At 45.8% G+C, this 144179-nt stretch overlaps 2 protein-coding genes across 3 annotated transcripts; one reads left to right on the forward strand and one right to left on the reverse strand.

Annotated features, from left to right (window-relative positions):
- The first annotated feature begins 41487 nt into the window (after window positions 1–41487).
- Window positions 41488–90559, forward strand: MRPS5 (mitochondrial ribosomal protein S5). Its single transcript, XM_082217804.1, has 11 exons — window positions 41488–41622; window positions 49474–49611; window positions 56657–56782; window positions 57814–58047; window positions 60876–60910; window positions 79413–79503; window positions 80649–80695; window positions 82016–82073; window positions 83048–83110; window positions 88844–88980; window positions 89996–90559. Exons 1-11 carry the CDS (start codon window positions 41553–41555, stop codon window positions 90218–90220), a joined length of 1224 nt encoding a protein of 407 aa, XP_082073930.1. The 5' UTR covers window positions 41488–41552; the 3' UTR covers window positions 90221–90559.
- A 28293-nt stretch (window positions 90560–118852) lies between these two features.
- Window positions 118853–142213, reverse strand: MAL (mal, T cell differentiation protein (MAL blood group)). 2 transcript variants are annotated; one of them, XM_082218035.1, is made up of 4 exons: window positions 141910–142213; window positions 121811–121978; window positions 120979–121107; window positions 118853–119258 (listed from the first exon to the last, which is right to left on the reverse strand). In XM_082218035.1, the coding sequence occupies exons 1-4, from the start codon at window positions 141994–141996 to the stop codon at window positions 119184–119186; spliced, it is 459 nt and encodes a 152-aa protein (XP_082074161.1). In that variant the 5' UTR covers window positions 141997–142213; the 3' UTR covers window positions 118853–119183. The 2 variants fall into 2 exon arrangements, with proteins under 2 accessions (XP_082074161.1, XP_082074162.1); XM_082218036.1 differs by lacking the exon at window positions 141910–142213 and adding an exon at window positions 128767–128916.
- Window positions 142214–144179: the final 1966 nt, after the last annotated feature.

The raw sequence follows: 144179 nt of genomic DNA on the forward strand, positions 1-144179 counted from the left end.
CAGTTGCATAATCAGGTCTGCAGCCTCCCTTGACGTTTGACAACCATGACTTGCTGCATAATTTGCAAGGGGGAAAGGCTAAAGCAAAGGCTTTCGTTTGCTGAGCAGCTTCCAAACCCAGGCATTTTTCAGTAGTTTTCTGGAGCAGCATTCTTTGCCCAGTTTGTGATGCTTTAAGTTGCTTAAGTTGCCAGTCTTGTCATCAGGATCTTTCCCCATAATTTTCCTGGCAGTTGATGGACAACTACAACGTGTGTGTGTGTGTGTGTGTGTGTGTGTGTGTGTGTATCTATAGCAAGAAAGAAAACAAAACCCAATAGCCTGGAGAAGCTGGGATGGAGAAGCCCTTCTTATCTCAGCATTCGCTGCCTTTGAAATAGATCTGTGCATACGGAAAAATCCAAGCCTGCAATGAAACGGCTAATTGTCAGACACACACACACACACACACACAGAGCTTGTGGGAACTTATGAGAAGAAATGGAAACAGAAGCTGCTAACGTCCGTTCCTGGCTGAGGCCGGCGCTAGGTGCTTTTGATTCATAAGGCATCCAACAGATAAAGCCAGGGATGAGAAACGGGAGTGGGGGAGGGGTTGAGTGGTACAATTCAATCTGCTACCTACACCTGCAGCTTCCGCTCTGCTGAGAATTGAGTTTCCCTCTTGTCTGATTCAATCTCACCAGCATAAATCTGTATACGGGGCTCTCTTTGTGTACATTCAGTTTCAACAAAAAGGCAGCACTTGCTTTTCAAACGTCTCTTATGCAAGCCGAGACGTGCTGGTGTTTGGTCATAGTAGTATGCTTCCCTCTAAGAAACGTCTGGGAAACACGGCCACACAGGGTTGCTTTCTCTCGTACAAGAGAGTTCTGTAGATGTAAGAACGTAAGAGCTTGGCTGCTTGATCAGGTCAAAGGCCCACCTAGTTCAGTGTCCTGTTTTCACAGTGGCCAACAAGTTGCCTATGGGAAGCCCCACAATTAGGACCCGAGTGCAACAATATTCTCCCCACTTGCGATTCTCAACAACTGGTTTCCAGAGGCATGCTTCCTCCATTGTAGAGCAGAACCATTGTGGCAAGTAGCCACTGATACCTTTGTCCTCCATGAATTTTCCTAATCCACTTTTAAAGCTGTTGAAACTGTTAGGATATAGTTCCATTCCACCTTTAGAACAGGCATGTGGAGTTGCTGTATGTCACATGTCTGTTTACTTCCAGCGCAGTCTGCTGGGAACTTCCGTTGTATATAGCTTTTGCCTATGCTGTTTGCTTAGACACGAAGGGAAGCAGACATGTTTTTCTTTTGTCCTGATGCTGATTAAACGCTTGTAAACATGCCTACATATGACTCTGCCTGCTACGTCCGTTGCAATGAGTTCTTATCTCTGCTGGCTTGTATGCTCAGTCTCTAAAGATTTCTGAGGCCTGAGTCACAGTTTTTGATGCTGTTCCGAGAACCGGACTTCGCCCAGCTGCCGGCTGGTGGTCTGGAGCCAGCTGAGGGCCTGCTAATTACCCCTGTCTCCCAGGATGCATCCCAACAGAAACTGATAGCCATCCCTACATGTTGTGGCAACAAATTCTATAGGTTAACTGTGCACTGTGTAAACAGCTGGAGCCTGATTTTGTAATATTTGTTCTGCTCACCTTCTCTGCGTCTCATTGGATTTTTCATTCACAACCAGACAAAGTGATTTCCCCATGTATTAGGAAAGCATTTCCGAACATTTAGCTCCCATCAGCTGACGACCCCAGGCAATTAGCCTAATGAAGGGTTCCAGGCGCAAACTCACACAAGCATGTGCTCAAGTAGCCTGGATAGGCCATGTTAGTGAGCCCAGCGAGAAGCGGTGGTGGCAGTTATGCAAAGGTATAGACCACTTCACAGCATAATCAAAGTGGTGTGCACACACAAAAACAGAAAAAAGCATGCAGACACAATAAAACCAATTCAACAAATTCTAAACTCATTAAAGCCACCCATACAAACTCCATACAACAATTTCATCAGGTATAAAATCCATCTTCCATTTATGACTTGGGGCTCATCCACACGTCTGTGATTGCTAGACATGGGTCCGAGAATCATAGAATCATAGAACTGGAGAGTTGGAAGGGATCTAAGGGTCATCTAGTCCAACCCCCTGAAATGTAGGAAAATCAGCTAAAGCATCCATGACAGGTGGACACCCAACCTCTGCTTAAAAACCTCCAAGGAAGGAGAGGTTTTTCCTTTGTCCTGCTGCTTTCCCTGGGAAAGCCAGCTGTTTACTGCTGAATCGGAACAAACAGCCGGGTTTTCTGTGGATTGATGTTTGTTCCAATTCATCGGTAAGCAGCAGGTTTTCCTGGGATAAGACGGTGGCACAAAAGAAAAGCCTCTCAAAAACATGCCTTAAAATGCCAGGACAAAGTGTGGATGGAGCCCTTGGCTACACCTCAGGGAAAGCCTTCTCAAACAAAACTGTATTATTAAACCTAATCACGCTGGGTACCTGTCTGGCGATTGATTCCTGAGAGCTGGAGCTGCCACACTAAAAGCCTGCTTTCTAGCGCAGGCGTAAGTGCACCTCTGGGGCATATGGAGATTTCCATTCCCCAGCAAAAGGATGGTGCCTCAGAGACGCTCAAGAACTATGTAAGGGCTTGACCCAATAGGTCTTTGACTAAGTTGTCTCTTTCCTTGGATCTGTCCAAGGTGCTGAAGGACCTGTCTCTAACCTTCTGCGGCTCGTTCTTGACTTTTCAGTCTTCTCCCTGCTACGTGCTCCGAGTCCAGACCACCGTTTTCTCCTGACTCATCTTGGCCATGCATGAGACTCTTTGTTGCTGGATAGTATAGGAGAAGTGAGTGGACTCAGGACCAAGGGAAGAGCCTACTTTCAGTTAAGGGGATAAAACCCTCGCAGCTTCCTTAATGTTGGCTTAGTGTTGTGGTCGTAAAATGAAGAGGAAGTGAAGAGGAATGTTCAGGTAGTGCCACCAGCAAGAGCGTCAGTTTACAGAGTAACATAAGCAAGAGAGAGAGAGAGAGAGAGAGAGAGAGAGAGAGAGAGAGAGAGAGGCAGGTCTTTGGATTCCCAGCACCCAGTATTGTATTCAGAAGCAAACTGCCTTCAATAGTGGAGGTACAGTACAGCCATCATGTCTTGCAGGCCTCATGTCATCCTCCAGGAACTTATCTAATCCTCTTTCAAACATATTCAAGTTGGTGGCCATCACTAGATCTTGTGAGAGCAAATTCCACAGCACGGGGGCAAATTCCACTTGTGCTGTGAGATGAAATGCTTTCATTTGTCCGTCCTGAAGCTTCTGTGCTGGGCCTGGGAGTTAACCTGAGCAACACGGTCCAGGTCTGGTCCCGAATCCAAGGATTCCACGAGGAGTCAGTCCAACAGGGCCAAGGCAGGAGACAAGGCTAGGCCAGGCACAGGATAACAGGCAGGTTCCAGCAAGGAGCAATGTTGCTCCGGCAGCCTTTTATCGCTGATGGGGTAACGGTCGGTCCTGATCCCCCAGCGACTCACCTCCCTGTTTCACCCAAAGGTGAGCACTCCTCCTGCGAGTACTCAGGTCTCTCCTTCTCTCAGACCTGAGTCTCTGCAGCTCAGGAGACGTTGGTGGGTTACTAGACGCAGAGGCTGCCTCAGCCTCCCCTGACCAAACTGGTAGTGGAGCAGCTGTAAGTGATGGCCCAGCTGAAGGCAACGAGGTAATCCCTGCATCTGGAGCCAGGGCAGGCTCAGGCCCCTGACCTGGCCCAGCTGGTGCTTGTTGCAGGGGAACCTGTGCAGATTGGGGCTCTTCAGAATCAGGCTCCAGACTTGGTTCAGATACCGCCTGAGGCAGAGGATCCGGTGCGGACCGAGACTCCTCCGGTTCTGAGTCTGAGCCCGAGTCCCAGGCCATCACAGCTTCCATTGTTCACTTTCATTGAATTTCACTCCCACGCTCCAGTATTCTGCGAGAGGGAGGGCAACTTTTCTCATCCATTTTCTCTACCTCATTGCATGGTTATATACGCCTCTACCATGTCTCCCCTCGCTTGCTTTCCCTACGAACTTCTTTTTTTGATTAAGATTACAGAACTATATAACATATATGCAAATGGATGAACTCATTGTTTCCCTCAAATATCCATTGATTCATGGGTCACTGTGGTTTGGATGAATACATTCCAAATAACTTTAAATTTGCCCGTGCATAATCTTCGTCTGAGAGTGATCCGTTTGTAGGTTGCAAGAGTCGTCGTGCCATCTATCCATTGACCTTCCTTGTGAACGTTAAAATGCTCCAAATGTTTTAACCTTTCCCCATAGGAGAAAGGACACAGCTCAGCGGTAGAGCAGCTGTTTGGCATGTAAAAGGTATCGGGTTCAAGCCAGGATAGACTCCTATCTGAAAGCCTGGAGAGCTGCCAGTCAGTGTAGACAAACTGAGCTAGTTGAACTGGTGGTCTGATTCAGTATAAGGTAGCTTCGTGGGAGTTGGGTTGGCAAAGGTTGTATTATGATGATATTTTTCAGGGTCTGAGAGACAGCTCACTGACAAATGTGCCCCACCATCATCACTGCAGGGGGGTGCATTTCATTCCCACCCTGTGGAACGCCCTCCCTTCAGATGTGAGGGAAATAAGCAGATATCTTCTCTTTAAAAGACATCTGAAGGCAGCCCTGTTTAGGGAAGTTTTTAATATGTAACGCTGTAGTGTTTTTAACACTTGATTGGGAGCCGCCCAGAGTGGCTGGGGAAACTCAGCCAGATGGGTGGGGTATAAATATATTATTATTATTATTATTATTATTATTATTATTATTATTATTATTATTCCCAGCGGTGGAAGCAGCGGCTTCCTTTGGCTGCTGCTAATACTGAAGGGAGCCATCATTCAGCCACAACACATGGAATCAGCTCTTTTCTGTGTTAATCTAACCGTCCATTTTTAAAAAAATAAAAAATGCAGGTTCCCTATAGGAGCCAATAATGTTGCAGCAGCTACTTATGCCTTTTTAGTAGATATATTATTGTGACATTGATGGCTCCAAGGCCAGGGTGGGTGGGCGGTAAGTCAGAAGGGAGGAGATGATTGGAAATAACAAATTTCAGAAGTGAAACAAATGGGAACGGCAGAAATGAATCTTTCAGACCACTGACTTGACTAATTCAAATCAATCTGCAGTGAACTGGCCTTTTCGATTCCTTCTGTGTCTCTGCCCTTCCGTGGAAGCAAACTCCAGACAGACAGCATGAAAAAACCAAGCGGGGTTATGCAGCAAAGGCTCCGCATTGGTGATCTGATACATCCTACCCTGTCGTGCAAACAAGGATGGTTTTCTTCCCCCTGAGGGGTACCGCAAAGCCCTTTATTTGGGGGAGTCTGCAATAATTTTGCAGTAGGTGAAAGACAGGCAGGAAACGCAGAGCAAGATCCCTTCTTACCTTTTAGCCGTTGCTGCTTTCTGGCCACGTCAGAATCTGAAGTGATTGTGAAGGCATTAAGTACTTCAGGAAAGCCCTGCTTTCTTCTCCTCTTTTTCTCACCATAATCTTGGCCATGAGTCCTGGAAGACCCGCTCCCTGCCTGCCTGGCCTTTTATTATTATTATTATTTATTGAATTTCTATATCACCCTATACACCTAGGCCCCAGGGTGGTTCTTAGGATAAAATCAGAAATATAAAACCACAAAGTACATAATCAAAATAAAAACAACCCAATAACCACCACCCCTAACACATTTTAAAATGGCATGGGATTTCCCACCTGGCCTGGGAGGGTGGGGCCCAGATTGACTTCAGCTACAAAAGCTGTGGCTGCTGAACAGATTCTTGGGTTGGGGAATTGTTGCGGGTGGGGAGTTAATTTTTTGCATCTTTCTTTTAGATCAGCTCCGGGCCTTCTGGCAGTTCCCTCACTGCAAGAAGTGAGGTTACAGGGAACCAGGCAGAGGGCCTTCTCGGTAGTGGCACCCGCCTTGTGGAACGCCCTCCCATCAGATGTCAAGGAAATAAACAACTACCTGACTTTTAGAAAACATAGAAAGGCAACCCTGTTTAGGGAAGTTGTTCATGTTTGATGTTTTATCGTGTTTTTAATATTCTGTTGGGAATATTTATGTGGAATTGTTCAGTTTGGTTGTCTGCCTTTTGATGTTTTATTACCGTTTATGCTTGTAACTACGTGATTCCCCCCCCATGTTGTACACCACCTTGAGCATGGTTTGAACTATGGAAAGGCGGCATACAGTTAAAATAATGTATTTATGTATACAGTGGTACCTCAGGTTACAGATGCTTCAGGTTACAGACGCTTTAAGTTACAGACTCCACTAACCCAGAAATAGTACCTCAGGTTAAGAACTTTACCTCAGGATGAGAACAGAAGTCACACGCCAGTGGTGTGGTGGCAGTGGGAGGCCCCATTAGCTAAAGTGGCACCTCAGGTTAAGAACAGTTTCAGGTTAAAAACAGACCTCCAGAACGAATTAAGTTCTTAACCACAGGTACCACTGTACATAATCTTCATGTCTGTATCTGTACATGTGGAGATGGAGTGTGCTCTGGAGGGCAGAACCTGAACCAATGGAGTCAAGTTACAAGAAAGGAGCTTCTGACTCAACATCAGGAAGACCTTTCTGGTGGTAGGAGCCATTCGACAGTGGAGCAGACTGCCTCGGAAGGTGGTTGTGGACTCTCCTTCCTTGGAGGTTTTTAAGCAGGGGTTGGATGACTGTCATTGATTGAGATTCCTGTATTGCAGGGGTTTGGACTGGATGACCCTCAAGGTCCCTTCCAGCTCTGCAATTCCACTCCACTTCCTCATGGGGAGGAGTTGCGGTGGACCACGTGGCCACCCACTCTCCTCCAGGGGCGGGGGACGAAGTCCCGCGTTGCCCTGGAGATCCCGTCCGCGTCAACACTCAGCCAACCAATCAGCTGACTGGTGGGGGCGTGGCCGGGACCATTTAAACGGAGGCATAAGCCAGAGGGCTTCCCCTTGGCTCGCTTCCTCAATCTCCCGCCCTCCCTCCTATTCTGCAGGTTTTTATTGGCCTTGCTATGGACCTCGGTTGGTCGCCGTTTAGGGGACTGATAGGAATTTTTCCACTTGGCAAAACTGGCAAGGGCCATTTGGTTTTTGCCTACCTCATAGCAATCATCACAATTTTGTAAGGTTTTGTGGTTAGGCATTGATTGACCTTTTGATGGGGGAGGGGAGGTGTGGCCATCACCTGCCCCTCCAAGCTTAAGGGTATTCCGTTAAAGGAATCCGGGGGTGTGGATCTTGTCCGAAGCTTGGGGCAGGGCTAGGACCATTACACGACCCCGTCGGGAACACGTGGGGGAGCTCAAGTTGGTCTGCATCAACGGAGCTCCCCTTTCTGGTGGTTTACCCTTACCGGACTCCCTGAGCAACGGGCAGGAGTCAAATATAGCAGGATCCATTCAATGCCTAAGCCAGTTACTGCTCACATTCTGTAATCAATAAAGTTGTGGCCAAAATTTGCCCAATAACATTAGCCTAATATCTGTGTCCTGATGCCTTATTTCTCAATGAGGGGTTGGTTGCGGAGTCAAGACATGCAATTCTATTATTCTATGTATAAATGCAAGGAAGCTACCACCTCTGAGCAGCAGCTAAGGAAGGAGAAGATGATCACTGTGCATGCCACTGGGGGAATGGAAGAGGGTAATCTGGGGCTGTATGGAGTATAGTGTGCCAATCAATGCACAGCATGAGCCGATGACTGCCTCACTCCCCAACGCTCATGAGAAATATACAACGACTGGGCTGAAATGAAGGGCAATTTTCACACAAATTGCTTTTCTTTCCCTGATGGAGTGTCATTAGAAGGAAAGAAAGTGTTTGCCTATTCAGGGCCCAGCAGCCGGAGTATGCTTCATTTGCCCTCAGTGATGTGATCAGGTTTGCTGATCGACTAGGATTCACCCGTATGACTAAAAATTAGGTTCTTAATTTCCCCAATGGGTCAATAGGTGGTGACCAAATTTTTGATCTGACTCTGGTGCCTAGCTCACTGGAGCAAGCTCAGTGGTATGGAATTTTAAACCTATTTTCAATTCGCAGTCCAGGAATTGGGCAGTTTTTGTTTTTTTCTATGCTATGCATTTTATAAGTGAATTTTGTCAGCCAGTGTGGTGTAATGGTTAAGAGCGGTAGTCTCGTAATCTGGTGAACCAGGTTCGATTCCCTGCTCCTCCACCTGCAGCTGCTGGGTGACCTTGGGCTAGTCACACTTCTTTGAAGTCTCTCAGCCCCACTCACCTCACAGAGTGTTTGTTGTGGGGGAGGAAGGGAAAGGAGAATGTTAGCCGCTTTGAGACTCCTTCGTGTAGTGCTGAAGCGGGATATCAAATCCAAACTACTCCTCCTCCTCCTCCTCTTCCTCCTCTTCTTCTTCTTCTTTGCTAAAGGCTGTTCTCCAGTTGGAGTCATTTGGGATAGATCTATCATGGGGTATGCACAAAACTGACACAGAGGAGAAATAGTTGTATCTATCTATCTCTCATCGGACCCCAGCCTTCGGGGGAATTGCCGATTCACAAAATATTCGCAACCATTAAGAGATGTGATGAACTTTTCTTTTGTCAGCTAACCAGGACCTAAATCAGGTATCAAACAGTGATATTAATGTAAGGCAGAGCAATGTTGTTGTTGTTTGTTGGTGTTGTTGTTGTTGTTGTTTTCCTCCAACTCAGGATTTGTTCCTTGGAATTTCTCTTTCCTTCCAGGGAGTTTCCTAGCTTCCTAGAAAGGCTGGTGATTAATGTTTGCCTTCTGTTGCATCAGCCCAAGTCAACAAACATGTCACTGAGGTCTCTGATTGAGGCCAAATGGAAGGCTGAATCCAGCAGACAGGAGGGAAGAACAGCAATCGAGAATGACAAATGAAACCTTTCCGTAACTGGTTGGCCCAGCCTGCCTTAGTAGAAGAGGCTAGGCACGGGAATCAATATATGTCTGGCATAGAGGAAAAGAAAACGGGAAAGAGGGATGCATCTAATAATTGGTTCCTGTTAATTCCAACCTACTAGTTGCTGCTATATAAATATAAGCGAAGAGAAGGCGAAAATTCAGTAGCATTTTATTGAAGGTTTCTCCTAATATACAAACCCTTTAAGGTAATTTTGCCTTGTATGCACATTTTTTGCAATCCAGATTTCTCTTAGACATGCAATTTTTATTTTTTGCCCACTTTGCCCTCATTTATGCATATTTTTTGGTACACATTGCTTGGCTGGACAACTGCACTACAAAATTCAGAGACTTTCAAAAGTTCCAAAAGCTGAAGGTTGAAATTTAAAAGCTGGCCTGTCTCTCAGTTAACATATTGTTCTGGAATGTATGAACAAGATAGGCTTGCCTAGAAATATGAACCGAGTCAAGTTGCTCCCCCATCCTTAACCACGGCCAATGAAATTGAGCTCGCCAAATCCTCAGTTTGGTAGCAATCTAACATAATTCTGCCTTTCATCTTTTAAAATGGAGAGAACACACAATCTTGGGCTGTCTTCTGTGATGGATAGAGCTGCTCCCAGTTTTGACAGGCACTCTTAGCATAAACTTTAACAGAATAGCATAAAGGAAAAATAATTCTAAAACAGAAAGGAAGCATCCATCAGATGGTGTCTTCTACCTTCATTAGTCAGACGGTATCTCATTACCTTCATCCAGATGCATTCTGCTTTCTGATATATGCATTCATGTCGGGCTGCTCTGGGCACCGCACCCAGGCACTTGGGGTGAAAGGTGAGATTTATTTCATTCCAGTTGTGACAGACAAAGACAGGAAAAGAAAATATATCCTGCAGAACAATTAAGGGTTGATATAAAGATTTCCTTTTTTCAAGCCGTCCATCTTGCTGCATGTTACGTGATACATTAGAAGGACTGGACAGATTGTGAAATTTCTCACAACAAGCAAAAAAGGGAAAATGAGGTATTTGGCATATGGAGGCTTGGAAGGAACAGATTGTTATTGATAAATGTCAGTTCACTGCATACACATTGGCTGGTGGGTTTTTTTAAAAGAATTCTAGGAAAGCTTACTTAAATTTGCAGAGAGTGAAAGGGGGGGGAGAATTCTGAAACAGAGCTTTGGGTTTCAGTTGTTTATGATGTTAAACTAGCATTATTTTAAAATAACAATAAGGGTAGCACTCTCTCTGTCAGGGGCAGGAATGTTGTTGGACTAGAAATTCCATTACCCCTCATCATTGTCCATGCTGGTTAGAACAGATGGGCATTGGAGTCCAGCGAAGGCCACAGATAGCTCTATCTGCATGGCATTTTACAAGGTACAAGAGGACAGCCCCTTACTGTCATGGACTGGTTGGAGGCAGCAGATGGGTGGGAGGAACCAGCTGGGGGAAATAGTGGGACTCTGAAAGAGGGTATAGCCATGAATTATTTTTGTTTTCTAAAGGATACAATATAAACTTCCTCTGATGCAACCATCTTTAGTGCTGTGGAAAGCCAATGATGGGAGAAAAGTATTTTATTCATCGCCACTTACGTCAATGGACACCTTTTGTTTTTTTAAAAGCTTACATTATAATACAGTCATACCTCGGGTTACAGACGCTTAAGGTTGCTTTTTTGGGTTACGGATGCACCAAAACCCAGAAGTACCGGAAGGGGTTACTTCCGGGTTTCAGCGGTCGCACATGCACAGAAGCACTAAATCGTGCTTTGCGCAGAAGTGCCGAATCACAACCCGCACGTGCGCAGACGCGCTGTTGCGGGTTGCGAACATTCATCCCGCACGGATCACGTTCGCAACCCAAGCATCCACAGTAATGGAATTGCATATATCCAGACAAATAAATATGCTCTCATCTTTTCCTGTTGATTTAAAGAAAAGGTAAAACCAAAAATAAACTCAATACAGTGGTACCTCGGGTTACAGACGCTTCAGGTTACAGACTCCGCTAACCCAGAAATAGTGCTTCAGGTTAAGAACTTTGCTTCAGGATGAGAACAGAAATAGTGCTCCGGCGGCGTGGCGGCAGCGGGAGGCCTCATTAGCTAAAGTGGTACCTCAGGTTAAGAACAATTTCATGTTAAGAACAGACCTCCAGAACGAATTAAGTTCTTAACCTGAGGTACTACTGTAAAATAACCTGTGAGGCAGGTTGTGTGGAATCAAGTGTACTATCCATCACCAGAAATGGCAGAGATACTATCCCACAGGTGTCTTCACACAACTGTTCAATAGTTGTTTGGGGAATAATTTGGGCTTTTCCCGGGTATTGTTTGAAGTGTGGAATCTGAAAAAAAACAACCAGTTTTTACAGTGATAGGATGGAAAAAGTGACCAAGTGGGATCATGACTGCCTCTTCAAATGTCAGAAACATTTTTGTCTTGCAAATAGCATTCCTTTGACGGCACTCGGCTCTTTTACGTTTGTATGCAGACAGGCTATTTATATTTCCAAGGAGAGTGATAATCCCAGCATATGGTTATGAACTAACCTACATTGTTTTGGTCCTTACCTCCTGCCAGGATTTCAGACATCCTAAATTATGTTCTCAATTTGCAACAGAAGCACATGAGCCAATTAAAACTGCTCGTGCAAGAAGAAGAAGAAGAAACAACAACAACAGAAAGTGAACGGAACAGATGCATATGAGCTCTCTGGCACAAATGAATTAAGGACATCAAGCTGCCATTGCTCTCTTACTCATCATTGCTCTGCCTTGCGCTCATTTGATTTCCACCTCTGGTTCTTCGGAAGTCTACTCCAATATAACGCAGACAGCAACCAGGGATTGTTTTTAAGGCAAACTTCTGTTGCTGTTTTTTATCCCCTTTGTCTTGCAGCAGAGGCCTTTCCTTTCAGAAGATGGTTGATATTATAGCCTTCTATTTTTTAAAATTAATTTATTTATTTACACATTTCCCATTTTATGTTTTACATACATTAATCATCTTATATAGACTTTCCAGGGACACAGGTGGCACTGTGGGTTAAACCACAGAGCCTAGGACTTGCCGATCAGAAGGTCGGAAGTTCGAATCCCCGCAACGGGGTGAGCTCCTGTTGCTCGGTCCCTGCTCCTGCCAACCTAGCAGTTCGAAAGCACGTCCAAGTGCAAGTAGATAAATGGTAAGGAAGGTAAATGGCATTTCCGTGCGCTGTTCTGGTTCGCCAGAAGCGGCTTAGTCATGCTGGCCAAATGACCCGGAAGCTGTATGCCAGCTCCTTCAGCCAATAAAGCGACATGAGCGCCGCAACCCCAGAGTCAATCATGACTGGACCTAATGGTCAGGGGTCCCTTTACCTTTTTATAGACTTCCCAACGTATCTTCCCTTCACATCCTGTATTATAATAATAATAATAATAATAATAATTTATTATTTATACCCCGCCCATCTGGCTGGGCCTCCCCAGCCACTCTGGGCGGCTTCCATAAAAACCAAAAATACAATAAAATATCACACGTTAAAAACTTCCCTGAACAGGACTGCCTTAAGATGTCTCCTGAATGTCAGGTAGTTGTTTATCGCTTTGACATCTGCTGGAAGGGCGTTCCACAGGGCGGGCGCCACTACCGAGAAGGCCCTCTGCCTGGTTCCCTGTAGCTTTGCTTCTCGCAATGAGGGAACCGCCAGAAGGCCCTCAGCGCTGGACCTCAGCGTCCGGGCAGAATGATGGGGGTGGAGACGCTCCTTCAGGTATACTGGACCGAGGCCGTTTAGGGCTTTAAAGGTCAGCACCAACACTTTGAATTGTGCTCGGAAATGTACTGGGAGCCAATGCAGGTCTTTCAAGACCGGTGTTATATGGTCTCGGCGGCCGCTCCCAGTCACCAGTCTAGCTGCCGCATTCTGGATTAGTTGTAGTTTCCGAGTCACCTTCAAAGGTAGCCCCACGTAGAGTGCATTGCAGTAGTCCAAGCGGGAGATAACCAGAGCATGCACCACTCTGGCGAGACAGTCCGCAGGCAGATAGGGTCTCAGCCTACGTACCAGATGGAGCTGGTAAACAGCCGCCCTGGACACAGATTTAACCTGTGCCTCCATGGACAGCTGTGAGTCCAAAATGACTCCCAGGCTGCGCACCTGGTCCTTCAGGGGCACAGTTACCCCATTCAGGACCAGGGAATCCTCCACACCTGCCCGCCTCCTGTCCCCCAAAAACAGTACTTCTGTCTTGTCAGGATTCAACCCCAATCTGTTAGCCGCCATCCATCCTCCAACCGCCTCCAGACACTCACACAGGACCTTCACTGCCTTCACTGGTTCTGATTTAAAAGAGAGGTAGAGCTGGGTATCATCCGCATACTGATGAACACCCAGCCCAAACCTCCTGATGATCTCTCCCAGCAGCCGCATGTAGATGTTGAAAAGCATGGGGGAGAGGACAGAACCCTGAGGCACCCCACAAGTGAGAGCCCAGGGGTCTGAACACTCATCCCCCACCACCACTTTCTGAACACGGCCCAGGAGGAAGGAGCGGAACCACTGTATAACAGTGCCCCCAGCTCCCAGCCCCTCAAGACGGTCCAGAAGGATGCTATGGTCGATGGTATCGAACGCCGCTGAGAGATCCAGTAGAACTAGGAAACAGCTCTCACCTTTGTCCCTAGCCCGCCGGAGATCATCAACCAGTGCGACCAAGGCAGTTTCAGTCCCATGATGAGGCCTGAATCCCGACTGGAAGGGATCCAAATGGTCCGCTTCTTCCAGGCGTGCCTGGAGTTGTTCCAGGCGTGCCTGTATTAAAGCTGTCTGTGGACAAACGCTGGCTCCCTTAGCCAAAAATCAGAGATGAGTGCCACAACCCACAGTCAAATTTGACTGGACTTAACCATCCAGTGGTCCTTTTCCTTTTCATTACCATCATGGCCAACTGGATGTTGTTTCATTTCATTATTCCTTGAGAACCAGCTTTGCAGCTTCTGGGATGTGTTCACTATACCCATGTCAAGTTTTTTTTGTTGTGAAACGACACTAGTAAAATAGATGCATAGTGTTATGAGTTTGGGGCTAGGTAGGCTGTATGCCTGAGCCTCCCTTCTGCTTCCTGGATCCAGCCGTGAATTCAATTGCTGGAATAGCCAAGCAAATCTGGTAATGGCTGTGTCAGTATGGGGCCTTAAGGTAACAAAGGGAGTGGCTCTGCATCGAAGGATAGATGTGTGGGCCTCCCTCAACTGCCTGTTAGTTAAAATAAAAAAATTCCTTCCAGTAGCACCTTAAAGACCAACTAAGTTAGTTCTTGGTATGAGCTTTCGTGTGCATGCACACTTCTTCAGATACATTGAAACAGAAGTTGCCAGATCCTTCTATATAGTGAGAAGGTGGGGAGGGGGTATTACTCAGAAGGGTGGTGGGAATGGGAGATTGGCAGATAGCTGAGATGAGTCTGTTGACGACTCTTAACGACTGTAATAGGTCTTACAGGAAAAGGCAAGGGGTGAAAAGGTGAAAAATGGCTTAGTCGTGTATAATGAGATAAGAATCCAATGTCTCTGTTCAGACCAGGTCTCTCCATGGTTTTAAGTTTGGTAATGAGTTGCAATTCAGCAGCTTCTCTTTCCAGTCTATTTCTGAAATTCCTTTGTAGTAAAACAGCTACTTTGAGATCTTGTATAGAATATCCTGGACATTTCTCCCAGGACATTCTATACAAGATCTCAAAGTAGCTGTTTTACTACAAAGGAATTTCAGAAATAGACTGAATAAAAAAATTCCTTCCAGTAGCACCTTAAAGACCAACTAAGTTAGTTCTTGGTATGAGCTTTCGTGCGCATGCACACGAAAGCTCATACCAAGAACTAACTTAGTTGGTCTTTAAGGTGCTACTGGAAGGAATTTTTTTATTTTGACTATGGCAGACCAACACGGCTACCTACCTGTAACAGAAATAGACTGGAAAGAGAAGCTGCTGAATTGCAACTCATTACCAAACTCAAAACCATGGAGAGACCTGGTCTGAACAAAGACATTGGATTCTTATCTCATTATACACGACTAAGCCATTTTTCACCTTTTCACCCCTTGCCTTTTCCTGCAAGACCTATTGCAGTCGTTAAGAGTCGTCAACAGGCTCCTCTCAGCTATCTGCCAATCTCCCATTCCCACCACCCTTCTGAGTAATACCCCTCCCCACCTTCTCACTATATAGAAGGATCTGGCAACTTCTGTTTCAATGTATCTGAAGAAGTGTGCATGGAAAGCTCATACCAAGAACTAACTTAGTTGGTCTTTAAGGTGCTACTGGAAGGAATTTTTTTTATTTTGACTATGGCAGACCAACACGGCTACCTATCTGCCTGTTAGTTAGAAAGACAAAGGGCCATAGCAGAGAGTTGAGCTATAGGAGCTAGAACAGGGGTCAGCAAACGTTTTCAGCAGGGGGCCGGTCCACTGTCCCTCAGACCTTGTGGGGGGCTGGACTATATTTGGGGGGGGACATGAATGAATTCCTATGCCCCACAATTAACCCAGAGATGCATTTTAAATAAACGGACACATTCTATTCATGTCAAAACAGGCTGATTCCCGGACCATCCATGGGCTGGATTTAGAAGGTGATTGGGCCGGAAAGGGAGAGAGGGAGAGAGGGAAAAGGAGAGGGAGAGGGAGGGGGAGAGAGAGTGAGAGAGAGAGAGAGAGAGAGAGAGAGAGAGAGCCATGCCTGATTTCTTGATTCCAAGGCTGTGGCTATGGGGAAACCAAGACTCTTTTGGGGTGTTAAGACTGTCCACCCCGCCATTGCAGGCTCAGGTTGCCTCCAACATAAATAGGAATATATTGTTCTTGTTCTCGTTCTCGTTCTCGTTCTCGTTCTCGTTCTTATTCCCCTCCCATTTGACTGGGTTGTCTCAGCCACTCTGGGTGGCTTTCAACGTACAGTGGTACCTCGGGTTACATACACTTCAGGTTACATACACTTCAGGTTACAGACTCCGCTAACCCAGAAATAGTGCTTCAGGTTAAGAACTTTGCTTCAGGATGAGAACAGAAATCATGCTCCAGTGGCGCAGCAGCAGCAGGAAGCACCATTAGCTAAAGTGGTGCTTCAGGTTAAGAATAGTTTCAGGTTAAGAACAGACCTCCGGAACGCATTAAGTACTTAACCCGAGGTACCACTGTATATAAAAACATAATAAAACATTAAAAGCTTCCCTATACAGGGCTGCCTTCAGATGTCTTCTAAAGGCATGATTACTGATCTCCTTGGTTCAGGGGTTATATTCCCTCCCTCGCCCTCTTTTCATCTTCTGTTGATATCCCCAAGGAATCTGATAAAAACAAAACCAATTTTGTTCATCTCTCTGTAGATTTCTAGTTACAGACATGGGATTTGAGCTCTCTCCCCCCCCCCATATTAAAACTCTTCTGTTTTTGTTCTTCTCCGTCCTTTTATTCTATTTTATGCCTATTCCTTTGACTCTTGTGTTTTCCCTCTAGCCTTCAGATCTAAGTTCAGATCTCATTTGCAAGCCTGATTGATCCTTAAATATTTGAGCTGTTTAAATTTTACTTCTCTGGTTAAAGCACCTTGGGATGTATTTAATGAAAGTCACTGTCGACATCAAGCGTGTGGTGGTGACAGATTAATTGAGTGATTAATTATGTACATTTGCTGCTTTGTGCAACAATGGTGTGTGTGCATTTCTCAGGCTGTTTAATTAGATCTCTGCCATAGAAGCAGACAAGAGCCAACGCTCACAAGGAGGGAAGGATTTGACCATCTATCCTTCCACTTAACAAAAACTTTAAAAATGTTATTCATCTGCTGTCATGGTTGCTGTGGGCTTCCATCCCCCTTGTGTTATCTCTTTTGCCTAGGGTGAATGAGAAGTAATGATGACTTATATATTTATGCAAAAAATGTATACACCAGGGGTCAGCAAACTTTTTCAGCAGGGGGCCGGTCCACTATCCCTCATGTGGGAGCCATGAAGTCATGGCAAAGGCTTGTAGCGCCACCTGGTGCCTCGCTGACCTCGGTGACCTGCATGTCCGTGCCTTGCAGTGTATTAAGTGCATAACCTTATATGGAGTTATGTTCCCCCTCTGGGCAGTAATTACCTTATATGGCGATGGGTGGGTAAAAGCCATGACCGGATGAGGTAACATGAGACATTGGCAAACGGCCATGCGACAGGGGAGAAAAAAGGAGAATAAAATTGGAGGAGAGTGGACGAAGGAGCTGCTCTTACCTTCCTGAAAATATAGCTGGCTCACTGTGTCTTTATTAAATGCTGAGCACCATTTAATGATGGCTGGACTTCAGTCACCCTCAGACCTTGTGGGGGGCCGGATTACATTTGGAAGGGGGAAAATGAATGAATTCCTGTGCCCCACAAATAACCCAGAGATGCATTTCAAATAAAAACACACATTCTGTTCATGTAAAAACACCAGGCAGGCCCCACAAATAACACAGAGATGCATTTTAAATAAACGGACACATTCTACTCATGTAAAAACACACTGATTCCCGGACCATCCACGGGTTGGATTTAGAAGGCGATTGGGCTGGATCAGGCCCCCGGGCCTTAGTTTGCCTACCCATGGTATACACAACCTGTAGCTGGCTCCTGACCAGCTCTGACTGGTGCTGCTATTTCCTGAATCCCAAGAAGATAATGCAGCCTACTGTGCAAAAGTAAGTGTTATCTTCCTTGTTCCACCCAGTTTTGCCTTTGGCCCCACCCACTACTGGCATATGGCCCCCAGATGTTCACAGAGAAGGGAATGTGGACCTTGTGCTGAGAAAGGTCCTTGCAACAACAGCTGCAACAACATGGTTTTTTGTAGAATTTGCGACTCATGAATTGTGTCCCAAGCAAAATGGCCCCAGGAAGAAGCTGATAAGGTGTGCTTTGTCCTCTTGCAGCTGTCAGGATCATGCCCACAAGTCCACAAGCTCACAGGGAAGCTCACACAAAACAGCTGGACTCCAGAGACCTTGGAAGCTATGAGATGCCGTTGCTTTGTTTGTTGGTTAAATAATGCATTTGGTCGACTCTACATCACTGGAGGGTTTTGTCAGGGATTCCTACATTGCAGTGGGGTTGGCGTAGATGATCCTTGCACTCCCTTCCAACTTCGCTGGTTTTCTTGAGGTAAAATTTAACAGAATGTTGACTGATGGACATCATCCTGCTCTGGCAACCTGAAATTCCAGAAGTAATATAACCGACCCTGCTGTACACCTTCGTTGAGTGCTTTTGCCTGGCTGGAATGGGTCCTTGATCTGTGAGAATACTCTGGGTGGAAAAGAAGGAAATTAAGAAAAGAATTATATGAATTCTGCCTCTGGATCAGAACATTACTTCAACACCATCCATCACCTTCACTCTTATTGTTCAGAATGGCTGGCTCCCTATGAGGCTGCCCAGAATGAGAGGTGGAAAGGTGAAGATCAAGAAGAACTCACCCTGAAGGTAGGACTGAGGAGCAATGATTCAGAAGGAGCTTCTGGCCTCTGCCGACTTCAGAAATCAGACAGAAATACGGCTCCCATTAGTGGTTGCTAGTGAGTGTAATGGATGACAGGACGATCCTCCTCCTTGTGGCTTCTTTGAAAGAACTTAAGGGAAGATGGAAGGACAGATCCTGAAGCTGAGGCTCCAATACTTTGGCCACCTCATGAGAAGAGAAGACTTCCTGGAAAAGACCCTGATGTTGGGGAGAAGGGGACGACAGAGGACGAGATGGTTGGACAGTGTTCTCGAAGCTACCAAACTGTGGGAGGCAGTGGAAGACAGGAGTGCCTGGCGTGCTCTTTGTGACCATGGGGGTCACAAAGAGTCGGACACGACTAAATGTGTGCTGGTCCCGGGGGGGGGGTTACCGTGCGGCCTGGTCTGAGTCCGGTCCTAGGTCGAGGGTATGGAGGCTGTCCGTCAAGGGCGAAGCAGGGTCCAAGGCAAGGAGCCGGGCGTGGTCAGGAACTCTGGAAGAGCAGGACAGAGTGCTGGTAGGAACAGGTTGCCAACGATGTTGCTCCTGCAACCTGGAACTGGGCTGACTGGCCTTTATCTCCTCTGAGGCCTAGGGTGGCCCTCTCCTGGCCTTAAGGCGAGCACTCCTCCTGTGAGAACTTAGTTCCCTCCGCCTCTCTGCCCTGAGCCTCTGCAGCTCCAGAGAGGCTGGAGGGTTACTGGACCCAGAGGCAACCTCACCTTCCCCTGACAGGGCTGGGAGAGGAGCACCTGCAGGCAATGGGTCCTCAGTCACCTCCGGAGCCAGAGCGGATTCAGCTGGTGTCTGCTCCTGAGGATCCAGCACAGGTGAGGGCCCTTCAGGCTCAAGCCCCAGCCCCAGCTCAGCCGGCCCTGGAGGCGGGGACTCCTGTGCAGGCTGGGATTCCTCAGGTTCAGCCTCTGAATCCGATACCCAGGCCATCACAAAATGACTAAACAACAACAAGGGAAGATGAAGGCCACATTTTCAATACTGCAGAGGTGATTTGATGGCACCATACCTTCCCTCTAACCACCTGTCCATTTCCCCCCATGCCTTAAGCAGCAGAGATATGGTGGAAGCAATTGCTGGACAAATCCAAAATGTGATGTGACCCAGCTGTGTAGGTTGCAAACATGGTTCATTTTGTACCAACGATAAGCAGGCTGCATCAGGTGATTATTGTCTGTGCCATCCTACTAGTTCTCTCCATCTCACTAGGCTTCTGTTATGCCCAATATGTCTATGCTTTCCAATAGGACCAAGCACTGTAGCTCACCCATCTTGGCTCAGGGGCTTCCACGTGCCAGCATATAAACAGCTCTACATGGTGCAGAAATGGCTCACCCAGTGGGATGGAGCCTTCGTCGTGGTGTTGCTGGGAACAGCGGTGTTGAGGTGGGCATGCTGTGGGTTGGTTCTGCCAATGCGTTACCACTGCACCAACCTCCATCCCCTTTCTCACGTCAGTCACTCACAAGCAAATATATTCATGTACAAACACCCAATTGCTATTAGCCCATCATTCATGCACAGCTCTGTTCCAGTTCAGAACCCCCACGATTGCTTTTAAATAAAAAATATCAGGAGATCTGGCTAAACATATCCCACGTTACATATAGCTTGCCATCATTGCAAACCAAGCGTTGCGTGATGGCAAAGAAACATCCTGCTTAAGTTTATGGACTGGGCTGCTTTGCTTTTAAATAGAAATGTTAATTTAGTGATGCAATGCTAGTATTTTTAGTTACTGTTTTGTCATGGTTTTACTGTGCAAAAGGTAGGTGTAGCTATTGTGATGCCCTTTAAAATGTGTTGTGGGAGGGAGGATTCTTGGTTTGTTGTTGTTCTTATTTTTACTACGTATTTCGTGGTTTTTATATTGTAATTTTATGCTGTGAACCACGCTGAGATCTGCGTGCGAAGGATGGTACTACTACTACTACTACTACTACTACTACTACTACTAATAATAATAATAATAATAATAATGGGACCCCTGGACAGTTAACTCCAGTCAAAATTGACTGTGGAGTGTGGTGCTTATCTCCACTTGCAGGCCAAGGGAGCCAGCGTTTGTCCACAGACAGCTTTTCCAAGTCATGTGGCCAGCATGACCAAACCACTTCTGGCACAACGGGACACTGTGACAAATGCCAGAGCGCACGGAAATGCTGTTTACCTTCCTGCCCCAGCAATATCTATTTATTTACTTGTGCTGGCATGTTTTCAAATTGCTAGGTTGGCAGGAGCTGAGACAAAGCAACGAGAACTCACTCCATGGTGCGGATTCAAACTGCCGATCTTATGATCAGCAAGCCCAAGAGGCTTCGTGGCCACCCGCGTCCCATTGGCCACGATGACCAAGATAGCAGCCAACCCGAGCCTCATCACTGTCTTCCATCATCTTTGTCATGCCATGCAAGTATTTAAAGTAAAATCAAGTTGGCACTTTACATTGGTACAAATGTGGGATTAATTCGTATCTCAGGGACAACAAAGTGTGCTCGATAACATGTGCTAGCTTTTTAAAACGTCAGGCTGCGCCATCTGTTCCATCCCTGCTACATTTTTCCACCAGAAGGTCTTTCTTTCCTCCAAAGGAAGGAAAATAATATACATAAATCGCTGCATTCCTTCGAGCAGGAAGTGACATCTGCAATGGGAGGGAGAGAGCAGTAAGCCCCATGGGGAGCGGGGGCTACAGAATATTTACTTTCCTAAGGAACAAAGAAGGAGGATAGATTGACATGCTATACACACACAAGCACAGAGAGAGAGAGCAGTTTCTGCAGCTGAAAACCCTCTTATATCACATGGAGAATGCTGAAATATGTCCTATTTAGAAAACTATTTGCTCGCCTGACAAACTGAATGAAATTTGCTCATCCCAACTCCTGTTGCTGTTGTTGTTTAGTCGTTTAGTCATGTCCGACTCTTCGTGACCCCATGGACCAGAGCACGCCAGGCACTCCTGTCTTCCACTGCCTCCCGCAGTTTGGTCTAACTCATGCTGGTAGCTTCGAGAACACTGTCCAACCATCTTGCCCTCTGTCGTCCCCTTCTCCTTGTGCCCTCCATCTTTCCCAACATCAGGGTCTTTTCCAGGGAGTGTCTCTTCTCATGAGGTAGCCAAAGTATTGGAGCCTCAGCTTCAGGGCTGATTTCCTTCAGAATGGATAGGTTTGATCTTCTTGCAGTCCATGGGACTCTCCAGAGTCTCCTCCAGCACCATAATTCAAAAGCATCAATTCTTTGGCGATCAGCCTTCTTTATGGTCCAAGCTCTCACTTCCATACATCACTGCTGGGAAAACCATAGCTTTAACTATACGGACCTTTGTCGGCAAGGTGATGTCTCTGCTTTGCAGGAACTGGCAAGCCACTCCAGTATCCCTGCCAAGAAAACTCCATGGACAACTACAACTCCTGTTACCAAGTCATATTTGCATAAACTTCCTTCTTTTTTTTAAAAGAGAGGACATCAACTCCTACCACTCCTCTGACTACGGCATCAACCTTCCGCTAGGCCACACCAGTCCCTGTAGGGTGGAGAGATGCTGCCCAGGCCGGTCAACCTCATGCCAGTTGTGCCTGTCCCCAAGGCGTCTCCCAACACCGTGCAGGATGGTGTAAACTTCCACCATGTCACGCTGGGCCCCCGCAACACTTGGGGGGCTGGGCCCTCTTCAAACAAGTATTGAGGGAGCTGGAGACAAATTCAGAGCAGAACCACACTGCTCTGCCCATCTTTACTGCAGACTCTGGTCTCCTCCTTGCATAAGGCAAGGCTGGGACCTGAAACTGTGCTCCCCCGAAGCACGTTCAGTATTGGTGAATAGGTTTCACAGCAGCCAGCTGAAGCGAGTTCATTGGCATGCTGCAAACCACTGATAAGTATAAATAGTGTTCAACATTTCACATTAATGAAACTAAGTGTTGTGCAGGTCTGGACGATAATAGACATCAAGTTTTCATTTGGAATATTTTAGGAAAGAACCCCACTGGCAATTGCTGCCAATCCTTAAGTGGGGGCAGGGAGAGATTTGCCCAGAGAATATTTTAGCAGCTCATTAAGCACAGCTGCATTTTTCTTTTGCCACATTAAAGGAATTTGCTCAGCAATTAACCAAATTCACGACAAGGCATTTAAATCTAATATATGTGTTTTCTCTTAGCAGTGCTTTCTGGTGGCTTCATGACCAAAGGTGAATACATAGGCGGTAATTCAGATGTCATGCCGAACCACAATTCAATGTTATATGTGAAACTGCACCGGCTGTCAAACCACAGTTTCTGGGGTACTGCAATTCACAAAGCAGTTACGGGTTCGCCTCAAGAGGGTGCTACACCATGAAAATGAGAGTAAACTTAGGAATGCTTGAAGCTGAAGAGAAGGGAGAGAAAATGAGAGAAGCAGCTTGCCTGCTCTACATTTGGAAGCTCAGTTCATGGTGTGTGCTCTTCACCATGGTTAGTACAAACTATGGTTTGGCGTGATGTCCGCTGTGAACCATGGGTTGCAATGTGTGGGAAGTGTTGGCATGCAATTCAGATTGTACTGGAGGCTGATACATCTACATGAGAAAGGGGAGATAGAGATAGGAACTCCTAAGCTTCCTAGACTGTCTTCCTTCAGAGTTAAAACTCTTAGGGCTGCTGATCTCTCCTTCCTTCCTTCCTTCCTTCCTTCCTTCCTTCCTTCCTTCCTTCCTTGCCATGCCTCCCTCTTGAGAGCCAACATTTGGAGCTCTCTCACTTTACATGCAAGAGCAAACTTTCTTCTTCTTCTTCTTCTTCTTCTTCTTCTTCTTCTTCTTCTTCATTTCATTTCTATACCGCTTAACATTTTTAAGGGAGGGATTTCAAAGTGGTTAACAACACATTAAAACATCAAATAAAACAATCCAGAATAAAACATTGCTGAAGAAAGTAAAAAATAAGGTATACATTCAAAGCAACATAATTAGCATGATTAAAATGCTGATGAATTTTCAGGAGAACTTGGGGGGGGCAGGGAAGGAATTGCAAATTGGCACTGAAATGTGGAGAACTGAAGATGGGAGAAACTGGGAGAAACTGAAATTAGCAGGAGCCAATGTGGTGCCCTCCCAAGGACTCCAACTCCCACCAGCATGCCCAATGGTCAGGGAAGTTGGGAGTTGTAGCGCAACAACAGATGACCCTCTTGGTCACTTCCAACTCTACAATTCTTTGATCTGTGAAGAATCTGGAGGGCTGCAAGTTCCCACCTCTGCTGTATCATACGGAATCGATCTCGTATGGGGTCTGCTGTAAATGTTTGGAATTGATTTTAATTTAACCGGCTTTAGTCTGATGATTTTACTGTTTTACTACTGCTACACACCTCTGGTGAAAAGCGGCTTGTGAATTCTATTAAATAAAATGACTATCTCCCTAATGTGGCATTATTGCCACAGTGATAAATTTACTATGATGTGAGTGAAGCCTTCCCCCCCCTTTTTTCCGAAAAAGAAAATATTTTGCTCCCCCATTACCATGGTGACAAATGCACTGCCTTCTGGGAACACAATTCTTGTTAAATGTCACTTTACTCCTTGCCAACATCCAAGTTGCAAGCAAATGGGGAAGTGAGTGACAGATATAGTTAAAATGTCACTCGCAAGGTGTTTGGCCAGCACACTCATGACTGCGGTTACTTTATATATCTGGCGAATCTGTAATGCAGATACGATGATGCATTTACAAACACGCCACAATAAATTACTCACAGAATTATAGAGTTAGAAGGGACCCCAAGGGTTATCTAGTCCAACCCCCTACAATGTAGGAATCTCAACTAAGCATCCATGACAGATGGCCATCCAACCTCTGCTTAAAAACATCCAAGGAAGGAGAGGCCACCACCTCCCGAGGGAATCTTTTCCACCATCAAACAGCTCTTACCGCCAGAAAATTCTTCCTAACGTTTAGTTGAAATCTCCTTTCTTGTAACTTGAAGCCGTTGGTGCAGGTTCTATTCTCCAAAGCAGGAAAAAAAACAAGTTTGCTCCATCCTCCATGCGACAGTCCTTTAGAGCTTTAAAAATATCGTATGTCCTCTCAATCTCCTCTTTTCCAGAATAAACACGTCCTCAGAAGGCTTGGTTTCCAGACCCTTGATCATCTTGGTTGCCCTCCTCTGCACACGTTCCAGCTTGTTAACATCCTTCTTAAATTGTGGTGCCCAGAACTGGACACAGTATTTCAAGTGTGGTCTGACCAACGCCAAATGGAGAGGTACTATTCCTTCCCTTGACCTGGACCCTATACTTCTGTTGATGCAGCCTAGAAGAACATCAACCAGAGTAGAACACGTCTCCCTGATCCCAGGGGACCTACAATGGAAATAACTTCAGCACTTTTACAGCTGCTATGACCATCTACAGGTTAGAGCTATGTGCTGGTGATGTGTTCCACAGAGTTTGGAGTAAAGCAAGATTTTCACTATTTAATGACATCATTAAATACCTACCTACCTACCCTACTGCTTGATGGATTGAACAGTGTTCTGCATGATAAAGGGGGTTGTAACATGTTCTCAGAAGAATCACTCAGGAAGACTTAAGCCACCTCTTTGTGTACGTTTAATGTCCTAGTAGGCAATCTGTAAAGTAGGTATGCCATTAACTTTCCTGACTTTCTCCACATTGCCGTTGAAATCTTGTCTCTTTTGTATTAATATCCTCAGAGCACAAATCAAATATCCAAATATGAATACAGGAATTACCATTAGCGGCTGAAGCTAGCTAAACAGTCAATTATATTTCAATATATTTGATTGCAAGTAGGCAGGCTTTATTATATGAATATTAATAAACACCATTTGTTCCAGTCTTCATTCCCCCCGCCCTTGTTAAATGTAATGTCTAACTATGGAAACCTGCAAACCCAGTCAGTTCACGTTACACACATGCAGAAGCACGCACAGCACTAAGTAGAGGAAGAGAAGAAATTGTGTTTCTTGGCAAAGTTTTGACAGCCTACAAAAACTGTAGAAATCTTCTGAGCACAGGGTGATGAGCTAGGTCTGGGTTTTAAAGGAAGTGGAACCCACACTAGAATGTTGCAGCTCCTGTTCAGGGTTCCAGACGCCCACCCAGCCTTTGTTGCTTTTGAAAATATAATGTTTTATATTTTATGTATTTTCATGTTTGCATTGATTATAATATATTTTGGGTCGTAATAGGATTAAAAAGGTTATAAGCTTCCCTAAGGGACGCAGGTGGCGCTATGGTCTAAACCACAGAGCCTAGGGCTTGCTGATCGGAAAGTCGGTGGTTTGAATCCCTGCGACGGGGTGAGCTCCCGTTGCTCGGTCCCACTCCTGCCAAACTAGCAGTTCGAAAGCACACCAGTGCAAGTAGATAAATAGGTACCGCTCCGGCGGCAAGGTAAACGGCGTTTCCGTGCACTGATCTGGTTCGCCAGAAGCGACTTAGTCATGCTGCCACATGACCCGGAAGCTGTATGCCAGCTCCCTTGGCCAGTAAAGCGAGATGAGCTCCGCAACCCTAGAGTCGGCCACGACTGGACCTAACGGTCAGGGGTCCCTTTACCTTTACCTTTAAGCCTCCCTGATCGGTGTACAAGTCCTGGAAAGCAGGGGGGTGAATTTTTATATGACTAAATCAAGACTTCCTGGGGAAGTAGGTTCCTATTATCCCCATTTTGCAGCTGGAGAACTGAGGCTGAAACACTCTGACATGCTCATTTACTGATTGAAGTTCACAGGGGAGGAGTACGTGGGGCATCTGTCTCCAGGGTCCATGCCCACCACTATCTGTGATACCCTCATTGGTGCAGTAAAACTACATACATATAAAATTGCATGGTATCATATGATGATGTATTTTTCTTTGGCGATCACTCGTAGCCGAGTAAGATTGTCTTCCATAAACATGGTTTTAACAATGAGTCCATAAGTGACTGTGGAGGCCAATTCTGGATCCACACATCCTTCCACAGTGGGGACATTGGTTTCCAGGCGGGAGTTGATCACGGTGTTGATTTGCCAAGTGTGCCTTCCTCTTAGCATGTTTCTCCCTTGCGTCCTGAGTTCGAGCGTCTTCAAAGCCCATGACACCTTTGGTAAAGGCTGTTCTTGATCTGGAGCACTCGCAGGCCAGAGTTTCCCAGTTGTCAGTGATTATACTACATTTTTTAAGATTTGCCTTGAGATAGTCTTTAGACCAGCATTACACTTTCCATTTTTAAGTTTGGAATAGAGTTCTTGCTTTGGAAAACGATCATCAGGCATCTGCACAACATGACCAGTCCAACGAAGTTGTTGTTGAAGAATCATTGCTTCAACACTGGTGATCTTTGCTTCCTCCAGAACACTGATATTAGTTCACCTGTCTTCCCAAGTGATGTGTAAAATTTTTGGGAGACACCATTGATGGAATTCAGATCCCCACTTGGCCATGAATCTAAGCCAGTCACTGCCTTTCCACCTAACCTACCTCACAGGGCTGTTCTGGCAATTAAAGCAGAGGAACCATGTACGTCACCTCGAGCTCCTTGGAGGAAAAGATGAGGTAAAGGTAAAGGGACCCCTGACCATTAGGTCCAGTCGTGACCAGCTCTGGGGTTGCGGCGCTCATCTTGCTTTACTGGCCGAGGGAGCTGGCATACAGCTTCCGGGTCATGTGGCGCACGGAAACGCCATTTACCTTCCCGCTGGAGCGGTACCTATTTATCTACTTGCACTTTGACGTGCTTTCGAACTGCTAGGTTGGCAGAAGCAGGGATCAAGCAACGGGAGCTCACCCCGGGGAACCGCCGACCTTCTGATCGGCAAGCCCTAGGCTCTGTGGTTTAACCCACAGCGCCACTCGCATCCCAAAACATGAGGTATTAATGCAATAATTTTGAAGCTGCTAATGTGAACGAACCTGCCAATGAGCTAGATGAACCATTGGTCTGGCTCAAGAGAAGGCAGCTCTGTGTTCCAGTGTTCCAGCTCGAGGAACTGGGTCTGGGAGGCACCACGCCCCTTCTCTTATCATGCCCATGTTCTCCTAATTTCCATGGAAACAAGCTAACTAGCAGGCTTCCCTCCATAAAGAAATTGCCTGTGCTGGGAAGCAGCAGCAGCAGCAGCAGCAACAGGAGATAACCTTGAATGCTGTTTGTACCTCTGACCATGAATGTAAATAAAACCCAGCCAGCTGCCTAAGAGATACAGCAGGTCTCAGAGGACAGCACTACAGAGAATAATAAGTCACATAAATGCATTGAATTTTTTTTTATTAAAAAAAAAAAAACAACCCAGAAACAAATGCTAGTAAATGATGTTTGAGGTCACGGAAGACACTCAATGTTAAAAAAAAAAAGCCTCTGGGATACTACTCATTCCTGCCTCAACGAGGCTCTCTGCTACAAAATTGGTTCCATAAATTGAAATTGATTAATAAAAAAGAAATTGATGAATAATTCAGGCTCCCAGTACAAAGCACAATTACTTTGAAGTCAGCCCCATTAAATTCAGTGGGACTTACCTTTCGGCAAATATCTGTAAGATTTCACTGTAAAAATGTAACAACCCCTCCGGGGCAAATAGATAATATTAACCATAACCCGAGCAACCTCTTTTCTGATTTAACCATAACAGGGAGAGTACAAACTAATCAGCCTTCATGGTGTCAATCAAACTCTGAGTTTATTGCCCTCGTTCCTACAAACAGGTCTTCCATGGAACTGATGTGGAATTTATGAACTCCTCTTAGTGTGAATATAACCCTATGTTTTATTCTCATTTCCTTATACAGTGGTACCTCGGAGGTCAAATGGAATCTGTTCCAGAAGTCCGTTTGACTTCCAAAACTTTCAGAAACCAAAGCGTGGCTTCTGATTGGCTGCAGGAAGCCCCATCAGACGTCCAGGTTCCAAAGAACATTCACAAACTGGAACATTCACTTCCAGGTTTGCACGTCCAGGAGCCAAAAATTCTGAGTAGCAAGGTGTTCAGGATCCAAGTACGACTGTACATGCCTTTAAAGGGGGCTTAGGAAAAAAATCATGGTGGATGGAGCTATTGATGGCTGTTAATCACAATGACTATAACCCAGGGCTGTGGTTCTATTTGACAAGATGTCAGAATTCAGAGTGGGAGGCGGCTCTCAGGGTCAAACTTTGATATCTCTACTAACCTTGGAGACCTGGCTCTAGATAAATCCATTATGCCAATACTTTGTCCAGACTGAGGCTACACCCACACCAAACATTTAAAGTGCTAGGATAAAAGTTTAAACAGACATGACTTACCCCAAAGAATTCTGGGAGCTGGAGTTTGTTCAGGGCGTTGATAAGATACCCCCGTCACAGAACTACAATTCCCAGAGTGGTTTTACAATCCCTTTTCACAAGGAACTTTGGGGAATGTAGCTTTGCGAGAGAAATAGAAGTCTCCCAAAAGCTGGATTTTCCCAACTCTAAACTGTAATGCAATACTGAGAAATGGCTTTTATACAAGCAGATAGTGCAGGAACTAAACACTGCAAGCCTATGCAAACTTAGGCTAGAATTCCATAAAGCAAGGCTCAAAACTATGTTCTTAACCAAGAGGAAAAGCAGAAGAGCATATATAAATTTTACATCCAAGATGGAGTTAGCTTAGCCGATACCCTGCAATCAAGCAGGTTTCTCTGTATTTGCCAACTTTTGGCAATCAGTAGAATCAGTGAACTCAATTCTCTCATATGAATTTGCACCCGCAGAGGAGCTGAATGAGCGGGATAATTGCCGTGAATTTCTATCACTCTCTAATGAAGGATTTCAAACACAGTGTTAAAGAGAGCATAATTTTCAATTATTTGCAGAGGCTGAAGCAATTGACTGTGTAACACTATTAAAATGATTCCACCGTGTTCCCGATTTGAATAACTTCACAGTTCACATAGCGACACCTGGGCAGAGGTGGTCCAACTCACAGCGTATAGGAGACAATTAGAGAGTTTACATGAGCCATCATGTTGCTTTTTAAATAAAAGATGATTAAGTTACATACTAACTCAAAGCTTTTCTTTAAGCACGCCCGTGCACATAAGGACCATACAAAAAGAAAGATGAGCTGAAAAGTTCTTGTAATAACTTCTTTCACTCCTGGGGGTCGTCAGTAAAGCATTTCCTAAGATCACGTTGTTCTTCGCCACTTATCTTTTTTTGATGCTGCAGCAATTGTTCTCGGAACCATTGCAATTTCTTCCCTGCGGCATTTCTCCTGTTTCTGCCCAGATAGGAAGCATAGTTTTCTTTGGCACTTCTGAATTTGCCACTACATTACTGGGGGTGTGGAGGGTGGAGTCAGGCTTACCACCCTAAACTCTTTAGGGCAGAGATGGAGAACCTGTGGCTCCCTTGATGCTGCTGGACTACCAATACCCATCAGTCACCTCCACCCCCAACATGTGTGGGATGTATCTTCACTGAAGCAGTCAAATACAACATTTCCTGTTTCCTAGAGTGGACTGGTCCCATCACCTCCTTGCAAATGGAAGGGGAAGAAATGGAGGCAGTGAGAGATTTTACCTTCTTGGGCTCCATGATCACTGCAGATGGTGACAGCAGTCATGAAATTAAAAGACGCCTGCTTCTTGGGAGAAAAGCAACGACAAACCTAGACAGCATCTTAAAAAGCAGAGACATCACCTTGCCAACAAAGGTCCGTATAGTAAAAGCTATGGTTTTCCCACGAGTGATATATGGAAGTGAGAGCTGGACCATAAAGAAAGCTGGTTGCCGAAGAATTGATGCTTTTGAATTATGGTGCTGGAGGAGACTCTTGAGAGTCCCGTGGACTGCAAGAAGATCAAACCTCTCAATTCTTAAGGAAATCAGCCCTGAGTGGTCGCTGGAAGGACAGATCCTGAAGCTGAGGCTCCAATACTTTGGCCGCCTGATGAGAAGAGAAGACTCCCTGGAAAAGGCCCTGGTGATAGACTTGAGAGCCTCGGATGTGTGGGACCCAGGCTAAGAACTGACATTGTGGACATGTATTGGGAAGGGACGCAAACCGGGGATGGGAGGGAGGGAAAGATGTAATTTTAACAACACTCAGGACAATGGAAATTAATCAATAGGACCGATATTAAAGACAAAATGGGAAATCGATGGAAGGGAACTGAGGTCCAACTTAGAACAACTGTTTTTCTTTTTAAAAGGGCTATTATTGAGAAGGTTAGGATGTTGAGAAACGACAATTTGCTGATACAACTCTGGGAATAGGGATGCAAGGGAGGGGGTGGGGGGAAGTCAGGGACCAGGGTTATGAAAATAAGTGTTTTTTTGAAACTTTATATCTTTCTTGTTTTTGTGTCTTTTTTGTCTGTTTGTTTTTCTGTTTGTTTGTCTATAAAAAATGTGAAAACCCAATAAAAATTTTATAAAAAAAAAAAGAATTGATGCTTTTGAATTATGGTGCTGGAGGAGACTCTTGAGAGTCCCATGGACTGCAAGAAGATCAAACCTCTCAATTCTTAAGGAAATCAGCCCTGAGTGGTCGCTGGAAGGACAGATCCTGAAGCTGAGGCTCCAATACTTTGGCCGCCTGATGAGAAGAGAAGACTCCCTGGAAAAGGCCCTGGTGTTGGGAAAGACTGAGGGCACAAGGAGAAGGGGACGACAGAGGATGAGATGGTTGGACAGTGTTCTCGAAGCTACCAGCATGAGTTTGACCAAACTGCAGGAGGCAGTGGAAGACAGGAGTGCCTGGTGTGCTATGGTCCAAGGGGTCAAGAAGAGTCGGACACGACTAAACAACAACAACAAAGAGTGGAAACACAGGGGAATGTTGCTCCAGACAGCGAGGACTTCCTGTCATACCTGCTCTGGAGCATCCTCCCCCGTGTGTGAACAAGTAGATGGGCGTGACCCTAGCAGACCCTATAAAAGAGCTAGTCATGCAACCATCTTCCTCTTGCTCACCTTTTCCATTTTCACCTTTTGGACACCTCTGCTGGCCCTTAGCCAGCAGCACATGGCTGATCCTTACAGAGGATGGAAGCCACAAGGTAGAAAGTCTGAGGCCTGGCTCAGACTTCTTTTCTCTATAAATGTAACTGTAACTACAAGATAAAGCCTGCCTTCAGGGCAATACTGTGAAATGAATGTAAGTAAACTTTACCATTACTTTTAAAAGAAAACTGTGGTGTCATTCTTGTTTTCAAGAGGGAACTAAAGGGAAATTTACCAGGAACAACCCAATCTGGACAAGCCAGACTGGATTGCTCAACTCAAATGATTCTCACGAATCCATCAACTTGCTTCCAGCAATTTGCAAGGGAATGTGCTGTGCTACTAGCTCACTAGCGTGAGTGAGGAAGGATAATGTTTAATCAATATATCCTCTCCTACTATCCACAACATTCCCACAGCATGGTCAGGGATGATGGGAATTGTAGTCTGACAACATTTGGAGGGTCAACAAGATCCCCATCCCTGCCTTCAGCAAAAATGCGGTAAGAAGTTTGCAAATGGGGTGGTGATGTTGGGCAAGGGGTGGGCATTTTGGCTCAGCTCTAATGCAAATAATAATAATTATTATTAATAATAATAATAATGCAAAGGGAACCAACAATCATCTCATTTTGCTTGTAGCACTAATCACAGGGCAGGCTTTGCACCCAGTCCAACAAATGCTTCACTTGCTCAAGTCTCTTCTGGAACTTGGCCCAGGCTGAGATGTTCAGAGATCACAGGCTCTGTTGGCAATGTTCTGATATCCCTGTGAAGTTGTTGTCATACATGGAATTTGAAGAGCTTTTCATCTTAGGAAAGTGGGTCAGGTCCCCTGCATGTAATAAAAGTTAGAACGCATTGTGGGAATCTGTTTGGTCCTTTAAACCAAAGGCCTATATTTATAGATGCACTGATGGCTAAGCCCAGTGTCCTAATTTTGAAAGGACAGCCCATCAAAATCACACACACACACACCATACCCTAAAGTAAGGATGCCTTCCAAAGCCAAATAATATACTGAATTTATGAAGCATTCTCCAAAGTGCAGGGGAGTGGGGGAGTACCTTTTGGAAGACAGATGCTGCCCTTTTCAGATGTTTGACCAGCTAGTAGAGCCAATGAGATTAGGGGTGGATGGAGCCCATCCGTGGGTTCCTCAATGAAAATGTGTGACAGATCCTTGAATGAAATAAATCTGGCCTCCCCCAAATTCTGGAATGGATTTTGGAATGTGGTGAAAGTTCTCCAACCTACCCAAAGCTCTGAAATGGCACCAGAAGCCCCTAAGAACAACAGGTTAGTTTTTCAGTGACCTGCAAATGTGACCAGGCTGTCCAATTGGCTCTGGATCACACCTTATTTCTGAACCACACTAAGTCTCTCCTAGGGAAGTGGGGGGCTTGTCTTCTCTGAAGGTTTTTAAGCAGAGTTTGGATGGCTATCTTTCATGGATGCTTTAGTTGAGATTCCTTCATGGCAAGGGGTTGGATATGGTGACCCTCAAGGTCCCTTCCAACTTAGGGTTGCCGTATTTCAAGCAGTGAAAATCCAGACAGACAAGTTGTTGAGCTTTTTAAAAGCAAAATCACCCAAAAAAAAAAAGAGTTTTTGAGTTATTTTTATGAAAAATCGGCACTGCCGACATGGGCTGCCGTACATCCGGATTTTCCTGGACATTTTCCCCGATTTCTGCCTGGGCACTGCTGCCAACTGCAGTGTTCTGGATATGTCCAGGAAATCCCTGACAAATGGCAACCCTCTTCCAACTATACAATTCTATGATTTCATTATTCTAATCCACCAGAAATAGGCAGGTTCCAAACCAATCAAGAAATCAGTCAACTAGAATTTAGCTAGAAAAGGTAAGCCTCAGTAACTATGGCCAATGGTCAGGAATAGTTAAATTATGTGACAGATAACAGACTTGGACAACATCCCGGATTGGAACGGAGTCAGAGGAAGATGCGCTGATAAAAAGACAGTTGGAAAAAATATATATTAACAAAGTTGTATTCGACGGATGAAAGTATATGATGTTTGACATGATTGAGAATTGTGGACTCAGGGACGGGAATTATAAAGCGTCAAAATCGAGATGTGGGAAATATGGAAGCAACAAAGAGAGGCAGGACTGAGATGTGGAGATATGCTTTAGAGAACCAGACAGTATTATTATATAATTATAATTTGGACTATAATTTGGTCTATTTTAGTTTTTTTATTTTAATTGGAGTATTATGATTGGATATATTAATTGGATATTTTTTATTGGAAAATCAATGAAAATGATTTTTTTTAAAAAAGGACTAGTTAAATTACGGAGTCATTTTCCACAGGAGGCACCAAATCAATGGAGGATAAAGCTCTCAACAGCTGCTAGCCTGATGGCTATGTTCTACTTCCACTGTCAGAAGGCATTATTGCTTCTGAATACCAGTTGCCAGCAATTGCAGGTGGGGCAGAGTGCTGTTGCACTAAGATATGTCCCACTTGCGGTCTTCCTACAGGGACATCTGGTCAGCTACTGTGGGAACAGGTTGCCGGACTAGATGAGCCATTGACCTGATCCCTAAGGCTCCTCTTCTTATGTTCTCATGGATGGATCCAACTACAGCTGAAGGACAACACATTGGCTACCTCTAAGCTTGAGTAAAATTCAGCACCATCCTTCCTTGTGATTTGGAGTGTTGTCTGTGTCATGGAATTCTACTCAATATTGATCCAGAGCAGATCTCAACATAGAGTTAGCAGAGTAAAAGCTTGAACACATTGCAGCATTCCCCCCCCCAAAAAAAAAAATAGACCAGAGGCAATCATATTTCATCCAGCAGCTCTGAAGGCAAATGAGCATAATGGTCACAAATCTAATACATTCAGGATTGGCACTGTCCGTAAGAAATCCAGTTGCTGCAGACTTAACTTAAACCTACAACATACTAAGTCTAAACCAGCCTTTCTCAACCTGTGGGTCCCCAGATGTTGTTGAACTACAACTCCCATCACCCCTAGCTAGCAAGGCCAGAGCTCAGGGGTGATGGGAGTTGTAGTCCAACAACATCTGGGGACCCACAGGTTGAGAACCACTGGAAACCTTAACACTAAGCATACTATGTACAGAACACAAGTGCCAGAGGTATCTTTTGGAAAGGGCTTGTGACACTGGCAATGACGAGCAGCTACAACCCAATTCCATATTGTTACAGAAAAGCAAGCCCGCAGGCCAACCTGTGACATATCACATAGGTATCACAGATCCCAAACACATGCCACGTTCTAGAGAAAGATGTGTTGCGTTCATTTTTATTTTTATTTCTTTAGTAATTCAGGCTATCAACCCAAATCTGTCACATCAAGGCATATACATTTTCAGTTTCTTGACAGGGACTCTGAATTGCAGTGCAAGGAACTGCCAATTACACAGAACCCAAACCCCCACATTGTACAAAATATGTCTTTGTATCTTCTGGTCCTCGTCCCATTACTTATTAGCTCGATATCCAAGTGTTTACAATAGGGCCTGGATTTAAAGTACAAATCATCACATCACAGAAACGGATACTAAAAATTATGTGTGTTTTTCTTTTGTAACATCTAATTTTACAGCGTCATCTGTGCAGGATGGGGGCGGGCAATATAGGTTTCCTTGTAGGTCCCATTCCACAAAGTAGCATACTGGACCAAGTGTAAGTGCCTCAGGACCTCAAAAGGCCCAGGACTGGTCTGCCCCAGATGTAATTCTCCATCCCTATCATCAGAAAAATCAGCCGTGAGTGTACATGTGAGCACACACAACACCACAATAAATGGTAGCCACACATCACTCTTAAGGACCTACTGCTAACCTGATCATTACCAGGCAACAGAGCCATCCTGGATTCCTTTGGGGCAGTGGCGTAGCGTGGGTTGTCAGCACCCGGGGCAAGGCAAGTAATTTGCGCCCCCTAACCCGTGGATTTGTGCCCCCTAACCCTAACGCCCAGATGTTGCACCCGGTGCGGCCGGGGGCCCCTGCACCCCCCACGCTACGCCACTGCTTTGGGACCCTTCCTCATCTTTTTACTTGCTAGGATTCATTTGTGGCACCTCTGGTGAGTTCAATGAGCTGAATGTATTACTCCACATCAGGGTGAAGGCAAACGTAACATTTAAAGAGGGGTTTGATGGTGCAGTTGCTGCCCTCCAAACATTTTTCTATCCCAAGGCGAGTTCCCCCCCCCCAAAAAAAAAGTATGGCTTCCTACTTCAATTTGCCCCAGAAGGAGTCTGCTGTGATGGGCACCAATTAGCTAGGATCTTTGAGACTACCAGAACATTTCTTCCTCTCCCCACACCATCCCTGGATCAATTCTGTACTTCTGGTTAAGAACTTAATTCGTTCTGAAGAGCCAGTGTGGTGTAGTGGTTAAGAGTGGTAGTCTCGTAATCTGGTGAACTAGGTTCGCGTCCCCGCTCCTCCACATGCAGCTGCTGGGTGACCTTGGGCTAGTCACACTTCTCTCTGAAGTCTCTCAGCCCCACTCACCTCACAGAGTGTTTGTTGTGGGGGAGGAAGGGAAAGGAGAATGTTAGCCACTTTGACACTCCTTAGGGTAGTGATAAAGCGGGATATCAAATCCAAACTCTTCTTCTTCTTCTATCTAAATAAAACCCCTTTCCCCTCCCTAAAAATGTGGCCTGTGAAGGCAAAGCATCCAATAATGACATTGGAGCAGAAATGCTATAATCCAGATTGTAATTTTCCATTTCTGCAGCCAATGTCTTTTCAGCCTCTCGATAACAATGCACGTTGGTAACCGTTGCTACCATGCTTTCCGCATCATCTTTACTTTTCATTCTGTGCAATTTCTCAGCATGTTTCAAGAACAAAACAGTTCTTTGTGATCGTATTGTAGAGTCTTAATAAACAGATGCTGCACTCCGGGGGTGGGGGGGCAGCGGCGCTGTGGTTTTCCTTTAAATTATGAAGAACAGCGTAACTTTTTAGAAACCTTTGTGCCTTTTTCTGAAAATTAGAAAACTGTTGCCTCTGGTGAACTGCTCCCAAAGCTGGCTAATCCCTTTGAAAGTAGTGAATGGGCATCTGCTCTTTTCTCTTCTTGTTAAAGGCATTGTGTGTTGAAGGTACAGCAGCGCACCTGAGATACTTCTGTGATGAACTAAGAGCTATGAATGTGCAAACAAGGCTCTATGAAAAGATCCCTGGTGAGGTAACAGCCATGCGAGAGCATCTATTTTGCATGCTGAAGGCCCTAAATTCAATCCCCTACATCAGTCCAGGGAGAACTTCCTCCCTGTAAATCTTGCCAGTCGGTGTAAAGCAATACTGAACTAGATCCAGTGGTGTCCAAACTTTTTTTAAAGAGGGCCAGATTTGATGAAGTGGAGGGCCTTGAGGGCCGACCAAAGAGCCAACCAAAGTTGTTGACCTTTTTTAGGATTGAGGTTGTTGACCTTTTTATGATTTTACCCCAAAGTAGTTGAGCTTTCCTTAGGGTTGAAGTTGTTGTGGTTTTTTTAGGATTTTACCCCAGGAAATAAACTGCCACAGGGGCCAGATTAAACTGACCAGAGGGCCGTATTAGGCCCCCGAAATGGACTTTGGACACCAATGACTCAGTATATGGTCTTTTAAGAAGACAAAAGCACAGGGCAAAGGGTAGCTACAGTAACTATCATGCATATTCCCCCAAGTCAGGAAGACAAAAACTTTGTTGAGAACCGTTCGTTCTACTAATAAGCCTTAGGACATCAACTCCCATCATCCCTAGCTACCAGTGATCAGCAATGATGGGAATTGTAGTCCAAAAACAGCTGGAGACCCAAGTCTGGGAGACCCTGTCTTAATGTTATGGTCTGGGAAAGGCTCCTAGGGCTGTAGGGTGGGGCAAGGCAGGATGGAAAAGCCATTGCCTGATGGCTAGCACAAAATCTCTCTTCCCCATTGTTATGATTTAAATATAAATACAATACATCCCACCATAGGTAAAGGTAAAGGGACCCCTGACCATTAGGTCCAGTCACGGACGACTCTGGGGTTGCGGCGCTCATCTCGCTCTATAGGCCAAGGGAGCCGGTGTACAGCTTCTGGGTCATGTGGCCAGCATGACTAAGCCGCTTCTGGCAAACCAGAGCAGCGCATGGAAACACTGTTTACCTTCCCGCCAGAGCGGTACCTATTTATCTACTTGCACTGCGTCCTTTCGAACTGCTAGGCTGGCAGGAGCATGGACCGAGGAAGGGAAGCTCACCCCGTCACAGGGATTCAAACCGCCGACCTTCCAATCGGCAAGCCCTAGGCTCTGTGGATTAACCCACAGCACCACCCGTGTCCCTGTACATTCCACCATTGTGGGGACTATATGCTGCTCAGTCAGCTATCAGGTGCTGAGAGCTGATGGGCAACATCAAGGCCTCTCCAGCTCTCCCTTTGTGAGTTCTTTTTCTTTAATGCAGACTTAGACTGGACTTCCGTCTCAATAGGCAATGCTGTCAAATTGAGAACTACCGGTATCTTCTGTAGAACAGGACATATAGCTGCTCTACTTCCCCTTTCTGCATCTGTCCCTAAATTTACATTCTCCAAAGGCTTATTAAAGAAGGGGAGCTTGCTAGTATTAGAATTTTCTCCAGCTGCTGGGGGGAAAACCCCACAAAGTACTTGAGATACAAACATTACGTACTCTCATGGTTTGCTGCTCCTTAATAGGATAGGTTGGTCCACGTCCTTTCATTACTGATCTAGCTCAGGTAATAAACCTCGGGGCTCCATTAAGTTGCTCCATCGCACATTACATCTCCCTAGCCAGCATGAGTTTTCTAGCTTTCTGCAAAATCTCTCTTAAGCATGCAAGACGCCACTCTGAACTCAACCTCTCCTTTTCTCTCCTTTAATCTGAAGTTAATTTACGACACCACACACAAATCGTGGAAATTATTACTTTTGCTAGAGCCTCATTACCGCCTCTTGATACTTTTACTGGTTAAACTTCACGCCATTATGTAAAATACCGGGAGCAAAGCGAGGGCTGATTTCCTTAATCCCTTTCAGGCGAAGCCTCAGCTGCATCAAGGAGAAATGCGGTTCCACGGGAGAGAACACACGAGGCAGCTAAATTAAGATTTGCTTCCTTCGCCATTCAGATGACAAAGTGAGGATTATCTTTTTCGCTTTGTGAGCCTCGCCTTTTTATTTTATTTTTCAAACCACAGAAAGAAAAAGAAAAGGTTCTGGTTGGTTTCTTGAGGCCTCCTACAACGACCGCGATTGCAATTACTGAATTAGGAGACCATTTGCTTTCTTTCCTGGCGGCAGTAGTCCTGCAAGAAATGTAGGGGAGTAAGGGGAGAAATTCAGCTCCATTCATATTTAAACGTAAAGTTACCAAATTTTCATTTCCCAAAACAGTATGTGAAACATGACACAGGTATCCTTCAAAATTTGCACTTTTCCAAATTTTGCAACGCGTTTCTCCTGCCAAGCAATGTGATGGAAATGCATATACTGTGGCAAATTGTGTGTACAAAGGAATATTTTAGTGAAAACAGGATGAACCAAAATGCATCATTATCAGGGGAAATTGCTTTGCAAAAGGTGCATTTTGGCAAAATTATACTGTTACAGGCCACACCAACCTCTGCCTATTGGCAGCAAGATTCCAAAGGTCTTGGCTCTTAACTAGGAGGGCTTGTGTTCCTTGGGAATAAGGCATGGCAGTGACTGTCGTGTCTTTATGCAATATGGTTTATTTTACACATATTTAAAACTTGAGTTTCAGTGGAAGGAGTGCAGCAGAACATTGCATCGCAAGAGTATCTATCACCTGTGTTATGTAGTGGTTAAGAGTGGTAGACTCATAATTTGGTTCGCGTCTCCACTCCTCCACATGCAGCTGCTGGGTGACCTTGGGCCAGTCACACTTCTCTGAAGTCTCTCAGCCCCACTCACCTCACAGAGTGTTTGTTGTGGGGGAGGAAGAGAAAGGAGATTGTTAGCCGCTTTGAGACTCCTGAAGGGGAGTGAAAGGCGGGATATCAAATCCAAACTCTTCTTCTTCTTCGAGAACACTATCCAACCATCTCATTCTCTTCTCCTTGTGCCCTCCATCTTTCCCAACATCAGGGTCTTTTCCAGGGAGTCTTCTCTTCTCATGAGGTGGCCAAAGTATTGGAGCCTCAGCTTCACGATCTGTCCTTCCAGTGAGCACTTAGGGCTGATTTCCTTAAGAATGGATAGGTTTGATCTTCTTGCAGTCCATGGGACTCTCAAGAGTCTCCTCCAGCACCATAATTCTTCTGTTTCTGTCCACTTCTCAGCTGGAGGAAGGACAACACCTACCTGGTCAGTTGTTCTTAATGGCTGTCTTTGTGTTCTTAAAGGCACTGCTATCAGCAAACGGGGTAAACTACAGCGGCTTAAATTATTCTGGCTTCTTCTGGTTTTGGGATTGCTCTACCAGCCACTGGTGCTACACTGACTCTCCCAAATGCAACCATAAGCAAGTTTGCCATATGTCCTGGACATGTACAGGAGTCAAATGGCAAAACTATTGGGGGAGGGGGGAATTCAAAAAAATCAGCAAAATGTCTGGGTTTTTGCCAACAGAACCAGGAAGTGTGTGTTCCCCCAAAAAAGTTCAACAGTTTTGAGGTTGACTTCCCTACCTTAAGACAGCAAAACATTACACAGCTATTCATCTTGATTTAGAAAAGATTGCTCTGCCAGCCAGTCACCTCAAACATCTGTCATAACAAGATAAAGAAGTTAAGCTACCATCCATTCAGGCTGGGGAAGGGATTGTGTGAAACAGCCAGTCTGCAACCGGCACTTTTCATTGTCCAGTTACTCAACTTTGTTCTCCCCACAGCTTTTGCCAGTTGTGTCCATTAGAGCAAAAACTTAATCAGATAAACATAATTTTAAAACTAGTTATAAAAATTAAATAACCAGGGGGTTGGGGAGGAGTGGAAGGAAATTATCTGTTATAATTTGTGATGGACCAGCTTTTATGTATATAAAATGCAAGCATTAAACTTATTTTTAGCACAAGCACCGAGGTTATTACCACAGATTGATGCAAAAGATCCAGAGTGAGGAAGATAGCCTCACATTGCCCATCTGTTTTCCAACAAAATGGCTTGTTATGGGTTTGTGGGGGTGCCAGATCCTCATAATGCCTGGATTTGGTAAAAGTTAGAATTGATTGAGGTTTGATTAAACTTTGCCAAACACGGAAACCCACTGGATCAGCCATAAGCAAGGAACAAAGGTATGGGAGAGTGGGGCCCCTTCCTTACTGGGTGCTAGTGGGCAGAGGCAAGGGCCAGGGTTTAGGGTTTCAACTTTGAATGACAGGCGGGGGGGGGGATCCTTGGAGTCAGTTAGCATGGAGGAGAACTCCAGGTGAGCTACGGAAGACAGGATGTAACTGACACACAGGATAGTTTTTTGCAGTCCTTGATTTGTTTTTATGAGATTTTATGAGCTGTGTTACTGGTTTTATGTTCTATTTTTGTTTTCATTATGCTGTTTGCTGGGGTTTCTTTTGTTCAAAACACGAAGAGTTTTAAAAATAATTATATGGTTTATGAACGTTTTAAATAAATAAAAAGCCAGAGAAACAGTCCAGGCTCCCTTGCACCCATTTTGATCCTGCTTTCAAAACACTCCAATTGAAAACGAGCCTCTTAACGACACTGCTCCATCTACCTCTTTGGCATTTTCCACGTTAGCTTGCGCGGGCAGCTGCCCCTCGCAGCCCCGCACATGGGAGATTCCGTGAGGGCTTTCTGAACCACTCCCGGAAGTGTATTGAAAAACCACAAGCGGCTTGTTGACCCCCTTTGGGCTGCCTCTACCTAACGAGCGGAGGAGTCTTCGGGTCCTAACGGGAAGGCCCCCTCCACCGGGAAGAAGGGGCTGTCCACAGTAATGCCTGCAGCGCATACTGAAAATATGGGCAGGCGAGTCAAGGTTCGCCCGCTCCCTCATACCTCCCTGACCGCCGTGCTGAGCGCCGCGAAACGGAGCCGGTGATAGGCGCCGCGTCCTAGAGATTTTAAGGTCTCGGGCAAACGCGAGGACACCAAGTACGGTGGCCGAGGAGGATCTTCGCCAAGATGGCGGCCGCCATAGCTGTGGTGGCTCAAAAAGCCTGCAGCGCCGGAGCCCTCAGAGCCGCGTGGAGAGGTGAAGCCCCCTTTTTACTTAGTCTTGCTTCTTCGGCGGGGTCGGGAAGCTCTTGGCCTCCGGCTGCTCTCGCCCTTCGAGGCGGCGGCTCGTGTCCCTCGTACGTTCCCCTCGCCTGACTCTGCCCAGATCCTACCGCCTCCCATCGCCGCCGCCTCGGGCCTTGGGGTCCTCGGTTTGGCGCAGCTGCCAGGCAGCGAAATCCCCAGACAGGCCCCCGTCGCGAGGGTTCCTCACTCGCAAGCGACCGTGCAGATAGGACAGGATCGCACGTGCACTTGGGAGTACAACGGGGCTGACCGTTGAGAGAATATGCAATATATTTATCAGTTGTTTTTAATGGTCGGTTCCCCTCCCCCCTGTTTTTGTAGCGGTTCTTATTTTTATCTGTAAACCGCTTGGGGTGGGGGGTGGGGAATGTGTTGTTTAGTCGTGTCCGACTCTTCGTGACCCCATGGACCAGAGCACGCCAGGAATGTAGGGCATAAGTAATGGAGCCATTTGGCGCCTTAATCTGAGTTTCTAACAACCAGATAGATGACACAACCTTGATGGCAGAAAGTGAGGAGGAATTAAAGAACCTTTTAATGAGGGTGAAAGAGGAGAGTGCAAAATATGGTCTGAAGCTCAACATCAAAAAAACGAAGATCATGGCCACTGGGCCCATCACCTCCTGGCAAATAGAAGGGGAAGAAATGGAGGCAGTGAGAGATTTTACCTTCTTGGGCTCCATGATCAGTGCAGATGGTGACAGCAGTCACGAAATTAAAAGACGCCTGCTCCTTGGGAGAAAGGCGATGGCAAACCTAGACAACATCTTAAAAAGCAGAGACATCACCTTGCCAACAAAGGTCCGTATAGTAAAAGCCATGGTTTTCCCAGTAGTGATGTATGGAAGTGAGAGCTGGACCATAAAGAAGGCTGATCGCTGAAGAATTGATGCTTTTGAATTATGGTGCTGGAGGAGACTCTTGAGAGTCCCATGGACTGCAAGAAGATCAAACCTCTCCATTCTGAAGGAAATCAGCCCTGAGCGCTCACTGGAAGGACAGATCGTGAAGCTGAGGCTCCAATACTTTGGCCACCTCATGAGAAGAGAAGACTCCCTGGAAAAGACCCTGATGTTGGGAAAGATGGAGGGCACAAGGAGAAGGGGACGACAGAGAATGAGATGGTTGGATGGTGTTCTTGAAGCTACCAGCATGAGTCTGATCAAACTGCGGGAGGCAGTGGAGGACAGAAGTGCCTGGCGTGCTGTGGTCCATGGGGTCACGAAGAGTCGGACACGACTAAACGACTAAACAACAACAACACTCTGCTCTGTTGAACATAGCCCGCCCCAGTAAATGTATATAGATTTTCTCGGCAGGAGGCTGACACATTATACCAATGGTCCATCTAGTTCAGTAGATGTGGGGCCCTCCAGGTTTTAAGACTGATAACTTCCACCATTCCTGAGCAGCAACCATGCCGACTTGCTGTCAAACAACCCCTGGAGGCCATCACATTGGTAACCAGTTGGCTATGCTGGCTGGCAGTGGATTTTCATAGTTTTAAACCTAGGTCTTTTCCAGCCTTCCTTGGAGATGCCAGGGACGTTTAAACTGGAATGTTTTGCCTGCAAAGCATGTGTTCCCTTCCTTCCTGTCTCCTGTTCAGATCTTCCCCAGCTGTGAATATCTGCTGAGCTGAAACTCCCAATACCCCAAGCAATCTTATATATGCTGACTTGGGAGTAAACGTCTCTTACATGACTGCCTTCTGAGTAGACGTTTACACCATGAAATCATTTCAGTCTTTCTCCAGTTCAGTTAATGCACACTACCAACATTCACAAGCTATGTTATTTCTGCTTTAAATGTCACCGCATCCATTATAGCTATTTTTGGAGAATGATACACCCCAACCTGCCTGCTTCCAGATCTATAAAATTGTCCCTTTTCAAGAAATGAACTTTGAAACTGGCAAGGTTTTCCTAGTCCATACGCTACATGGAAAAGTTCTGTTCTATAGCCGTGTCTCTCTTTTTTAAGGTTGCAATCCTAACCCCAGTCAGAGTAACCTCTGCTGAACTCGGTAGGATTTACTTCTGAGTTTACATTATGAAGATTGAACTGTTGCGAACAAGTGACAGAAAAAGGAACCTTGTTGCATTTGAATCAGACCTAGAGTGCAATCTGATATTGCCTAGCTGCCACTGTGACATGAACTGGAATAAAAACTATGAATGCATCTGTTCACAGGAGACATAAATAATGTAGGATTCAGAACCCTTTCCACATAGTCATTGATTAATTAAAAAAAACTTCGTGCAAGTACAATTACTACTGCATTTTTGCAGCAGCTGCTGCAAAAGTGGGAGAGTTCAGAAGCACTTAAAGTAGCCAATGAAATCTGTGCTTGAAAGAAACTTGAGTAAATGGTAGAAGTGAAGGACTATTCTTAAGTCAGAAGGTGATGCTGGCATATGGGATTGCCCTAAGGCCACCTGCTTGCCTATTCCTTCAGTGGGAGAAGCTCCTTTGCTTAAATGAGCAACATTTGCTTAAAATTGTAGGCTTATATTTATATATAAAAATATTACTACACTGCACACTCCCTTAAAATATTGATTCGGTTTGCAACAGTGACCCTGCTCCTTCACATACCCTTCTTAAGAGTTAGAAGAAATTACAGTTGGAGAGGCTTGGACCTTTTCTTTACAATGGTACCTCGTGTTACATACACTTCAGGTTACAGACTGCTAACCCAGAAATAGTACCTCGAGTTAAGAACTTTGCTTCAGGATGAGAACAGAAATCGCCTGGTGGTGGCACGGCAGCAGCAAGAGGCCCCATTAGCTAAAGTGGTGCTTCAGGTTAAGAACAGTTTCAGGTTAAGAACGGACCTCCGGAACGAATTAAGTTCTTAACCCGAGGTACCACTGTACTTAGGGCAAGAGTGGGCAACCGTGGAGCCCTAAAGCGCTGCATGCAACATTAAAGGCCTCAGGTGGAGAGCAGGCCTGGCTTATTTTGTATATATTCTGTGAAATTCAAGCGGTAATACAAGGGTCTGGAAACCAAGCCTTATGAGGAATGGTTGAGGGAGTTGGGTATGTTTAGCCTGGAAAAGAGGAGACTGAGAGGAAATATGATAGCCATCTTCAAATGTCTCAGGAAGTACTTTCTGGCAGTAAAAACTGTTTGACAGTGGAACAGTCTCCCTCAGGAAGTGGTGGACTCTCCTTTCTTGGAGGTTTTAAGCAGAGGTTGAAGGGCCATCTGTCATGGATGCTTGAGCAGAAATTCCTGCCTTGCAGGGGGTTGGACTAGATGACCCTTGGGATCCATTCCAACTCTACAGTTCTATAATTCTATGACATTAGAAATGATGCAATAAAGATACAATTAAAAACCAATCTGAATGTTTAATATGATGGGTATGCCATCTCCTGACTTCCACCATAAATCCACAGATCACCAGAATGAAGCTTACAGTTTGGGAACCTCTGGACTGGTCAATAAGCACAGGAGTCAGCTGCAGAATGTACAAATCAGCTATTTCCAGTGCCAATTGGATGGGGCAGAGTCCTTTATAATAATAAATAATAATAATAAATTTTTATTTATATCCCGCCCTTCCTGGTTCACGAATAACAATAAAATTCAAAAATCAATTAGATAACCCCCAGGGCTAGCTGGCTGAATTGGTCCTACTTGGGCCAGGGGAGAAAGCTGTGGGATCTCAGAGCGGGTGATCTTCATAAAAGGGGAGGGGGAAGGAAGAGAAATAAAAGATCAGGTGAATTCAAATTAAAGGTCAGACGGAATAGTTCTGTCTTACATGCCCAATGGAAGAAGGTTAAATCCTGAAGGGCCCTAGTCTCATGGGACAGAGCATTCCACCAGTCGGAGCCATCACTGAAAAGGCCCTGGCCCTGGTGGAGGATAGTCTGACTTCCTTAGGGCCCGGGAGCTCTAAGCTATGGTTATTCATGGACCTTAAGGTCCTCTGCAGGGCATACCAGGAGAGGTGGTCCCGTAAATACGAGGGCCCTAAGCCCTTTGGACCCCCATGAGTCCCATGGGTTGTCCATATGCCACTTAGGGAGATCTGTTATTGAGAGCCTGAGGCACCCCTGAGCTAGGATTCTCTGAAATAAAGGGCACCCATTAATTTGAGGTGTTGCCATATTTTGATGTAAAAGGCATTTGAGCAAGTGTCCCTGAAAGGAGGTGAAACATGCAGTATGCAGGGTTGTGATTAACCGGGCTGTACATTCCCTTGGGGCTTCTTGTTCAGTGTAATTCTGTTTGTAATGCAATTTAGCATTTTGCCTTTTGGGATTCTGATCAGATAAAAGATACAGAAAACTTGAGGTGAAGGAGTTCGTTGCCCGCTAGAAGATTAAAATTAATAGGACTGGATGTTTCTAGAGCTGCAATCTTGCAGCTTAATCAGATTTCTTTGTACATTAACTTTCCCAGAACATTGCAGCTGTTTCAGCCCAGGTGTTTTCTGTTCACAGTCCTGGTGAAAGGGAGCAATTTATAGACAGGCAGGAGCTGCGGGAGTTCCTCCACCTTCCTGTGTGGCTATTCATCAGCCATAACTATTTCTGTTGCTCCCATATTAGTTCTGCATATTAGGCGACTTGCTATAAACCAGAGAAAATCAGTTGTGTTTCAGAGAATCTCAAACCTCATTGGGATTCCAGGATTCTTCCAGTGAGAAGATCACTTTCTTCAATGCCGCTTTGCCAATCCATTCAGTCTTCCTGCTTTAATGTGAAGCCACAAAGAGCAGTCCTCTTTGAAATTTAATCCAAAAATGGGTCTTTGAAACTTGCTGTGAATCTTGCCCTCATTTCCCCCACCCAAAACCCAGTCATGCCTTGTCCTGGTGTTCTAGCTAACTAACTTTAATGCAAGTCTATTTTTAAAGTAAGAGCGGAGCATATCAGCATTTCTGTATTGCAGGAAGTTGGACTACATGACCCTGAGGGTCCATTCCAACTCTATGATTCTGTGATTCTTGTAACTTATTGAAGGGTTTTGTTAACATGGATCTTGACATTTGAACTTGTTCTGTGAAGTGTTTTAATTAGTGTTGCTGTTTTCATTTATTAGTTGCTCTTTTCAGAAAGGTGAAACTCAAAGTGACTTACAGAAACAAACAGTAAATAAAAGCATGAAAGCCAAGAGTAAAAACAATCTAAAATGCTCACCAATGAGATATATATATAAAACAGCAGATCCAGCTCAACCCTATTCCACTAAGTCAAAAAATTATGGAGCAATGACATGAGTGAATAAGAATGTGGGGGTTTTTCTGCCTGTCACCTAAACATGGATTGTGATGGCACCAGGTGTAACGCCCTAGGGAGAGCACTCAACAAGTGGGGAGCCACCACTGAGAAGGCCCTTTCTTGTGTTGCCACCCTCAAATTGTTCTAAGAATAGAGTTCATAGGGTTATTGTATTACACACAAGCCTCATGGGTTAATTTATTTTTTGCTTGCTATTTGTTTTTTAATTAATGATTTAACAAAGAAAGTATAATGTTGGAAAAACAGGGGGGGACTAAGACGGAAGAGGAGAAGGGGGAAAACCTGAAACAATAAGCTGTTATTAAGATACAATAACCATTCATACATCCATCTTAATTTAAACATATACATTAATAAAAATCATCCAAATATCTAGGTATGTAGCCACATAAAATCGATGTTGATTAAAAAAAATGTCCTCAAGTGTAGCAAGAACTGTGAGGCCCTCAGAACATTGTGTAACAGGCAGTATGTGTTTATCCCATTATTATTATTATTATTATTATTATTATTAATTATTAATTATAAATTGTATACCGCCCTTCATCTGTAGATCTCAGGGTAGTTCACAACATAAAAATACAATATAAGAAACAAAATACATGATAAAAACAAGGAGAAACAAACAAAAGCTAATAACGCCCCCTTCCCCCACCTCACGGTGGCCATAAGGGCTTGCAAAATCTGCTTTTGCTGTTCTTCTGCTAATCACCCATGAGTGCGATCCTGATAAGGATCTGGCCCATGAAGCCAAAGAGGTTCCCCACTCCTGCTCTTAAGGTTGCCTAACTATTCATAGCATGGACTTCTTAGCAGGAACCTATACAAAACAGAGGCTATGTGGATCCGAAAACGCTGTTGGTTAAGAGGCAAGTGCTTGATTAACAAAAAGTCTTTAATTGGTTGACAACCCTAGTTAAGACTAATGGTGATGTTTACTGTGGTGCCTGGTGATGTAGCACTGAAATCAGTTACCTGCCGGTGTTTATAACTCTTGTGTTTATTATCCAGTAGCTCCTTTACCTTCTAATCGGCTTTCTGTGCATTTTCCCATCCTCATCCAGCTAAAATCAATTTCTTTATTGGGCATCTGATGTAAACTGTTGTCTTTGCCTCATTTCTCCGATTCTGCTATCAGACTTCTCATTGGAATTGGCTCCCTCTACCTCCATCATGATAATTCTGTTGAAATTGTTTTCACCGAACGCTGTTCGCCTTCTGTCATGTCTTAATAAGGGTTAAGCACCAGGCAGTTGGGTTTCAGTGCCAATTGAGAGCTGGCTGTTAGGCCAGGTGAGCCAGAAACTCAAGCGTAAACCACAAACAAGGATCACGGGAAGATGCACCACCAAGGGCAAGCAGTGGGCATTCATTCATTTACCACATTTCCCCCATTTTATCATTACAACAACCCTGTGAAGTAGCATAGGCTGAGAGACAGTGACTGGTGCAAGCTCACCCATTGAGCACTGTGGTTGAGTGCGGATTCAAGCCCTCATCTTCCAGGTCCTAAGCCAGCACTCTAACCCATTGTTTCTCAAACTTGGGTCCCCAGCTGGACTGCAACTCCCATCATCCCTGACCACTGGTCCTGCTAGCTAGGGATGATGGGAGTTGTAGTCCAATAACAGCTGGGGACCCAAGGAACGTGTTTGGATTGACATGGGCTCCAGAAACATTGGTTTAATACACCAGGCTGTGCTAAATGCCTTATGGCAGAGGTTTTCAACCTTTTTGAGTCCATGGCTCCCTTGACCAACTACATTTTTTCTGTGGGACCCCTGTGGGGCTCAGAAGCCCAGCTATGTCACCCCTTGCCTGCAGAGCTGGCAGCCTCTCACCCTTTTTTGAACACCCTCTCTTGTGGAGTGTTCTCTCAGCCTGTTCTCCCTACTCTTTGGGATTCCTCCAGGCAGCCACTGCTGCCACCCCTAGTCTCTGAGCTGCCTCCCCGCAATCCCCGGCCAGCCCCAAGAGTCCCAGAGGCACAATTTACCTGTGGAGCTTATAGCCAGGGCTGCTGCAATAAACAGTTGTGCAACCCTTTAGGAGGCAGAGATGCAAGAGGGCATCGGAGGAGGGATGGAAGGAAAGAGGGACAGAGGCCAGTGTTGCTCAAGGCACCCCTGACCATCATTCAAGGCACCCTGGTTGAAAACCACTATCTTATGGGGATGATTTGACACTGGGGATGCAGCATAAATCAATCAATTAGATTAACAGATCTAAAGCCTATTAAGATTTCTGTTAATAAATCTAAAAATAGTGTCCCCAATTAATTTGGCAGCTGGTGTTTCAAAAACCATTCATCATTTTTAATGCAAAAACGGCAAGCGGCAGGATTGTCTTAGAAGAGACATTCCCTCTTTCCTAAGAAGGCATGTGCATGCACTTGTCCAAAAAAAACAAGCAAAATGTGCTTCCTTTTCTTCTTCAGAAGTATTATCTTATTTACGTTAATTTAATTTGTCAGCTAACATTTCTTTAACTGGGTGACAGCCCTGTTGGTTAGGCTAACCTCTCTTTGCTTCTCTCCCCAGGCTGCACCTTGATTCCAGGGTCTGGAGTCAATTGTCATTATGCTACCTTGGCATGTGCTTTCCAGACGCATTGCTACATTTCTGGCCCCCGCGACGTGACAGTGCAGCCATGCAGGCGCAGCAGCTTCTTCAATAAATGTAAGTCTTGTAAACAACAGGTGCTGCGGCTTATAACCAGAAACAACATTTGCGTAGCTTTTCTCCCCTCTCAGGCCACCATCCTGTATCCATTTAACCTGCCCATTGAAGCCCTTGAAACTGAGCCTACCTAACTGGGCATCAACTTGATTTCAGTAGGAGGGAGTTGAACACATACTTAGGCTGCACATGTCCTGATGTGCTCACTCGGGACATCATGTCCTCCATGGAAACCATGAGACTGTCTTAGTGTGGGATTCTCAGCCTTGGTCAGAGGTAACTGGCCTTTTCTCCAGGCATTCGGCTGAGATCCTGGCTGACCTCCCCGTCTGCGTCTCCCGGCAGGATACAGGCAAGGTCTCTATCGGCGATCCCACTCAACGTGAGAGGGACACACCCCTCCTCCCTCCTCCCTGCTTCCCTCAGGGAGGGGGAAAGAGTCAGACAGAAATCTATTTACATGTCTTTATTTCTGTCATTCCAGCAGTACAGAGAAACGTGTCTGCACTCTTCAGTCTCCAACAGTAGAGTAAGAAACTCCACCCCTGTACTTCCAGTACAGGTCAGATGACACTCTGAGATAACATCCGGTGCTCAGTACAGTGAATAGACTGCCCCTTTGTCCCAATAGTACAGTTCCAAATAGCAACATCCTGTTTGACATTCCAGCAACTTGCAGCTGGCTTTCGCATTGCTGCTTTTTCCTGACATCAGGGGCCTAACGTATGGCCAGAGATGAAATTGCTCAGATTCACACAGAATTGGATGCCAGAGTGAGTCTTGAGGAAGCATCCAAAGCACCATCTGGTCAGGTTATTGTGGATCAGTTTGATTTGTGGCAGTCTGAGAATGTGGAGGTGCTAGCAGCAAGAATATTATTGGCACAAAAATGGGAGCAAGAAGAATTACCGACGAAAGAAGAATGGCAGATGAAATTGATGGACTATGCAGAATTAGATAAATTAACAGGAAGGATTCGAAACCTGTGGGACCAGAGATTCTTAGAAGACTGGAGTAAATCTATGAACGATTTGAAAAGTAACTGTAATGAACAGCTTATGCTAATAGGACTGCAAGAAGTTCTGTAAGGAGGACTATTTGAAATATTGCAAGAAAGACTATGAGGAGAATTATTAGTTAATGATAATCAAGAGTAATAGAGAAATTAAGAAATGCAGAATAAGTGATAAAGAACAAAAAATCATCAGAGGTGTTGACGGAAGTCTAAAATATTGTATAAGATACAAAGTTATGTTATATGATTGTTGGAAATGATATGTTAAAAAAACCAATAAAAATGTATAAAAAATTTAAAGAAGAGAATGTGGTGGTGCTATAAGCCCTTAAGAAGACTTGTGTGGGCCCACAAGGGCTGAGCAACTATCACCCAGTCACCAATATCCCACTTTTAGGCAAGGTGTTGAAGTGGGTAGTGATGATCCAACTGCAGGCACGTTTACATAATTTACCTGGGCCCTTTTCAGTCTGGTCTGGCTTCATGCCAGGATAGGGCACCAAAGCTGCCTCAGTTGCGCTTGTTAAAGCCCTTAGGAAACGGATGGAGAAGTGGTTTTCTTTGACCTTTCCTCAGCTTTTGATACCATCAGGAAAAGTACTCTTGGATCAGGCCAAAAGCCCAGCCAGTCCAGCATCCTGTTCTAACAGTGGCCAACCCAGAGGCTTATGGGAAGTCCAAAAGCAGGACCTGTGCCACAACACCTATTTTTTTATTCCCAGCAACTGGTATTCAGAGAATGCTTCCTCCAACAGTGGTGAGAGAACATAGTCATTAATATATATAAATGCAGTAAGTTGATCCCAACTCTTTATTTATTTGCTTATTATTTGTATTCAGCGTGGTTCATACTTTAAGACAAGGGTTGGGAACCACTGACCCTCCAGATGTTGTTGAACTGCACAGAGGCCTAGCGTTGGGGGGGCAGAGCAGCAGTGTCCCCAGGAGCAAAATTCTGGAGGGGTGCAATGCTCATGCCCCCTGTCCCCTGGGCTGCCCAAGTCAGAAGGATGAGAAAGGCACGCAGCCACTGTCACCAGCAGCGCCAGCAGCCATGTGCCTTGCCGGATCCGCACACCCCATCCTCTGGCCCACGCCTCCACTCCAGCTGCCCAGTCCACTAAGGGGGCACAACACTTTCCCCGCTTTGGACACCGGCAGCCCACGCTACACCACTGGAACTACAGCTCCCACCCCCAGCAAGCATAGCCAATAGCCAGGGGTGATAGGGAGTTGTACTTCAGCAACCTGTAGTGGGGCAAAGTTTCCCCACACCTGGTTTAAGGTAACATTTATTACACCCAATACACAAGTGTGAAGGGAAGAGGAAGAGAAGTGCATGGAGGCATCTTTGCATGTGATTGAACTTGGAGAGGAGGAGCAAAATAACAGAGGGTCCCAGCTGAGCTGACAGAGAATAATAATAATAGTAATTCAGAGTCAAATTAATGGCAACCATTGGGCTAGAATTCTGTGAGAATTACCTCTCTCAGGAGCTGAAATGCCGCAGACGACAAAGGAGAGCCAGAGGCCTGCTAAGATGGACACTAAGAAAAACAAGACCTGGATGATGAGAATTTGGTTTGAATCGGAAAATGAAGAATGGAGGGATCTCCCTATGGGGAGATCTTAAGACCTATGGATTACAAATCTGATCAAGGTGAAAGTTGGAGCTTTTGGGACATTTGGACTTAAAAGGAACAAGAAACAAGATTCGGGCTCCACTTTTGAATATGGAGGTCTGGTTGGAAGAAACATAGACCCTATTGGGACAGAGCTTCTCCGAGACTTGATGTCTAATATAAAGGACTACCAAAAAAAACGGCAGAGAGGGACTGAGAGAGATTTGAGGGCCTCGGACGTGAGATCTCCAGGCTGATAGTTGACAGACTGAGGGACATTTTTGGGGGATCGAAACCAGGAAAGGGGGGGTGAGAGTTTTGGAATCGAAAGGGCGTATAATTATATGTTGTCTCTCTGTTATTTTGTTTTGTAATTAATATAAAAATTGGGAAATTTGTGGAAGGGAATTTGGGTCGACCTTAGAAAAGGGTGTAAAGAATGAGTATTGTTGTTTAAATTGAGGTCTATAAGTTAAAATTGGTTAATTAAGATGAATAATAATGTAAAAATTGGGGACAAGAACTTGCTGAGCTAACTATTGGAACTGGAATACAAGAAGGGGAAGTCAGGGAAAGATGTTAAGAAAATAAGGTTCCGAGAGCCAGTGTGGTGTGGTGGTTAAGAGCGATAGTCTCGTAATCTGGGGAACCGGGTTCGGGTCTCCGCTCCTCCACCTGCAGCTGCTGGGTGACCTTGGGCCAGTCACACTTCTCTGAAGTCTCTCAGCCCCACTCACCTCACAGAGTGTTTGTTGTGGGGGAGGAAGGGAAAGGAGAATGTTAGCCGCTTTGAGACTCCTTAAAGGGAGTGAAAGGCGGGATATCAAATCCAAACTATACTTGTTATTTGTGTTGTGTTTGTTTGTGTTTTTGTGTTTGTTTAAAAATTTGTGAAACTTTAATAAAAATGTGTGAGTGTGTGTGTGTGTGTGTGTGTGTGTATATATATATATATATATATATATATATATATATATATATATATATGCAGGTTTTGGTGTCTTCGGGTGTCTTCCCGTGTAAGAGTCGGGGTGTCTGTGCGACGTTTCGACGAGGTCTCACTCGTCATCTTCAGGCTGGTGCTTTCGGCTTCTTGTTACTGGAACAGAGCAGAGTCTGGTGTTTGAGTTCCTATAAATACTGTTGAGGGGTGTGGTGTATAGCCTCCAACGTTCTGGGCAAAGAGGAAGTTCCTAGATTAGTGTGCCTTTTCTTCTTTTGTTCCTTAATTACTTGAGGGATATCTTGGGTGATTTCATGAGTGATATTCAGAATATCACTGGGTGGGTCATTAAGTGTAGATTAGTTGCTAAAGCTTTCGTGTCTTGACCTCTTGAGCTTGTGAAGAGTTTTTCTGAGAAGATGGCTGTGCTGCATTTAGTTGTGCTCTGGCTTGGCTTCGTGTATAGGGGCGAGCTGTGGTTTTGTGCCTTGTGCCAGCCAGATCTGTGTAGGGATTGCAGGGGGGTGCAGCATCCGGAGGTGCCACTATAGTTTGGCTACTGGATGGAGTCTGTAATATGTCTGTGGAGAGGGTCTGGGTTTGGGTCTGGTGTGGTTGATTGGTGACGGCGTTCTGTGTGCCTCTGGTTCTGGTGTCGGTTTTTGTGGTGAGGGCTAATTTCCAATCACCAATCTGGAAATTAGCCCTCACCACAAAAACCGACACCAGAACCAGAGGCACACAGAACGCCGTCACCAATCAACCACACCAGACCTAAACCCAGACCCTCTCCACAGACATATTACAGACTCCATCCAGTAGCCAAACTATAGTGGCACCTCCGGATGCTGCACCCCCCTGCAATCCCTACACAGATCTGGCTGGCACAAGGCACAAAACCATAGCTCGCCCCTATACACGAAGCCAAGCCAGAGCACAACTAAATGCAGCACAGCCATCTTCTCAGAAAAACTCTTCACAAGCTCAAGAGGTCAAGACACGAAAGCTTTAGCAACTAATCTACACTTAATGACCCACCCAGTGATATTCTGAATATCACTCATGAAATCACCCAAGATATCCCTCAAGTAATTAAGGAACAAAAGAAGAAAAGGCACACTAATCTAGGAACTTCCTCTTTGCCCAGAACGTTGGAGGCTATACACCACACCCCTCAACAGTATTTATAGGAACTCAAACACCAGACTCTGCTCTGTTCCAGTAACAAGAAGCCGAAAGCACCAGCCTGAAGATGACGAGTGAGACCTCGTCGAAACGTCGCACAGACACCCCGACTCTTACACGGGAAGACACCCGAAGACACCAAAACCTGCATTCCTGTACCCGTGAAAATCTACGAAAGCAAATATATATATATATATATATATAATAGAATTCTATGAGAATTACCAAAGGAGGCGGTCAGACTGTGCCTTGGCCAAAGGCCTGGTGGAACAGCTCTGTCTTGCAGGCCCTGCGAAAAGATGTCAAGTCCTGCAGGGCCCTAGTCTCTTGTGACAGAGCGTTTCACCAGATCGGTGCCACGTCCGAAAAAGCCCTGGCTCTGGTTGAGGCCAGCCTAACCAAGGCCATGCTTTGGATTGATTGGATAAGCCCTCCTGGACCTGACCAAAGCCTAATCTGGAAGCAGCATCCTGTTTTCGGAGTGGCCAACCAGATGCCTATGGGAAGCCCTCAGGCAGGACTTGAGTGCCATAGCTCTCTCCCCCTATAATGCCCCAGTGGCTGTCATTCAGAGGCATGCTGCCTCAGATCTTGGGAGGTAGCATCCAGCCTGGAGGTACTATCCAGCCATCAAAATGTGTTATCAGTCTCTTGTCACATTCTGTGCACTTTTGCTTTGTGATATTTAACCGTAAGGAGCTGAATGCCTCGTGCATGCTTTGCTTTTCATGACGCACATTTGAAGGCCCTCTTCTGTGTCCCTGTGGCTAGTTAAGAGCTCAAGAGCTGGGAATTTGGGGGAAATCACACGAAGTGATCAATGTCCTTTGACGCCGGCTGGGCACTGTCACAGTATGAGGTGTTGCAGGAGACTAGAAGGAGCACTTAGTGGCATTGTCACCGCAAGCTGTGAATTGATTCCTTTCTGTTTCCATTCCTTTCTGCCTTGACTGTGGAAGATGGAGAGGCAGCAGGGTTGGGGAGGGAGCAAGGCTGCTCCCTTTTAAGAAGTGATGGTTCATGTGGCTGATGGGAGGGGAGGAAAATAAGTTAGATGCCAGGGGAGGTGAGAAAAAAATAAGAGTCCCTTAATAAGAGTCCCTGGGTTCGGGTCTGAGAAGAAACTGTTACTGAAAAGGAAGCTGAGCAAAGACTAGATGGAGGAAATCTGTGAACCGATTTGCAAGTAATTTTTGACACAGCCTCACCTCAGTAGCCCTGTGGGACGCCTTTGGGATGCGGGTGGCGCTGTGGGTTAAACCACAGAGCCTAGGACTTGCCAATCAGAAGGTCGGCGGTTCGAATCCCTGTGACGGGGTGAGCTCCCATTGCTCGGTCCCTGCTCCTGCCCACCTAGCAGTTCGAAAGCACGTCAAAGTGCAAGTAGATAAATAGGTACCGCTCCGGTGGGACGGTAAACGGCGTTTCCATGCGCTGCTCTGGTTCGCCAAAAGCGGCTTAGTCATGCTGGCCACATGACCTGGAAGCTGTACGCCGGTTCCCCCGGCCAATAAAGCAAGATGAGCACCACAACCCCAGAGTCGGTCATGGCTGGACCTAATGGTCAGGGGTCCTTTTACCTTTACCTTTACCCTCAGTGCAGTCATTCTCGGTCTGCATACGTCTCTGCAACTACATGGAGAAAGACCTTTCTGGACCTGGCCTGAGCTTTCTGGACCTGCCCCCTCATTATAGTAATCTTAACCTTGAGGAGGGGGGACAGAGGGCAAAGCCAGTTAAGAGGGAAATTCAGCAGAGCATCTGCTCTGCATTCAGAAGCTCCTCAGCATCTCCAGCTGGGGCTGTGAGTGCCCTACTTCTGAAATCCTGGAGAGACACTTCTGGTCAGGGTAGGTCTCCATATGAGGCAGGTTCCTATGTTCCCATGAGCGGGTATTGAAGTTGGTAGCCACTTGTTTGCTCAACTGTAGCCCATCTTCATAGCCATGTTTCCAGACACACACTCATGATTTGGTAGGCATTCATATTCAGCAAGCCATGATGATGATGATGATGATGATGATGATTCAAGATTGTTGTGAAGAAGATGCGAGCTTTATCCATCCAGAGCCTTAATTGGTCAGGCTACAGACCCAAGATACCCGTGACCTTGTTTTTGATCCCTGCCAACGGTCTCTCAGTGACATTTCAACACTTTCTCAAGGCACAGTCGGCTTGGCATACCTTAGATTAAATGACACCTGAGCATGTTTTCCCCACCCCACCCTTGAATTGCTGCTGTTAAGAATTTGGATGAGTTGTGTGCAATATCTGTTTCAGTGACGGCTGATCAGCTCTGGAAAGGCGTTTTGGCAGAGAGCGGTGCCAGTGGAAGGAAAGGAAGAGGGAAAAGGACCAAGAAGAGGCTGAAGAAGGATCTCAATAGAGGCCAGATCATTGGCGAAGGTAAATCCACAACAGAAGCAAGAGGCCAGAAACCTCTTCATTCATATTGGGTCCCTCTAAGAGTGAACTCTAGCTCCACTCCCATCAGCACTCAGCACCAAACCAGGGCTGCTGAGATGCGAAAGGGGGGTATCTGCATGCTCGGGGACCCCCCAAAGTTTGCAGAAGTAATACATATAAATAATTTGAAACCCTATTGAGGGCACACACACACAACCAGCCAGCTCCAGGAGGACATAGTCAGCCACAGAATGCTAAGCCTAGGAGGTGTGTAAACAAGAAAGTAAAAAATACTCTCTGTGCGGATATCTGATTCTGTGGTGTCACAGCAAGGTTCGGGTACTACAGTGGTACCTCGGGTTACAGACACCTCGGGTTATAAATACTTCGGGTTACAGACTCCGCTCACCCGGAAGTAGTACCTTGGGTTAAGAACTTTACCTCAGGATGAGAACAGAAATTGCACAGCGGCGGCAGGAGGCCCCATTAGCTAACGTGGTAACTCAGGTTAAGAATGGTTTCAGGTTAAGAGTGGAACTCCAGAATGAATTAAGTTTGTAACCAGAGGTACCACTGTAATTCCGCATGTTCGTATAAGTGATTTTTTTCACATAGCGAATGTTTGTAAAGCGAGATCTGTGTGTATTGTATTTTTATTTGTTTTGAAATACATCCAGTCCCCCAGTCCCAAAATGGGACACCCCACCCCCATGTTGGCTAAATAAATGTTTCTTATTGCTTTTGGTTCACTGAGCTCATCCTCTTCTGTGTTCTGTCTTAGTGCACACTGCTTTGTCAGCTGAAGCAGGTCATATATCCGCAAACAGAGAAATAAAACGTATTTATTATCAATATACTTAGTGCGCACTGTTTTCCTTAATTGTAGTTTAGCTCCCCAGCCCATTCATCCTAAAAAGCAGCTGAATCTTAACACCGGACGATGCTTGTTGTACAGCTACAGCTCATTTCACGGTTACGGCTGTGATCTGGGAAGTACCCTAAGTTGTTCTTGTGCTCTCTGTCTGCCTTAGGACGCTCGGGTTTCCTCTGGCCTGGCCTCAACGCTCCGGTACTGAAACAAGGAGCAGTCCAGACCATTGATCAGCGGGATAAAGAGGAGCAGGAGAAGGTGCAAGCAGAAAAGCTCCGTCTGCGGGAAGAGTTTGACAGGAAACGAAAGATAAAGGTGAAGAGGGAGAGAGGATGGACTGGAAGATCTTGGGGAGGAATCAGCCTAGGACCCCCGGATCCAAGTCCTACTGGAGGTAAGATAACTAGGTGCATTCTAGTTGTTTTATTTGTGCATTTCATAAAACTTATTCTGTGCGTGTCTGTGTAGCTCAGTGATAGAACATCTGGGGTTTCTAATAACTCCCTTAAAAGGTTTCTATAAGCTACAGTTTGATCAGGGATGGGGAACCTCGGGTTCAGGAGGTTATGTATGGCCCTCCAGGCATCTCTGCCCGGCCCGCAAGACTCTCTTCTGTTAAATAAATCACGATACAGTGTCATGCGCCATGTGTTGTTGTTCGTACAAGGTTGCATTTACCTAATTTTAAGGCCTTCTAAGGAACAGGTGGTTGTTATTATGTCCCAATATGTAAAATCACAGAATTCAAAGAGGGGGTCCTTTCTTTTTCCCATGACTATAAATTGTCATCTGAACTTATGGGTATCTTAAAAAAAATATGTGGGCAACCTGCCTGACTGCTCAACGCGACTTGCAATGGACAACTGAAAAATATACAGATAAAACAACACCAAGAAAATCTAATAACAGGAACCTAGGAAGCTGCCTTATACTTGGTCCAGCTAGCTCCATACTGCATACACTAACCGGCAGCAGCTTTCCAGGGTTTCAGGCAGGAGCTATCCCCAGTCCTGCCTGGAGATGCCAAGGATTGAACCCGAGACCTTGTGCATGCAAAGCTCTTCCACTGAGCCGTGGTCCTTCCTTGATCACCCTAAAGAGCCAGAGAAGGCTGTACGGTGACTCGGGCAGTCAATCTGTTTAATGCAGAAGTACTTCTCTGGCTGGCGGTGACTTTCCAGGGTCTCCGGCAGACAATTTATCTTCTTGAGCTGGAGGTGCCAGGGATGAAACTCAGGAGTGACTACATGCAAATCATGCACTCTGCCGCTGAGCTATGGCGCTTTGGGTTCAGAGAGGTTTCTGGCGTTTTCGAGCGATGTGTCTGATGTGACATGCCGCTTGCCATGCTCTGCCTGCCTGCCAGTGGGAGTTGGCAGCCTTGCAGAATGCTGTCCTCATTTCCAGCACATCCACTGCAGCCCCGTCAGTTTCCTGGAGCAAGTCCCTAACACCTGCAGTGGGCAGAACTGGGTGGGAATGGGTGCTGTGCGGCCAGCATTTAGAAGCCCGGTCTGTGCAAAGTACTTTGGCTCAGCGCTGTTCCCTTAACTCTTCAGAGATGTTGCAGTGATTGCATCTGACTGATTACAGGCTCCCCACCCCTGGCAGCCTTTTCAATTGAAATGCAGAGCAAGATGGCTGTTAACTCTGAGACATGACTTGATTTGAAGTGCCTGGGGTGGTCATGCATCTCCCTCCCCAAGCCCCCCCCCCCCAAATTCCCTCTGTCGCTGTGCGAGCAACATGTGTTGGATAAGACCTGAGCCTGTTTATTTGTTTGATTTGAATCACTGCAAACCCTTTGATAGTTGGTCATTCAGCATGCTTGTTTCTAAAACAATACCCTGGTGTGGTGTCGGCACGGTACATGTGAGCCGTTTATAGCCTGGCTGCTCCTGTTAGACCTTAAAACACTCTGCGATCTATGCCTGACTGCTCAGCCAGCTTACGGTATCCCTTTGGCCGATAGCGTGTGCAAGGAGGCAGCTCTAAATTTAGCCGAAAATGTCATTGTCTGTATGCAATCTGTTCGCTTCCTAACATGGCAGCTAGTTTTAACACTTTGCAGAGCTTTTAGCAGTGGAAAATCAGTAGAAGAAGCACAGTAACATTGGGACTCGCCACGTTCATAAAACTGCCTTCCTTGTCTCTCCAATTCTTTTTCCCTTTGCCACAAATGCAAACGCACAAGCAGAGTTGAAATTTGGGGCCCATCTGCTCTATACCTTTTTAAGCACCGTTATGCCACTTCAGAGGGATGCGGGTGGCGCTGTGGGTTAAACCACAGAGCCTAGGACTTGCCGATCAGGAGGTCGGCGGTTCGAATCCCCGCAATGGGGTGAGCTCCCGCTGCTCGGTCCCAGCTCCTGCCAACCTAGCAGTTCGAAAGCACGTCAAAGTGCAAGTAGATAAATAGGTACCGTTCCAGCGGGAAGATAAATGGTATTTCCGTGTGCTGCTCTGGTTTGCCAAAGCAGCTTAGTCATGGTGGCCACATGACCTGGGAGGTGTACACCGGCTCCCTCGGCCAATAAAGCGAGATGAGCGCTGCAACCCCAGAGTCAGCCATGACTGGACCTAATGGTCAGGGGTCCCTTTACTTTTATCTATGCTACTTCAACAGTCATGGCTTCCCCCCAAAGATTCCTGGGAACTGTAGGTTGTTATGGGTGCTGAGAGTTGATAGGAGACTTTTACCTATGCCACTTCAACAGTCATTTTTTTAGTTAAGTTTCATTTAGTTAAGTAGATAAATAGCGGGAAGGTAAACGGCGTTTCCGTGTGCTGCTCTGGTTTGCCAAAGCAGCTTAGTCATGGTGGCCACATGACCCGGGAGATGTACACCGGCTCCCTCGGCCAATAAAGCGAAATGAGCGCCGCAACACCAGAGTCGGCCATGACTGGACCTAATGATCAGGGGTCCCTTTACTTTTACCTATGCCACTTCAACAGTCATGGCTTCCCCCCAAAGATTCCTGGGAACTGTAGATTGTTATGGGTGCTGAGAGTTGATAGGAGACCCCTGGTTCCTTCACAGAGCTATGCTTCCCATAGTGGTTTAATAATCAGTCCCTCTTCCCTGGGAACTCTGCATGGCTTAATCATGCTTGAATCAGACCTAGGAAAGGTAACATTTTTATACAGCTATATTATATGGAGATGATGCATTTATGTGTATGTGAGCTGTACATCTCTGACTTGCATTTTCTTTACCGACAGAAACATACGAAGATTTCGACTCCAGAGTGATTGAGGTAAGCGCTGCAAAACATCTGCAGGGATTCGCACCTTAAACACAAAATGCTTCTGGTCTTACCATCCTTTGACTATAACTCACTGGTAATGGGAGCTGGGGAATTCTGAAGTAGCGTTAGTACAGCTGCGGAGAAAAGTGTGCTATTCCTTTGGCTCTGCCACAGCGCCCAGTTCAAAGGACTCTTGGATAGAGTTCAAAGGCTGCAAAGCTGCAAAGGCAACCATTAGGTTAGCCACTAGAATTATAGAATTCTGGGGTTGGAAGGGACCCGAGAGTCATCTGGTCCAAGTTTGAGAGAAAACAGAGGGTTTTCTGCAAATGTTTTTTTCTAATTTGTGTTCTTTTACCCCGGTAACGAAGCCATGAACAAAACAACTTTTGACCCTCTGCTCTTGGAAAAAGCAATAAGTAGCTTGGAATCCATCCCACCTTTCTTTTGCCTTGTTTGCATAGGTGTATTAGCCCTGCAGGCCTCTCTGCCTGGCTCTGTGGACTCTCTTCAAACCACATCTCTTTGCCAGCCATGCCCCTCTCTTATGCCCATCACTGACCCACCTTCACACCCGCCTTTGAAAAATAGGGTGATTATATATTGACTTTTTACAAACTATGCATTTGGAGGGTTTTATTTTCACTTCCCTTTCCTGGTGTTTCATATCTTCCTGACGGACCCGCCTTTCACGTTCAGAAATGCCGGTGTAATTTTTTAAAAAAACTTTCAATGAGTGACCACTTGCCCCTGTTCAAATGCCAAAACATTGCTTTTGTGTGCCATCTAATCGTTCTTTTGCCCAGAGCCAGGATTCGATTTGTATGTGTAATCTGTGGGGATTTGCTGTTAGTCACAGCTCCTTTATGATGTAAGGGTAAAGGGACCCCTGACCATTAGGTCCAGTCGTGGCCGACTCTGGGGTTGCGACGCTCATCTTGCTTTATTGGCCGAGGGAGCCAGCGTACAGCTTCCAGGTCATGTGGCCAGCATGACTAAGCCGCTTCTGGTGAACCAGAGCAGCGCACGGAAACGCCGTTTACCTTCCCGCTGGAGCGGTACCTATTTATCTACTTGCACTTTGATGTGCTTTCGAACTGCTAGGTTGGCAGGAGCAGGGACCGAGCAACGGGAGCTCACCCCACCACGGGGATTCAAACCGTCGACCTTCTGATTGGGAAGTCCTAGGTTCTGTGGTTTAACCCTCAGCACCACCTGTGTCCCTCTGTATGATGTACTTGTTAGCAAACGTGTACATCATAGCTGTACTCCTAAAAAAATACGCTGTGTGAGGGTGTTCCTATTGCCACTAGCTCATAGCTTAGTATTAGTGAAGATACTCATATTCTGCATTTCAGATTTCGTAAAACATTTTGCAGCCTTTCTGAACCTGCTTTCTTTTCCATCGCCTCTTCAGAATGTATGTTGAGATTTCTCTTTTGAGAGCAGCTTGAAATTGCATCCCATACGCAATTAACTTTTGTGCTGAGGTCAGCAGATTGTTGAACCCAGGCTTAGAGCGTTTTCAATCGCGTGCCAGTTTTCGCTTATCGTTACTGGGAGGAAAGCCGAGGTGCTCACCGAAGGCACCTAGCAACAACTCAGATCACAATTCCACGTGGGCTGAAATTTGAATTTCAAAGCAGCATGAGTATCCTCCGGCAGCGTTTCAATTATTTCTGGGGTGGGCAGATGGAGGAATTGCAATAAGTGGCATGCAGGGTGCTAAAGGAGGCCTGGCACCTTAGTTGCACTTTCAGTTCTGTAACTACAGCGTAATGTGCTGCACTTGGTTCTTGATAGAGCTGGTGGAGTGAGTAGAACTGATTGCCACCAGTAGGCTGGCTTGGGGTGGAGACTCACACAAGAAGTGCCTACTGGATCAGGCCCGGGGGCCTGTCTAGCTCACCATCCTGTTCTCTTAGTGGCCAACCTGTAGGAAGCATGAAGGCAGGACCAGAGTGCAGCAGCACTCGCCCCTCCTGCAGTTTTCAGCAGCTGGTTAAGGTAAAGGGACCCCTGAGCATTAGGTCCAGTCGTGGCCAACTCTGGGGTTGCGGCGCTCATCTCGCTTTATTGGCCGAGGGAGCCAGCGTACAGCTTCCGGGTCATGTGGCCAGCATGACTAAGCCGCTTCTGGAGAACCAGAACAGCGCACGGAAATGCCGTTTACCTTCCCGCTATTTATCTACTTAACTAAATGAAACTTAACTAAAGAAACATTGCCACATAAAAATCAGCTGCTAAAAAATATAAGGCAAGTAAAGGACTAAATCCAAGCATCCTCGAAAGATCAGGAAGCAAAATAATTAAAAATGAAAATGAGATAAAAAATATAAATTTCACCTTTTTTAAAAAAACAAACACACACCTGATTCACAATGAAGCAAAAGAAAATCAATTCTTCTTCACCACCATACATCAATCAATCAATCATCCCATTATCTTGTGGCTATCAGGAATGTAGATAGAGACAACAGTTAATGTTGCCTTGTCCTGTGTGTGGTGTGTGAACTTCCTGTCCAGGGTACAATTCAACACATCCTTAACCTCCTTTCTTGCCATTTTGTTGACTTTAATGTTACGCAGGTGTAACATTACTGAGGCCCAATGTGTGGGGTGGTATTGCAACTAAGTTTTACTTGGCATAGACCTGTTGGCAAGTACAGTCTCAAAAAGTAACATTTCTAAAACCCTCAGTACCATCTTTCACACAGAAGTGTGTTGTCAGTCACACTAAGCAATTTTTCTTTCTTTTTTCCTGTGTAAAAACATTTTAACTTACATGTTTCCTTAGGGGCAACTCGAAACATCAGTTCTGAAAACACTGTGGGTAAAACGACCCACAGAAAAATGCAGGAAAATATATATATCTATACGGTATCGCAAACAACGAATTCAGGCGTCAATCAAAAAGGAATCGAGGAATAATAATTACATTCCCATCTTTGGGGGGGGGGTTGGTTGAGGGTGTATCTCAGAAGAACAAATCCATTCACAAAAATTTATCCTGTTAATAATTTCTGGTGAAATCTGAATTCATTTATCTGCCCACTTATCCCTTCCTGACCAGGCAAATAGGTGAAATGGACTGGAAGTTGTGGACTCCCCTTCCTCAGAGGTTGGATGGGCATCTCTCATGGATGCTTTAACTGAGATTCCTGCATTGCAGGGGGTTGAGCTGGATGACCTTGAGGGGTCCCTTCCAACTCTGCGATTCTATGAAACCGCTGTGATGTTAACATATGAGAGTGCTGGAGGTGAAATAGTTAAACAGGTTACCCAATCAGAACCCGGGGGTGGAGTCAGAGGGACTATAAAACCAGCTCTGGAAGGGGCAAAGGGGGGAGTTTGTTGGGAGTTGGGTGGTTGGTTGGAGTGGGAGTGAATTGGGATAGAGTCTGAGGGTAGGTTGAGTTAGTGTAGTGAAATAAGCTGAGTCAGGAGCAGTTAGGAGCTAGGAAGACAAGTACAGTGGTACCTCTGGTTACGTACTTAATTTGTTCCGGAGGTCCGTTCTTAACCTGAAACTGTTCTTAACCTGAAGCACCACTTTAGCTAATGGGGCCTCCCGCTGCCGCCACACGATTTCTGTTCTCATCCTGAAGCAAAGTTCTTAACCCAAGGTACTATTTCCGGGTTAGCGGAGTCTGTAACCTGAAGTGTGTGTAACCCCAAGCGTATGTAACTCGAGGTACCACTGTAAATATCTGAGAGGTGGTTTAGTGAGTGAGAGCAGGTAGCGGAAGTTATAGGTCTGGATAGGCACCCCATGATTGTAATGGACCGATACCGTTTATGAAACCACTCGCTTGTTAAACTGCAATCAATAAACAGAAGTTTATGTTCCAGTTTAACTCTGACTGGACTCAGTATTGTACCAGGTAGGGCCTGGGTGGTGGCAGCGAAAAATAAAGTGGTGGCACAGGGATCAATAGAAAGTGAAACGTCCGGGGACCCTGTATGATCGCCACAACCGCTGAAATTGGCATGCCTCCTTCAGCCTAAGAGTGGGAGCAGCTTATAAAGAAATTTATTTTGACATGGAGGGAGCTTTAGCAGAAAGATGAGGGGAAGCGAGGGGGGAGGAGTTCATGTTCAGTCCTTAATCCCTCAGGCAACTAAGCAAGCTGCTACATTTTCCTCCCCAGAGGTTTTAGAATAGCAAGTCGCTTCCAAAAGAGAAGGGCTATGTTGTGCAAGCTGCTCAGGGCCACAGATCGTTTATTGCGGATCTGCTCTAACTCAGTCGTTATGAAGTACTTTGAGATCTAATTGCCTCTGATGGGCAGTGAAACCTCCCCTTTTTTGTTTTGTTTTATATACCTGTAGAGAATCATATTTTTATTGCAACTGTAAAGCTGGGTTTTATTTTCCACCCTTAAAAAAAAAAATACAAGACATCTCGGGCTGAGACGCTTCAGTTTTAAGATTACTGTGTGATTCTCTCCCAGTAATAAAGAAGGGTGAGTAATGGAAAGTGACAGGTTCCCAAATACAAAGGGAGTGAGCAGCAGGCGTACAGTAATACAAGGATCTAGTCAACTGCATGTGCCATTCTTTTTATGTTTTAATCGCAGAAAGAAATCCAGTGCTGTCTCTAGAGAGGCGTCAGATCCATTGCCGACGATAAATAAGTATCTGAGCATCCATTTCTGATTAGAGAGGAGCAGCACAGGAAGTTTAGCGAGTTTAGGCAATCGGTCCATCTAAATCAGTATTATCTACACTGCCTGGCAGGGAAAGAGCATCTGCTTTGCATGCAGAAGATCCCAGGAATGTCCAGGGTGAGGAATTAACTCTTTGTTGTCAAAAGCACACTTGCAAGTTAGGAAAAGGTCCTACGACGTCTCTCAGCTACTCCTAGGTGTGCACCTGATGAGGCAATTGCCGCAACAGAGAGGTTCGGTCGCTGAACTCGCCAGTGTCAAAGCAATGATTCTTCAACATCAACTTCGTTGAACGGGTCATGTTGTGCGGGTGCCTGATTATCGTCTTCCAAAGCAACTTGGGTTACATATGCTTCAGGTTACAGACTCCGCTAACCCAGAAATAATACCTCAGGTTAAGAACTTTGCTTCAGGATAAGAACAGAAATCACACGGCGGCAGCAGCAGGAGGCCCCATTAGCTAAAGTGGTGCTTCAGGTTAAGAACAGTTTCAGGTTAAGAATGGACCTCCAGAATGAATTAAGTATGTAACGAGAGGTACCACTGTACTCTATTCTGAACTTAAAAATGGAAAGCAAAATACTGGTGGTCAACAGAAGAGGTTTAAATACGAATCTAATCTTTAAAAATGTAGTATCAACACCGACAATTGGGAAACACTGGCCTGCAAGCATTCCAACAGCCTTTTACCAAAGGTGCCATGGACTTTGAAGAGGCAGGAACTTGGGGCGAAAAGGAGAAACGAGCTAAGATGAAGGCACGCTTGGCAAACCCTCACCGTCATCTATCGTATTTTTTGCCCTATAGGGCGCACCGGCCCATAGGACGCATCTAGATTTGGGGGGGAATAAAGGGGGGGAATAATTTGCCCCCCCCAGGCAGGGGGCTGGGGCGGGGGAAGTCCGAGCATCCCCCACCCCAGCCCCCAGAACAGGCAGCTCTCCGCAAGCTGTTGGAGGCCAGTTGGAAGTCGCGCCGGGCTCCCACAGCTTGCGGAGAGCTGCACAAAGCCCGCTCTGGGAGCATGCAGGGCTGGGCGAGGAGGAAGCCCAAGCTTCCCCCGTTCCCAGCCTCCAGAACAGGTCCCAAAGCGATCCCGAAGTTGCGCACAGCTTCGCGATCGCTCTGGGAGCATGCGGGGCTGGGCAAGGGGGAAGCCCGCCACCAGCCTCCAAACCACGTCGGGAGACAGCGGGATGGCATGCTGCACCTCCCCGCTGTCCCCCGAGCTTGCGGGGCTGGCGGCAGGGAGAAGCGGGCTTCCCCCCGCCGCCAGCCTCCAAACCACATCGGGAAACAGCGGGATGGCGGCGTGCGCCTCCCCGCTGTCCCCCGAGCTTGTGGGGCTGGCGGTGGGGCTCTCCTGAAGCCTGGAGAGCGAGAGGGGTCGGTGCGCACTGACCCCTCTCACTCTCCAGGTTCAGTGAAAGCCTGCATTCGCCCCATAGGACGCACACACATTTCCCCTTCATTTTTGGAGGGGGAAAAAGTGCGTCCTATAGGGCGAAAAATACGGTACTTCTGCCAGAAAATCTATGTCTCCACTGTGGAAGGACGTGTGGATCCAGAATTGGCCTCCACAGTCACTTACGGACTCACTGTTAAAACCGTGTTTATGGAAGACAATCTTACTTGACTATGAGGGATCACCAAAGGAAAAGAAGGTGGTCCTGGGAGGCAGTGGAACAGGAGGGCTAGGAGAGACCCTGGTCTGAAATTCTGCAGAGTTGCTACCAATCAGTTTAGAGTCCAGGGGTCTGCAACCTTTAAGACAAAAAGAGCCACTTGGACCCATTTCCGAAGGGGGAAAAAACTGGGAGCCGCAAAACCGGGAAGGTGACGTCGGGACGGTGCGTGACTAACGCACGCACCGCCCCCATGCGACATCACAGCCAGTTCAGTGCCCGCCACAGTGGGGAGTGTCGGGGCACACAATGCGCCTCCTCCCCTCACTAGTATCCGCCCCGGAGCCTTTTACAAAGGTGTAAAAGAGCCACATGCGGCTCTGGAGCCGCGGGTTGCAGACCCCTGGTTTAGACAGTACTGACCTAGGTTAACCACTGTATAAGGCAGTTCCCTATGGATCATAGGGTGAAGAGGAGGACGGCCCCTTCGTGGAGCTACAGGGCACATTGGTGAGGAGCCATGGCAGTTAAACAGCTCTGAAACTAGTCGGCACACATATTTAGTTTTCATCATGATTGTTTATTTCGTTTATGAATCGCTTCCCGTGAAACACCTCAAAGTGATTTTACGGTGCAATAAAATCCGATAGAAAGCCATTTCTTAAATAAAAAACCATTGCCACAGTTAAAGCCATTGCATATATGAAAACAGTTTCAAATCCAATGCAGGTAGAGAGTGAGATTTTAAAAATCTCCACTTAAGAGGCTTGTTGGAAAAAGAAGGACTTCAGGGGGCCTCTCTGATGTGTAAACGGGAAGGAGGGCTTAAGAATAGGTGCTGTCACGCTAAAGACCCAATTCCTACATCATAAAGGAAGGATGAGGCGGTATCTGCAGGAGGTCCTCTCCTGCAGAGCACAGCTGTTGGTTGGGAATATAATAAATGAGACATTTCTTTCGGTATTTTTGTCCCAAGCTGTAGCAGCACCATTAGCCTAGCTTGGTAGCTAAATGACACATGTGGACATGTTCTCAGCAGAAGTTTGGAGGATGATATGGAGCAACATGCACACATTTCTTTCCAGCAAGCATCCTGTCCTTGGAAGATGGATGTGATCAGGAAACCTTGTGGCAAATTATGCAAGCCTCTTGTTCTGTTTAGACACCTTCCCAGTTGCGAAGTGGCAGTTCCAGTGCACCTACGAGACTCCTTCCTCCACCCTCACGGGCTTTGAGATTTAAGTTTAAAATTTCACACCAAGCAAACTAGATTATATTAAGTTAATAAAGAGAGCTGTAATGCACTGCGCTGTCTTGCCACCCTGCCCCAATGGCAATTTCGTTAGATTTAAATAGGTGCGGCAGGGCTTTTAAGAACGGCAGGGGGCATGTAAGTTTCCTCGGGTTCCTACGCTATTGGCAGGCAAAGCATTATGTTTCAAATGCCTTGGGAACAAGACATTCGCCATAGGCTGCAGCGGGTAATTAAGAATCCTCCACAGTAACCCAAACTTCTGCAGTAAATGTGTGCTCTGTGCTCTAGGTTTCAGATAATGCATATGATAAGGTGGTAGGAGTTTGCACACAGTTATCTGGGGTGTGGAGGAGGCTTCCTTCTCAACTTGCTTGCCTCCATTTCTGTTAGCAAGGGAAGGGGAGCACACCAGGGTGCTTGAATTTTGGCCTACGCTAATCAGCGTTTCCCTGAAAATTAATTATACCGTAGAAGAAACCCCTTTGTGAACAAAGATGCCAAAGCAGCATTACTAGTGTTTTATGAACAAAGAATCCTAATGCTATCCTTCTGTAAACACTGATTAGCACGTCTAGCTCGTGCAAGAAGATATTAATATTTGCATGCAGGGTTGGTTGTCGTCGCTGGCGTCTTGTTACGTTTTAAACAGCGGCATGAACTCTTCTCTAATTTGTACCATCAGGTTTTTCTCATTTGTGGCCCAGTGCGTGTGGCATTCGCCCTTGAGCCCCTAAAATATGACTCGGCCACAAACGTCCTCGCCCACCCTTGTGCCCATGACATAAAAGTAGTGCTTGTTGGTGGCTTGCAAAATTGCAGAGCTAGCGATTTTAAACAGCAGCTGAGCGAGAGTAGCATACTTTAATGAATAGTAAGTGAGCCAGTGTGTGGAAGGAAAGCACAAAGAAGTCCCTTGGGATTTTGCTCAAAGGCAAATGAAAGGAGAGTATCCTAAGGACCTGGAGGTATGTTGAGCAATTAAGCAACTGTCCTCTTAGCAATGACAAATTTTGAAGCTGGCATTTCCTTGGCAGCTGGGCTTATCTGCTGTTCTACAAAAGCATTTGGTGACCGCTAGCCACGATGGTTATGTTTTACCTCCCCTGTTGAAGGCAGTACAGGTGACTCCCCGTTTGGGCTCTGGGGAGGGTCTCCTCGCTCCCCAGAGGTGCCACAGAGCTTTCTTGAGGCTCTTCAGGTCTCTCCCCCCACCCCGCCAATTTCCTGTGCATATGCACAGTTTTGTTCGGTTTTTTACTTTTTTCATTGTGTAGCGTTTATTTGAATAGTCAACCACTTCTTCTTCTTCTTCTTCTTCTTCTTCTTCTTCTTCTTCTTCTTCTTCTTCTTCTTCTTCCTTCTTTGGCGATCACTCGTAGCTGAGTAAGATTGTCTTCCATAAAAACGGTTTCAACAATGAGTCCGTAAGTGGCTGTGGAGGCCAATTCTGGATCCACACGTCCTTCCACAGTGGGGACATTGGTTCCCAGGCGAGAGTTGATCATGGTGTGGATTTGCCAAGCATGCCTTCCTCTTAGCATTTCTCTCCCTTGCGTCCTGAGTTCAAGTGTCTTCAAAGCCTATGACACCTTTGGTAAAGGCTGTTCTCCAACTGGAGCGCTCGCAGGCCAGTGTTTCCCAGTTGTCAGTGGTTATACTACATTTTTTAAGATTTGCCTTGAGACAGTCTTTAAACCTCTTTTGTTGACCACCAGCATTACGCTTTCCATTTTTAAGTTTGGAGTGGAGTAGTTGCCTTGGAAGACGATCATCAGGCATCCGCACAATCCAACGAAGTTGATGTTGAAGAATCATTGCTTCAACACTGGTGATCTTTGCTTCTTCCAGTACACTGGCATTAGTTCGCCTGTCTTTCCAAGTGATGTTTAGTGCCTGCCCTACCCCCAACACAAGGAGGAAGAGAAGGAGTATTTTAGGGATCCTTGTCCGCATTCATGTCACCATCATCTGATTCTGTCCCAATCAGAATGATATTTGTAGAGACCACCACAATTTCATCTCAGTGTTGTAATTTAACACTAAGACACTGTTAGGACTAAAAAACAAAAACTTTCAAACATCATAGCCAACCAGGCCACATTTGCCTATGATTTCACTGATGTAAAACCACATTAGCACTTCAGTAGCTACCAAGCCGTCCTTATGGCTTCCTTGACAGCGGGCTGTTTGACTGCATGCTCTTCAGCAATCCTTTCATGCCATCAGTAGCCTTAGGAGTTTCAGCAGGAGTTGAGGAAGCCAGTACCAAAAAGTGGCCAGGCCAGGCTTTGAATAAGTGATAGCAGCAGAGACAAGCTTGGGCCCTTGGGTGATGATGGCCATCACCAGCTTCTGCGCGGCCTGCACCGTCCCGAGAGCAAGTCCTGTGCATGTGCACAGTTGCGGGTGAATTGAAGACATGTAATTGGGTGGATGCCTGTATGTCCCTGAACGCCACTTGCTTGGAATCATAAATGGAGAGAATTCTGTTGCACTCAGGTCTTGTTTTAGGGCTTTGCATAGGTCACTGTGAGAACAGGATACTGGACTAGATAGGCCTTTGGTCTAATCCAGCAGGGCTCTTTTTATATTCGTATGCTGTAGTTGCTGCTACTATTACATTTATAGCCCACTTTCGCCTCCAGGTCCCAGGGCAGGTCACAACACTTCAAACGAATTACAGTCATGGGAATAGGATGGGTCCGGAAAACCCCTATCTTGAGGAGCTAAGCGTTCACTCCCTTGGCCATGTTTTGAGATTTTGGGTCTTCTCTCTAATGAAACTTCCATTTGTGCAGAGGGTCTGGGGTGTGTGTGTGTGTGTGTTCGTGTTCGTGTTCGTGTTCTTTGATTTTGCCAAATCTTGAAGGCTTACTGCTGGTGGGAACATCTGAAGGGCAGAACAGCATGTTACAGGAGAAATGGGAATAATGCTAAAAATGAATTCAAGCAGAACCCGCAAATGGAGATTTTCCCTCTGCAGGCTGTCTGCATGGAGGTGGGAGCTGGGAATCAATTTTGGGGTATGCTTTGATTCCAAACTGTGCCTGCAGATGGACAACTTCAAAGGGGTGCACTGTCAGCTCCAAACAGCTGTGTGTGTGTGTGTGTGTGTGTGAGAGAGAGAGAGAGAGAGAGAGAGAGGGAGGGAGGGAGGGAGGGAGGTCTGGTGCTTTTGCTAGAGCTAAATACGTGAGCCACAGCTAAATCAAGAATTTGGGCTGAGCCTGAAGTGCGGAAGGTGCTGATTTGTTGGCTGAATGCTCAGTAGTTGTACCAGGCATGCCCAATCCAAAGGAAGCATTCTGCTGACCGATCACAGGCGCTGACCGATCACAGGTGCTGATGGTGCCACCCTGTTTGGTTCCTCTGTGGATCCTAAAAGACCTAAACATTCCTGGCTTAAACTCCAGAGACTCTGATTAGTTGATAATAAAACCTTCTGTTCAGATCCCTCCATTACTCTTTTCCATTGTTTAAAATGGGAGACTGAACATGCCAAAGTTTATTGAAGGTGATAACACGAAGCGGCACTTAACCTGCTTATTAGTGTCAGTGAAAGCTATAACCTGCATTTTCATAATCATTCCTGCCTGCTTCCCCTAATTAAATATAGATTTCTCCCCATGTTCTCCAGAAGGTGGAATAAAATAGTTTGAGCAGTAACCTTAAAGTAACCTTTTGCCATCCAGGGATGTCCCTTTTATAAACCTTGTTTCTCCCTTCACATTTCTGCAGTGCTGGTAAATTAAACCGTTTGCCAGTGTTTTTTCAACTTGGGTCTCCAGCTGTTTTTTGTCATAACAGGACAGCCATGCCAGAGCCGCTATCATAGAATCGTAGACTTGGAAGGAGCCACAAGGGTCATTTATTCCAACCTCCTGCAATGCAGAAATCTTTCACCCAACATGGGGCTCAGACCCATAACCCTGGGATTAAGAGTCTCATGCTTTACTGACTGAGCTATCCATCCTTCTGCCTCTTCTTCACACCGTGAGACATTAAAGAACCCTTAGGCTATATTTGCTGAGTTTAAAGCATGGCACCTGTTAAGAGAAAGAAGAAGAGAGTCGCCAACCAACACCATTTACTGTTGACTCTGGGAGCCCTTCTGTCAGGATCTGTGAACCACAGTGCCAAATAGCATATGGCCTGCATCGCCTTCCTGGTGTGTGGCTCTCCTGTCAAAGGAGGAGGAGGAGGAGGTGGAGGATAATAATAATAATAATAATAATAATAATAATAATAATAATAATAATAATAGTAATAATAATAATAAATTTATATGCCGCCCATCTGGCTGGGCTTCCACAGCCACTCTGGGCGGCTTCCAACAAAATATTAAAATACCAAAATGCATCAAACATTAAAAGCTTCCCTAAACAGGGCTGCCTTCAGATGTCTTCTAAAAGTCTGGTAGTTGTTGTTCTCTTTGACATCTGGTGGGAGGGCATTCCACAAGGTGGGTGCCACTACTGAGAAAGCCCTCCGCCTGGTTTCCTGTAACTTGGCTTCTTCAGTGAGGGAACTGCCAGAAGGCCCTCAGCGCTGGACCTCAGCGTCCGGGCAGAACAATGGGGGTGGAGACGCTCCTTCAGATATACTGGGCCAAGGCGGTTTAGGGTTTTAAAGGTCAGCACCAGCACTTTGAATTGTGCTCGGAAACGTACTGGGAGCCAATGTAGGTCTTTCAAGACCGGTGTTATATGGTCTCGGCGGCCGCTCCCAGTCACCAGTCTGGCTGCTGCATTCTGGATTAGCTGTAGTTTCCGGGTCACCTTTAAAGGTAGCCCCACGTACAGCGCATTGCAGTAGTCCAAGCGGGAGAAAACTAGAGCATGCACCACTCTGGCGAGGCAGTCTGCGGGCAGATGGGGTCTCAGCCTGCGCACCAGATGGAGCTAGTAAACAGCTGCCCTGGACACAGAATTGACCTGTGCCTCCATGGACAGCTGTGAGTCCAAAATGACTCCCAGGCTTTTTTTGGTCAGCAGGCTGAGCAGTTGTGGCATGATTAAATGTGTATTAATATTTTGTGTGTGTGTGTGTTTCTTCTCGCCCACCCCCCTTTTCACAGCTCGACTAAGGTTGTTACACCACACAGCACCATACTTAGAATTCATTGACTTGTAGAGTTGGAAGGGATCTCAAGGGTCATCTAGCCCAACCCCCTACAATGCAGGAATCTGTGGCCCAACATGGGTCTCGAACCCACAACCCTGAGATTAAGAATCTCGTGATAACAGCTGAGCTAGGTACCAAATGAAACCCATATAGAAAGGAGACAGTTTGGTTTTCCTTCAGCTGACAGACCCTAGCAATGCGCATGTTATCCTCACCCCCTTTTTTTAAAAAAGAAAAACCATAGCTTATACTTACATAGGCAGCTGTCATAAGAACATAAGCCAGCTTCCTGTTCTCGCAGTGCCCGTGGGAAGCTCACGCAGGACCCGAGTGCGAGAGCACACTCCCCACTTTTCACAAGCAGCAACTGGCATTCAGATGCAGACTGCATCCCACAGCTGATATTTTCCTGTACACCAACTTCGTATTCTTCATATGACAATATATGTGAATGAGAATATATATCTGTACAAGTTGCAAAATTGATATTGCTTTGCAGTGGGGCATTTTGGCTGCTTTTGTCTACTCCAGAATGAGAGGGGGGGAGGAAATTCTGCCGGAGCTCAGTAGGTAAAAAAAAATTGCATTGTTTGATGTCAGGACAGTTGATGTAGTAACAGTCCATGGCTGCCTGTGCACATTATCAAGCTTGAAAGGCCTTTACAGAGTTTTAAGAGAGATGTGATGGGTCTGATTGTGATGGGTGACTGGGCACATTTCCCTTCAGAGCTGCACAGAAACAGCTGACAGGAGTAATTTTGTGTGTATGTGGTTTTTCCCCTCCAGTAGCCTGACTCACTTTCATGTGCTGCTGTTGCCACCTTCTGGAAAAAAGGAGGAAGCCTCGTTTTCCTGGATTTGGTAGTAAGGAAACCCTACTTAAGAGGAAATCTGGCCAGTGGTTAAGAGATCAAGAGCGAGCCTTGGAATCTGATCCTCACAGCTGACATAAATTCTTCCTCATCTGCCATAACTGTGGCTAACAGCAGGCAGCTGGACCTCTTAACTAGGGTTTCCTAACCTTCAAACTGGTTGACATGAAAAACTTGCTTAGCGTTAACCGTGATTGACAGTGTCGCTTCCAAAATCTGTATTAGGGCAAATCCTTTTATTAGCGTAACCAGAATGTTGCAGAATAACGTGCAAGGTTTTGAGTTCTACAGAGTTCTTCTTTTGGCTAGATGGTAAGCAAAGCAAGGGGGAAGTGGCCGATGCTGAAATTGTGGAGTTTGCATCCCAAGGGCTGTGATTGACTAAATGCAATGTTGGAAAGAGATAGACGGTGTTCGTATGAGGTTCTGTTAGGTGCTATGCAGGCTTCTGGATGGACCTGCAGAAGCTGAGCAGGAGGAACAAACAGCTGTTGTTTCCAAGGATCAGTCAAAGGTTGATTCCCCCAGCCCTATATTTGAAAATATAAAAATCTAGCTGTTGGCCATGTCTGCTTCAATTCTTAGGTTGTACACATAGGTTTTTTGGTAGGATGAGAAGTAAAGAGAAACCAGGCTGCTTGTGTTATTGTAGAAACTAGGTAGTTTTTATCTTGTTGCAGTTGCTATTGTGGAGTTATTGATGTAACCCTTGACTATGCCTTGAGTTGGGGGGGCAGGTTTCATGCTGGAGAGCCTGTGATCCTCTGTCCTGCCCCCAGTCTCCTTTTGCTGTTCCCAATCTCTTAGCCAGCTTTAGGAAATCGAGAGCAGTACTCTTTTGCAGCGACCCAGGTTTGCAGAGAGCGGATTTTCAAAAAGCTCATTTTTCTTGCCTTGGGGGTTGTTTTCCTCCCATAAATCAGCCCGTGAACTTCAGGTATCCACCAGTAAACACTTAAGAAATAAAGGAGAAAAGCTTTCATAGTAATAAAACCCAGACTTCCCATGGATCTGGGTTTGTCCAGATAGCTTATCGGGAGAGCCAAATGCAGACTCTCCAGTAGCAGAGTACTTGTTGATTCAGCTGTGCTCCTGTTGAAACAGCACCGGTGATGCATGGATCCCATTGGCAAAGTTCAGCAGATAATATCTGCTGAAATCCTCCCTCGGGTTGATCTTTTCCTTTACTTTTTCCTCCCTCCAGCAGCTACAAAAAATGCACATGCAGCCTGCTTCATATCAGTGCATACATTTAGGCGTGGTGCCCTGTTACGGCATCTCTAGGCAGTGCAGAATCCTAGAAACACATTGTCATCAAGAACGCTTCCGATGTGCCGTGTTTTGAGGGGGAGGTGTTAACTTTATGGATACGGTTGCTGGGTGCTGGATGAAGCTCAGGGTTTGGTTTGTTTAATTCAGCTAGGAAACATGTCTATTTAATCTGAATGGTTCAGCAAGTGCTCCTTCCAGTTCCATTGCACAAAGGCTGGTATTGGAAACTGTGCATTGCTGGCGAGTATTCATTTCTGAAGCAGAGAAGGTCCTAGCATCCAGATCTGCAAGAAGCAAAGCATGTCTTAACACTTGAAAATAGATGGGTAGTGTTATAGCTATCGGGTGGTTGCTCGAGAGCAATCAGGCAAGATGCCTCACTGGTCTGTTCTAAAGCTTTATTATTGGTGCTAAAAACTTTTCCAATTCAGAGCGCCTCTATTCCATGTCTTGCTCACTCGCTAGCAGAATCTGAGAGTGGGTGGTCCTTAAATCTTCCCCAGCAGAGTAGTCTCTTGACCCCCAGCCTACGCCTCCCCTCTCTGCATGAAATCCTACTGCGCAATGAAGGCTTGGGCAAAGGGGGACCTCCCTGCTTTGCTCAAGCAAGGTGTCCTGGCACCGCCTAGCATCCTCCGAGCGCTGCATCTCCTCCCCACTAGAGGCATGGCTTCCTTCCTCCGCTGAGGAAGTGCTGCTTCCCACGATTTTTTGGGGCTCTCTGTAATCCATCCGCCTTTCCCCCCCTCACCCCTGAGCCGATGGCAGTTCCCTGACAGGTAGTAACAGTGAGGTTCTTCATTTCCTTCAGTTGGTGAGAGGGTAGTGACCATTTTGGTTCATGAAAGATACTAGCAGCCTCATATCTACCATTGCTTGGGAATTCAAAGAAACACAAAAATCAGCGCAGTTCTGAAATTGGTGGTTAAAATCGGTGCAGTTTTGAAAGGTTCGGCCTGCCATCTTGGTTTACAGTGGGGCCCACTTGTATCTAAATATAGAGGGGAAACCTGCTGCTTTATCTCAGGAACCAAAATTCTCAAGAAGTGTCCTAATACTTAGCCAACAAGCAGCCAACTTTCCAAAATATATAGCAGATGTGCTGTGCTGCCAATTTCTCTTCGTTATTTTTAAGCTCATACATGAATGAATCTTGGGGAAGGGGGAAAATGAGTGGGTGGTATTCAGCTAGGTTTGACAAAGGTTGGCCCATTGACATTAATAAACATTAATAACAGGTCCATTAATTTCAGCGGATCTACTCTTAGTAAGACTTCGCTGAATGCCACCCAGTATATAATGATTATATGGGGAAGCAAAATATGCAGCCAAAGTATTAACACTGCTCAGAAAACCAATACGCAACTTAATTTTTACAAACAATAATTACGGCGTGCAAAACTTTTAACTATTATGCAAGTCTGCTTTTATAGTCCAACCTAGTTAAAGGCTTTGCTGTGTTCCAACCATATTATAACTTATCCTAAATATTAAGGAAAGAGAAAACAAACAACATGATCGCTACTTGCCCAAGCAAAGATTCAAAGGAACCCGTTTCTGTGAGTTCGGAGAAGAGCTAAGAGATGAATGCAAGATGCTACAAGTAATCCAGGTGGAATCCTGTGCACAATCCTTATTAAGGGGGAAAGGTTGGAAAACTGAAATTGTGAGTGTAAACCTCACCTGGCAACAAGCAAAAGCCAGAAGCCAAAATCTCTTCCAGGTTGCTTACAGGCCAAAGCCCCAAAGGACTGGTTTGTAGGAGAATGGCTACAAACAGCTTCAGAACTTGAAGGGACGGGTTCAAAGCAAGACATCGTTTCATCTAGCAAAAAGATGTCAGAACAAGCCAACCTTGATCAGAAAAGCTTGGAGCTAAGCAAAACGACAGACAGACAGACATGCGCTCTGGGATCAGTGATGAAGGGTGGCATATAAAATCTAAATAAATACGTTGTCTTTGTTGTTCTGGAAATCTGGTGCCAGTTCTCTAACTCCCATCAGTTGCATTTTAGCACACAAGTCTTAGCCGCTGCCGATTCAAGCAGAATCTGTTCTGCCAACTGAAAAATAAATAAATTGAGATCTCCTCCCTCAAATGACACAGCACGTTAACCTGTCGCTGGGAGAGCACTCTAGGAACATGTCAACTTAGAAAGCAAAATAGAGCAGGGTTTGATGTCTCGCCGCATTATTGTTTTTATCCTGCACAGTGATATTTCTTTAGCACACTGATTAGAAATGAAGTGTGAAGTTTGAGTGAAGTACTGCAGGGAAGAGAGCTTCAAATGTCTCGCGTCTGGTTTCTTAACCAAGCAGACGCCTTAGCAAAGAGAAGTTATGGCTAACCATTGAACCGGCCTCACAGAAATCAAACAAAGGGCATCCACCAGCCTGCTCTCCTGCCCGTACATGCAGGCAGGGTCCTGGATGACTTTAAAAAAGAGTAAGAAGAATTCTGTGTTGCATTTAGTCTCAGTTCCTCAAGTGGAATCCTGCAGCCCTTATAAGTTGTGCAGCTGAACAGATCTGATTGTTTTCCCTTGCTTTGTTTCATTCTGAACTGATATGTTGGCGACCATGAAAAGAGGTGTGTTGATGCAGAGATACGTTAAAGGGGGTGCGTGGATGGGCACAGAAACTCTCCATGGATGGTAAAAGAGCCAGACACGTCCATTCATATAATTTATTCTTATGCCTCCATTCCACAAGATGGTATCCGAAGGGGTTTACAGCATCAAATGGACAACCGTTCCCAGGTAACACTATACACTGGTAGCACTATGCAAATAAAAGTTTTATTTGGCTGGGGCGGATGGGGTCTGGAGGGCCCCAGATTCCTGCATCCCTGGTTTAAACTAACCTAGTCATTTAATCTTAAAAAGCAGAGACATCACCTTGCCAACAAAGGTCCGTATAGTTAAAGCTATGGTTTTCCCAGTAGTGATGTATGGAAGTGAGAGCTGGACCATAAAGAAGGCTGATCACCAAAGAATTTATGCTTTTGAATTATGGTGCTGGAGGAGACTCTTGAGAGTCCCATGGACTGCAAGAAGATCAAACCTATCCATTCTGAAGGAAATCAGCCCTGAGTGCTCACTGGAAGGACAGATCGTGAAGCTGAGGCTCCAATACTTTGGCCACCTCATGAGAAGAGAAGACTCCCTGGAAAAGAACCTGATGTTGGGAAAGATGGAGGGCACAAGGAGAAGGGGACAGCAGAGGACGAGATGGTTGGACAGTGTTCTCGAAGCTACCAGCATGAGTTTGACCAAACTGCGGGAGGCAGTGGAAGACAGGAGTGCCTGGCATGCTCTGGTCCATTGGGTCACGAAGAGCCAGACACGACTAAACGACTAAGCAACAATCATTTAACACCAATAAGGAGAGAGAAACAAGGCCTAACATGGAAATAAAATGCAATGCACACAAGGCCAAATAGATCTCCATACCATTTTAGGAAGGCAGCATAGGAGTCTCCCATCTGCCTGTGCTCCCCACACACCCACCCCCTCAGAAAATGACAGTGCTCCCAACAACCCACCCATATCAAGAGAACTGTCAAAATGATGAATCTTGATTTGCAAAGAGGCAGCATCCATCAGAACAGACTTGCCGCAAACATCCTCTTTTTATTTTAACTTATCAACAATCTTAAACTTTGCCTGCATTTTCTCTCTCTCTCTCTTTCAGTTGAAAAATGTATTTAATATGACAGCCAAGGAAGGAAGGAGAAAATCTGTCAGTGCCCTGGTGGTGGTTGGAAATGGAAATGGAATTGCTGGTAAGTGAGCACTTCATTCTCAGGGGGCAGCTTTTGTTCATTTTATAACCGTAGCAACCCACTATTTTTCTATAACTTCTTTTCAGTTGCATTTCTGTTTCTTTGGTGTGTGCGTCTCCATCCAGGGTTTGTGCTCTGTGTTGGCCGCAGCCCTTGAATGTGTGCTTTTGTCTATCATCTTCCGTATCTCATGCCCAAGTTATTTTCGATCTTCATCACCCCAGGGGTGGAAGAGGGAGAATTTCTGCAAGGGTGGAAGGAGATAGAACACAGTATTGCCTGAAGCGTGGAAAGGCCACGGAACTGGTCAGGAGAGGAGGGTTTTGCCCCCGAGTGGAAGGCTGCTTCCTGTCCTCTGACTCGAAAGGACACTTCGGCCTTTGCAACGCACAAAGTTTGGCTGCCCCTGTTTAAAAAGGCTGCTGGTAAGGGGGCTTTTTCCTGACTGTCAGCAATTTTCTTTGAAACATTGTTAAATACGAACTTAGCAAGGAAATAACACTTCTCTTGCAGCAGCTTCTAAAATACACCATCAGACACCAATTTATTTTTCCTCGGAGAGTAAGAATCCAATGCTGTTGCCAAGATTACAGGCCAGCAGCAAAGCCACCCTCATTGGCTGTGTTCTCGGGATGTAGATTAATACAGGGTCCTTTGCTTTTAATTTGCAGAGGTTGGATGGCCATGTGTCATGGATGCTTTAGTTGGGATTCCTTCGTCGCAGGAGGTCTCTTCCAACACCACAATTCTATAATTACGCTCTGTGGTTCCCGGTGGCACTCTGTTCCATGAAAGCCAAGACTTGTGCCGTTTAATTTCACGGAAAGTAGATTGATCAAGGAGCCAAGGGCACATTTAGTAAGGTTTTTTTTTGCTGAAAGCTGGCAAGCCGTTCCACAGACGGAAGGGAGAGGTGAAGACTTTCGTAACTGCCATCTGATTCCTTGAGCACATTTCTGGACGATTTTAGTGTCCTTTGGGGGGAAGCCAAGCTGAAAATGCAAAAGCACTTCAGGACCACCACTTGCCTCGGTGGGGAAAAGTGCGTAGCTATGAGGAGGCCTCCTTGTTCGCAAGTGCTTTGCAGATTTCCACATGCGGCATTTGTCTACTAACCAATCTACCAATCTGTTTGCACCCCTCAGGATTTGCACTGGGAAAAGCAACGGACAGGATGATTGCATTGAGGAAAGTATGTCCTTTTAAAAGTAATAATAATAATAATGATGATGTGGGGATGCGGGTGGTGCTGTGTGTTAAACCACAGAGCCTAGGACTTGCCGATCAGAAGGTCAGCGGTTCGAATCCCCACAACGGGGTGAGCTCCCATTGCTCGGTCCCTGCTCCTGCCAACCTAGCAGTTCAAAAGCACATCAAAGTGCAAGTAGATCAATAGGTACCACTCCGGTGGGAAGGTAAACGGCGTTTCCGTGCACTGCTCTGGTTCACCAGAAGCGGCTTAGTCATGCTGGCCACATGACCCGGAAGCTGTACGCCGGCTCCCTCAGCCAATGAAGCAAGATGAGCGTCGCAACCCCAGAGTCGGTCACAACTGGACCTAATATCAGGGGTCCTTTACCTTTAATAATAATAATAATAATAATTTATTATTTATATCCTGCCCATCTGGCTGGGTTTCCCCAGCCACTCTGGGCGGCTTCCAACAGAATATTACATTAGTCTATTAAACATTAAAAGCTTCCCTAAACAGGGCTGCCTTCAGATGTCTTCCTTCAAATCTGGTCTTCCTTTACTTGGTATTTATGCATAAAATGCACACAGTGCCGTGGTTCTGTCCTGGCATGAGAACATACTGGGGGGGACAGAATGTAGCTCAGTGATGGGAGCGCCTGCACTGCTTGCAGATTTCAATCCCTATCATTTTTAGGTTGGACTGAGAAAGGTTCCCTGCCTGAGGCCCCCTGCCAGTCAGCGTAGATGGCGCTGTAGCTAGATAGACTAATGATCTGACTCGGTAGAAGGCAGATTCCTATGTTCCATGTGAAGAACACTGGAAACTTAGGCCAGCATCAAACCAGTTGGGGATCTGTTGCTCTCTTTTGCCAAAGGAGGGCATAGCTGTGTTGTAGATTGCCTCCCTCCTCCAGTTCCTGCCCTCCCTCCATGTATACAAAAAAAAAAAATTGAGCTTGAGGATCTGCTATCCTTCGGGAGCAGCTTTTCAGGGGCGTGCTGGCAGCCATTGAGGAGAGGAAAAGAAGCGGAATCCCTGTTGGAACTGCAGGATTTTTCCTTTTAGACCTCCAAATAGCTGACATTGCCAGTGTGGGCAGGTAGACTGGCAAGTTTGGTTGGGCATAGTCTGTGGTACTTTATAAAAGCATTTTGATCCCTTTTAATTTATCAAACTAATTACATTTCAGGTCGGTACGTAATTGGCAGAAATAGCTCTTATTTTTATCTTAAATTCGATCTCGCCGTAAAATGGAAACAGTCCTCTGACATAATCATTTCTTAATGAAAAGTGTCTTCTTGGATTTTTCCCCCCTAGGCAAAGAACAGAGCTATCCACTATTTGCACTATATCGAAAGATACGAAGATCACACAAGTAAGTTGCAAGATTTTAGACTCTACCTAAGGTTTTAAAAGCCAGCTAGTTGCATTACTTCTTCTTGTAGAATTGTAGAGTTGGAAGGGACCCCACGGGTCATCTAGACCAACCCCCTGCAATGCAGGAATCGCAGCTAAAGCATCCCTAACAGGCAGCCATCAAAGCTCTGATTAAAAACCTCCGATGAAAAAGAGTCCATCACCCTCCAAGGGAGTCCGTTGCACTGTCAAAAAGCTCTTACCACCAGAAAGTTTCCCCCCATGTTTGGTTGGAACTCCCTTTCTTGTAACTTGAATCCATTGTCTCATGTCCTACTGTTCAGAGCAGAAGATATTTGAAGCCCTTTTGATATTTGAAGATGGCTATCATATCTCCTCTTTTCCCGGCTAAACATACCCACCTCCCTCAACCATTCCTCATAAGGCTTGGTCTCCAGACCCTTGACCATCTTGATTGCCCTCCTCTGCCCACGTTCCAATTTGTCAATATCCCCCTTATTAAATCGCGGTGCCCAGATCTGGACACAGTATTCCAGGCTTGGTCTGACCAAGGCAGAATAGAAAGGGACTGTGACTTCCCCCTGATCCGGACACTAGACTTCTGTTGACGCAGCCTACGTAGCTTACCATTCCTTTAGTCTGCTTGTCTCTAAAGCTCAAGTCCAAAAGTTTGAATGAACATGCGAATCACAGAAGCATAGAGTTGGAAGAGGCACCCCAAGGGTCATCAAGTCCCTTGCGGGAATACTGGTCCAGTTCAGATGCAGCTGTCTCATGTACCATACTCCGAACATTTGGCACTTGAAAGTGAATTGCAGTACTACTTCCAGTATCAGTGGTAGTTTACCTATGAATGCCAGTTGCTGGGGAGTGGGCTGTTGCCCTTAGATCCTCTGTCCATTCTGAGCTAGATGAGCCTTTGGTCCAACCCAGCAGCACTCTCCTTACTGTAACATTTACCTTTTCTTCTAGTTTATCACGATATCGCAAGCACTGTTAAGAAAACAACCATCCGGATGAAGAAGCAGAACAAGGGTAAGTAAAAGCTGCAACTGATGATGATAATTTATTATTTGTACCCTGCCCATCTGTCTGGGTTTCCCCAGCCACTCTGGGCAGCTTCCAACAAAGATTAAAAAGACATTAAAATGTCACACATTAAAAACTTCCCTGAACAGGGCTGCGTTCAGATGTCTTCTAAATGTTAGGTAGTTGTTTATCTCTTTGATATCTGGTGGGAGGACGTTCCACAGGGCGGGCGCCACTACCGAGAAGGCCCTCTGCCTGGTTCCCTGTAACCTCGCTTCTCGCAGTGAGAGAACCGCCAGAAGGCCCTCGGTGCTGGACCTCAGCGTCCGGGCAGAAGGATGGGGGTGGGGTCGCTCCTTCAGGTAGATGCGGAATTTAGAAGTGTTCTCATCCAAATCGGTGTGATCAGTCTTCTTTTCTTAACTCCTTTCCTGTAAAGTGAAACAGTCGCTCTGTCCAGATTGAAGCCCAGCACTCTGTTTTTCAGCATTTCTAATTCCCCCCTCCATAAGTTCAGTGGGCAGGCAGCAGTGCTGAATGCGCAGAACTTAGGTCAGGAGTGCTGTCGCAAGCTGACAAATGGAAGCATTAAGAATTCCCATATGTGGAAGGTCGGGGTGGCAGTGGAAGTTTCATTGCTCATCCTTGCCGATGCCTCGGGCATCATTCTGTTGACTGTGAACTCCTTCACCTGTGCAATGAAACGATTTTTCTCTTGCTGTCTCTTGAACGTTAATTCTGCTCGTGGAAGAAGGAAAGAGGAGAAGGCGCCAAATGCAAGAATATGGAGAACAAACCAGTAAAGCAGGGTTTATTGATCCAATACATTTTTCACTTTTTGGGGTCTTTCTTCTGGCACAACTGATTTAGGTATTTCAGAAATGACCGAAAAATATATCTCACGCCTTCCCAAAATGTGTAGGGTCATACAAATGGAAAGTCACACAAACCACACCAGTGTAGCTCTTGATTGTAAAGTGGGTGCCCCCACTCCTCTTAACCTCACGAAAAAATACTCCAGAGCAAAACACAGCCCTCTTTCCTTTTCAGGGTTGTGTGTCTGTTGTCATTTTGTAAGGGAGCACAGGAAAATGCAGCATGTGACACTGGGTGTGGGATTCAACTTCCCCAAGAATCTCTTTCCCTCCTTTTTTTTTTGCAGGGGAGTAAAAAGCCAAATTCTAATCCTTGCGATTGCAAAAAACAGACTCGTAAGCATCTGAGCACTGCCTGCTGAAACCTCAGATACAAGAGAGGTTGCTAAATAAGATTTCTAGCAGTTGGCCGTGGGTGTAGGGGCAGTTCTTACGGCCTCCCCCAAGACTAGCGAAAGAACCAATTGTGCAAAACGTCCAGTTTGTGTCATTGCCACCAGTTGCAGAATTCAGGTTTTCTTTTTCAAATTCATTTTTATTAAATTTTCCACTTTAACAATCCAATCAAATCACGTTAAATATTCCAAATTATACATATCAAATAATCCAAATAATCTTCCAAATTATAATTTTTTTAATAGGGCTTCCCATGCTTCAAGTTCGGAGGGCTCTGATCACCTCATATCTCTACTACTTTTCATAGTCATTTCCAATGGTTCCTCTAATTCTTTCTGTGGTTAACCTGCAGAATTCAGGTTTTCATGGTGCAGGTGTTGGATTGCCTGGGTAGGAAATTTGCACTGCGTAAGAACGCAAGGCGAGCCTGCTGCATCATGGCAGTGGCCCATCTGAGCCAGCCCCTTTTTCACACGGTTGCCAGTCAGATGCAAGCGGGACCTGAGCATAACAGCACTCGGCTCGCTCATGTTTCTCAGCACCTGGTTTTCAGAGGCATATGACCTCTAACAGTGGAACTATTACAACCCCCCCCCCCCCATGATTAGAAGCCCTTGATAACATGAATGTGTCTAATCGTCTCTTAAAGCCATACAAGTTGGTGGCTGTCACTCCCTCCTGCAATTCCGTATTTCAGCTGTTCGTAATAATAATAATAATAATAAGTTTTATTTATACCCCACCCTACCCAGCCAAGACCGGGCTCAGGGCGGCTAACACCAGGTATAAAAACAATTGATTAAAATACAGCTTAAAAACAAGATTAAAATACAACATTAAAATGCAGCCCCATTGCAGTAGAAACTCAAATCAAAAACTTTTTGAGGATGAAAATGTAAAATCTTTGCCAAGGCCAACTATCCAGACTGGTCCTACGTGGGCCAGAAAAAAGCCAGGGAAGTCCCCAAGTAGGAGTTTCATCACAGAAGGAGAAAGGAAAGAGGGGGAGGGGATCAAGTGAAGAAGTACTTTCTTTTATCAGTGTTTTTAGATGGGTTTGGGTGCAAGAGGAAACCTCAAGTCTCCTTCCTTTCTGAAGCATTACATTGAATTTTCCTTCAGATTTACAATCTGTTACCATTTTAAATGAGAATTCAGGGGGCTGGACTAGATGATCGCTTGAGTCCCTTCCAACTCAACAATTCCATGGTTCTGTGCTGGGGTTTTCGCTTAGAATGACCCAACCCTCTTTAAGTTGTGCTAGTTCATGTGACTCAGGCCAATAAATCTTTAAAAAACCCCAAGTGTGATCTAATGCATTTTATTAAAAAGCCATTAAGACAGCTCTTCGAGATTATTCCAGTCTGCAGGGCAAGCTCGGTGCTCAGTAAATGGAGGAAAGGAAGTCTATTAGCAGGCCACAGGCTTTGCTGTGCTAATATTTCCCTCTTTTTCCCTTCTTTCCACACCCCCCACCCCACCCCTATAATTGAAAAACAAGCGATAGCCATCTAAAGCCATTTGCTCTGCTGTTTTGAGAAAGTATCAATTTCATGCTTGGAGATGGAATCAGGTTTTCGACATAATTACGTCTGAGCGATATCTGAAAGGCTATTTATCAAGAGTTTCATTTGGTAGCGGTCCCACATTTGCCATTTCGGAAGCGCCGCATTTTCCATCCTTGGACTCAAAAACTGCATTTCTGCGGGTTGTGAATTGGCCGGCTTGCACGGTAAACGGTCAGCTGCTGCCCCAGGTTACTTTGCGATAGGAGCTAAATATTTGCACCTGACTGGAGGCAGAGGTGGAGCTAGAGGTTACGGAAAATTATTTTCTTTCTTCAGCACCGGAGGTAAAAAGGTAAAGGGACCCCTGACCATTAGGTCCAGTCGTGACTGACTCTGGGGTTGTGGCACTCATCTCGCTTTACTGGCGGAGGGAGCTGGTGTACAGCTTCCAGGTCATGTGGCCAGCATGACTAAGCCGCTTCTGGCAAATCAGGAGCAACGGGAGCTCACCCCGTCACGGGGATTCGAACCGCCGACCTTCTGATCAGCAAGTCCTAGGCTTTGTGGTTTAACCCACAGTGCCACCCGCGTCCTATTCAGTACCGGAGACATGCATCCAAATTTGTGCATTTGCCGCTTTGTACAGATGTGGCAGGAATGGGGGGGTGGCCCTCCAGATGTTCTCACATTACCAGCCCCAGCCAGTATGGTCACTTGGTAGGAGATGGCAGAGTTCAAGAACATCTGCAAGGCCACAGATTCCCCCCTCTTGGAATGGGGGCTTTGGTGTCCCGTTTACATTGAGCGTGCTCTGTGTGTGCCACTAGGGATTTCCTATTTTCCATTCATAACATGATTCAAATGAAGAGAGCAGTGCAGCCTTCACTCGTGTAGAGATCAGTTGTGCACAGCAGAGAGTCTAGCTGAGATTTGTGCCCAGGATGCATCGTTTTAATGAGACCTTCAGATGTCCTTTAAAGGACCGGACTGTTTTCACAGCCTGGCAAGGAGTTACTTTTGAAATGAATTAGGATCCCAAGAAGAATTGAAGAAGAATTACGATCCTTAAGGAAGAATAGATAGGTTCTTATGCCAGGCTAGACTGCTTGGTCCACCTCCCCAGTATTGTCCACCCTGGCTGGCAGCAGCTCTCAAGAGTCTCCAGACAAGGTTTTTCTGCTACCTGAGACCCTTTCAACAGGAGATTCTAAGTCCTGGACTTGGGACTTCCTGTGTGTGCTCTGCCATTGATCTGTTTCCCTCTCTGTGCATTGAAATGGGGTCTGCTTCTCTGCAATTTCCAAACTGGTTCTAGTCCTTCTTTCTGGAGCAACAGAGACCAAGTCCAGCCCATCATCTGCATGACAGCCCTTCAGATATTTGAAGAGCACTGTCATGTTCTCCCCTCCCTTTTAATTTCTTATTTTCTTTAGGCTGAAGATATCCAGCTCGTATCTGCCTGCTTCCCTCCAGCAGCTGTGCTGCATTCTTCTGTCTCATAACCAAATCATGCCTTGAAAAGCAATCTTCATATCACCGGCATTATGGTACCTAACGCACATCCCGCAGCGCTTCAGTGTGAAATAGTGGCAGCAGTGTACAAAACACGGCCTGTGTTACCTAGTTCAGTTGGCTTCAAAGTGATGGGGAGAGAGGCTTAGAGTTCCCTTCCCTCCCAAAGGTGAAAATGAATTGCCAAAGGATCCGGGTCTGATGGCAATTCCCTCAGCCTCCTGTAGGACCAGTCTTGCACAACAAAAAGCTTTGAGCAAGTGGCAGATTCAGATGACGAATGAAAGCAGCGCAGGGAGTTTGCTTGGCAACAGAGCAGTGACCAGCGCTTTCAATAATAAATCGCCTTGCTCCCGTTAACAAGCACGTTGCCTCCCCCACCCAAATGAATGAATGAAATGAATGCCATTCAAAATCCTGTCGCTTTGGTAGCAAGCTTCCCATTTTAAGCTTCTTGAAAGCTCTGACCGCTCCTCAGACCTATTCTCACAGCCTGCACTGTTCTGCTTCTCATTTCTAGCTACCCAGACTGTTACCGAGATCAGCTCAATGGGAGTGTTTCCTCCGCCAAAGCAGTTATTTCAGAAGGGCAGTCCTCCTTTTGCATCACTTGTGGCTGATGTCTTTAAGTAGTGCCCTTAATTGGAGGCCTATAAAAACCTCGCTATAAATCTCACGTTGTGCAGTTGGTATAAATGTCTTCGGATGAGGGGAAGACATGCACTTAATCTCCCTGCTGTGCAATATTTGGATAGGACTTTGCTCTCTCTTTCTCTCTTAAATTTCATGTTGTTCAGTTGGTATAAATGTCTAGGGATGAGGGGGAGACATGCACTTAATCTCCCTGCTGTGCAATATTTGGATAGGTCTTTGCTCTCTCTTTCTCTCTTCCTTCTCTCCTACACCTCCAGAATAACACAAGTGATACAGTGCACCGTGCCATAGCCTTCTGGCTTGAATTAAAACCTCAGGCCTTAAGGAAGAATACATAGTTTCTCAGTTCCTGCGGTTCTTGTTCTTTCCCTGTCTCGGGTCTGCTCAACATCGCAGCCCAGGGCTGTGTGCATCTCTGATTAGGGTCTGATTCTCTGATATGTAAGAAGGTCTAGTCTCCGGAGCTCTGCAAACTATATTTGGGCAGGCAGTGGTTCAGTGTGGACTCAGGTATAAATAAAGTATGATTCACTTAACTGATGTTCCGGCCCACAGTTTAAACACTTGTGCGAAAGCGTTAAGTGACAGCAGGGGAGGAGAGAAGGTAAATTGGGGTTGACTGGGCGGTTTCATTGAGTTTTGGAGCCCCTGGCCAATCTGTACCCATCTCAGGCTCAGGTACAGATTGTGATGGTTCAGACTGGTGTGATTTGTAGTGTAATTCCATGCCGAAAGCAATTGTTTAGTAATTATTTTACTGGGCTGCTTTAATGCTCACTAACTTCTTCCCCCAGGATACGGTCTTCACTGCCACCGAGCTATCATTACCATGTGCAAACTTATTGGGATTCAAGACATGTACGCCAAGCTTTATGGATCCAGGAATTTACTCAATGTCACCCGAGCGCTCTTCAAGGGATTAGCAAAGCAGGTAAGACATGCCCGGTCTTATCCAGGGTGGTTCATGTTTTGTTACAGTACAGTCCTATGCATGTCAATTGGAGGGGCAAGACTGCCACTTTGCATTCTAACTTGCCCTCTGCCCAAAAGTTTGCTATCCATGGTTAAGAGATGATGCACTGGGGGTTGGACTCATGCATTGCGTCATTCTATAATAAACTGTTAGTACAACAGCCTGGCAAGAGGGGAGCAAAGCAGCTGCAGTTGCCTCTCTGGGTTTGCACTAAGCCATGGTCATGTGCAAACCAGTCCAGGGTCTGAGGGATCATGCACTCAATCCTTCCTGAGAACACAGACTCTCACAGTTAAGGCTTATTAGGACACCAGCTTAATCTTTATTCATGCTAATTGAGCTGATCACGAGACTTGAAAAAACAGGACCGATTGATTTTGAGTTTCTTGGCTTTCTTTCTGGTTTCATATCACCTGGATATTTTTTAGCTCATTGTTGCATCCATGAGGGCTAGCAACATATATATATATATATATATTAAAATAATAATAAAATGTGAGGTTATCTGTGTCTAGCAGGTGCCAGTTTTCTTTCCAAAACGATTTCTGAGTTGCTGGATCCTAAAGCATCCCTTCTCTTGTTCAGAAGAAAAAGGTGACTTGCCAATCTCGCCACTAAAGCCTTAAAGCCAACTATGCAGAATATCTACATGGTTACGGTTTGAAATTGGATGGATCAGCCAGTGTGGTGTAGTGGTTAAGAGTGGTGGACTCGTAATCTGGTGAACCGGGTTCGCGTCTCCGCTCCTCCACATGCAGCTGCTGGGTGACCTTGGGCTAGTCACACTTCTCTGAAGTCTCTCAGCCCCACTCACCTCACAGAGTGTTTGTTGTGGGGGAGGAAGCGAAAGGAGAATGTTAGCCGCTTTGAGACTCCTTAGGGTAGTGATAAAGCGGGATATCAAATCCAAACACTTCTTCTACTACTACTTGTGGCTTAAATGTTTGCCTTTCCTCTCCCCTTACACAACTAGGAAACTCACCAAAACCTAGCCAATAAGAAAGGCCTCTACGTCGTAGAATTCTGTGAAGAACGCGGCCCGCTTCCTGTTGTCGTCGCAAAGCCCCAGGGGGCGATCAGAGAAGATCCAGAGCCCGAGGATGAAGCTCTCAATGTCAAATTGGAGTTCAGTGAAGTGAAGGCAGCGCAAGGAATGAAGAAGAACGTCTGGGCAAATGTGAGAAGAACAGCTTCGTAGACCGGGTCCGTTTATAGATGCCCAAAAGCCGAGAAAGATGTACCATCGACACAGAGTCCTAGAATTAATTTCCAAGATAAATGCTGTATGAAGGTTTCATTCTAACTTAGGGGCTCAAAACAGCTTGGCTGCCTCTCTCCAGTGGGCACTCTCTCTCTGTTGAGTGCAAGTGACCAATGCACTAAAATTGCAATTTCATAACTGCATCTGCTTTATTGCAGCTGACCCGGGCCATGGAGGGGTGGGAGAGCCTGCAACCTACAGGTTGCTTTCATGCGTAATTTGGGGAGGGGGTGAACTGTCAGACAACGTGGCAGAAATAAAGTTGTGACAAAATCCTGTCCTGCCTACTGATTTGTTTCGCAGCATCTATATACTGTCTGATTGTTAATAAAACCTCTAAGCGGGCCACGCACAAAATTTAAAACTGTCGCTAAAAAGATGCTTAAAGACAGGCATTGAAGACGTTTGCAAGCTAATTAAAGTCAAAAGCTAGCATTAAAAGATTAAAACACAAGTCGGCATTCTACGTTAATTGACTGAACAAAAATGTTTTAAGCCAGCACCAAAGGAAACACAGCAAAGCCCTCCCCCCGCCTCCTGTCAATCAGCAGGGAGTTCCAGAGTTTAGGCACTGCCACACTAAAAAAACTAATTGTCTCCTTGCACAGTGTTGGAGGCAACTAAGATTTTGCTTCAAGGCACCACTATTTTAAAGAAATAAAATCCACAAGCTTGCCAGAAACATGCCTTGTACTCAATTGTTTTAAATGTTTGTTTTGCTATTGGGATTGTAGTTCCATTTGTGTTTCTCAAGCTGGTCTCTGACCGTAATAAATTTCATGCCTTGTACTCAAGAAAAGCACTACCCAGTCCTGTTAGCGGTGTAAGAAAGGGGGAGATAGAAAGCACCTGAAAGTCTGCTCTTGAAGGAATTCATTTCAAACAAACAAACGAAAAACAAGACCTATTGTTAAGAGAGAGATTGGGCTACAGTTGTAATAGTCATTCCAAAATGCATCCGCCACAATCCAGCAAACTCTTATAAATGCAGGTGATTTGAACCATGTATATTGAGAGCTTTCCCATCCGCGGTGGAAGCCTCATTAATTTCAATAGAGGCAGAAGGTCTTCACAGATGTTCCTGTAGGCATGCAGCCTGCGCTGCGCTGTGCTTCTGGATTAAGATGAATGAGAATAATAGCTGTTTTTATGGCTTCCCCCATTAAAGCAGCAGCGGCAGGGGATCAAGGGTTGCCAACCTTTTCAGGGCCGGTGGAATTTCGATGATAAAGCGCCCGCAACAACAACAAAAATGTGTGCTGTGCTGTGCTGTATCCAACAGATACTGGGGCAGGGGAGAGAGAGAGAGAGAGGACCACAAAATGGGATGCCCCATTAACAGGGGGGAAGTCACCTCCATCAGCTGTGGCTTCCCCTTGCTCACAAACAAGCTCCTTGCACCTCTTCTCTGTTCAGAATGGCAGGGAAGGTGGGAGTCAAAACCTGGCATCCAATAGGGAGTGGGGCATTTTCGATATCGGAGATGCTGAGAAGCAAACAAGAACTGAGCAGGAGGAGCCAACAGTGAGTTTTTGAGGGGGATAGGTCATGGGTAGGCAAACTAAGGCCCAGGGCCGGATCCAGCCCAATCGCCTTCTAAATCCAGCCCACGGACAGTCCGGGAATCAGCATGTTTTTACATGAGTAGAATGTGTGCTTTTATTTAAAATGCATCTCTGGGTTATTTCTGGGGCATAGGAATTCGTTCATTTCCCCCTAGATAGATAGATAGATAGATAGATAGATAGATAGATAGTCCGCCCCCCCCCCCAAGGTCTGTGGGACAGTGGACCGGCCCTCTGCTGAAAAAGTTTGCTGACCCCTGGGATAGGTGCACGAACTTAATAGACAATTGGTCTCAAGAAGCCCGGACAACAGCATTGATGCAGAAACCCACATGCTCAGTACGAGAACAGGAACACAATCTGGCAATGCTTTTGTGGTTTGGAACCTCTTCATTGGCTATGCAGCTGGGGTGGCCACTTCCCAGCCCCCCATGCCCTCTGATGAAAGGGTGTCCTTAACTAAGAGACACTAGGGGTGTCTGCTGTCACCGGAGCACAACTTGTTCTCTGCGAACTCGCTTGGTCGCCTCTTGAGATCCGGCTTACCATCCACCACACTACCAACAGTTTCCCTGGACTCTTGACACTTCCAGGGTCATCCAGCTCCCTGAGCTCCTCTCCTTGGGATCAGACCACCACTCGCCCCTCCATGATACCTCCACAGGACTTAGGACAAATACAGTGGTACCTCGGGTTAAGTACTTAATTCGTTCCAGAGGTCCATTCTTAACCTGAAACTGTTCTTAACCTGAAGCACCACTTTAGCTAATGGGGCCTCCTGCTGCCGCCGCGCAGCCGGAGCACGATTTCTGTTCTCATCCTGAAGCAAAGTTCTTAACCTGAGGTACTATTTCTGGGTTAGCGGAGTCTGTAACCTGAAGCTTATGTAACCCAAGGTACCACTGTACAGATTTGGCAAAAGGCAGGTCCCGCAAAGCAAAAACCTTTTAACTGTCAAAGGCCAGGATAAAAAGGTACACCTTCAAAATGCACCAAACAACAAAGGTGCTGCATATACCCCTTTGGGGAGGGAGTTTCACAGTTTAGGGTCTGTGTGTTGCCATTGCAGAGTGTGTGCCTATGTGTGCGCTTTGAACCAGTGGCGTAGCGTGGGGGGTGCAGGGGGGCCGGCCGCGCCGAGCGCAACATCTGGGGGTTAGGGGGCGCAAATCCATGGGTTAGGGGGCACAAATTACTTGCCTTGCCCTGGGTGCTGACAACCCACGCTACGCCACTGCTTTGAACTTCAGCTGTGCTTCAGCACAAAGCAGCCTTTCAGGAGCCACCCTGAATGACTGGCACATCATCCGGGAAGAAGAAGAAGAGTTTGGATTTAATATCCCGCTTTATCACTACCCGAAGGAGTCTCAAAGCGACTAACATTCTCCTTTCACTTCCTCTCTCACAACAAACACTCTGTGAGGTGAGTGAGGCTGAGAGACTTCAGAGAAGTGTGTCTAGCCCAAGGTCACCCAGCAGCTGCATGTGGAGGAGCGGGGAAGCGAACCCGGTTCCCCAGATTACGAATCTACTGCTCTTAACCACTACACCACACTGGCAGAGAGGGGAAGACTAAAGAAGTTCTGAGCCTGGTAGGTAGGTAGGTCTACCAGAGATCAAGTTGATGGATTATGCCGAAATGTCTAAAATGACCGGAAGAATCAGAAATCGGGGAAACCATAATTTTAATGAGGAATGGGGAAAATTTTATAATTTATCTTAAAAACCATTGTGAACAGTTAAAATCATTAGTAGGATTGGAATAACACTTGTAGTTTAATGGTGAGCTTTGGACACAGTGGAGAGGTAAAAGATTTGGATTATTATAAAAGATGTGGGAGGAAATGATTAACAATAGGACCCACAACAGGGAGGAGGGAAGTCCAGGAGATTTTTTTGGAATCTTGGTTGTATGTTGGATGTGTGACTAAAATTTTAATCTGAAAAACCATATAAAATTTATATAAAAAGGTCTGAGCCACCCACTAACCACAGGTACTTTATTTTTCCTGTACATAACTTAAAAAAAAAAAAAAATCATACACGTGTTCTTTGTGGTCTATCTAGTCCTTCATTCATCTGTGGCATCATGAACCAGCATCAATTTACTGCCCAGCCTTGAAGAGAATTTTTTTTTTGGGGGGGTGTTATTGCAAGAGTGCACAGACTTCCGCCCACAAACCGTGTGTCATATTGACCCATCTATGTAATATTTCCATGGAGAAGCAGCTCCACCGGCAGCCTAATGAACAACAGCGAGAAAGAGACACTCTTCTGTGTTCTCCCAACAGATTTCTGGATCTTGCTTCCAAAGGCTTGCGAAGTCAGGTTTTAGTGCTTACGGTGAAATGGACGGTTTGAAGCAATAAGCCAATTTTACTATTTCAGTTGTGAATCTTGATTTTCGTTTTTGTGCTGTATTTTATGCGGCATTTTGGAAATATATTTTGAAAGGCAGCTTAGAAGTCTTTTTTCATCAGGCACGGGGAGCCTGTGCCCCTCCACATATTCCTGGATTACCACCCTGCCCAAACCATTGATCAGACTGGTTTAAGAAATAAATGGATGACCAGAAGAGCTGCAGTTTCCTTTAGGACACACGACAGCCACCAGGTGGCACTCTTCTCTGTACTCCATTGTCCCCTTGACAAAAGGCAGGGGAAAGATCTTGTTCCAGAGGTCATAGATAAAAAGCTACTGAACTGAGGAACATGGCTTATTCAGGGATAGGAAGCTAACGCACTTCGACCTTGGGGCCCAGATGTTGTGGGACTCCATCTCCTATCACCACAGTCAGGCAGCGTGGGCGATGATCAGGGATGGTGGAGCTAAAGTTGAGCAACATCTGCAGAGCCAAAAATTCATCATCCTTGGCTTCTCTGAAACCCTTAAACTCTCTAGAGCAGTGGGTTGAGATAGTGGCATAGCGTGGGTTGCAAACACCCGGGGATGCATGGAGGAGGGTGGGAAACTGAGTACACATGATTATTCAGCTGACCGGTAGAGTACAGGGTCAGATTTAAGGTGCTGGTTTTGACCTATAAAGCCCTTCACAGCCTTGGACCCTCGTACCTACGGGACCGCCTCTCCCGGTATGCCCCACAGAAAGCCTCAGGGTCCATAAATAGCAACACCCTAGTGGTCCCGGGCCCTAAGGAAGTTAGATTAGCCTCAACCAGAGCCAGGGCCTTTTCAACACTGGCTCCAGCCTGGTGGAACGCTCTGTCTCATGAGACCAGGGCCCTGCGGGATCTGATTTCTTTCTGCAGGGCCTGTAAGACAGAGTTGTTCCGCCTGGCCTTTGGCTTGGAGCCAATTTGATTCCCTTCCCCCTCTTTCTTTTTTCTTTTCCTTTCTCCTCCTGCGATGAGGCTACATTTTAATATTTTAATGTTTCAATATTTTAATGTATTTTAATTTTGTTTTTAAGTTGTATTCATTCAATTTGTTTTTATTACTGCTTGTTAGCCGCCCTGAGCCCGGCCTTGGCTGGGGAGGCCAGGGTATAAATAAAAATTATTATTATTATTATTATTATTATTATTATTATTATTATTATTGGTGTCTGCGTCACCCAAGATATTGCAAGAAAAGAAAGTTGTTCTGTTGTCCACTTCCTAGTTCACGGGGAGAAGCCGTTTTCAATGGAGCCCAGCAATGGAAGTGTGCCGCTGTATTGAGGCAGAGCTGGGTGTTGAAATTTTGTATCCCCTAACAATTTTGCACCCAGGGCAACCATCCCTGTTCCCCCCTCCACTATGCCATGGGGTTGAGATGGTGGCGTTTGTTAGCTGCAGCGGTGTGAAGAGCATTCAAAGTTGAAATTTGCTCCAAGTTGCAATTAAAAGTGATGCAGTTCAGAGGCCATTAAGCCTGGCGTGCACTGGATAAAGCTTTCTTCGCTATCCCTTGCATCCATGCACAACCTTGGGGTTGCATTGTCCATCAAGTAATTGGCTACTTCCTTGGGAATTCCCAGTGGCGTAGCGTGGGTTGTCAGCACCCGGGGCAAGGCAAGTAATTTGCACCCCCTAACCCGTGGATTTGCGCCCCCTAACCCATGGATTTGCGCCCCCTAACCCTAACCCCCAGATGTTGTGCCCGGTGCGGCCGCGCCCCCTGCACCCCCATGCTACGCCACTGGGAATTCCTTAAAAATAATCGAGAAGATGAATTAATTCCAATTGTTTTTAATGGGTGTGCCACTGTCTCATTCTCACATAAAATGTTTTGTTGATCCTGTTCCTGTTGCCGAGGCTCTTATCAGATTTTGCCACTGAGGTCATGGCTCTAGCAGCATTGCATGGAATTTGTGGAAATGACTCTGAATAGGAGGAAAGGCGCAGTTCGGAATCAGTGATGTTCAAAAGGTCATGCTGAGTCATTGTACCTAGGATTTTTAATTTTTATTTTTAAACCCACTCCGTATTATGCTCAGCTAATTACTTTAAACAAATTAGTGGGGGAACTGAGATTTGCATTTGTTTTAATTGCTGTTGCTGAGGGTTTCAAGCAGCGTCCTCCCACACTCCAGGAAGAAATAATTAGATCTCAAGAAATAATAAGAAACCATTGGTGCAGACGGTGCTCCCTTTTGCCATTGGAGTTTCTCCATTGCTGAGCAGGTAGCTGGTTATTCAGGCATGCAGAGATCTGTAAAGCAGGTTAAGTTCTAGCCATCAACTCATATAAAATGATATAACTTAGCTAGTTAGAACGTGTCTACAATTCTGTGTCTACTATTTTAAAATATTTGAGGTGACCAATCTGAAAGTTTAAAGCAAACAGAAATGAAGCACCTCTTTATACAGCTCAGCATGTCCTTATCCTGAAGAAATCATTCCCACAGCATGTCATGACGGCTACTGTACTTGCCAAAGCAGATTTTAAAAATATATGAGTACAGGGAGGACAGAGGGGAGGCCATATGGGCCACTTGGCCTCCGATTCCAAGGGGGCCTCAGTCAGCATACATTCTCTATGTATTTTTAAAAAGCACTATTGTATATCTATATTTTCCATTTTGTCTTTATATGCAGATACGGTTCAAGCCTTGAAATAAAATTATTTGTCAGCATAACTTTTGTGAAAATTATTTATATACTTACCATATTTTTCGCTCCATAAGACACACTTTTTTCTTCCTAAAAAGTAAGGGGAAATGTCTGTGCGTCTTATGGAGCGAATGCGTGGTCCCTGGAGCCGAATTGCCCAAGGGCAAAAAGCAGATCATGCTTTTTTTTTTTTGAAAGCAGGAAGTGGATGTTGAAACAAAGCCGCTGATCGGGGAGAGAGATAAGGGATGCTAGAGATAAAGGAGGGAGGGAGGGGGGAGGTAAAAGCCCATGGATCCTCAGGGTTTTAATTCACCATCAGATCACACAGCATGTACATGGCTACAGCCTGCACCAAAAAAATCACGCACCCACTGTTGCCTGGGACCGCAATGGCACAAAAATGTGGTTACAAAGCACGGATCCACATGGATCCTCAGGATTTTTGCATTGGGTCACCCCAAATTCATCATCAGATCACATGTCTGTGACCACAGCATGAACCACAAAAATCATACATCCACTGTTTCGTTGAGAATATTTTTTTTCTTGTTTTCCTTTCCTCCTCCTAATAAAGGGAGATGGGAAAGGTTTCTCTCAATATTTTCTGTGCTTTGTATTCTGTACCGAAGAAAGGTTGCTCTCAAATATTATCTACACATAGTAAATTCCTGCACTCTGCTAGGATGGTTACACAGCTCAAACTCAAAAATGCAGTTACGTGCAAAAGTCTAAATCAGACAGGTCAAAAGTCCATTTCCTGCCTAACCAGCTATTTGAAACTGCTGATGTTAGCTACAGGTCAGGAGGTCGTTTCCTGCCTAGCCAGAAACTGCTGTTAACTAAAACCACTAGCAAGCTGTTTCCTGCTTTGCTTCTGCTTTAACTAATGCAAGAATAAGAAAAGATACGAAGGGAATGCTTAGCTAGCAAAAGAAGACACGTGTATGAAGGAGAGGGAAGGGAGTGCTTGGTTAGCAGAAAGACAGGAATGTTTAGCAAGCAATAAAATGTGTTTAGCAAGCAATATTTGCTAGCCGATTGGGGAAGTCTGGGGAAGGTGTGGGAGGGGGGGGAGTGTTCAGAAAAGTATAAGAAAGTCTGCTGAAGTGTCTTGCTTTACAGCCAGAATATTTTCAGGAGCTATCCAGCTGGTTGTCTCTGGGTACAGATTATCTCTGTGCACAGATTTTCAATAAACTCTTTTTCTCCAAAGAAGATTTTGCTTTCCTGGTACTTTTGTTCCCTCCGAGGTCCAGGGGATGGCGTGGCTAATGGATCCCTAGGTAAATAAGGCTTCATCTCTCTGGGGGCTCGTCCGGGATAAGCCCCCTCCCCAATACGGACCGGAGGGCCAGGCTCAACCAAAGTGAACAGCTCAGCAGCGTTTGCAGGCTCCCTGCGCACCCCACCTGTTTCGTGGGGAGAGCCAGCCACACTGTTCTGGAGTGGAGACATCTAGTTGAGGGAGAACAAGAGGACAGGACGGCGCCGAGGGGACAGGTCCGCAGCGGAAAAAGGTAAGCCCGAAGGAAAGGGCTAGGGGCCCGAGGGAAAGGGCCAGAGGCCTGATCAGCCTCACCTGGTAGCAGTAAGAGTGCCACCAGGAAAGGAATTGGTAAGGTTTGGGAAAGGGAATGGGGCGCCAGTAAGGTTTGGGAAAGGGAATGGGGCAGAGGGAATTGTGTGTGTGTGTTTTTGGCATGTTGCATGTCAGAATTATTTTGGTGTATTGCATGCTGGAGTTATTTTGGTGTGTTTAGTGTGTTATATTGATGTGTTTTGTATGTTGTATGTTGCATGTCAGATACTCTAGTGACTGAATTGTCAAGTGTGGGCCAAGGCTTAGTGTCCCCTTGGCCGAGCGATTGTAAGGTTGTGCATTTTCTGACAATATGTAGCATGTGGAGTGTGAGAGAATTTTGAAACCCTGTTAGGAGCGGAGTATCTGAATGCTTTTTAAATAACTGGAAAGCGGCCACGAAGAGTGATGATTTGGGGATTCAAATTGAAAAGAACAGAGACTCAGAACTTTATGTGAGGTGGACTTGCCGACCCAGGGAACTGTGTGGCTTTGATTTGCAATTAATCAACCCCCCCTGTGGCGAATCAACCCCCTGTGGCAAAATATATTAAATGTCCACCCAGACCAGGTCCCCTATATCTCTACATGGAAGACCAATGTAGAAAAGAATCTACCATGGCTAAAGTTTTGCTGTGACAGCAACACACAGAACAGGATTTGTACAGTGAAGCCTCTGGTGTTAGAAGACCCAGAAGATGAGGAGAGGGGAGTGATTAAGCCACCACCTTACACTCCAGCAACAGCCCCTCCAACAACCCCCCAGGCCAAAATCAAGAAGCACAGGGAGGTACTGGTGTAGGGGGAGGAGGACCTGCGAAGGAGGATAGTGAGACGGAAGAAGAGGAAGATGACGAAGAGTTTAGGAAGATACTAGATGATATGAATCAAGGAAAGAAAATGTGGACAGAAAAACAGAAAAAGAGACTAAAGGAGTTTGTAAAGCCATTTGAGGAAGAAGTTGGATGTGAGTCCCTTGTTAGTTGAGGCAACAGAAATGCTACACCCCTGAAAAGAGGAAGTGGGGACAGGCGGCGAAGAAAGTTATGTCTCACAGACAGTATGAGAAAACCAGGAAGGATCAGGCAGCCGGAGTAATGCCCCTTCGGAGGGTTTATGATCCACCAGCCCCTGTCCCAGCTGGACAAGCGAAGACACAGCATATACCCTTTTCAAGTGCAGATGTTTGTAATTGGAGAAATCAGAACCCCTCTTTTGAGGAGAATCCAGCAAAGATCATAAAACTGTTTGAAGGGATTTTTAAAACCTAAAATCCCACTTATGATGATGTACAATATCTCCTGGACTCACTACCAACTACAGAAGCATTGCTTGGCCCCTGCATGAGTCAACTAGGGGAATAGAGAAGGATCTTTTTATATGGGGCAGGGAACAGCAACAGGCTTTTCAGGATTTCAAAGTGGCATTATAACAAGCCTCAGCGCTTGGCATCCAAACCCCGAGAAGCCTTTTAACCTGTTCATAGATGAAGACCAGGGGGGTAGCCAAGGGAGTCTTATGCCAGAAACTGAAAAATTGGCAGCAACCTGTCGCATACTTGTCAGAGAAGCTAACCCCAACAGAACAGAGGTTGCCCCCCACCCTGTATGAGAGCGATTGTGGCAGTGGCCACCCTACTCACAAAGGCAGATAAATTCACGTTTGGACAGGACACCACCTGTGTGACTCCACACGCAGTCCCAGCACTGCTTGACATGAAGGGTACCTATTTCCTCTCCCAAGCAAAGATGAGAAAGTGTCAGATGTTATTGTTGCACCCGCGTTTGAAGTTCCAGGTCACCACTGCCCTCAACCCAGCTACCCTGTTGCCGGTAGGAGAAGGTGAGGAGCAGATGCACGATTGCATTGAAGTAATGGACGAAGTATATTCCAGCAGGCCTGATCTCAAAGACGAGACAAACGAGGCTGGGCAGCGGAAGGCAGGCTATGCAGTGGTAGCCCTGGAAGACCAGGTGATTGAAGCAAAGTCACTCCCGCCTGGAACATCGGCCCAGCTGGCAGAACTAACTGCGCTTACCAGAGCCCTGAGCCTGGCAAAGGGACAGAAGATAAACATTTATGCAGATTCTAAGTATGCATTCCTGACTTTACATGCCCATGGAGCCTTATGGAAAGAAAGAGGTTTGCTTACCTCCAGAGGAAGCCAGGTGGCCCACCCACAAGCCTTATTGAACCTTCTGGATGCTGTATGGGAGCCCGAAGCAGTAGCGGTTATCCATTGTTATGGACACACAACTGGACCAGGGGAAGTGGCCAGAGGAAATCGATTGGCAGACAAAGTGGCCAAGGAAGCAGCCCGGGAACTGGCCCCAGCTCCGATCATTGGAGCACTGATCCCAGAAGAAATTTTAAGCACCGCTGACAAGCCGGCCTACACAAAGCAGGAAAGGGACACTGCAGATGCCCAGGAGTTGACATTGTCCAAAGAAGGATGGTACCTCACCCCTGATGACAGGATATGGATTCCAGAGTCCCTGCCCCGGCAAATAACTCAGAAATACCATGAGTCAACCCACATGGGGCCAGATGCCACAACCAAGCAGCTGGAGAAGTATGTCTATATAGCCAACCTTTATCAACTGGCAGCCCAGATTTCCAGGAAATGCCTGCTATGCCAAAAGAATAATCCCAGAACTCACTCCAGACGATGTGGAACCACGTTACACCCTTGATGAACAGCAGTGGACCAGCCAAGAAGGAGCAACGCTCCAGGAAGGACCAGACAGCCGTGTTTTTGTGCCCCAACATCTGGCCAGCACAATTGTAAAGAATTACCACGAGTCCACCCATTTGGGAGGCCCAGCTGCTAAAGCACACCTTGGGAGAATATTCTATCTCAACTAACTGCTGCTATAACTAACTGCTGCTATATCCCAAAATGTGCCCTGTGCGCCAACCAAGAGACTGAGAACTATCACCCTTTGAACTTCTATATGGCAGGCCAACCCCTTTCGTCCGAGACATCCCCGCCAGTTTGGGGCAGATGGGAGATCACATCACCCAAGAACAAGTGCAATCCCTGTGTTTGTTGTGTGTGTTTGCTTCCTTTCCAGGTATTCCCTCGAGCGTACACCTGCAGTCCCGCGGCAGTCTCGCTGAGCCGGTTCACCAGTTCCTCTGGGTGATAGCGTCTGGCGACCCCCTCATCCCCAACTGCAGTGAAAGTAGTCGAGGTGATCCCCTGGGTACATCACACGCATCTGAAGAAGGGTGTCTGGACTTGCAAGAGAAATCCTGCTGACCCTCTGAAGTTGATCATCACCTTGTGTCTGACGCTACCAGGGAAAAAGCGTTAGGCCACGGGCAACGAGATCCTGCGACTAATCATCACAAGGACAGTTACAAAGACTTTTTCTTTTCTCTCATTTTCTTTATTGACTTGTTCTATGTCTCATTGCCCTGACCCTACCGAACCATACCAACCCTACTGGCCTGCTGGCCTCTGCTACGACTGGTTCGTCTTGCCGGTGGTAAGAGATGGCGTGCTCTTTGGCTATTGGAAACTGGGGTTTGATGAGATTGCCGTATTGAGACACCCCACTGCCCCGTTGTGGCTCCTCTCTCACACCACTGACCAGCACGCGTGGACAGTGCTCATACGGGAAGTTGCAGAGACGATCGAAATCTATCAAGTTCTGGACCACTCTTGCTGTTGTGGGAGGGTAGTCAACTGTTATCTGGGAGGTAGCGCACTGTACCAACCTCATTTGATAGACCAGGTCCTACTCTTAATCCAGGTGATAGATGGGACGGAACCTATCTTAATGCAAGTATTGCAGGGGTGGGAGCCTTAGCCAGGTGTGCATTGGAATTGCTAAACAAGTGCCAGTAAGAATTGCCACCCCAGGATTTCAGCTTCCATATGCTCTGGTCACTAGGGAGGCAGCACGAGAGTTCAATCCACCCAACAGGGTTAGTAGAAAAATTGACCCACATAGTGGGAGCATCAGCTCACCGGTGGGCTCTCATCCTTGAGGCTCAACAGGTAGTCGGGCACAAATATCAGTGGGCTCTTCAATATTGGTGGGAGGAACCATGGAGATATTGGGTTTGGTGGGTAGGAGTGATATGTACCGCCCTTGTCATATGGATGCTCTCGTATTTCTGTTGGCATGAACGGTATCGTATTTGTGGGAAGAATAGGCCCAATAATGCTTCTATTGCTTTTCTGCTTCTGTATCCCCTGCTTATTGCAATGCTTGCAGCAAATGATGCAAAGACTCCTGTTACGAGAGCTAGGACCCACGGTCATCGCTGTGATGAGGGAGTATAGGCCCATACCCCAGAACGAATCTAAGTAATAGATTGTTCAAAAGAAGAGGAGGGAGTAAAGGGAGATGGGAAAGGTTTCTCTCAATATTTTCTGTGCTTTGTATTCTGTACCGAAGAAAGGTTGCTCTCAAATATTATCTACACATAGTAAATTCCTGCACTCTGCTAGGATGGTTACACAGCTCAAACTCAAAAATGCAGTTACGTGCAAAAGTCTAAATCAGACAGGTCAAAAGTCCATTTCCTGCCTAACCAGCTATTTGAAACTGCTGATGTTAGCTACAGGTCAGGAGGTCGTTTCCTGCCTAGCCAGAAACTGCTGTTAACTAAAACCACTAGCAAGCTGTTTCCTGCTTTGCTTCTGCTTTAACTAATGCAAGAATAAGAAAAGATACGAAGGGAATGCTTAGCTAGCAAAAGAAGACACGTGTATGAAGGAGAGGGAAGGGAGTGCTTGGTTAGCAGAAAGACAGGAATGTTTAGCAAGCAATAAAATGTGTTTAGCAAGCAATATTTGCTAGCCGATTGGGGAAGTCTGGGGAGGGGGGGGGAGAGTGTTCAGAAAAGTATAAGAAAGTCTGCTGAAGTGTCTTGCTTTACAGCCAGAATATTTTCAGGAGCTATCCAGCTGGTTGTCTCTGGGTACAGATTATCTCTGTGCACAGATTTTCAATAAACTCTTTTTCTCCAAAGAAGATTTTGCTTTCCTGGTACTTTTGTTCCCTCCGAGGTCCAGGGGATGGCGTGGCTAATGGATCCCTAGGTAAATAAGGCTTCACTAAAAACTAGGTGCGTCTTATGGTCAGGTGCATCTTATGGAGCGAAAAATACGGTACTTATTTATAAGACTTCAGTTATTCCGAGGGTAAAAAGGGGGGGCACATTATCTACCCAGCCCGGGCCTCTGCCTGGCTCTGCAAGACCCTGGGGAGGAGGAGTCTTCTACCACTGTCGCTGTCTGCCAGCCCTAACAGCCAGAAATGTGATCTCCCATGTTCCAAGACAATACACTTTTGACTATCAGCTGCTGGTGATAAATGGCATAGAATCATAGAATTGTAGAGATGGGAAGGACCACGAGGGTCATCTAGTCCAACCCCCTGCAATCTTTCACCCAGTGTGGGATTTGAACCCATGACTCCGAGATTAAGGGTCTCACACTCTTCTGACTGAGCTATCTCCATCTGCTGTGTGGCATGTGGGCTTCAACTGCCAGAAAACTAACCTAGATGGACTGTTTCTGTCTGCCACAGCACAGCAGTTCGACGCTGAATTATGATGTTCGGTTGCACTCTACAGAACGTTTTAAAGAACATAATGAAATCAGCTGTCAGGATGAGCCAGGCTGATGGTGGCATTGGCTGGCAGGAAGGAAGGAGTGCTCGGAGCAGGTTGCATTTTGCAAGCGTGACACGAGTCTGGAAGCAGCTCCTGCTCCGAGCAGTTTGCAATGCAAATGTAAAACCTGCATTTGGGAGAATGCTCCTTGCCAAAAGAAAATAAATGCCTTTCATGTGCTTTTCCTTTCTCATGCAGATGCAGATCAAATGGCTGAATAAATGTACGAGAGGCGATCAGAGGTGATTTAAGCCTCATGTGGCCAGGCAGCTTTGGATTTCCAAATCCCTAACTATGCTGGCATCTGTCCATGGCCAGAAGACAAATGGTTTGCCACATTTCTCTGGCTGAAAGCAAGTATCAAATGTTCTCTCCCTGTCTGCAAAAGCTCGGACAGTGATAAGAAGGCTGAGTTCCCTCCTTTTAACCTCACAGGTGGAACCTAGGTGAAGGGCTAATTTCAATGTAGATGGAGCTAATTTGGCTGCAAGAATATCAAACTATTCCTGATATGGTAGTTGGAGGATGGATGGCAGCTAACAGATTGAGGTAGAATCCTGACAAGACAGAAGCACTGTTTTGGGGGGACAGGGGGCGGGCAGGTATGGGGAATTCCCTGGTCCTGAATGGGGTAACTGTGCCCCTGAAGGAGCAGGTGTGCAGCCTGGGAGTCATTTTGGACTCAAAGCTGTCCATGGAGGTGCAGGTTAATTCTCTGTCCAGGGCGGCTGTCTACCACCTACCTACCTGCCTATCTGCCTGCGGACTGTCTTGCCAGAAGAGTGCATGCTCTAGTTATCTCCCGCTTGGACTACTGCAACGCGCTCTACGTGGGGCTACCTCTGAAGGTGACCCGGAAACTGCAATTAATCCAGAATGCGGCAGCTAGACTGGTGACTGGGAGCGGCCGCTGGGACCACATAACACCGGTTCTGAGAGATCTGCATTGGCTCCCAGTATGTTTCCGAGCATAATTCAAAATGTTGGTGTTGACCTTTAAAGCCCTAAACAGCCTCGGTCCTGTATACCTGAAGGAGCGTCTCCACCCCCATCATTCAGCCCGGACACTGAGGTCCAGCGCTGAGGGCCTTCTGGCGGTTCCCTCATTGCGAGAAGTGAGGTTACAGGGAACCAGACAGAGGGCCTTCTCGGTAGTGGCGCCCACCCTGTGGAACACCCTCCCTTCAGACATGAAGAAAATAAGCAGCTATCCTATCTTTAAAAGACATCTGAAGGCAGCCCTGTTGAGGGAAGTTTTTAATATTTAACGCTGTATTGTTTTTAACACTTGATTGGGAGCTGCCCAGAGTGGCTGGGGAAACTCAGCCAGATGGGTGGGGTATAAATAATAAATTATTATTATTATTATACGACCACACTCAAATTTTGCGTTCAATTAAACTCCGATCCCAGACAATGTGATAGGATGCTACCGGTACTTTGGGTATGATGGACCTTAACCAAAGACAGTTCGGCTTCTCATCAACCTGGGCTGGATCTATACTGCTCTAAAAAACAACAACAAACGCTAACAAAAAAAGTTATATAACTCGTAACGTAAGCTTCCATTGACTGCTGTACAGCGCCCCCTGGTGTCACAATTTTATAAAGCATTTATAACGTTATAACTCACAAGTATAGATTAGTCCCTGGAGAAATGTGGTGTGGGATGCCATAGGGTACTGGGCCATCCCATTTCTCCACCTGAGCTGAAACGGGAAGGTGCTGTCCTGCGTGAGATCCAGGGGCGATGAAAGGAAGTGTGCATAATTAGTTGGTATAATTCATTGCCACGTGGTGTGCTGATGGCCACATTTGCCCTTAAAAGGCGATTAGGCAAATGACTGGTTCATAGTATTATTCATGGTGACTATAAGGAACTTCATATTCAGAAGCAGTTCCTGTGGATCATGAGCAGCAGAGGGCTCATTTCTTGCTTGGGGGGGGCTTCCCAGAGGCACCTGGCTGGCTGCTGTGGAAAGCAGGGTGTTTGACTAGTAAATCTTTGGTCTGATCCACCAAGGAAGCTCTTTGGAGGGCATCCATACAGCTTTGGAGCGTGTTTTCTTCATTAGTTCCACAAGAATTCATGGCTCACTGTTGGAAGACATATGCATTATATTCCGGCTTCAGCCATCTGCCTGGAAATCTTCCTCCTTGCTGCAGGGCCTAAAGAATGAGGGGGATTTGCTATTTCAGACCTGCCCTGAGCCTTGTCAATGGGTCTTCTTAAAAAGTTTACTGAGCTGTTCTGTTATGTCCCTTGGGCTCCACCGATATAACTCAAGTGCTCTGCAGGCTTTTGGGCTGAGGGGAGGTATTTGTCTGCTTGTCAGTTAAGTGCCAGAATAAACTCCCCTACAGGAACAAAGTCTGTTCTCTTAGTCAAATAAGGGCCCGTGTCAAATATTTGTCAGAGAAGCGCACAGAGACAAGCATCTCCCATGCTCTCTGGCTCTGTGCATCTGCTAGACAGCAGTCAATTCAAGTTTCGCTCCAGGGACAGTCAACACCACTGACGTATGGGGCAGGAGGGACCCTAGACTGACATAAAACAGGGGGGTGTTGAACTGCAGGGTTTGAAAGGCACTGATGGGATTGATCCATCTGGCGTCTTCAGAAACTGAATAACACTGAACCCCATTCCAAAAGCACCTCACATCTCCAATATGTCTGAATTAAATGTTTGCTTCTATCCGAAGAAATGCATGTGGCCTGAATTTCATAAGCTTAAAGTGTTAGCCTGCAAATCGAGACGTTTATGGAGTCTTTTGATATTCACACCTTAGCAAGCAATATGCAAAACACATCCTGAATTTGCACAAATAACAGTGGTACCTCGGGTTACAGACGCTTCAGGTTACAGACTCTGCTAACCCAGAAATAGTACCTCGGGTTAAGAACTTTGCTTCAGGATGAGAACAGAAATTGTGCTCCGGCAGCGCAGCGGCAGCAGGAGGCCCCATTAGCTAAAGTGGTGCTTCAGGTTAAGAACAGTTTCAGGTTAAGAACAGACCTCTGGAATTATTTAAATACTTAACCTGAGGTACCACTGTAATTGTAATTAATACATTCTTATCAAACATTAAAAGCTTCCTGAAGCAAGGCAGCAGAGGTTTAAGATCGGAGTTTTCCTTGTCCTAGATGGGCTAGCTTCCCAGGCTTCTCCCCTCCAAAGATGTCCTGTGAGAGTTGTATATATATGCAAATAAATCCATATATCGAAAAGACCCCAGTCTCGACCTGAATTCGAAGGAAACCGAACCCTGGGTGAGCTCTGGAACCCCTGCAGTTTTTCCGCTCAGAAATTGAGGTGGCATGTAACAATATTGAGGATCCATGGATCTTTCACAAAAGTCAGATTTTTTTTGTGGTAGAAAAGGAAGCGGGTTTTTGAGTACTTTATTCCAGAACACTGGCTGAATAATGACAACTTAGTAAAGGTAAAGGGACCCCTGACCATTAGGTCCAGTTGTGCCAGACTCTGGGGTTGTGGTGCTCATCTCACTTTATTGGCTGAGGGAGCCAGCGTACAGCTTCCGGGTCATGTGGCCAGCATGACTAACCCGCTTCTGGCGAACCAGTGCAGCGCACGAAAACGCCGTTTACCTTCCCACCGGAGCAGTACCTATTTATCTACTTGCACTTTGACGTGCTATCGAACTGGTAGGTTGGCAGGAGCAGGGACTGAGTAACGGGAGCTCACCCCGTCACGAGGATTCGAACTACAGACCTTCTGATCGGCAAGCCCTAGGCTCTGTGGTTTAACCCACAAAAGTGCCGATACCTGCAAGGCTGATTCATAATCTGCCCACCTTCAACCCCAGTCATCTTCCTCCACCAAATTTACACTGTGCAGGAAAACCCCCTATTTACAACATTTTCCGGTTCCGCTGCTGTAGGGGCAGTCAACCGGGAAGTTCTCCTTCCAAATCTCTCCTTTTGCCATGGACTCGGCAGGTGGCCTCAGGCAAGTCACTGACTTTCCGCCTCCACGCCCTCGCCTGCCGTTTTTCTGCAATATGGGGTTTTTAATCTTGACTTCCCTTACAAAGCTATGGTAAGAATTCACTGCGACAACACGACTGAAGCTCTTTGAGCACCCTCAAACACTTTCTAAACGCACAGTGATTTTACTGCACTTTGAACAGGGTTGTCCCCTTGACTGCTGACAGGGTTGCAGCGCAGCAGGGAGAAATTTCCATCTGAGCATCTCTTTCCAGCTTCACCGATTAAATTTTGCCCCTGTCATGTACACATGAAAGATGCACAGACCCAGAGCCAACACACAGGGCATTATGGGAAATGTAAAAGGCAACTTCAAACCACCCACTTCTGACCACAGCGCCATTGCCACCTGCCGCTGCTAACACAGCCAGGTAAGCCAACTGGGATGCGGTCCATTTTGTCAGCGGCCCCCTCAAGACTCCTAAGGCAAGTATTGGAACCTGCTGGAAAAAGAATTGTTGACAGCACTGGCTTTTAACCATCGCTTTAGTGTAAATAGGATCCAGCAGTAGATACCGGTTTGTTTTCATGTGATAAATCAGGTTTATGTAGTTGCTACGTAGGCGCCTCTTTCATTCAGACTGAAGAAACTGTCGTTCTGAGGTAATAAAAGGGGGAGGGCATTGCTTAATATGGGAGGCAAAACAAATGTACAAAGAGAAGAATATTTGTTTTACATTTTAATGGGGATTCTTCAAACACAGCTGAGAGCCGAGAGTCCCTGCGGCTTGCCAAATCTTTTCCCTCAGTTCCCTTCTTCCACAGATGGTCGCTGTACAGAGCGATAAGACTACTATAATTCATGTTTGCACACCTTTATTGTGTACCCTAAAATGCAAGCGCCGGCTTGCATTGGTATACAGAAAACCATAGGCAACTCGCTGTGAAGGCGCTTTCCCTTTCCCATCAACACGGGTGTAATGTTCAAAACATGACTTGAGTGGACTGAGGAGGACCAGGGCTTCAGAGCCAGATATCTCAAGGACTGATATTGTCATCTAAAAGCACAGAGGAAGAGAGAAATGGGCATATTTCAACGTATTATTTATTTTATGGTGTTTTGAATATTTTGTGGTAAACTGCCCAGGTAACATATTAGAAAGGCAAGGAATACTACTACTACTAATAATAATAATAATACACACACCCCAGTCTCTGAGCAGCAAAGAGCTCGTTCCAGAAGATCCATAGTTTACTGGGGTTCCATTTCCTTGAAATTGAAGTCAATAGAGATGTTGGTGATTTTACAATATGTGGCTTTATTTATACACATATACAACCAGAGCATGGGATGTGGGTGGCGCTGTGGTCTGAACCACAGAGCCTAGGACTTGCCGATCAGAAGGTCAGCGATTTGAATCCCCACGACAGGGTGAGCTCCCGTTGCTCGGTCCCTGCTCCTGCCCACCTAGCAGTTCGAAAGCACGTCAAAGTGTAAGTAGATAAATAGGTACCGCTCCGGCGGGAAGATAAACAGCGTTTCTGTGCGCTGCTCTGGTTTCACCAGAAACGGCTTAGTCATGCTGGCCACAAGACCCAGAAGCTGTCTGTGGACAAACGCCGGTTCCCTCAGCCAGTAAAGCTGCAACCCCAGAGTCGTCTGCGACTGGACCTAACAGTCAGGGTTACCTTTACCTTTTACAGAGCATGGGATGGAGGGGCTTACAGAATTGACACTCCAGCAGATCATGCCTCCCTATTAGGTTCCCAGGGGCATTCACAATCCATAGCTTTGGGGTGCAGCACAGAACAAGACAGGTTTCTGTGTCTCCAGCTTCCGGCATCAGTCAAAACTCTCTCCAAATCCCCCTGCCCTCTCTCTCACTCTCACACACAATACCCCCTGGGCCTATTGCTCTCCATCCTAGGTTGATGTGGCATTCAGTCAGATGAGTTGGGGGGGGGAGACCATCCATTTGCTCACTATGGCAACAGAGTTCATTCTTTAATATGCTGATGGGCATATTCAATTCTTTTATAGTTAGCTGGGTGGCTAAGGCCTTAAGAACTCATTTGGCTGGTTCAGCAGGTTTCCACTTATAGATTCTAACCTCACAGATACGGAATCAAAAGGCTTTTCGATTTTGCCCAGGGCTGCGTGTTCACACTTAGGGTTTTTGGCTTAGATTTTTACTTAGCGAAAGACCCCTGAAATGCTGGATTTTCTTGTTCTTTCTTCCTATAAGCAATAGACCACTTTTCATGACAGAGAATCAGAAAACCAGAGAATCGATCAATCATTCGGCATAAACAACGCCATAAATGCTGTTTATCATACAACATAAACACAGGTGGCGCTGTGGTCTAAACCACTGAGCCTCTTGGCCTCGCCAATCAGAAGGTCAGCGGTTTGAATCCCTGTGACGGGTTTGGGTCTCCACTCCTCCACATGCAGCTGCTGGGTGACCTTGGGCTAGTCACACTTCTCTGAAGTCTCTCAGCCTCACTCACCTCACAGAGTGTTTGTTGTGGGGGAGGAAGGGAAAGGAGAATGTTAGCCTCTTTGAGACTCCTTCGGGTAGTGATAAAGCAGGACATAAAATCCAAATTCTTCTTCTTCTTCTGTCCCAGCTCCTGCCAACCCAGCAATTCGAAAGCACACCAGTGCAGGTAGATAAATAGGTACCACAGCGGCGGGAAGGTAAACAGTGTTTCTGTGCGCTCTGGTTTCCGTCACGGTGTTCTGTTGTGCCAGAAGTGGTTTAGTCATGCTGGCCACATGACCCAAAAAGCTGTCTGTGGACAAATGGCAGCTCCCTCAGCCTGAAAGCAAGATGAGCGCCACAACCCCATAGTCGCCTTTGACTGGACTTAACTGTCCAGCAGTCCTTTACCTTTTAAACAAAAGAAGCCATGGCAGAGCTCATAAATTCTCCCCCATGTGTTCTTTCAATGGAATGGGGGAGCTTCACGCTCCTTCTTTGCTCTTTTCTTATTTTCAACAAATCCTGGTCTTATAGGTATTTAAGAGATTACTTCAAACAAAACCGCATGCTCAACAAAACTGAAAGGGAAAAAAGCTCTTCAGAGACGGAGCCAGACGCTGGACACACCTCTCCAGAAAACCACCCTTCATGTTTTGAGAACCTGCCCTTTGACAGGTGTACGAGTGTAAAAGACACCGGAATATGAATTTTCTCACACAAGCAGTTTTGCTGCATATTTCTGATTGTCTGCAAGACATGGAGCCAAACCGCACCGGATTTATTAGGCTCTTTGGTTCCATCTTAGAAAAAAGAAGCCCGGACAAGGATTGCTCTCTGCTCACCTCCAAATACCGCCATCCTTTTGTCCCATAGGTTCCTTAGGAATTTATTGCACAAATGCATGTACATGCTGTCATTTGAAGAGTGAGGCTTTCCTTTCCAGGGTCATTAAAAGTTCAGTAATAATTCATACCTATTAGGGGTGGAACGGGCGTCTCTCAGACCCTTTCCAGCATGCCAACAGACTGGCAAATAACTGACCCTCCAAGAGTCCCTATTTTCTGAGGACACTCCCAGATTTACAGAAGCTGCCCCAGTTTCTGATTTGATCCCAGAATGTCCCGCTTTTCCTTAGGACGTCCATATTTTCCTCTGAGAAAAGTTGTAGGGTATGGAGTTACCCGACCCCTGAGCCAAGGAGATAAGCAACTATACAACCTTTAGAAGACATCTGAAGGCAGCTCTGTATAGGGAAGTTTTTTAATGTTTAATGCTTTATTATGTTGGAAGCCTCCCAGTGGCTGGAGCAATCCAGTCATCACCATCATCACTGAATAGCGCTATTTTCATCAGTGAACTGTTAAAAGGGTATGAAATTATAGCTTGCTGTAGGCCACCCAACAGAATTCTCCCAAATGCCTGGCATTTGGGGAATCTGGCAGGAAATGCTGCCAAACCCAAGATAATTAATCATGTTGGACTGTACAAAGGAGGCAGCCCAGATTAGTTGGCTGCTGTGATGAAATACAGGGTTGTTGGAGCTTTTTTAGCCAAATGGCACATGCCATTCATGGGCAGAAGCAATAGAAACAATGGTGGGCAAAAAGCAGAGCAGAGGAATGAATGTCAGTTTTTGCCTTTGTACAGCAGGCTAGTTCCTACACACATTCACACACCCCTCTAGGCAAGCAAGAGGCTTTATCAGAGTTCAGGGATATATTCCAAACAGAAACACTTGAGGTGTGAAGCAGGGACAGTGAAGAGTGTGGGCTGACATTGTGTTGTTGGCAGTTTTATTTTTGATCTCTTTCTCAATTTATTTATTCGTTCATTAAAATAAAATGTTCATTACAATAAATCCCAGAGCAGGGAACAACATCAAAGTATATGTCCCATTAAACTTTAATTAGTTTAATGCTTATCAAATGTCCAGTGCGCTTCCGATGCCACAATGTCCCATTACAGCAGAGCATTTCGCACAGCGGCTCAAGAAGGGCTGGAGAGTCAGCATCTTTTCAATAAAGGAATCTTGGAGCAAGCGGTTTGGAACTCAAATAAAAGGTTTATTTACACAAAACAAAAACCCTGGTGAAGAATCACACATTTCAGCAAACACGCCCCAAAAGAAAAAGGAAGGGGGAAGGGAAGGGGCAGGCACACGAGTGAGTTGACTATTTATACAAACTCACATTCCTGGAAGCCTAACGACCTCCAGCTGCTCAGTGATTAGAGCGTCTTGATTAGAGCTTCTTAACCCTTTAATACCAACACCCCCTCTCGCTCGTAACACTGAGCTGTACCAACCTTAATTCAAATTTAAACCTGAACAGAAACATTTATGAGATTGCGGACTCAAAGCTTTTGTAAAACCGTCTGCGAGATTTTCTTGGCTTGGACAATACTTTAGTTCAATTAAACCTTGTTTTACACTTTGGCATACATTTTGATAACGGATATCCAAATGTTTTGTGTGTGCCTTGAATTGACCTGATTTAGCTAGTTTAATACAAGGTTGATTGTCTTCCCACACTCTGATAGGTAGGGAACATTCTCCAAACAATTCTTGTACCAGTTGCTTATAAAATTCCAGTTCTCTACATACATCTGATAATGCATTGAACTCAGATTCAGTTGAACTTAAAGCTATAAGTGATTGTTTTCTTGATCTCCAACCAATTAGTGCATTTCCAAATTTTATCGCCATTCCTGACACTGATTTTCTATCTGGTCCAGCATCAGCCCAACTGCTGTCAGCCCAACATTCAAGTTGTGTGCTGCCCTCTGCTGATAGTTTTAAGCGAAACCTTTTGGTAGTTTGGAGATACCTTAAAACTCTTTTTACTCCTTGCCAAGCATGCATTGATGGTTTTTCAGCTTGTCTACACAGCATGTTGACAGCATATGTTATATCGGGCCGAGTCCACTGTGCAATGTGGAGTAGACTGCCTATCGCTGACTGATAAACCCCGGGATTACAGAACTCTGCCTGTTGCTCAGTTTGAGCATCCTTTGTGTAACTTAACTCCATTGGGGTTTTAACACCAGCAGAGTTGTCCATTTTAAACCTTTCCAGCAACTGCTGGATCTTAGCTTCTTGGCTGAGCCAATAGTTCCCATCTTCATCTTGCTGTATTTTAACTCCTAGATAAACAGATACATTGCCTAGTGATTTTATCTGAAACCTTTCTCCAAGATTTGTGGCAAATTGTTGTGCAAGTTTATCGTCCTTTCCACTGTATAATAAATTGTCAACAAATATCAAGACTGCTTCTTGTTCACATCCCAAGCCTTTTAGATAAAGACACGCATCTGCTGCGCTCTTTCTGAACCCCATGCTCTCTAGAGCATCGTTTAAGCAGGAATTCCAATTACGGGCAGACTGTTTCAACCCATAAATGGATTTGTGTAGGCGCCAGACCTGGTTTGGCTTGTCTCCTTCAAAACCTGGTGGTGGCGTCATATAGACTTCCTCCTGTAAGTCTGCATTTAAATAAGCCACATTGACATCAAAATGAAACAGCTTATTTCCCTTCTTAGCTGAAGAGGCTAAAAGCATTCTTAATGACTCCGATCTTGAAGTAGGGGCATAAATTTGAGAATAGTGAACTCCTTTGCGCTGCGAAAACCCTTTTGCAACTAGTCGAGCTTTATATTGCAACTCCTCAGTAGTTGTGGGCTTTAAACGATATACCCATCGACAACCTACAGCTTGTTGCCCTTTTGGAAGCTCTGTACTTGTAAACACACCGAGAGACTTCATTGAAGCCATCTCTTTTTCCATTGCTTCCTGCCACTTTGCGGCTTCTGAGCTTGGAAGCTGTTGTACCTCTACATAGCTATCTGGCTCACACTGTGCCATATTTACGTATACACTTGTCACCTTAAACCGCTCTGGCGGCTTGCCCTTTGTGGCACGTTTTGACCTGCGCAATTGCTCCTCTTGTGCCCCCTCTGACCGTTGGCTGTCAGAATCTGTCTCAGGCTTTATGTCTGGACGTGCCTCTAGGGATAAAGACCTCCGTTTAGATACCTCCCTTGGGCTTGGTGTTGCAGGCGACCTGCTTCGCTTTTGCTGTCTGCTAGGCCTAACGACTGGCGATGTTGGAACACTCTTAGATTCTGGCTTTTCTTCCTTAGGAGAAGAACCTTGTGCCTGGTCAGAATCTGCATCTGAACCATGTGCACCATCCCCTTCTGGCTCATCACCCTCTGTACTTTCTTTCTCAGCATAAATGCCTAAATCATCTCTCAAAATGTCAGGGTTAGCATGTAAGTGAGTCCATCCAGATTGCTCACAAAATTCAGCGCTCCTACTGAGGACCACTCTTGTAGTATCCCCATCTGGGTTCACGAACCTCCAAGATTTGGCGTGTGGTTCGTACCCACAAAAGATGAGTTTCCTAGCCCTTGGACTTCCCTTTTTCCTTAACGCTTTTGGGATAAGTACATAGGCTTGAGATCCAAACACCCGAAAGTAATTAACTTTGGGCTTTTTCCCATATAAAGCAAAATATGGCGTAGTATCAATTACCGAATTATATACTCGATTCAGAACATGAGTAGCCGTCTGCCAGGCTTCCGCCCAGTAACTTTGAGGAAGTTTAGCATCAAACAACATAGAGTTTGCCAACTCTTGCAGAACCCTGTTTTTACGTTCGGCCACGCCTCCTTCTTGGGGGGAATAAGGTGTAGACAGACGATGCTTAATTCCCCTTTTCTTAAAGAAATTCTGCAACACAGACCCGGTAAATTCTGACCCTCTGTCTGTTTGAAAAGCAAGTACTCTAGTACCGAATTCAAGTTCTACTGCATGAACCCAATTTTTAACTGTTTCTGCAGTATCTGCTTTTGTTTTGAGAGGAAAAAACCATGTAACCTTTGTTTTGTCATCTGAAAGACACAGTGCATACCTCGAACCTCCCATGCTAGCAACAGGCATTGGGCCACATAGGTCCATATGCACAAGTTGGAATACCTTGTCAGATTTCCTATTTGAACTGGGATAGCTGCATCTATGAACCTTCGCCCTTTTGCATGCAGTACAATCCAAATACTTAGTACATTTGTTCAATTTGCACCCTTCTGATAATTCAGGTTGTCTTTTAACATACTGAAAATTAATATGTCCCAAACGGCGATGCCATAAATGAACACAAGAATTATGGGTAGGCAAGTTCACACAACCAGCATGAACCTGTTCAACTTCATCTGGACTTGTCTCAAAATAATATAACCCATTTCTGCATTCCACCTGCAAAAGAGATACATTATTCTTTGAAATAGTGCAAACCCCATTTTCAAACACAGTTTTAAACCCATTTCTATCAAGTTCTGACACAGACAAAATACACCCCTTCATTCCCTTTAGCACGTAGGCATCAATTTCTGTTTGCAAACACTTCAAAAACACTGTGCCTACGGTCTCTAAGGAACGTTTAGTTGAATCTGCCATTGTCACAACTTTAAGGGTTTGCAAATGTCTGCAATTCTGCAAACGGACACTAGATGGCGCCACCAGGTGGTGAGATGCACCACTGTCGATCAACCAGCGTAGATTGCTGCCTTGGCCACGCCCTTGCATCAACGCCATTGCTGAAGCCATGTGCTGTGTGCTGTGGGAGTAGCCACGACCTCCTCCTCTTCTTCGACGTCCCCTGGAACTCCTTGTCTGGTAACTAGGGGTAACAGCCTTGGTGCTGTCTTGACCAGGTTCACGTGTACAATTCCTGATTAAATGGGAAGAGGAACCACAGCGAAAACAGTGTCTAGCTGCAAAAGCATTTACTGTGTTCTCAAACTCAGCATCCCAACTCTTAGGCACAGCATAACTCCCCTTTGCAGACAAACCTCTTTCTCTTTGCCTTTTATCCTGTTCATCAGCAAGTCGAGAAGAAATGTATTCAAGGGTTAATTCAGATGAAGGCATAGCTTCCAAAGTTAAAGCTAGAGTCTCATAGCTTTTATCAAGAGAAGACAACAAAATGTATGACTGCTGCTCCATAGAGAAAGGAATGCCCAGCTGTCTTAGTTGATTAAAGGCAGACACCATTTTGGCAATATGTTCTTTCACACACGCTCCCGGTTGGAGACGTAAATCAAACAAACATCTTGTAGCATGGATCTTGGCCCCCGCAGTGTTTCTGGAATTTAACCGCTGTAGAACCGTCCAGACCTCATGCGTGTTCTTTAACTCAGAAACATAAGGCATTTGCTCTGGTCCCACTGCCAAAACTAGTAGACCTCGGGCTTTCCTGTCGCGTTTCTGAGAAGCTGCCGCTGCTGCTTTGTCTTCTGCAGACGCGTCTGCAGCTGCCTGTAAATGCGGTGCTTCAGTACAACTCCACAACTCTTTTGCTTGCAACCAAACCCTTACTCTAGCCTTCCAATCTTGCCAATTTTTCCCATTGAGTCGCGTAAAGGGGACAGTAAAACTTTCCTGGGACTCTGCCATCCTCCCTGGGGCTTAGGAACGATACTCACAGACCTGTAGACCGTCTCCCAGCTGCTGAGGTGGCTCCACGAGGAATAAGACGTCTTCCAGCGAGTACAAACTGCGCAGTGCCTCTTTAAAACTTTTCCTAGGCACGTTGCAGGACTCAAGCTGCTTTGAAGGCTTTCGTTGTCGGCAACCGCTTCTGTCTTCACTCCAGTCCTTTCATAAATCACTCTTAACTGCACTCCTTATCTCCTTCTTGACGTACAAACAGCCATAACCTGTCCCGTTAAACTTTAATTAGTTTAATGCTTATCAAATGTCCAGTGCGCTTCCGATGCCACAATGTCCCATTACAGCAGAGCATTTCGCACAGCGGCTCAAGAAGGGCTGGAGAGTCAGCATCTTTTCAATAAAGGAATCTTGGAGCAAGCGGTTTGGAACTCAAATAAAAGGTTTATTTACACAAAACAAAAACCCTGGTGAAGAATCACACATTTCAGCAAACACGCCCCAAAAGAAAAAGGAAGGGGGAAGGGAAGGGGCAGGCACACGAGTGAGTTGACTATTTATACAAACTCACATTCCTGGAAGCCTAACGACCTCCAGCTGCTCAGTGATTAGAGCGTCTTGATTAGAGCTTCTTAACCCTTTAATACCAACAGTATACAGTACATCACCAGCACTGTACAATATTGTAAAACGTTGTCAGCCTGGATAGCTCAATTGGTTAGAGTGTGGTGCTGATAACGCCAAGGTTGCAGGTTCGATCCCTGTATGGGACAGGAGCATATATTCCTGTATTGCAGGGGGTTGGACTATATGATCGTTAGGGTACCTTCCAACTCTATGATTCTAGTAAGGGCACTAGATCAAATCACAAAGCAACCCAACAAGAGTGAAAAACACATCACTTGCCTGGGTAAAGATGTCAAAAAGATTCATAAAAGCCACCAGCCAGGATCAGTGCCAAGTGGATTCCATAATCGGGGTACTGCTCTTGAGAACATCATCTCATACATTAACGGTCCCTGGAGTAGAATTCATCTTTTTCACAGCCACCGCATACTGGGTCAATGGTTTCGCTGAGCTATGCGCCATGACCCCAAATCTCTTTCCTGGTTAGTCGCCCAGCAATCAGACCCAACAGTCTATAGAAGAGCACTGGATGGTTTCACAGAAGATAAGGCTACCAATGGCTGCTAATCACAACAGCCATGTTCTGCCTCCGCTGTCAGAGGCATTTTGCCTCTGGATTCCACTTGCTGAGAATCACACGTCCTGTTGCACTTTTGGGCTCCCCAGAGGCATCTAGCTGGCCACTGTGAGAACAGCATGCTGGACTTGACGCGCCTTTCTTATGTCATTTTACGTTCATCAGCATATATTTGAAGTCACGCTTTTCTGGCCCCAAGGTGCCTCACTTTCCTCTTACTTATATCGAACCGGCTTTTGCCATTTTGTTGCCCATGCACCCAGTTTGGAGACGTCCTTTTGGAGCTCTTTGCAATCTGCTTTTGTTTCTCCCAGGGCTCATCTGCATGTCTGTCAGTACCCAAGTTTTATAGTCAAGGGTATGAGAGGTTCTTTTTTCATCCCTAGGAAAACCCGCTGTTTACTGCTGAATCGGAAGAAACACCAATATGCAGAAAACCCGACTGATGTTTGTTCCAACTCAGCAGTAAACCGTGGGGTTTCCCAGGGGAATCGGACAGACATCTCAGACCCATGACTCAAAATCTTAGGACAAACGGAAGTGGATGAGCCCTCACATCAAATAATTTTGTGTCACCCATGAAGTTGGCCGCCTCACACTGCTCATGCAGGAGGTGGGGAAACATTTTTTTTAGAAAAAGAGAACAGCAGACAATTTACTTGAAGCTTTTTATTGTACAAACCTTACCTCCATTTACATAAAAGACATTTTTAATACAAATATATTTAAGAGATATTCCCAGTTTCCTCGGTTCCTCAAGCTATCTGACCAAAATTCAGGGAGGGAGTGGGGTGGGAGTTAAGCTAAAAAGAGATGCACAAGGATTTGTTGTTGCTTTTTTGTCGGCACACAATAAAAGTACACTGTTGTGTATACAAATTTTCCAAAGAAAGACAATCCTTTAGATACACATAGAGAGTAACTGACCAAATACACCTGCAAAAATCAAATTTAAAAAGACATTCAGAGATTTATTTTTTTTTTTTTAAGAGGACTTCCATCTCAGCAGCGAGAACACCATGTGGATCACATATGTCAATGTGACTGCATAGGCAAAAACCTAGAAGAGAAACGAAGAGGGTTCAGTGTGTCGATTTGCTAAAATTAGTTCATGAGCAATCCTGAGCATCTCTCCGTAATATCTTTTCCCACATTACTGTGTGTATTGCTGCACTTGCTCTTGTCTCTCACCCGGTCTACCTCAGGTATGCAGCCTCAGTTCACCTGGACCCTGCTAGGCCCTGCGTATGCATCACACCCGGCACTTATGGTACCCTATATAGGCACGATAGGGCACCCATGATGGATCGAAATGGATGACATTGTGCCAGGACTGTGTCTCTCCTTTACAAGAGTCTTGGGCCCTTCATGCCACTTTTGATAAGGCTCCTGAGGACTTTGGCGTTATGATTAGAACAGCAGAAAAGCAGCCATGGCGCCTAAACTAGAGCGAGGCAGTAAATTGTCTTGGCAAATCAAGGCTGGAAGTGGTCAAGGATCCCACTAAAACAGCTGGGGTCCCGGTCACTCCTATTTCCCCCTTCCAGGTGGATTATGGTGATTCATAGCCCCATGTTTTAGGTGGGTCTCCTCATAGCAACTGTAAAATTGACCAGGGGGGGGGTTAGAATTGGAAATGTCCAACCCCTTGGATTGATATCAAAGGCGTGTTGTTTTTTAAAGGTGTTTTAAAGGTATTTCTTCCTTTTTGGTTGCTATCTGCCTCGCTTTGTGAGCTTTGCTAAAGGACTAAGTGAGGACCCTGTTTACTGCCTTAAGATTGGCAACTACGAATTTTTATTGCTCTGTGATGCTAGGGACTTAGATTTGTACAGGCATGCCAACTCTAGTGGGCAGAGGTTTTGTCAGCCCTCTCAAATATTGAGGGGGCAGAGGAGACCGAACCAACGAACAAGGTCTAACCAGCCTACACAGCATCTCCCAACACCATGCAGGCTGGTGCAGACTTCCACTAGGCCGGGCCAGTCTGGCTTGCATGGCATTGGAAGACGTGTGTGATGTCACATGACCCATGGCGTGTGTGATGTCACACACATGCCGCCGCCCCCCCCCAATCTTGGTGGGCAACCCGGCTCCTGTAGATTTGTAACGCAACTAGATGGGCTAAGGGAGACTGGAGTTATATCATTTACTTTGATTGGTCGCTTTGTCAATGCTGCTCTTTAATTCAATGTCACTTGTGAATCTATATGGTCCAAGCCCACCCAGTGGGCTTCATGGCTGAGTGGGAATTTGAACCCTGTTCTCCCAGGTCCTTGTCCACTACACCACACACTTGCATGCAAATGGAAACAAACATATAGGCAGCATATATTGTTTTCAGGTGATTTCACGCATGTGGCATGGCAGAGGCAATTCATCCTTTGCCCCAGGGGAAGGCAGTGATGCTTCTTTAAGAAGGCACTTGTCCTCTGCAGTTTTCACAAGTCATTTGGGCAAATCCACACCGTGATCAACTCCCGCCCGGAAACCAATGTCCCCACTGTGGAAGGACGTGTGGATCCAGAATTGGCCTCCACAGTCACTTACAGACTCATTGTTAAAACCGTGTTTATGGAAGACAATCTTACTTGGCTACGAGTAATCGCCAAAGAAGAAGAAGATTAGATAGATGATAGATAGATAGATGATAGATAGATAGATAGATAGATAGATAGATAGATAGATAGATAGATAGAGATATAGATATACAGTGTGTGTGTGTGTGTGTGTGTGTGTGTGTGTGTGTGTGTGTATTGTAAGCGAGGACATATACTCACCACTGCTGCAATATCTATTTGGTAGTATTTAAAATGATCCGGATAAGATTTCAGCTGATAGGTAGTATAGGCTTGCACAACTGACGCACTCAGGTAGAAGAGAGAAGCAATTACCTGGTAGAAAGCATCCTGGAAAAGAAAACAACACAAAGACCCTAAGACCAGCGCAAGAGAATGTGTCCCCGCCATATCCCTGTGCCAGAGAACACTTGACACTGGTGAGAAGTTTGTTTTGCTTAGTGGCAGTTTTATAGGATACGCTGCCATGACTAACAGCTTTAGAGGGAGCGTTTGTATCCAGGAGGAGAGGAATGCTGTATTCTGAGCAGAGTCAGTGCCAAACTTTTCAAAAGCATGCAAGGACCATGCAATTCTGGACAAGAATTTGCCAGGGCCTCTGACCTGGGCATGCCTCAGAACTAAATGGATGCCAAATCGAGAGCAGTGACTCGTACTAAGATTTGGCAGGTAGCTACCTCTGTGTACTTTGGGCTCTGTTTAAATGCATTTCTCATAGCATTCTAAGGCTGGTTCTGATATAATGAGAAGCACCCCACAGTGCTCACACTCTGGCCCACACACTGCTCTTCACAGCCGCAGGGAGGAGTTTAGAAGCACTGGCTTCCATTTTTACACAAAGCACAGTTTCCTGCTTTGTGGTTTAATCCTGGAAACTGTAATTTGTTTAAACTCCAGTTTTATGGCACCCTTTTCCGCTGCTTATCCCACCAAAATCTAAATCATGTGACTCCTGATGCATGGATAAATAGAACTGTATTTGGGCTGGGGGGGGGGAGTATACTGGTATTTTAATCTCTCCAAAGAGACTTACCACAGCAACCCAAGCTGACTTCCCTCCATGAGCGCCACACATATATAGGAACAAAAGCAATGTTGAAATTACAAAGCAAAACACTGAGACGAACATCACCCAGCCTTGACTCATCGGAACATAAACTTTCGTGGAAGCCACCAGGATCCAGACTAGGCCACCAAAAACCTACAATAAAGTGTAAGAAAAGTAGTTCAGTCACAAGCCCTTACAATGATTAATCAGATCTGTTCTGGAAGACCTGTTTTCGTACAAATTACTTGGCCGGACAACTCCATTGCAAAATGCAGAGAAGTGCACATTTTGAAGGATGACTGCGATTCAATTCACATATTGTTTTGGAAAGTGCGCTTTTCCTGGTTCTGGGAGACCAGGGGGTGGGAGAACACTTTGCAGCAGAAAAGGGAGATGCCAGTGCCTCTTCTCCAGCCGGACTCACCTCTGCCTCCCTCATCCTACTCTTCTGATTCAGCTTCTGCCCTTGATTCTGAACTGCTCTCTGCCACAGACTCTCCCAGCTCACTAAACCCTGTTACCTCTTCAGCTTCTGACCCCCCCTCCTCCTCCCAGTCTTCTCTGTCCACTCACTGTTGTCCCACCACCAATCCCCTGCCTCTGAGCCTTCTTCCCCTGGGGGTTCCCCAGCTTGTGCCTCCCACAATTCCTCTGCATCCAACCAGTTTTGCAACAGCAATTTTGCTTCCCAGCTTTGACAATATAAGTACTGCTGGGCCCCTATCAACAATTGGCTTACTACTATTAGAAATTGAGGTTTGCTTGCCACCAATAGATCCACGCTTCCCAGGAGCACTCAATACAACCCTAAAGTCCCCCTCCAACATGTTCACAGAGGAAATAGATATATTTCTTGTTAACGTCCCTCCTTTTAAAGCCATAGATCACTGTCCAAAGACTCAGGTTTGCAGAATGCTGAAGATTCATTCACTTCTTCTGCATTGGCTGCCGTAGTGAATTGCTTGTTTTTTATCCAGGCCTTTGAGAGGCAATGGTAGTCTGGTAAAGTTTTAGGTTATTGGTGGAATCTGCTGCTGTATCTATACATTGATATCATAGAATCATAGAATTTCAGAGTTGGAAGGTGGCCTAAGGGTCATCTAGTCCAAACCTATATATAATAAAAGAGTTTTTAACAGTTGCTTTAGTTATTGTTATTATATGGATATTGTAATTTTATAGTGGTGTGTTTTTTTTAATGTTGTCAACCATCCTGGTATCTAAACGGATGGTTTAAAAATGGAATAAATAAATTGTAAACATTTAAAATAAAATAAAATTTAAGTGTTGTTAGAATATATCCAATCTGGAATAAATGCAACTCAAAACATATTCAGCAATATAGGTAGAAATGGAATGAGATTAGTACACTAGTATTTGGTGTCCATTTGCATGTATACAGACTCTCACTAAGATGCAGAGCGGGAGAGAGAATTTTAACTTCTAGATTAAAATATCTTCTCAGTGCTTACAAAATGCCACATGCTTTTAGGTGCATAGATGTTCAAACTCAAGAGTGGCTGTTCCTCCCTCTCTTTCTCTCCCTCTCCATACGTGTGTCGAGCAGTTACTGTGCATAGCAACCAGCCATTGTGCACTTTCACCAAGTCTCATGGTGAATGTGCACTTAATCCTTCCATTAAGAGGGAACTGCGCACATTTCCTGGTAAATAAACATATTTTCCTACAAACCTTGGAAAATAGGCATATATCAAACGAATTTTGTACATTCTCCGGTCATTCTGCATAATTCCCAATAGGCGGGTAAATGTGCACAACGGTCAATTGTTATGTGCATTAACCACTCAGTGGGTTGGTGCTGTCTTGGCTTCTGAAGGAACAGCACTCAGAGAACTGAGATTGCCATTAGCATTGACAGTGGTGCTGGTGATAAGCAAGAGGTACCAAGAGGGAAGTCTGAGAGCAGCGCCAGGAAGGCAAAAGGCAGCGCTCTGCTCCTGGCATCCCTCCAGCTGCTGGAGATTGCCACGCCTCTCCGTACAAATGTAACTATTCTTAGAACTAAAGGCGCAATGCTGGGGTGGGGTGCCAAGCATCCCCGGCCAGTGTGCATTGGAGGAGAGGACCAGTAATATCATAGCCAGGAGCTGCCCCTCCTTCCACAAACATATTGGCATGAAAGCACCTGGAACAGCTGCCCGGCCCTGCTTTCAAATGCTTCTCACCTTGCCATGCTCAGCTGGCAAACATACAGAAGCCCTGAACGAACATTGCCAGCCAGCAACGCAAAACGTTGCGGCAAATCGAGTTGCCAAGCGACCAGAAGCCAACCTTTGCCTCTAACAATTATTACTACTTCACAAAATTTATGCACATCTTGATTGTTTATAAAAGAAATGCAACCAAAAAATGCAGAATATGTGGGGAGGGGGAGATGAAACTTACGAGATCTACACTAGCACATGCTAATATTATATCTTGTTCCTGTTAAAGTTACAGGAGCCAGTAATAAGGTGACTGTCCTGCCTGGCCCCAATTTTTGCCCATATTGCACATTAATATAGATGAAAGGAAATAAGATTCATTTTAGCCGCCAAAACCTTTGCTCTCTTGTTTCAGCATCACCTGACTCCTGATGTCTATATATATCGCTGCCAATCTCTCGTAACAGCACATGTTAAAAAGGTGTGGTAGATTTATTTTCCTCCCAAGCTAGATTTGCTGTCATGATTTTTACCTCTGCCCTTTTCGCTTTGTTTTCAAACGAAGCCATCTTTCTGTCAATCGCAGAACTTTCGCTCATATAAATTAGTCTTCTACCACATTTGTATACGCAGGAAAAAAGATAACAGAAGATAAAGGATTCATCCTAGCAGATTCTCTAGTATCAATAGTTCTGTTAATATTTTCAGTTTGAGATATAAATGAATGAAGATGAGATGGAACATTCTTAGGCGTGAGGAAAATTCAAAGCAGTTCATGGTCAGGCAATTCCAAAGACAATGGGGAAGGGGGTGACAACCCCAAGACCTAAGAGTTAAGGATTTTGTTTTGGAAATCAAAGGAAATCTATTGTGTGGAAGACACTGGGGAAGCCAATATTCCCAGATCAGGCTTTTGATGACATGAATAGTACCTTGTTAAAGAATGTGGAACTTAGTTCCTTTCTTTGTTATCTGTGACGCATAAGCCCATCGGAAATCTCTAGAAGTCTAGAGAAAATAATATACTGAATTAGCTTCCTCCACCAGAACTTCTTTGGCTTTGGGGGCAGGGAAGCTCTTTCTTCTCTTTCTCATCGGGACAACTCAGAAATAATCTATCGGGTAAGACTCTTTAGGGAACAGCAAAATGCATCAAACAGCCGTAAAGTAAGACTTTTGAAATTTGCTTTTTTGCAGTCCCTGTGTTGTGCCTTGGCTATGTTCCGTCCTTTCACACCATGTCTTGTAATTATGTAAATATTGCTTGATTTTTTCTGAAATAAACTAGCTACTTCTACGACCTTCTCTCAGATCTTTTTGATTTGAGAGTATATGCTGTCAGAGTGCACAATGAGGCTCAGGCAGGTGTTTCATGGGAGTTCTTACTTTTCCTAGTTAGCTGATAAAAACATAAGAAGAAACAGTGGAAGGAGGTCCATTAGGGGAAAGGGGTACTGCCCCACCAAACTCTGCCCTTAACCAGCCTCCACCTGCCTGCCTTCTTACGTACACCCAGTATATTCCCCCCTATCAGTTTCCTTCTCCTTACTCTCAGTGTTACCATGATAGAACTCAATAGGGTCAAAACTAGAATCAGCCAGCTCTGACTGTCATTGACTCCAACTACAATTGGGTTCTAAGTCTTCTGCTCTACTAGTCTCTATGGGCACCGGCAACTACTGGAACCAATGGACCATCTAGCCAGGCTGTTCTCATAGTGGCCAACTAGATGGCTGTGGGAAGCCCAGAAGCCCAACCTGAGCACAACAGTATTCTCCCCAGTTATGATCCACAGCAGTTGGTATTCAGAGGCATAATGCCTCTGACAATGTATGTAGAGCATTGCCTCTGATGGCTTTATCCTCTGTGAATCTGCCCACTCCACATTAATCACCATCACTACTTCTTTGGGGACCAAATTCCAAAGTTGAACTATGCGCTGTGTGAAGAAGTACCGGTACTTTCTATTGTCCATCCTGAATCTTCCAACATTCAACTTTGTTGGATGTCCATGGGGGAGGGAGAAAAATGCATCTCTACCAACTTTCTCTACACCATGTATAATAACTTGGTGTTACCTAAATACTGGGGGCGGGGGATGATGCTCTCCTAAGCAGGGCAGAAACTATAAAAAGCAGGGCTTTAATACAAGCAGGTAGAGCTTTAAAGCACAATGTCTGCTGAGAAGTAAGCTCCGTGGGCTAAAGCCTCAACGCCTAGGGCTTGCCGATCGAAAGGTCGGCGGTTCGAATCCCCGAGGCGGGGTGCGCTCCCGTTGTTCGGTCCCAGCGCCTGCCCACCTAGCAGTTCGAAAGCACCCCTGGGTGCAAGTAGATAAATAGGTACCGCTTACCAGCGGGAAGGTAAACGGCGTTCCGTGTGCGGCTCTGGCTCGCCAGAGCAGCGATGTCACGCTGGCCACGTGACCCGGAAGTGTCCCCGGACAGCGCTGGCCCCCGGCCAATAAATGTGAGATGGGCGCACAAACCCCACAGTCTGTCAAGACTGGCCCATTCGGGCAGGGGTACCTTTACCTTTACCTTACTCCCAGGGATGCGGGTGGCGCTGTGGGTTAAACCACAGAGCCTAGGACTTGCCGATCAGAAGGTCGGCGGTTCGAATCCCCGCGACGGGGTGAGCTCCCATTGCTCGATCCCTGCTGCTGCCAACCTAGCAGTTCGAAAGCACACCAGTGCAAGTAGATAAATAGGTACCGCTCTGGTGGGAAAGTAAACGGCATTTCCGTGCGCTGCTGTGGTTCACTAGAAGCTGCTTAGTCATGCTGGCCACATGACCCAGAAGCTGTATGCTGGCTCCCTTGGCCAGTAAAGCGAGATGAGCGCCGCAACCCCAAAGTCATCTGTGACTGGACCTAACGGTCAGGGGTCCCTTTACCTTTACCTTTAGGTGTGTATAGGACTGCAGCATCAGTTAATTTAAAAGTGCTGCATATTAAGAGCACTGGGTAGAAAGGTACTGATGGTGACTAGTCCCTTTTCACATACCCACATTCCAGAATTATTGCTAGAACCAGATATCCTGTGATTGTCTAGATATTCTTGAATTCCCTCAGTCCCAGCCAGCATGACCAATGGTCAGGGTGATGGGAATTCTAGTCCAGCAACATCTGGACTTCTGGACTCAGGCTGAAACCCCACCTCCAAGTGAAACAAAGCCTGTGTATTTCTTCATGTGCACATGCACACAAAATTACTGTCAGCTCACCACTTTCTCATCTCTGCCACTGTCTGCTTTTAGGCTGTAATACTTTTTCAGGAGCCATCAGGTCCATCTTGCTAATGTCATTCTAGCGCTGCCATACGTCTGGAATTTCCCGGACATAGCCGGGATTCGGCTGTCAAAAGCAGCGTCCGGAAATTTTCATTTGCTGGTTAAAATGTCTGGGGAAACCCGGACGTATGGCAACCCATGACGAAGTATCAATTTTTTTGCTTCTTCTTTTTTTAAAGAAAAGCTCAAAAGCGTCATTTTCTTTTTTTAGTGTTTGCAAAAAAGATCACCAGCTGTGGCCCAAAGAAGAAAAAACACTACCCCTTTCCCCTCCCCAAACAAACAAACAAATAGCTCATCAACTTTGGCAAAAGGGGGGGGGGGAAGCTGGACAACTTTTGTGTTTGGATTTTCACCTTTAAAAATATATATATATGGCAACCCTATTTGTGCCATGTCAACAACTATCGTTGAGTTGGCCTAGTTTCATTTCAGTTTTGCTTACTGTTTCATTGCCAGTAAAATGAAACACGCATTTTAAAAGCGAGTGAGCATGGACTGCAAATTTGTTTTCGTTTTTGCACCTCTCTTTATGCAGATGTGTGCACTGGAGAGAAGAGAAATGTTTTGGCTGCAAAGGCAAACCGGGAGCACAGGAAGGTACCTGTTGGTTAATCTAACTCATGGCTGTCTGAGTGGCAGGCCGGTTCTTGCATGCAAAAGCACCACTGCCATCCTGCCGCCAGGGAGCGCGCGACGGAAGGGCAGCGCGCGGGGGGCGACCCGGCGTGACTCTAAAATACTTTTTAAAAACTTTAAAACTCACTAATTTTCATCTAAAATTTAGAAAACTTCCCAGGGCAGGACCCCAGTATGGGCCCCCCCAATATTTTTTATAAGTCGACGCCCCTGGACAATACACAAATGGAAATGCAGCCTTCCTTCAAAATTCACACTTCACAATTTTGCAATGCAGTTCTCCAACCATGTCACGTGTACAAAAAATGTATATTGGAGGGTAAAGTGTCTATTAAAAATGCATATATTAGTGCAAACAAATGCAAACAAATGCATTATATTTAACGGAAATTGCATACAAAATAGCATACAAAAATGTGTATATTAGAAAATTGCACTAAAATTCAGATGGATTTTCACAATGCCTTATTTATCTTTTTAAAAAACCAAACTCACATGGAAATGTGGAGAACTGAATTTATTTAACTGGCAAAATGGAAAACAGAGAGAAACCAAAACTGATAAAGACTTGCCCATCCCTCACAATCAGCCAACAGCTGCAGGCCCTGTCCCAAACCCCACTCCACAGATCCAATCCAGGTACCGTTTTCAAGAGCTGACAAACTAGCTAAATATGAAAAGTGCTTTCTTGTTTGTATGGAAACAGAAGCTGGCCCACCATTTCTCAGGTGAGGCTGAGCGCAGCAGCCCCAGGCACTGCTGGTTTTAAGTTTCTTTCCTGGTGAAGAGGGTTGGATTTTTTAAAGCAACACAGTAGAATATTTCATCTACGCTACTAAAATGTACCTCGATGGCTGTTGCGCTCTCTGCTCCCAAGTGGTCCTGAGTTTCTTGATCTGCTACCTGGGAGCACATGGCTTAATAGTTGGACAGTTGTGGGTACACTAGTTAGAGGAGGAAGGGCAGGCCCTACAGAGGCCAGACTTGTTGCCTCACCCAGCTGCCCTGAGGTAACGGCCTCATCTCACCTTATTAGGGGTTCAGCATTCTGTGGCCACTGTGGACACTCAGTCCTCATTAGACTGTCTGGAAGGTTCTCTCTCTACTTTAGAAGTACAAAAAAAAAAAAACCTTTAGAGAGGGAGCCCTCTACAACGTTTGGGGCTACTCCAAGCCTACTGCTACGTCTCAGGGGCAGATGGGGCTTGTCAACCTGGGAAGGAAGCCCATCTAGGAGAAGGAATACTCTGGACCTAAAATTCTGCTTACTCATTGATGAGAAAGAAGAAGAAGAAGAGTTTGAATTTGATATCCCACTTTATCACTCCCCTTCAGGAGTCTCAAAGCGGCTAACATTCTCCTTTCCCTTCCTCCCCCACAACAAACACTCTGTGAGGTGAGTGGGGCTGAGAGACTTCAGAGAAGTGTGACTGGCCCAAGGTCACCCAGCAGCTGCCTGTGGAGGAGCGGAGACGCGAACCCGGTTCACCAGATTACGAGACTACCGCTCTTAACCACCACACCACACTGGCTCTCGGAAAGGCTTTGGGAGTAAACCCCAAGGAAAAATCTGAACATGGAGAAGAAAAGGCTAAGGAGTAAACCCTACACTAATCCATAGTGGTTGGATGGCGCCTTGTACGCCTCCTTCCAACAAATCCTGCAGCCAAGCTGGTGCCGAATGTATTGCTCTGCTTTCCTTTAGACCCCATCAGTGAGTCTTGCCATCTGGGCAGTCTAAGACCTCCATGTACACTGCCCAGGCTTGCACCCCAATGCGGTCACTTCAGTGCTGCTAACGCAGCAAAAGCAACACAGGAGGCAGCAGTTACGAATCACTGGTCTCTGCAGCCACAGCAGGCGCTGTGATTCTCCAGCAATTTGACTTTACCCAGGAGGCGCACTCCATTGTCTTTCGAGACAGACGGGTGCCGACGACTGCTACCTCCCTCTCATGTGTGAATCATCAGCAATGGGAGCACCTACTGAACATATGAAATATGCGTGTAGAAGTTGAGTGGTATCAAGACGGGAGCTCCTCCTCTTCACTTTACATGTGTTCCTTATAACAGTATAGGAGCTGCCTTTTGCTGAATTAGACCACTGATCTAGTTCAGTATTGTCTACATACCAGTGATTCCCAAACTTGGGTCTCCAGCTGTTTTTGGACTAGAACTCCCATCATCCCTGGCCACTGGTCCTGCTGGCTAGGGATGATGGGAGTTGTAGTCCGAAAACAGCTGGAGATCCAAATTGGGGAAAGACTTGCCTATAATGACTGAGTGGAAGCGGCTCTTCAGTGTTTCGGGCAGGGGACTTCCTAGACCTAGGTGGAGATACTGGGGGTTGAACCAAGCACATTCTGCATGCAAAACAGATGCTCTGCCACTGAGCTATGCCCCTTACCCCTCGGGGTAGCCAACATGAACCCATCCCTTGATAGTAAAGGGACCCCTGACCATGAGGTCCAGTCACGGACGACTCTGGGGTTGCAGCGCTCATCTCGCTTTATTGGCCGAGGGAGCCGGCGTACGGCTTCCAGGTCATGTGGCCAGCATGACTAAGCCGCTTCTGGCGAACCAGAGCTGTGCACAGAAACGCTGTTTATCTTCCCGCCGGAGCGGTACCTATTTATCTACTTGCACTTTGACGTGCTTTTGAACTGCTAGGTTGGCAGGAGCAGGGACCGAGCAACGGGAGCTCACCCCGCCGTGGGGATTCGAACTGCCGACCTTCTGATCGTCAAGTCCTAGGCTCTGTGGTTTAACCCACAGCGCCACCCGCGTCCCCTCCGTCCCTCTGTAATACTGGGCTACAATTTCCATCATCCCTGGCCATTGGCCATGCTGACTGAGACTCATGGGAGTTGAGCCCACCACCAATCTATGGAAGCCACCATGTTGTCTACCTCTTGCATCCTAACCTTTGTAGAGATGCCCCTGGAACACGTACAATTGCGCACACAGAGCAGATGTGATTTAGAGGCATGTTAAGGATGCAGTTCACAATTACTGAGGGTTCGATCCTCTTTAGAAGTTAATTCTGGCCAGCAGGGATGGGGAGAGAAGCTGATTCCCTTCCCACCCCCTGGAGAGGAAACGTTGCTGAATACACTCAAGCAGCAGCTATTTTTAAACCACATGCAAATCCATTGCGGAGGAATCTGCAATGGTCAATTTATCAACACATTACCCGAGAAGCCAGCGCAAGGCAGAGCAAATGCGGAGTTAATGAATATTGCAGGCAGAAAGGCACCCCCAGCCGTGCGCAGCAGCTGGGAGAGAGAGGGAGGCAACTCAGGGAAATCCTTGGTGTGGAAATAGGGAAATAACAAAGAACGTTCCTTTTCCTTTCTTCCTTTTGTCAGGTGCTGGAGGGTAAGGCAACGTCTGTTGGTTCCAAGACAATGTTGCTATTGTTGTTGGAATTAGCCTGACGGTCTCAAGAGACATTGGAGTATACCTCCAGGGGTGAAGTCAAACCACAAAGGTGCCCTTCCCAGGATGGAAGCCTGGGCAGCGTGTGTGGAGGTCCTGGCTGCCCAGATGACGAGACTCGCTGATGGGGTCTAAAGGAAAGCAGAGCAACACATTTGGCACCAGCTTGGCTGCAGGAGTTGCCGGAAGGAGGCATATAAGGCGCCATGCAACTGCCTTAGGGACTTCACTCAGGATTTGTGGTGGGATTACTCCTTAAAGCCTTTTCTTGTCTCGAAGATGTTCTGCAAGGCAGGTTTAGGATCTCAGTTTTCCTTCTCCTAGATCAGGGGTCTGCAACCCGCGGCTCCGGAGCCGCATGTGGCTCTTTTACACCTTTGCCACGGCTCCGAGGCGGATACTAGCGAGGGGAGGAGGCGCATTGTGCCCCCCAACACTCCCCACTGTGGCAGGCGCTGTACTGGCTGTGACGTCGCATGGGGGCGGTGCGTGCGTTAGTCATGCACTGTCCCGACGTCACCTTCCCGCCCGCTATCAGATCGCGGCTCCGGAGATATATTTGTTTTAAATGTTGCAATGGTTTTGCGGCTCCCAGGTTTTTTTCCCTTCGGAAACAGGTCCAAGTGGCTCTTTTTGTCTTAAAGGTTGCAGACCCATGTCCTAGATAGACTACCTTCCCAGGCTCACAAGCCCCATCGGCCCCTTCCAAGACAGTACATAATTAAGATCAGCCTTTGCCAAGCAGGTGCCCTCCAGATGTTTTGGACCACAACTCCCATCAGCCCCATCAGAGCATCTAGATCCCCCTGCCCTGATTCACTGGGCTTCTGTGTGCAGGAAAATAGTCTTCAGAAGAATGTCCTGATCACACCATACATCTTGTTTTAGAAGATGATAGAAGAGGAGAACCCAGGGCTGCTGTTCTTCTAGATCAGGGTTTCCCAAACTTAGATCTCCAGCTTTTTTTTGGACTACAACTCCCATCATCCCTGGCTAGCAGGACCAGTGGTCAGGGATGATGAATTATGGGCACCATGTCCTTTTGCGCCTTAAGAGTGACAGTCTTATTACAGCATAAGCCTTCGTGGCTGCAGATGCTCTACCTGAAGGTTGCCTGTAGTGCCTCCCCTAACCTGGTCCCCTCCAGAAGTTGCTAGACTACAGCTCCCATCATCCATTACCATTGGCCGTGCTCCTTGGGGCTGATGGGTTCTGCAGGCCAACCTATCTGGAGGGTAGCAGGCTGGCGAAGCCTGGCCTAGGCAACAATAACTTCTTTTTAGTATTTTATGGTCCCAAGGGCTCTTTCATGTTACGGGCGCTCCATGTTATGGTATGAATTTGTATCCAGTTCTAGAGCTTCCCTGTGGCCGTAGCGCCTCTTCTTGTGCAACGCTGTGCTTTGACTCAACACACAAACTGGACCGGGCTGCTTTTCCCCAGCTACGTGCTACATTTGGAAACTTCTGAGTGACGTGGTATGACAAGAATGACTGGTGTCAAATGCAGGGACAACTCTCTGGGTTATAGGGAAACAAGCATAATATCTGCTGCAGGGCATGTTGCCAGATCATGGGCAGGCTGTTTCATTTGCTAGCAATGAATAGGTTAGACCAGTGGCATAGGAAGGGGGGGTGCAGGGGTACAGGCTGCCCTGGGTGTCATCACTGAGGGGGGTGACAACATGGCAAAAATATCTGTGTGGGCTCACAACACTTTTGTGGGGGGGAAATAACTCCCACACCTACTGCACCCCCCCTTCCTATGCCACTGGTAGCTAGGTGAGGCGCAGGGCACTGTGTGTCACACTGTGGGGCCTGCAGCGTACCTGAGTCATGCATCCCTCCTGAGGGGGAGACTGTCTGCAAGCTCCATACTGCTTTTTCTTTTCTTTTCTTCTTTTTGGAATATTTATTGAATTTTAGAACAATGAATGATACAAATCTCATTCATCATGTTATTTACAATTATTCTCCCTCCCCTCCTCTGGACTTCCCTCAACTCCCCTCTGCTGAGTTATTTAGTTTTATTTATCGTATCCTGCTTTTCCTACACAAAAATAAAACCCCTTATCATTTCTCTAAAATATGTGTTACTCAAATGAAGTTGTGATAGTTTATTCAAATCCCGCCAGTGAATCCAGTCCATTCTGTTGTTTCTGCAAATAAACTGTAAATGGTTCCCAGACTCTTTTGAAGTCCTTTTTGTCCTCTTGTAGTTTGTCTGTTAACTTAGCCAATTCTGCATAGTTCATCAGCTTTTCTTGCCATTGTTCCTTTGATGGCATTTCTTCCATCTTCCAATATGGTGCAATCAAGATTCTTGCCGCTGTTGTAGCATACATAAATAATGTCCATTTTTCTTTTGGTAGCTCTTGATTTGAGATTCCTAACAAAAAGGCTTCAGGGTGTTTGACAAAATTCATTTTAAACATTTTTTTTCAATTCATTGTATATCATTTCCCAATTTTTTTAATGCATTTGCATTCCCACCACATATAACAAAATGTTCCTTCCTTTTCCTTACATCTCCACCGCGCTGCTTTTTCAAGCAGTGTGAGGCTTGGGTCTGCTCACCACCTCAGCCGCCCTACAGCTGAGGGGGAGGCTGCAGAGAGGCTCCATGTAGTGTGCCCTGCATTGGCTCGCCCCGCCCCCATGGGCAGCTTGCCCCACCCCCGGCTGCAGGACGCGCTCGCAGCACCAGGCACCCAAGCGGCTAGCTACGTCGCTGCTTCAGACAGGCATACAAAGTTCTCTTAGAAATGGGCATAGGTTGCTTGACACTGACACATTCTTCCCCATCTTAGGCATGCAGCCAAACCTCCTAATTCAATGGGTGCCTGGGATGTCACGAAGTATGACTGTTCAACAGTGGAATGGACTTCCTCGGAAGGTGGTAGACTCCACTGGAGGTTTTTAAGCAGAGTTTGATGGCCATCTCACATGGATGCTTTCGTTGAGATTCCTGCATCACGGTGGACTAGAATTTTATGATTCTATGACGAGTGCAGTGAGGAGGGTAGAATCAGGACAGAATGACATATGGCAAGGAGAACGGGGGCTTCCCAAGACATTTCTAGGCAATGCTAAATACGTTTGTGGGATTTGCAAGAGAAAATTCAGTGAGTGGAAGGTTCTTCTTAAACAAGGGTGGCTTCATTGATGGAGGTCTCTGGAACAGGAGGAGTAGGGAACCTTTGGTCCTCCAGATGTTTATCAAATCATATAACTGTAGAGTTGGAAGGGACCCCAAGGGTCATCTAGTCCAAACCCCTGTAATGCAGGAATCTCAGCTACAGCATCCATGGCAGATGGCCATCCAACCTCTGCATAAAAACATCCAAGGATGGAGAGTTCACACCCTCTGAAGGGAGAATGTTCCACTGTCAAACAGTTGTTACTGTCAGAAAGTTCTTCCTGATGTTTAGTCTGACTCTCCTTTCTTGTAATTTGAAGCCATGGGTTTGAGTCCTGCCCTCAACAGCAGGAGAGAGAAAAAAGCTTGCTCCATCGTCCTTGTGACCGTCCTTGAGATATTTGAAGATGGCTGTCATATCTCTTCTCAGTCTCCTCTTTGGGATTCCAACTTGATCAAGCATGGACAATAGCCAGGGATTATAAGAATTGAATTCCATCAAAATCTAGAGGGCCACCAGGTAGCTACTGCAGGCTTAAACTTTTTGTTTTACTCGGTGTCAATTTTCTGGTGCAACCACTCCATCCCTGAGGCCATTTTGTCCCCTGTTTTTATGCCAGGTAAGCTATGAGGCCAGAAAATGGTGCTTCCTCACTAGGCTTGAGCATCTCCCCTCTCCTATAATTTCACACGTGGCCACATTAAGATGTTCAACCAGAGCCTCATTTAGAGATTAAAAACTTAAGAAGAGCTGTGCTGAATCAGACCAAAAGCCTATATAAATGAGCACCCTGATTCCTACTGTTTCCAGTCAGATGACAGCACTCTTCTGTATGGGTTTTCCAGCAACCAGCATTCATAGCCATTGTGTCTCTGCCAGTGAAGGCAACAAAGCTTCCTCACAACTAGTAGCCACAGATAGTCTTACCCTCCACGAATTTGTCTAGTCCCATTTTAAAACCTTCCCAGCTGGTAGCCACCACCACACCTTGTGGTGGCAAATTGCATTATTGGCTTTTCTGCTGTGTGAAGAACAACTTCCTTTTCTCTGTCGTGAATTTGCCACCATTCAGCTTTATTTGATGGCCCCAGGTTCTAGCAATATGGGAAAGGGAGAAAAAACTTCCCCCACCTGCTTTTCCATGGACTCAGCTACATTGGCAAAGAAAAAGCACTTTACATGTGTTGTTTATGCATTGTAACACTGTGACAACAGATGGCGCTGTGGAGTTCCGTTTTTGCCAACCTGATTTCTCATACAAAGTTTACAAGGCATTTAACTGAAATGTTTCTTTGATGTGTCCAGAATCAGCCCGTGTATAATCTCACACACCTCTTATCGCATTCTCTCTCAGTCTCCTTTTCCCTAAACTTAAAAATTCCAAATGCAGTAGCTTTCCCTCATAAGGGAGTTGCTCCACCCCACCCCACCCCTGATCATTTTTGGTTGCCATTTCCCAGCTCCGCAATATCCTTTCTGAGGTGAGGAGGCCACAACTGTACAACACACCATTCCAAGTGTGGTCACACGCCATAGATTTGTATAAAGGCCTTGAGATATTGGAAGTTAGATTTTTGCCGCCTTTCCTTCATGAACCCTCCCATGGAATTTGCCTTCTTCCCAGCTGCCTCACACTGGGCACTGACCTTTTCATTCACAACCCCAATATCCCTTCCTGGGTTATCTGGCCGGGGTCAGGGGCAGAGGTCCCTGAGGGAGGGAAGGCTTCGCAGTTACGCAAGGGATGGGCAAACCCCCCAACCCTTTCAACTGCTTTCTAATATTTTTCTTCTTCATTTTGCATGCTGCAGGCAGGCGGCTGGAGTCTCTGTTCCCTGGCAGGCAGCCTGGTTTAACAGGTTTCTGGCAACCACTGCACAACGCAGAGCAACCGGGCCATTAATCCTCCTTTCCCCTCCCCTCCAGCTCTGGAGCTACTGGGCTCTCCTCTCTCCATCGCCACCACCCTCTGCTTAATCTTCTCTCCCTATCAGATTCTCTACTATTATGTCAACTGGGTGGGAAGTTGATTTTAAGCTGCAAAATTTCTGCACCCATTCCCTAATCTTTCCTTGGGTGGGCAACACCTGCGCCAGCTTTAGTTCTTGCTATCTCCACAATAGGGCTCTGCTGTATTTTATCAGTTTGCTTAAGAGAGGGAAACAGAACTGGGTGTGCTGGGACCTTTGGGCTGTTGCAACAGGTACACAGATTGGTAATCTTTTTGCTCTTACCCTCCAGAAAGTCCCTCTTGCTCTTTCTCTCCCTCTCTCTAGGATGGGTGTTGCTATGCATTTCGTACATTCCAGAGACAGCTTTGTTCTCAGAACTTTTCCAAGTTCATTCGCTAGTGTCCTATAGACGATGTTGGACTACAACTCCCATCATCCCTGGACATAAAGGCCATGCAGGCTAGGACTGATGGGAGTTGTAGTCCAGCAACACCTGGAAGGCCCCAGGTTATAGGAAGATGTAACAGAGACATGGAGGGACACCCCCGTGACCTAAGGCAGACATAAAACTCTTCACCCGTTTGGCACAGATCTTTCCTCCCTCCAGCCAATCTCCCTTTCTCAGAAAAGGCAGACCCGTTTTGAGTTTGCTTTTAGCTCTACATTCCTTTCTCTGTGTATTGTGTGGGGCTCCCGAGCCATAAAAACCATTTAAGAGGCCATTAAAACAGATTTACAGGATTGCCAGGATGATAACTCGATTTGTTTTGCCCTCCAGAAATGCAGCGTAACCTCTTGGTCCCTTTCCCATCTTTCTACATGTAACAACAGTGAAGTGGAGCAGTCAAATGCACAGCCCTCAGAGGGTGAAATCCTGCTCCTTCTAAGTAAAAGACAGTGGGACTGCATCAAATATTGGTTTGGCCTTACCCACTCAGCTGATTGCTGGCAATGTGCATTACACTTTCCACATACCTCTACAAACAGCCTTTCAGTCTAGTCTTTACCTGCCCCCACACCTACAGACCCTGTAAGTGTCCCTATTTTCCAGGGACAGTCCTGGATTTACAGAAGCCATCCTGGTTTCTGATTTGGTATCAGAATGTCCCGCTTTTCCTTAAAGTCTCTATTTTCAATGGCAAAATGTTGGAGGGTATGGATTTTTGCAACCTCCCGAGCCAAGGAAACTTCTGAAGGAAGCCCTGTAGAGGGAAGTTTTTTTAAAATGTTAAATGTTTTATTATGTTTTTATATATGTTGGAAGCTGCCCAGAGTGGCTGGGGCAATGCAGTCAGATGGGCAGGGTATAAATAGAATTGCTGTTGTTGAAACCATACTAATTTGATCTATTCCAGGATCAAATCAGAAACCAGGATGCCTTCTGTAAATCCAGGACTGTCCCTGGAAAATAGGGACAGTTGGAGGCATGGGCGTAGACGGGGGGGCAGGGAGGGACAGCTACCCCCCATAATCAATAAAAATCAATAAAAAATACATAACTAAGTGAGGCTCTGCCCACACTCTCTATAAAAGGCCTGGCTACGCCCATGCTTGGAGGGTCTGTATGCATAGATGCAAACTTCAAAATAATTGCTGTCATTTAAATAGAAACACAATACATTGTACCACAGTGGGGAAAACTGTGACCAGATAATGTGTTTGCTATCTAGGTGGCCTTCCTTCCTTAGGTGTTTCTGTTGTTAAACCAGATTAGGGCTGGGTAATCCTTCAAAATAGAGGACTGCCCTCCAGTCACCCTACAAATGGAAGACTCTGCAAAGGAGTGCACACGTCCATTTGACAGCAAGGTCACACCCCAAAGCAGCGTAGAAATGCCCTACTGTACTCTTACAATGCAAAGCTAGGGTTAGGGTTGCTGTATTTAAAAAAAAAGAAAAAACAAACACAGAAGTCACTTAGGCAATTGTGCAAAAAAAGAGAGAGGTGCTCACCCAAGATGGCAGCTTCCAATCAGAAAACACACAAAAACCCAATTTCTGCATGCTGTCCAGATGTTAAAGGTCCAGGTGCTGTCCGCAGAGGTGACAACATTAAGCAGATATTCCACTAGCCCATCCCAACCCCTAGCAACCCAAGAGAAAAGCACTGGCAAAGGTGCTGGAATTTCCCCAAAGTTTAACCTGTTGTAGCAGTAACCAAGTGCACCCAGATCTGCTGGTGGAGGACTCCTCCAATGAAAGGAATGGCTAAACACTGTGGTGACTTGGTGGTTAGAGCCCAACTAGATATGACATAGGACTTCTGCAGAGAGAGCTCCCAAAGTCTGATCTTCCAGCCCCTTGACTTAGTCTTAGACCAAAGATCGCCATCTATTCAACTCATTCTTACCAGCTGTTGACAGCAGGTTCAATGGAGGAATCCCTTTCTTTTCATTTCACTTTTTATGGCTATACAAACTTTAAATAATAATAGAAATATTATCAAGGATAGCAAATAATGCCACACATCCTGCTATATAAACCATTCAATATTCCTAAGATATATTAATGCAAAACCTTTGATATCATAGTTCACCTTCGCTCTAAAAAAATGCGTATGTTTAACTAGGGTCTGCCACCCTTGCTCCCTCTGCTCACCAACCCCACCTACCCATTTGACAATCCCCCCTTCCCCCCTAACTCCCCCCCCAACTATTACATCCTTCATCTACCCCTTAACAGGTTGCCCCAAACACTTCTGCCTCCCCTCCTGCAACAAGCCAAGCCTGCGTCAAGGTTTAACAGAGCTTGCTAAACTGCTGGGTGACGCACCTACCCTCCTCCATTAAACCTCTCTGTGGTCACATTTAACAGAGCCCTCCGACAGGGGTAGCAACTTGAATAAAATATTTGTGGGGGGGGCAGGCAAGGCTCACCACGCATAATCGGTCACAAGACATGGTGCACACACACTATTTGAAAGGCAATGCCCATCCACTATGGGGGGTGTGGCCCCCTCAAATATTTTATTGGCGAGGAGGGCAGAAAGGACCTAGGCCCCTAGGAGTTGGCTCTTATGCCCTCCGTTTCTCAAAGAAATACAAATCTAGTTCCTTAAACCAATATACAAATTACTGGTACCTCTGAAATCGCAGCATCAACAATATCAAACAATATATTGCTTGTAAAAGAAAACGTAGATACATATGCAAATCCATTTCCTTTTAGTAGCAAGCAATCTGTTATGCCTAGTTTCTTTATATACATATGTAAGATGGTTGGATTCCATTCATTCATTTCCTCTCTTTTCATTTTATATGGGGGAGGGGGGTTGTTTTAAGGGCCAAAGCAGATGTGGCAATAATCACACAACTAGCATTCCTGTGTGGTTATTTCTCATATCTAAAATGGCCTTAAATTGGACAGCGGTGGGGGATCAGTATGAGAGCAAATTGTTAGACCTCCACACATATACCTTGGCTCTACCCCAAACCATACATGGACCTTTTATAGCTGAAAAGGTGCCAAATAATGAATAAACAATCTTGTATTGTTTAAACCACATCCGGCGGCTGCAACAGAGGTAGGCACATAGAACTGTGTACAGACTTTACCTTTAAAGCACATTTCCCTGCTCAAAGAATTCTGGACACTGTAGTGTGTTAAGGGTCACTAGAAATTGCAGCTCGGGGGGGGGGGGGTCAACTACAGTACCCTGAATTCTTGAAGGGAAAGAAAGTGCTCTGAATGTGTTTTAAAGGTATAGTGTATTAGCAGCCTTGATAAGAGGGCACAAATGTTTAGGTAAAATAACAGGCAGATGTAATGAGCTCTTCAAGCAGTCCTGGGGCTCCCATTCAGCTGAGCTCCCCTACCTCAGACATGTAACACAACAGATCAAAAATCAATAGCTGCGACCTTTCCACTTTGGTGCCAAAATTTCCGCCTGTTTCACACTGCTCAAGGCCCAAGTAGAACCCAACTCTTCAGCTGTAATAGATAATGTGTTGGAATCTCAGGTTTAAAGTCTCCCTCAGCCATGAAGCTCACTGGCTGACCAATCACACGCTCTCCTCCTAAGCTACCTCACAGGGTTGTTGTGATGATGAATGAAAGAGAGAACATCTTGAAAGGAGGGCTAGAGGAAAGGGCAATAAACACTTTCCTGGCATTGAAAGTTATGGAAGGGAGCATTGTCCCCTAAGGCTGCAATAGCCATGTTCTTCATTGAACTCAATGAGGCTAATATTGGAGGATTTAACTGTAATTTAAGCTAGCTACTGTAAGAGCTGAATGAGTTGCCATCCACACTTTCAGATGCATTTCCATACCCTCCAACATTTCTCCAATGAAAATAGGGACGTCCCATTCCATAATGATAATTTTACTATTTACTGCATCTTATTGGGTTGCCCCAGCACTCTGGGAAGCTTCCAACATATATTAAAACATAATAAAACATTAAACATTTTTTTTTAAAAAAAACCTTCCCTATACAGGATTGCCTTCAGACAGCTAGGGGGTTGGATAACTCCATAGCCTCCAACACTTCTCTAATGAAAATAGAGACATCCTAAGGAAAAGTGGGAGATTCAGGGATCAAATCTGAAACCAGGACACTGGAATGTCTGCATTTACTATCACTTTCCTAACCACAAAACATGGCTGTTATTGTTGTGCAACAAATCTGTGGGTTTTTTTAACAACAGCACAAATCCCCTTTTATTGTGCATGCTGAATTTGCCAGCGATTAACTGGATCCCACCTGCAAAATAGCGATGGACAGAAGCAGTCTTAATTCTCCGCCATTTTTCCAACTCTACACTGCCCAAACCTTTGCATTTGCACTATGGATGTTTATCAACATGAGAAGTAGAGTAACTGAGTAACCTGCCAGTTCTCTTCATACCAGAGAGTAACAAACCATGCCTTCCCAGTTAGCTGCATGCTCAGCAGACCTTGAAGATTTGCTCTACTGCATAGGCCACCAGTTCACCTGACTAATTAGCTGCTTGAATGCTACACACACCTGCACGAGGTACACCTGTTTCCAGGCATGGATTTGTGCGGCAGTGTATAACCTTGAAGGTCAAATAACTTAGCATGTTCTCAGAATTAAAATATATATGTGCACAGAAACAAAGCAAAACATTTAGAAGCAGAATTTAAACACCTCAAATCCCATCAACATCTGGTTTGGGGGGTAATTTCTTTCCCAGTTGTCCTTTTTAAATATTTGATAACCAGTCTAATTTGTTGTTTCTAAAGAAGGGGATCATAGTGAAAAGTAAATGTTCCAGTAAATGAGAGAACAAGGGGGAGAGCTAAGCAAACCTGGGGAAAAAATCTAGAAACTTTGCTCAGAAAGTCACTAAGAAACAGAAGCCACAATCCCAAGACACACAAGGGTGAAATGCCTTGTTTGATACAGCCGGACTTTCCTCCAAGTAAATGTTCCTAGGTTTGCACTGGAATGTCCTAGCTACCAGGTTCTGTTTTTAACAGCGGAAAATCATACTTACAAATTCAGGAATGGCCAGAATATCAGGGAAAGTAGCCAGGACCTTCATGCCGCTGGGTAAACTGGAGCCGGTGGTTGTTGAAGACATATTTCTGGTTCGCTTCCCTCCCAAAACTCACCACGCAGACGTCCTCACCCTTCCAAGCCAAATGCTCTTTCCCTGTGCTCTTCTTGAGTAGCTGAGTTCTTAACCTTTTCCCTATGTTAATGCTGCCCGCCCTCCAGGTAAGGAGCTCAGCATAGGTGTGGCCAGCTTAGCAGAAGGACCTGCCTCTTCTTCTGTTTTTGTGCCTGGGGAGGAGTGAAAGGCTGCTCCAAAGGGTGTCCTCTTTTGTCACACACTGTTGCAAGCACCTTACGAGATCGTATCCGAAGGGCAGGTGCAGCGAGTGTAATTCAAAACCCACAGTGCTTTCCACTTGGGTTGAACTCTTCTGAGACTACTTTCACACCATATTGTTACTAGTTTGTGGGGAGACGCCCGCCCGCCAAACCCAATAAATTAATGAATGTCAGAATCTAGCTAACATTTGGGTATAGGAAGGGGAAATTATGCAAACTACAGAACTGTGCCGGACAAGGAATCCCTGAAGTGACTGGGGAAAGTGTTGTTTTACAGGAAACTTGGGTTTGTGGGGAAGAGGTGTGCTGGGGAGAAGAGCAAAGGTCAGTCTTCTAAGAGCTGCTGGGCAGGCCAGAAGTCCATGCAGGGCCTGGAGGTCATCTTGGCTGTGGCTGGAGGAGGCTACCCTACGAGACCAGGAACCATTACTGACCGTTGCTTTGGATCCAAGCTTGCTGAAGCTATGAGACACTCTTGGGGTATAATGTTCAGCACCCTGTCCACTGCAGATTTCCAAGTGTAAATATGTGTTAATAAACCATCTTTGTTAAAGGCACTAGCTTCCGCTGTGGCTTGATCTTCCCAGTGGTAACACAACCCTGGGTAAGTGCTGCAGCCCCTGGGATCTCGTGCAGTCGCTCGGTGGAAACTGGGGTGGCGTGTAACACTAGTGTCAACAGTGAAGTTTGTGTTTTCTAGTGCATAGCACATGGAAGGGGGGCTGGAGTTTCCTCATGTGCAGGGAAGTCTTTAGCATATGTGCTGCCGGGGTGCAAAGATCCGCCCAGCGCCCCCAAGTCTGACAAGCGCCGCCGTTGTGAATGACAAGTGATGCCGCTGGCGCTGTCTCTTTGGTAAATGAGCGCACAAAGTCAAAAGTCCTTTAGTGAAACAGTAATAATAATAATAATAATTTTTACTTATACCCCGCCCTCCCCAGCCAAGGCCAGGCTCAGGGCGGCTAACAAGCAATAATTAAAAACAAGTTGAATGAATACAACTTAAAAACAAGATTAAAATACAACGGTCCAGGAATCAGCGTGTTTTTACATGAGTAGAATGTGTCCTTTTATTTAAAATGCATCTCTGGGTTATTTGTGGGGCATAGGAATTCTTTCATTTTTTCCCTTCAAAATATAGTCCAGCCCCCCACAAGGTCTGAGGGACAGTGAACCGGCCCCCCGCTGAAAAAGTTTGCTGACCCCTGGCTTAGGCGGCTTCAGCATCGGGCCCCCCTTAGAATTTGGCGCCTGGGTGTCCCACACCCCTTGCACCCCCAGGTAAAGACTCATGGCTCATGTGCCAGAGAGGAAGCAGATAGAATCCTTCCTGAAATTGTGTTTTGAAGAGGCTGCAGAAGTGGCTGTTTTGGGACTAGGGTTCCTGACCCACAACTAAGGTGGAATAGAGAAGTTCCAGAGAGACTGAACTGATGCATTAACCAATGTGGATTGAGAACCATGTTTTATTTACTCACGTGGAAGAATTCTGTGGCAACCCCAAGCAGGCTGCTACAGCAGAGGAGTGGGTTTCTGCTCTTGGGACTATGAACTGATTTACAAAGGGACTCTGCTTGCAAGTTCAACAATGATTTTGAAATGCTGAAATGTTTCCTTGCATCCCATTGGTGAGTGTTAGAAATTACGCTGTTTAAGGGCATTCTTTTTGAAAAATTATTTTCAATTGTCCACTTGACCATTTTGGTAACTTATGCTTTCATTTAAAGTCAGCTACATTATTCTTGTTTCCTTCCCATAGTTTTGAGCTATTTGAACTCAAATAGAGCCGAGCCATTGTCATAGCTGCATTGCCAATATGCTTGTCCAGCTCAGCATCAATGGAGAGGTTGTTGGTTATGGTGGAGCCCGGGTAGAAATATATATATCAGCACAATCCAGTCAAACCCATAGAAAATCCATTGATTGCTA

The sequence above is a fragment of the Podarcis vaucheri genome (assembly GCF_965113315.1).
Source record: "Podarcis vaucheri genome assembly, chromosome: 3".
NCBI lineage: Eukaryota > Metazoa > Chordata > Lepidosauria > Squamata > Lacertidae > Podarcis > Podarcis vaucheri.

What these genes read in the sequence shown, in the direction of transcription:
- MRPS5 (XM_082217804.1), top strand. Translation starts at nt 41,553, where the DNA reads ATGGCGGCCGCCATAGCTGTGGTGGCTCAAAAAGCCTGCAGCGCCGGA. An exon ending in AAATGGAAATGGAATTGCTG is followed by an intron (nt 79,504 to 80,648) that starts GTAAGTGAGCAC and finishes TGCACCCCTCAG; the next exon opens with GATTTGCACTGGGAAAAGCA. An exon ending in GGATGATTGCATTGAGGAAA is followed by an intron (nt 80,696 to 82,015) that starts GTATGTCCTTTT and finishes TTTCCCCCCTAG; the next exon opens with GCAAAGAACAGAGCTATCCA.
- MAL (XM_082218035.1), bottom strand. Translation starts at nt 141,996, where the DNA reads ATGTCTTCAACAACCACCGGCTCCAGTTTACCCAGCGGCATGAAGGTC. An exon ending in AGTCAGCTTGGGTTGCTGTG is followed by an intron (nt 121,108 to 121,810) that starts GTAAGTCTCTTT and finishes TTTCTTTTCCAG; the next exon opens with GATGCTTTCTACCAGGTAAT. An exon ending in AAATAGATATTGCAGCAGTG is followed by an intron (nt 119,259 to 120,978) that starts GTGAGTATATGT and finishes TTTCTCTTCTAG; the next exon opens with GTTTTTGCCTATGCAGTCAC.